Below are 115,000 nucleotides of genomic sequence, written 5' to 3'. Positions count from 1 at the left end.
TGTTTTTTTGGGGACTTCTACTGCAGGACTTTAAGCTTCAATATTTAGAGTCATGCACAAATTTCTTATTGACACTACATCAGGGTATGTCTCACCTTGCCTTAAACTAGCATTTTATTGATATGACATGCGGGTGCCATGGTTCCGGACTGTAAAACACGGTAGAGGATATGGAGTGCTGCCTTTTGTGTTTAGTAATACGCCAGCGTTATTAAACCTAAACTCTATCCACCATATGGTAAGGTGGGAATCTTTTTCCGAGAAAGATATTTGTGGTAATTTGTTGCTAACATAGTAAAAAAAATAATAATTATAATCATTCCAGTACCACAAAACTCTGTTGCTCCATTGTTGCAAGGTCGATATGGATAAGATGTGCGGTGTTGCATTAATTAATCAGTCGCCTGCAGTAATTTCTGCTGGTCAGGAGGGATTCAGCGCCTACCCCAGGAACCTTCAGTGTAAAGAGGAAGCACAGGAATATGTTCCGGGTGGGATTGCAGTCTTATCTTTTACATATTAGAGCAATCTTCCTGTATCTGTTGTCATGGTGGGAGGAACCTTAAGAACCTGGAAGCAACTGGTGGCCATCTGTCGAACTCCACATAGGCACTAAGCTCAAGATCCGAGTTTGAAACCTGGGGGTTTCAAACTGGAAACAAGAAAGTATACTTTTTTTGCTGCTTGCTACTTGGTAATCAAAATAGTACATAATTTGTATGTAGTAAACCTTTAAGACCTACTTTAAGGTACAAGAGTGGTCCTTAAGGTCCAGTCATGTACCTGAAACCTCACTACATTTATGTTACTATTGCAAAGGTTGTGACAAAATGTATATAAAATGCACCCTTAAGGATGCAACCAGAGCGACCAGGGAAGGTGCTGTTTAGTAGGATTTTGGAATTGATCCAAACAGGGTCAAGATCACAACAAGGTCATATTCCGCTAAAAGTTTTCCATTCATCTGTGCATGATGCAAGAATGAGAGATCGATGGCTTGTGAGATTGATATAAAAATCACTGGCTGAAGCGCAGATCTAAACAAGGGTGAGGGAAAATGCGCAGTACGGTTATTCTTCTCCGGGTTCCTTTCCGTTTGTAACACGGAGATGTTGTTTACATGTCATTCAGGGACTTAAAGCTTGTTTCCTGGCAGCCTGAAATTTCCGCCAAGCTTTAGCTTAGGATCTAATTGTTGAATGATTGTAGAAAATAGATGGAATTATTGTAAACAGGAAATTACTTTTATTGTATTTTGGAATCGAATCCAAACAGGATCAATGTGACTGCAAAGTTAACCCCCAAAAATCTCTTTCTAAAGTATATTTAAGAGTATAACCCAGCAGCTTTGGGGTTAAAGGGACTTGCTCAGGGGCCCAGGAGGGGCAGCCTGGCTTTCGCTCTGCCATTATCTATGGAGCATTTTCTGTTATGTAGGAGTGAATTGAAAACGTGCTGTGATTATGCACATATGTCTGGTGTAGGCAGAGACCGCTGAGAATGTTAAAAACCCTAGGGTGTTGCAATTTAAGATTTCATATTTTTACACACGCAAATCAGCAGCTGTCCTTTTTACGCCGTCAAGTAAACAGGTTTACGTTGTTAAGTGAGGAAAAAGCCCATGCAGTACATTTTCAGTGGTTAGAGATTAGGTTGGGAGTATCTGGAGTATCTCTCAAATACATCTGTAACTGTCCATGTTTAACTCTAAAGACACTGGGGGTTACTACAGTTGCTACTACAACTACAGCAACTTTGCCTTTGTGTCACTTGGGACAAGGAATTGCACAGACCTTCCCACTGATCGAGTTTATTATGTATACTATATGGCCAAAGGTTTGCAAAGATCTGAGCAGCAGGGCTAGTGCTTGTTGTACGACTTTTTCCAGATTTAATCCCCGTGTTTGCTCTTATAATAATCTTCCACTGGTGGCAATTGTGGGATTGAGATCTTGGCTCTGTGCTCGACACTTGACTTTCACTACAACTCTTGGCAAACTTGTCTCCATGGATCTCGCTTAGATTTTTGTTGAAGAGAAATCTTATTAGCACAACCTACAATATGCATCCTGGATACTTGTGCGCTTCCAACTTTGTGGCAACGGTATGGGAAGCCATAATGGTCAAGTAGCCACAAACCTTTAATTATGTAGTATACTTCTTTTGATTTGGATCGCAATGTTGCCAAGTCTCAAAGACTTTTATAAAAGTTGCCTTCAGACGAAAAAGAAACGTAGAATGACTTGTAGCTAATGGGAACATATTAGCCTAATGGTGTAATGAAGTGCCAACAGCGGTGTACAGATGTACCATAATAAAATGGTCATATTACAGGTTCCTCAGGTTTTTATATCAAAGTTATGTTTGACAAAAAAGGCCATATATTTGTCTTCACTGGATGACTTTTTATACAGGAAGGACCCCCCCCCCCCCCCCCCCCCTTCATGACCGATTTATTAGCCGTCATTGTTTCAAACACTCAGTGAGTACGAGATGTCTGTTTACTCACAATAGTTCCCGAGCTTCTCAAAGTGGAGGTAGTTATAACTCTTTAAAATATTCCCTATGATAGTGTTTTGCCAGAATTTGCTTTGAATTGCTTTATAGTCAGGTTTATATTAAAAGTCGCATGCTCTAATTTGTCATCGTTTATACTTGTATAATCGCTTCATGTGGGTTTTTTTTTAAAAGGAGAAGTTTATTTAGTTTTCCGTGTTAGCTTTTCTGACACGACTTCAGCAAAGGGGACGTTGCCTTGAGGGAAACAAGAAGAAAAGGCAACTATTCATAGCTGTTAAAACCGCAATCGTCAACAAGAACTTGTTTCAAAGACGTTCCGTAATATTAAATGGGTAAATTTGACCCCTTGTTGATTTGAAATGAATGAAACGTTGTTAGCATCAGCAAATTGCTACGGAAAAAATTTGCTGAACATTGTAGGATGTGTTCAAGGAAAAGGATCTACCACCAACAGGGACGTATCACCGCATGATCATTGATTATTTTCCTAATATTACAACCAATTTAATTCTTAACGTGTTCATTATGCATTTTTATTGCCATTTCATTGAACGGTTCCTTTCTCATAATGAGGAATATGAACGATATCGTGTGCCGTTCTTAACTCTTAACGTTACTCCTTTAAATATAAAATTGAGTCACCGTAGGTTTTTACAAATAATATTAGCTGAGCGTTCGACTGTCCAGCATTCTCACTCATGTCTGGTGATGAGACACTACGGCCTTGGAATTATTGAGGCCTGGCTTATATAGAGAGAAGCCAATGACTGAAATAGATTGTCTGTCTGTGATGATCTCAAGACGACAGGCTTTGATTAGTCACGTTGAATCACCAGCGCAGTGCAGCAAAGCTGGTTTACAGAACTGACAACAGAAGACACGCTGCCAACGCCTCGTTGCTGTTTGGCCGCCACGCACAGCAATGTAGATGAGAACTCGATGTTCCAACCTGTGTCATACAGGTTACTGTTTGGAACGCGCCATATAATGGTACATCCTGTTTGGGGCAACACTTGATTTTCTGGGTGGACTCAAGAGTTTACATAACTGTTTTTCAAATAACTCGAATGTATTGTTTTATAAGTGTACTATATCACTTTTGTATATTTAAAAACACACAAAAAAAATCAAACCGCCATTACATTTCTGGTTTGAAATCTATTTTTTTTTTTTATGAAATTGTACTGTGCCTTATTAAAAATCTAAATAAAAAAGGAGTGGAGGATCTTTACATTTATTTTAGAAATGAAATGTTATGTGGTGTGTTTATATGTACCAGACCAAAACTTGTGTACTTGATTAACTGATTCATGTATTTACTCTGTTATATTTATATGAACAATCGAGCATTAAATTTTTGTAAACATTTAAATATGCCCCTATTTTTTTGGATTTTACATACAACACCAATTTCCAGTTGGGGCACTGTGTAAACTTTACATTGTTAAATGTAAATAAAAGCAATGTAATGATTTGCAAATCGTATGAACCCATATTTTATCCACAGTGCAATATAGAAGACATAACATGTTTAAACTGAGGAAATGTACCAATTTAAGAAAAAAAATAAGGTCTTTTAGAATCCGATGGCTGCAACACTTCTCAAAAAAAATTGGGACAGGCTAACAAAAGTCTGGAAAAAGTAAGTAACATTTTGCAACTAATGAGGTTAATTGACAACAGGTCAGTTAGATGATTGGGTCTAAATAGTGTTTCTTAGAGGGGCAGAGTGTCACCAAAGACTGTCTACAAATTGTGGAAAGATTTCAAATAATGTTTAACATGACATTCAACTGTTTTGCAATATTATCATTTACAGTACATAATATCAAACGTTTCAAAGAATGTGACGGGCAAAAATCGATATTGGACGCCATGATCTTCGGGCCCTTAGACAGCAGTGCTTTTAAAGGCTCAACAACTTGAGAAATCATTGTCCGTGAACACAGTTTGCCAAGTCATCCAGAAATACAGGTTAAATCTCTATCATGCAAAGAAGAAGGCATGTGTGAAAATGATCCAGAAACGCTGCCATACTCAACAAAAGCTCATTTTAAATTGTACTGATTCAAAGTGGAAAACTGTTCTGTGGTCAGAAGAATCAAAATTTATTTTTGGAAACCATGCCATCCAGACTAAAGAGGATTGGGACCATTTTGCTTCTTATAAGCACTCGGTCATATTGACTGCGTTAGTGCCTGTGAAATGACGAGCCTTGCACATTCAGAAAGGCTCCATCAATGCCGAACCATATATACAGGTTTTAGAGCAAAAAATTTATTTTTCAGGGAAGGCCTTGCATGTTTGAAAAAGGCAATGCTAACTGCATATGGCATCTATTACAATAGCATGACTTCATAGTAGAAGAGTCCAGGTGCTGAACTGGCCTGCCTGCAGTCTAGACCTTTTAACATTTCAATACATTTGGTGCATCATAAAAAACGAAAAACACAACAAAGAACACCCGGAACATTCGCACAGTTACAATCCTGTATCAGACACATTTGGGACAACATTCTTATCCCAAAAACCTCAGCAACTAGTCTCCTCAGTCGCCAGATGTATACAGACAGAAGACATGATGTTACACAGTGGTAAACATTAGCCTGTGCTAAGTTTTTTTTTTTATGTGTTGCAGCCATCAAATTTAAAATGACCTTATTTTTTACTTAAAATTATATATATCCTCAGTTTAAACATATGCTTTTTTGTTTTATTGTGAATATGGCTTTAGTAGATTTGCAAATCATTGCATTCTTTTTGGAATTGGGCTTTTATTTCACATTAATACAGTATTATATAGTATGTAGTTCGGAAATCTTGAGCTGGAAAATTATATTTTTTGGTTAGTGTTATGATGTCACAAGTTTTAAGAGCCAATCACTTTGCAGTAGGCAAATGAAGGCCATGAGACACTTTGTTAGTATGAGTATGTTAGTGTAGAGTTGTGTACGTTTTTATTATGTTCTGTATGTGCTTATGTTCAATATGGGGGGTTATTGGTAACTTTGTGTTCTATTCTACAGTATGAAAAATAGTGAAGCAAAAATAGTGATGATTTTTTTTCTTTATTATTTCTCTATTTACAAAACATGTACAAAATCATAGATGTCTTGATTCAAGACTCCACAGAGGCAAAGGTGGTGGATGTTTACCACAAAAGACAAATTACAGAATGAGGTTTTAGAAAGCTTACTTGGACCAAAGTGGGCTGAAATGCTCCCTAAGGCAAAACAAACTACATCTACTAGAGCTAAATATGACGGAGAACGACCAGTATTAACATATCCTGACTTAGCAATTTTTTGGTTAACTTAGGAAGTGATATCTTTCTTAGATTTCCTCTTAGCTTTGAGGATCTTAGCCAGTTCCTCAGGATCTAAAAATACCTGTCACCTAACAGGATTTGGAACCTGTCTATGTGTTGTCCTTAGTGAACTTGTGTTACTTGTTCTAGGTTTTTGATTAGTTACAAAGAGAGCACAGTAGCAGGGTGTCAAGTCAATGCTGCTTTAATACGTCGCCAGAAACAATCTTGAGAAACCACAAGACACTTAACAACACTCAAGGCTGAAATATCACTAAAGCTGAATGACCAAGGACAAATGACATCACAATAGTGATATGACGATAATTTGTGAATTTTTTTTGTTTTCCTCTTTACCACCATTGCCTCCTTTCAGACAATGAACAGATTGTAAAAAAAAATGATAGAAAAATAAATTAAAAGTGCTCACATGTAAAGAACAAAACAACATTTTCAAGATTTAACAAAATATAACATTGACATTAAAATGCATCATGACCCCAGCTGATATGAAGGTGAAAATCTGAAGGATTTCTTTCTTTCTTTTTCTCCTTTTCTTTTTCTTTTTTTTTCACACAAATGTGCACAAACTGATGCTGACTAATACTGGTTAAAACCTTAGCATCCGCTGTTGCGGCGCATGAAGGCGTGGCCCCGCACGGCGTACTGCATCTCGGTGAAGGTCAGCGGCCCCACTGTGATCTCACATGGGCCCTGGACCTTGAAGCCAGACTTCTGGTAGAAGGGCACGAGGAAATCCTCGCACATGAGAACGGCACGACGCACGTATGGCAGACAGCGCAGGTACTGCAAGTAGCGCCACATCAGGATGGACCCTCGGCCCTGCTGCCGGAAGGTACGATGTACCGCCAGAACGTGGATATGGACCGTGGTGCCCTGAGGTTTGTGAAGCGTCAAAGCTTCCTGTATGGAAACAAAAGGGGATTGAAGTGTTACTTCCTGAAATGGTCTCAAGATGAAGTCAGGACACTTGACCTTTGGGTGGTAAGTACAAGAAGTCATTTCACGGCTTTTCAAAAAAGCAGAAAACACAAAAGAACTGACACTGGAGACGTTTCCCAATGGAAATCCTTCCCCATGTCAATGATTAGCTTTGTTAAATAAAGCTTTTTTATGCAAATGTCCCTGTGAAACCCTGAACCCCATAAAGGTTCCTTCTGTGAAACAATCCATTTTAGTTACGCCTGGATAAACTTGATAGAAAATCAGACAGGATTTTATTTTTTATTTATTATTTAGATGTAGGATACTTCACCGATATTGTTTACTGTAATTTTGCAAGCACCAGGCTTGCAAAACCTTTCCTAATATCCCGATTACCTTTTGTGTTCACAGACAGTACCAAGTTTCTGAACTGCTGCAATTGCTATATGTGGAGAAAAGGGTTCCTGTAGAAATCCCTGCGAAGAAATCTAAAGATTGTCCTATTATGAAATGTTATGCACACCTGGGACATTTTGTTTTTCTTCCCAGAGCAATCTGGCCTAATTAGTCATTATTCTGAAGTGTTTTGCTAAGCTTTGTTTGTTATATGTTTATTCATTCCAAGTCATTTGTCTTCTGTACAAACATTTTATCTTCAACTTTTTATTCAGGCTACTATAAGGTATAAATCCGCTTATAAATCTTGCACACCTTTAAAAACACCGGTAATCTACTCTTAAACAGATTGAAAAAAATGTCTGTCTGTCTGTATGTGCTTTATAAACTCAACTCATCGATTGCTGAAATGATGACCATGTCAAACCCTGCAGGTTTGTATAATTTTGTGTCCCTTATTAGGGACAACGGAAGTTTGAATAAGTGCCTGCATAAACCAGGTAACTATATGTTCTAGTGTGCTTGTATCAGTTGTGCACTTGTTGTGACACTGTAGTCATATCTGCTATTTTTTTGGCGTTTTGTTTTTTTGCTTACATCTTTACTTACATGTACTTAAATGTCCTTTCTTAACCACAGTGCTGGCTGTCAATTGTTATATCATTCTGAAATGTTTGAATGTTTCTGCTCTTTGCTGTTGTGTCAGTGTGCACTCACTGCAGCGAGACGCTCCTGGTCCCACAACGAACCGATGATGAAGGCGACAAGCCTGCCTTCCACAAACCAGCCGAGAGACAGCTCGGGGCAGAGGGTGAGAAAGTGACGCACCTCATCCAGGTGGAGTGGACATTCGCCAGATACAGAGATGAATGCTGAGAAAAGCACATGGCTTAATTAGTGCTATGTACAACAGGTACTAATTCTTATAACCTTGAATGTTCAATGTATATACATACATACATACATACATACATACATACATACATATATATATATATATATATATATATATATATATATATATATATATATATATATATATATATACATACAATTACAGTACATAAATGGTGAGTTTGTGGTCCATTGTGAGTTGGTTGTGCCAATGCAAAATCCAACCAAAAAAAGCATTTACCCCAAAATGCTTTTTTTGGGGTATTATATTTATTTTTATTTATTTTGTTAGAAAAATCTCAAAGCACTTACATTTCCAACCTGGATGTTTCATTTATGCATTCAGTAATAATTGCTTAATATACAGGTATATTACAACAACATACATCATAGTTTTTGGAGCAATAAATGTGCTTTTCTTTTTTACAGAAAACAATTTCTGTGTACTTTTGAAACACATTTGTTTGTATGAATACTTTATACATTTAATGACAAGTGTATTTTAATTAAAATTCAGTTCTATTCCTATGTGAAATGCATTTCTTCTCTTTTGCATGCTTGTATGTGTTGTTGAGTGTTTTCCCTTCCAAAATTACACAACAACAACAAAATTAAAGTGAAATAAGTGAATGAGATAAAGTTTAAGGATGGTTTCATGAATGACATTTATTTCTATAAAGCCAGCATGAAGAGATGTTGTGGAAAGTGTGGTGTGTGACTCACCCTCTTTCTCGATCTCGAACACACTGATCGCGTCCTCGGTGTTCAGGGAGCGGAACTCGCTGGCCGGTAGAGTGTGACGCCGCTGTCGCGAGATCGACACGGGCGCGTGCAGGGGTTTGAAGAACGGCAGCGCGCTCACCGTGGACATGCTTCCACTTCAAGTGTCCGGCAAACCTACTACTTCTAATGATTACTTTACACAAGCGTGTGAACCCGACGTGTATTTTATTTTTGTGTTGTATCGAATAGTATCGTAAGGTATCGTGTTGCGTTCAACAGCACGAGCGCGTGATGCGTGCGCGTGCAGAAAGTGAGCTGCGGTGCGGCGCGTGAGCGCACATTTATAGCCTCAGCCCGCTTAAAGCGCCGTTTAGTCACCGATAATAGGCAGCTTACTGTCGCATTGTGCATTTTAATTCCCTGCATAATGTTTCAAGCTGTAATTAAAACGGAATAACGGAACAAGCAATGCTTTCTCTCTCTTTCTCTCTATCTCACTGATTGCATGCAGATAGCATTCATTACTAAAGTGCTAATTAGTGATATACTAACATGAACACATAAAATGTGATGGAAGGCCAAATTGCAAAAGGTTGGACACTTTTTTGACTCTTTTTTTTGCAGCTTTTTTACTGTTAAAACACATCCCCCAAAATATCATACAGATCATAATCCTCAAAGTGTTGGTTCATATCATACAAAGAAAACCATTGGTCACAATATTAACTATTGTCATTCAATTATTATATCTACAAGTTGTAGACTGAACACATTAACAGGGTAAAAGGATTCTTTTCAAAATCTTACCCAAAGTACTTATTAACATCTTATTTTTGTTTGTACTAAAATAAACCGTATTGTGTTAGACTTAGACTTGGATATACTTTATTGATCCTGTGAGGAAAATTATTGTTGTTGGACAATAATTTGATAATAATGACATTATATAAATTAAATAATTCATATATGATTATATGAATGATATGGCCAATAATGAAATTATTTAGTGTTGGCCTAAACATAAGGCATAGGAAAAAAATCAGCACTTATGTTGGTTATAATATAAATGCAATTATGCAATAATCAAATAGACGAAAACCAATACAATGCAAGCAAAACTGTATCATTTAGCTCTTGCAGTTGCATGATATATAGAATATAATATGGTCTATATGAATCTTTATAGGAACAGTATAGAAGCAAACAAATTCTGCGTAATCAGCATGCATATATGCGTACATAATTTAATGCACAATAAATAGTGCATATTTCAAAAAGTGTTATGATATTTTAGGTATCGGTATCAGTCACTTTTCTTTATTTCACTTGTTTTTAAGACCAATAAGAACATTTAATCTGAACTATTCTGTGGAAAATGTGTTGTAATTAGAACATTTTACACATCTGTACATGATTTAAACTGCTGGTATGGTTGTTGTTGTTTTTTTTTACAGTAGTACATCTTGTGGTTTTTTCTTGACCTGATTTTGAGAATGAAGATCAGGAAGGTGCTTGGTGGCTGATAAAGTCTATACAGACAAGGCAGAACTGGCTAAAATATTCTAGTCAGGGTTCAGGGTTATATGCAAGTTATTTTATTTTCAAGATCAGCGCTAAAAGGGGTTCTATGCTATGTGCTCATTGTGCTCATACTTTCTGGATGCACTGTATATAGATGAGGCATAACATTATGACAACTGGCAGGTGAATACCACTGATTATCTCTCCACCATGGCACCTGTTAGTGGGTGGGATATATCTTCTTCTTCTTCTTCTTTCGGCTGCTCCCATTAGGGGTCGCCACAGCGGATCATCCGTCTCCATACCACCCTGTCCTCTATATCTGCCTCTTTCACACCAACTACCTGCATGTCTTCCCTCACCACATCCATGAACCTCCTCCTTGGCCTTCCTCTTTTCCTCCTACCTGGTGGCTCCATCTTCAGCATTTTTCTACCAATATAATTCATGTCCCTTCTCTGCACATGTCCAAACCATCTCAATCTCGCCTCCCTCACTTTGTCACCAAAACATCCTACATGTGCTGTCCCTCTAATAAACTCATTTCTAATCTTGTCCATCCTCGTCACTCCCAACGAAAACGTCAACATCTTCAGCTCTGCTACCTCCAGCTCCACCTCCTGTCTTTTACTCAATGCCACTGTCTCTAATCCATACAACATCGCAGGTCTCACCACAGTCCTATAAACTTTCCATTTCATTCTTGCAGATACTCTTCTATCACAAATCACTCCTGTCACTCTTCTCCACCCACTCCACCCTGCCTGCACTTTTTTCTTTACTTCTCTTACACACTCTCCATTACTTTGCACTGTTGACCCCAGGTACCTAAACTCCTCCACCTTCTCCACCTCTTCTCCCTGCAACCGCATCACTCCACTGCCCTCCCTCTCAATCACACACATGTACTCTGTCTTACTCCTACTGACTTTCATTCCCCTTTTCTCCAGCGCATATCTCCACCTCTCCAGGCTCTTCTCAACCTGCTCTCTACTCTCACCACAAATCACAATATCATCTGCAAACATCATAGTCCAGGGAGACTCCTGTCTGACCTCGTCCGTCAACCTGTCCATCACCACTGCAAACAGGAAAGGGCTCAGGGCCGATCCTTGATGCAGTCCAACCTTCACCCTGAACCAGTCTGTCGTACCTACTGCACACTTTACTGCCGTCACACTGTCCTCATACATGTCCTGCACCACCCTCACATACTTCTCTGACACACCTGACTTCCTCATACAATACCACAACTCCTCTCTCGGCACCCTGTCGTACGCTTTCTCTAAATCCACAAATACACAATGCAGCTCCTTCTGTCCTTCTCTATACTTCTCCATCAACATCCTCAAAGCAAATAAGGCATCTGTGGTGCTCTTCCTCGGCATGAACCATACTGTTGCTCACAGATGGTCACCTCTTCTCTCAGCCTGGCTTCCACTACTCTTTCCCATAACTTCATGGTGTGAGTGATCTACTTAATTCCCCTGTAGTTACTGCAGGTCTGCACATCTCCCTTATGCTTAAAGATCGGTACCAGCACACTCCTTCTCCATTCCTCAGGCATCCTCTCCCCTTCCAGAATCCTGTTAAACAATCTGGTTAAAAACTCCACTGCCATCTCTCCTAAACATCTCCACGCTTCTACCGGTATGTCATCTGGTCCAACCGACTTTCCATTCTTCATCCTCTTAATCGCTGCTCTCACTTCCTCCTTACTAATCCTATCTACATCCGGCTTCACCAACTCCACATCCTCCAACCTTCTCTCTCTCTGATTTTCCTCATTCATCAGCTGCTCAAAATACTCCCTCCATCTTCTCAACACACTCTCCTCACTAGTCAACACATTTCCCTCTCCATCCTTTATTGCTCTAACTTGCAGTACATCCTTCCCAGCTCGGTCCCTCTGCCTGGCCAATCGGTATAAATCCTTTTCTCCTTCCTTAGTGTCCAACCTCTTATACAGTTCCTCATATGCCTTTTCCTTAGCTTTCGCCACATCTCTTTTTACCTGCTGCCGCATCTCCTTGTACTCCTGCCTACTTTTCTCATCACTCTGTCGATCCCACTTCTGTTTTGCCAACCTCTTTCCCCTAATGCTCTCCTGCACTTCCTCATTCCACCACCCCGTCTCCCTGTCTTGCTTTCTATTTCCAGATGTCACACCAAGTACTTTTCTAGCTGCCTCCCTCATCACTCCTGCAGTAGTTGCCCAATCATCCGGCACCTCTTCACCACCACCAAGCCCCTGTCTGACCTCTTCCCTGAACCTCACACTACACTTTTCCTCCTTCAGTTTCCACCATCTTATTCTTCTTGCAAACCTTACTTTCCTCCTCTTCTTCTTCGCCTCCAAAACCATCCTACAGACCACCATCCGATGCTGTCTAGCTACACTGTCCCCCGCCAACACCTTACAGTCTCCAATCTCCTTCAGGTTGCATCTCCTACACAGAAGATAATCCACCTGTGTGCACCTTCCTCCACTCTTATACGTCACCCTACGATCCTCCTTCTTCTTAAAATACGTGTTCACCACTGCCATTTCCATCCTTTTAGCAAAATCTACCACCATCTGCCCTTCCACATTCCTCTCCTTAAAACCATGCCTACCCATCACCTCCTCATCACCTCTGTTCCCTTCACCTACATGCCCATTAAAGTCTGCCCCAATCACCAAGTGCTCACTCTGTTTTTGAAGGTAATACTACAGGAAGGCAGAAAGTCATCTTTCCTATCATATGGTGGAAAATGTACTGAACATCACAAATAGCTGAGGAACCACCTATTTTTTGAATCAATTCATTATTAGACTTAAAATCCCAGTGAATGAGTTGTTACAATGCAAACAATGTTATATTAGAACACATTAATCTAAATCTGTGATTTGTACGATTATATTATTATATTCTTGTCAGAGCTGCTGTTACAGAAACTCATTTATTCACATGAGAGAATTCAGCAACAACAACAACAACAACAAAAAATTCAATATACAGACAATCCACATAATATCCTCTTTAACCAGTTATCTTTAGTCTGGTTCTGGATCGCTTACTGGGCAATGCAATGAACATAATGTTTATCCTTTTCAAGCACATTTTCGTTCTTTCCTAGGTACACCATCTACCACTTCATCTAATTCACTCCAGAATCTTTCCTTCTCCTCCATCTCACAGCCAACTTGTGGAGCATAGGCACTGATGACATTTATCATCATCCCTTCAACTTCCACCTTCACGATCATCACCCTATCAGAAACTCTCTTCACCTCCACTACACTCTTACTGTACTCTTCCTTCAGAATCACCCCTACACCATTTCTCTTCCCATCCACACCATGATAAAACAGTTTAAACCCACCTCCAATGTTTCTGGCCTTACTCCCTTTCCACTTAGTCTCCTGAACACACAACATATCTACCTTTCTCCTCTCCATCATATCAGCTATCTCTCTCCCTTTACCCGTCATAGTACCAACATTTAAAGTACCAACCCGAACCTCTACTCTCCTACACTGCTCCTTTTCTGCCGTCTCTGTTGACGTCTTCCTCCTCTCCTTCTCCTCCTTCGGCCAACAGTAGCCCAATTTCCACCGGTACCCTGTCGGCTAACGATACCTGTGGCGGTCGTTGTTAACCCGGGCCTCGACCGATCCGGTATGAAATTCTCATTTGTGATCCGCATATTTGATTTGGCACATGTTTTACGCTGGATGCCCTTCCTAACGCAACCCTCCCCATTTACCCGGGCTTGGGACCGGCACTAAGAGTACACTGGCTTGTGCCCCCCTAATGGCTGGGTTGGGTGGGATATATAAGACAGCAATTGAATATTTTGTCCTCAATGTTGATGTGTTAGAAGCAGGAAAATGGGCAAGCACACCCTTGGCTTCAAACCTTAAAAACATTGACAATATCTGGTATTTCCATGTTTTGTCAACCCCATATAAATGCAGTTGCTTCAAACTATATACTGCATTTATGTTTATAAAGAATTATCCAAAATTCACTCACCAATAGGTGGCGGTAAATCATCAATATTCGCCAATGTCTTCTTCAGTTACGTCACGGAAACATACAAATGAACAGGCTTAAAATGTAAACACAATGAAAGCTGCAAATGATAAAAACATTTGCTTGTTATTACAGAAAAAATGTGTTACAGGCTTTTTCGCCTAGAACATGTATGCTGAGCTTGACGTTGGCTGTGTGCAGTATCACACAAAAGTGAGTCCACCATTCACATCTCAGGAACCATTTTAGTATATCTTCTCAATGGACAAAACTATAGAAATGAAGCTCAGATATATTTTAGAGTAGTCAATGTGCAGCTTGTATAGCAGGGTAGATTTACTGTCCTCTGAAAACAACTCAACATACAGCCAATGCTGTCCAAATAGCTGGCAACAAAAGTGAATACACCCTGTACGTGATAACATCTGTACGTCATGTAACCATGCAAAGCCACACCATACCATGTGTGTATCTTCTATTACAGCAGTAAAAATTTGGTCCCTAAACCTAACCCTCTCTGAGGATTTGAGAATTAGAATTGTTGCTCTACACAAAGATGGCTGAGGCTGTAAGAAGATCAGTAACACCCTGAAACTAAGTTACAGTACAGTGACCAGCGCCATACAGATGTTTTCCAAGATGGGTTCCACTCAGAACAGACCTCGAAAGAGTTCTTCAAAAAGCTAAAACTCTAGATTCTAGTGTACCAGTGTAGATTTATTCATTGCAAGAGACTCAAAGTACTTTTGTACGTCTCTCTGGACAAGGGCGTCTGCTAAATGCCGCAAATGTAAATGTACTGTATTAAGTGTACACTACTGGCAGTCTCTGCATTCGGGGCAACCAGGAAACACACACACACACACACACACACACAGTCTCTCTCTCCACGCCTGGAAACGCTAATGGAGCGCCATGGTGATTCTGGGGGAGGCGCCCAACCCAACATCACATGAGCGTTTGCAGGTGAGCAGCATGCTGCTGTGGGACACTGCTGCACTACAGCTATACAGAGTGAACCATGAGCGTCTCCGCAGTCACCTTCGCCAAGGACTTCACGGCAGTTTGTATCGCGGCTGCTGTTTCAGAAACCGCCGTAGCTCCACTCGAGAGAGTCAAACTGCTCCTTCAGGTGAGTGAGCGACGTGGCAGAGCGCCACCCTGAACTCATAAACCTTAAACCAGTAGTCATGTGCCCTCGCGTGGGTGGTGTCTTCCTCCCCATACTGGGGACTATAACATGATCGCCTGGATCAAAGGTGTTTGTTAGCATGAAGCATCCAAAGATGTTCTGCCAAGACCTGGAAGTAGCTCATGATTTCTGTGTTGTTCTGATTCTATAGAGCAGAGATACCTAAACTATGGTCATGTCGAATTTGTGAAGAAGAAATGAAAAAGGGGAAAATGCCATTGGGGGAAAACTTGAAAAATAAGAACCAGCTATATTTTTTTCATTAGAGCCCAATGAATATCTGTATTAGGCATTGAATTCAACTGTACAATAAATAGGATTGTGTCTCACTATAAGTGTCACTGAGAACCAGAAGCAGATTACAGAGCCATGTTTTTTTTATTTATTTGTTTAATCTTAAATATTATGTAATCAAGCTCGATTTTTGGCACTTTGTAGGAAAAACTGGGCACCTCTGATATGGATAATGCATCTAAAATAAGTTTAACACAAGACTATGTTTCTAGATATACATTGATATACTAGAGGTCGATAAAATTGAGTGTATCTAGTATTCTGTATGTTCAGGATACAGGTAAAGAAATCTATAGAGTATTTCATATCGGTTGCAAAACCCCCCAAAAAAACAGCCATTTGGTAAGCAGGATTTAAAATCCCCCCCAAATAAATCAGTTCCTATATTCACTGTAATGTTATATCAACTGTAAACAGTCACGAACTCACCTGCTTCACTGTTTCACTCTGTTTTTGAAGGTAATACTACAGGAAGGCAGAAAGTCATCTTTCCTATCATATGGTGGAAAATGTACTGAACATCACAAATAGCTGAGGAACCACCTATTTTTTGAATCCATTCATTATTAGACTTAAAATCCCAGTGAATGAGTTGTTACAATGCAAACAATGTTATATTAGAACACATTAATCTAAATCTGTGATTTGTACGATTATATTATTATATTCTTGTCAGAGCTGCTGTTACAGAAACTCATTTATTCACATGAGAGAATTCAGCAACAACAACAACAACAAAAAATTCAATATACAGACAATCCACATAATATCCTCTTTAACCAGTTATCTTTAGTCTGGTTTTGGATCGCTTACTGGGCAATGCAATGAACATAATGTTTATCCTTTTCAAGCACATTTTCCATAGTCAGATCCTCATATACAGACATTTCTACCAGTCATATTTTGGAAATGAAGATCAGTTGCCTACTTTTTACCTAACCTTTGATACCAAGTTATCCAAGAGGCATATTGTTTATAGGTTACAGTGCTAATATGTATGTCAATGAATTTATATGTATATGAGTAAGTGCAAGGAAATGAAACTTTGCTGACATAAAAAATACTGTACCGTGTTGACATATAAACACTGTGGCTTAGCAGATAACCTTTCATAAAGAAGCCTATAACCTAGTTCAAGCCAAAGTTTTGTTCCTCCTTATGGCAAACTTTTGCACAATCCACAAACATTGTAACTCGAAAATATCCAGAAATGAATTGGCAAATATTATACAACTAAACTGTTTGAAAACGAAACGTATTTTTGTTTTAATTATGATAATTGCTTCAGCGTGTAACATGATGCTAACTAAAAAGCTGCACATGCCCAGAACCTATTCAGTTCTAGGATAATGTATAGTTTAGATATTCTATCTAACCTACCCTGTATCAGTGACAGAAATAAATGTTTTATTCAGTTTGTAAAGTTGTTTACACTTCCTAACTTAGTCACCGTTCATACCAGCAGGTTACTAGATCAGTTTACTGTGTCTCATCAAATACCAGTATTGTAACAGGAAGGCTAGTGTGATATACACATTCACATGTGCAACACAAGGCTCATATGCACCTGCACAACCAGTCTGGTGAATTACATTGTGATGGTAGACCTTTTATAATAACAAAGCTTATTCGTCCTCATCATTACAATAAAGCTGTTTGGTTTTGACAGTCAGCCATATTTAAAAAATAGTGTAAATAATATAGATATATTGAAATATAGCAATCAAAACATACTATGGATTATAAGATTCACCAAGCCGCATCTGTGCATGAGCATAAAAGTTAACGATGTGATTTAAAAGAGGTGTGTATCGGACACAAGTTGGCATTTGTATCACGTTGCATCATTAAAAAAATATTTGCAGTCGTACAATAGAAACAGAAGATTCATTATAGTTTTAACCTGAATTCTGCTTTGTTGCAGTTATGAAATGACTAGGGATGGAGAGTCGAGTGCAAAACTTTTAGTGGCCTTCCAAAGTACCATCTGCAGTAATAATGTGTATCTTTAGGCTGTGTATATGAGGCCATCCACACTAGCAGAATGTGGTTTCCAAGTGATGAGGGCTGGTTGCAAACTTGCCTTTCTTCATGATACTTATGACAGAAATTTGCTTATAGAAAAAGGCAATATGTCTGACTATGTAGATATACTGTATACGGGATAAAAATATGTTTGTACATCAGATTGGATAATTGGATAACAAATCTGATCTGGAATCAGTCCATGGATTTGGACCTTCAACTCAGTTTGCACATGAAAATGTTATTTCTGCCAATGTAGCCAATATACTTATTTTGAAATCAGCTATCAAAAAACAAGTGATCATGTAAAAATGCTTAGAATCATTTAAACCAAAATTTTTTTATTTTATTTTTATTTTTTACATTCATTTATTCATCATTAATTAATTGTAGCTGCTAGTATATTTGAAGACTATTATAGAAACACTGCACTTGAGACTGGAATATATCGTTGATGGGACACCAGTTATCCTTCACTTTTTTTTAAAATCCTTTAATCATTTTCTGCTACTGAAAGCACAGATGTTTAAAAGATGTCTAAAGATCTAACTTCAGAATTCTGAAATCTACCCATAGGTACAACATGCCAGCAAGCACATTGTTACAGAGAAGCGCTACAAGGGCTTCATGGACTGCATTATTCGCATCCCCAGAGAGCAAGGCGTCCTCTCGTACTGGCGAGGCAACCTGGCCAACGTGATCCGATACATTCCCACACAGGCTCTGAACTTCACTTTTAAGGATAGGTACAAAAAGTTATTCCTGGATGGAGTGGACCAGAGCACGCAGTTTTGGCGGTACTTTGCTGGTAACCTGGCATCAGGGGGTGCTGCTGGGGCCACATCTCTTAGTGTTGTCTACCCACTAGACTTTGCTCGCACTCGTCTGGCAGCAGACATCGGAAAGGCGAAAGCGGAGAGGGAATTCACCGGTCTGAGAGACTGTTTTGGGAAAATACTCAAAGCTGATGGACCAGGAGGCCTTTACAGTGGTTTTAGTGTGTCTGTGCAGGGCATCATTATCTACAGGGCCGCTTACTTTGGCATCTACGACACTGTCAAGAGTGAGAGCACTTTTTTACCGTTTGGATTGTTAAAGCCTGTGTGCCTTATTCACATTTGGTGACTAAAGTTCAAAAGTTTTATGATATATTTACATGGGGAAAATTACCAAAAGTTACCAAATTACAAGCAAGTCTGGTTTCAGGGCCCTCATTCAGATTGTACAAATTACCTGTGTGTGGTTCATGTTCTCGAGGTTGCCAGGTTGAGTATATGCATCTAGCTTTTCCAACGTTCCACTTTTACTGGCAAGCACTTTAAAATTGTTAAGGGGTCAATGATCGAACATAGGGACATACATTGGAAATAGCATTTCCCCTCTCTACTGTCAAATTGATTGTAAAATAGAAACAATTTAAAAATGAAAAAATGTCTAAAGGTTTGTGGCCAACTGCTCATTAAACCCATACGTGGTAAGCATTGAAATGAATATTTATTATAAGTCTAGTATACCGACCATATACTACTGCATTTAAATTTTTATTTGTAATCATTAGTTACTGAATTTTGTATCATCTTAACTAAACAGTGTAGCTTCCACCCTCATTATTCATCATCTTATAAAATAGCACGTGACCCTTGATATACAAAATAATTTATTTATTTAATGAATAGTGTCTCAATAGTTAGTTTTGCTCGTATAAAATTTATCCATCCATTGTACAGGTACATTTCCAGATCCTGAGAATATCCACTTTGCCATGACCTGGATGATCGCACAGAGCGTAACTACACTTGCCGGATTCATCTCTTACCCATTTGATACAGTGCGTCGTCGCATGATGATGCAGTCAGGACTTAAAGGGGGTAAGTCAACTAGTAGTAGTCAGTATTTGGTTACATTTACATTTACATTTGCATTTGTGGCATATGGCAGACGCCCTTGTCCAGAGTGAAGTACAAAAGTGCTCTGAATCTCTAGCAATGAAAAATGTACACTGGTACAATAGATTACAAATTTAAGATAAATCAGACTACAACTCTTGATTTTTACAAAACAAACATGGAAAGGGCTATTTTAAGCCGTCGTTTGAAGATGCGAGCCGAGGACTCCGCTGTTCGACATCTAGGGGAAGTTCATTCCACCACCTCGGTGTCAAAACAGAGAAGAGCCTTGAAGTAAACTTACCTCTCAAACTGAGAGAAGGTGGTACCAGTCAAACAGTGCTGGAGGATCTCAGACAGCATGGTCCAATGGGAGGTGTGATGAGGTCTCTGAGGTAATATGGTGCGATCAATTTTTGGCCTTGTAGACATGCAGTTACTGGAAGCTAGTGGAGGGAGCGCAGCAGTGGGGTTGTGTGGAAGAACTTGAACACAAGCTGCGTCTTGGATCATTTGCAGTGGACGAATAGCGTTCAGAGGAAGACCTAGCAGCAGAGAGTTGCAGTAGTCCAGTCTCAAAATAACAAGAGACTGAACAAGCACCTGGGCAGCCTGTGTGGACAGAAATGGTCGAATCCTTCGGATGTTGTTAAGAACGAGCCACATTAGCAACATGTAAGGAGAAGGGCAGTTGATTATTCATAGTTACCCCAAGGTTGCAAGCAGTACTGGACAAAAGTATTGGGACACCTGACCTTTTCTGCCATTATGTGGTTCTTCTCCAAAGCTGGAGGCACACGAACTTTGGATGCAGTATAATAAAATTATGCATTCACTTTAACTTGAAAACCAAAACCAGCAACATGAAGATATGGTTTACATTGTTTGGAGGGGAAAATCTCGAGTGGCCTGATGGAGAGCTCTGATCTCAACCCTACTGAACACCTTTGGAAAGATTTGGAACACTGACTGAACCTCAGGCCTCCTCACCTACATCAGTACCTGACACCCTTGTGGTTCACAAGCGCATTACAAAATCTAATGAAACATCTTTCCAAAAAGTAGAGGGAATTATAGGGACCATACCATATATGACCAGGTGTCTGCAAACTTTTGGCAATATAGCCAGGTCAAGTCAAGTTTATTTCTATAGCGCTTTTTACAACAGATATTGTCTCAAAGCAGCTTTACAGAATTTTAAGAGTAAAGGTGAATGGTGTGCATTTATCCCTGATGAGCAGCCATGGTGACTGTGGCAAGTAAAAACTCCCTTAGATGTTATGAGGAAGAAGCCTTGAAAGGAACCAGACTCAAAAGGGGAACCCATCCTCATTTGGGTGACATCAAGAGTGTGATCATAGATCTTTAAACAATACAGACAATACTTCAAACAATACAGAACACTGAAGAGTGAGAACCAACATACGCACTGGAATGTAAGATTGTGACTAATGTCCTTTCTACAGTCTACGGTTCGGGATGTTTGCAGGGTCGGCATCTACTTCTTTAAAGGTCCACAATCTTCATAAGGTGGGACGTGACTGGGGCTGAAGCAACCTCAGGATGCCAATATAGCATGTGTATATACAATATCTCACAAAAGTGAGTACACCCCTCACATTTTAGCAACCATTTTAGTAATTCTTCTAAAGGAGCAATACTATAGAACTGAAACCTGATATATTTAGAGTAGTCAATGTGCAGCTTGTACAGCAGTACAGATTTACTGTTCTCTGAAAACAACTCAACATACAGCCATTACTGTCAAAAAAGCTGACAACAAAGGTGAGTACACAGTAAGAGATAACAGCTGTATGTCATTTAGCTATGCAAAGCCACATGTTCTATTCATCATGTTTGTGTTTTTGTCTGCTTGACAGGGCCATACAAATTTGTGTATCTTGTAATAGAGCAGGTAAATTTGGTGCTTTGAGTACCATTTTCTCAAACTGACCACTGGATGTTCGCCATGTTGAACATCCAGTGGTCGGTATGAGAGAATTGTACTCAAAGCACCAAATTTCTTACTAGTTCATTGTGAATGACATTTGTTTTCTTCAGTATGGAAATAACTACACAATTAGAGCTGTTTCAAGTTGATCACTGTGTTTTAAATTGGTGTGCAGACATGTTGCTTTTTTGTTATTGCAGCTGACGTCATATACACGGGTACAGTGCACTGCTGGAAGAAGATTGCTCGAGATGAAGGGGTCCACGCTTTCTATAGGGGAACTTGGTCAAATATTCTCAGAAGCATGGGAGGTGCCTTGGTGTTAGTGTTTTATGATGAGATAAGGAAAATCATATGAACATCCACCTGCTGACATCAGCAGGAAGGAAAAAGTGCTGTGAAGTAAAAGCCAAAGTCAACTTCATCATAAACCACTTTGAAATGAAGTAGCGGGCTTTTCTGGGCTACCTCATGTACAGAAATGGGCTTTACTGTGTGTGTGTGTGTGTGTGTGTGTGTGTTTTATTATAGCAAAACTCTAAGAATGCTGTCTTATTGCGGTCATAAATGTCTGTACTCCAATTTAATTAGACAGTTTTTTATGTAAAACCCACAGTGGTCACTGAAATCATTTAAAACTGACAAAAGTTATAAAACTGTGACTAAAAATTAAAATCAGACATTGCTTTTGAATTGTGGTTCAACAGAAGCATTTAAAAAAACAAACTAATAAAACTGGCCTGGACAAAATTGGTGGTACTCATAATTTAATATTTTCTCTGCAATCAAGCAATAATCTCTGATATCAAGCAATTTCTGTAACTCCCAATGTCCACAGGTATTTTAGCTCAATCCTCATGAGCAAACTGTTACAGCTGTCTCAGGTTTGAAGGGTGCCTTCATGTTTCAGCTCCTTCCACAGATGTTTAATAGGATTTAGATCGAAGCTCATAGAAGGCGGCTTTAGAATAGTCCAATGCATTCTTGGGTGTTTTAACTCTGGGTCATTGAATCATTATACTGTTGGAGGACCCATGACTGATTCCTGAGACTGAGACCAAGCTTTCTGACCCCGGGCAACCCATTTTACTCCAAAATGCCTTGCTGTCTTGAGATTTCATTGTACCCCACACAGATTCAAGACACTCTGTGCCAGATCCTGCAAAGCAGCCCCATTGGGTAACTGAGCCTCCTTCATGTTTCTAAGTAGGTAAAGTGTTATTTTCTCCAGTTTTGTCTCATCTGTCCAAAGGACGTTTTCTCAGAAGCTTTGTGGCTTGTCAATATGCATTTTGGCAAATTCCAATCTCGCTTATTTTTTATGATTTACTTTGACTCCTCCATTAGGTCCACTTTGACTCAAACAGCAATGAATGGTGCAATCTGAACCTGATGTACCTTGATCTTGGAGTTCACCTCTAATCTCTTTGGAAGTTGTTCTGGGCTCTTACCATTCATATTCTCCATCTCTTCAATTTGTCATCAATTTTCCTATTTGCGGCCACTTGGCTACAGCCCTGAAGACCTTAAACTTCAGAATATTATTAATCGAAACATCAATCTGCTTGTAGATGTTCTTAATGTCCTTAATGTCTTTAATGTCTTTAATGTCTTTAACCTTTAAGATGCTTGTCTATAATTTTTTTTTTCTAATCTCCAGAGACAACTCTCTCCTTAGCTTTCTGTGGCCTATGTTCAGTGTGGTGCACATCATAATACCAGACAGCACAGTGACTACTTTCTACCCTTTAAATACAGTAGGCAGACTGACTGATTACAAGTTTGCAGGCACCTTTGACGCTAATTACAGGGCACACTTTATTTTCACAATTCTTTTCAATCTTTTCTAAGGGTACCATCATTTTTGTCCAGGCCAGTTTCATTAGTTCATTTTTTTTAAATGCTTCTGTTGAACCACAATTTAAAAGCAAAGTCTGGTTTTCATTACTTACTGTGATTTTAAGTAAATGTTTATTTATTAATCCTTTTGTCAGTTTCAAGTTATTTCAGTGACCACTGTGGGTTTTTCTTTCTTTAATGAAGGGTACCAACAATTTTCAGGCAAAGTCCAGGATTTTAGGCCCAGATGCTTTTTGCATCTTTTTTGTTAATCTAGTAAATTAATATCTCGTATACCATATATGGCTTCAAATAACAATTCTAAATGACTTCCTTTGAAATGTAGTATTAAAATGTGACAAGAAAAATGCTACCAGTTACCCCAAAAAATGAATATCACAGAATATTGAACTAGTAAACAAATATTCTTCCATTATTTGTTAGCTAAACTATCCTCATAGCGTCCAGCTGTAATTAAAACGGACGCAAACACACAGAACCCGCTCGATAGTTCGCTAATTCATTCCAATTTACACTGATAGAATTTATTTCAATATAGTTAAAATTAGCTATGATTGCTGTAGATAATTAATACTGTATGCCTTATAACTAAAATCATATTTAGCACTGTATACAGTGGTACTAGCTAGACTCGGTTTGCTAGGACTCATACACAAAGGAAAAAATATGTTTGTTAAAAAGATTGGATAGTCTACTGTTCAATATCCATTGTTAAGGAGCTTTTCATGAAATGTACTGTGAAATGTAAGCCCAGGTTATGTAGTTAGCTAGTCTATGTAATTGTGATGTATTTTAACCAGCTAGCATAGCATGAGTAATAATTTAAACCTGGATTCCACTCCAAATCTAGTACTAAACTAGCTGATTGAGAGCCAGATGACAGAACAAAAGGAATACTTCTACAAGTTCAGTTCAATTCGTTTTTATTTGTATAGCGCTTTTAACAATGGACATTGTCTAAAAGCATCTTTACACAGATAATGCGGCAAAATAAGGAACAATCGTGTTAATTTTTTCATTGTAAATGTGTGTTTACAATTATTACTTCCTCCCAAAAAACCTTGAGAGGAACCAGACTTAAAAGGGAACCCATCCTCGTCTGGGTGGCACCGAATGTCCATTTATTACAGCTAAACGATGTTTAGGGGTGCAGTAATGGTGATCAAATGAAATCTGTAGTCCTGATTCATTTGAACAAGTGTTCCCTTTTTTATTTGGATAGTAAATGCAGCTTTGATGACAGTTTCCAGTTTGTGTGCATGTTTGGTTTTTGAGTAAGTGATAAATTAAATTATTGATGAACAAATGTGGTCTGTCTTGTTTTACTGCTGGCAGGGTGTCTGTATGGTGTCTGATTACTTGAGTTGCAACATTACACCCAGTGTCTCTTATTGTGGACAATGACATATGAGACATATTGTCTTTGACTGATCTCAGGTATAATTTAATATTAAGCTTATTTGTCAAAATAATAATATGTGGGGGTCCTAAGAAGTGATTTAATATTTACGATGTAAAAAAATTCACAAAATAATATGCAGCTCTAGTATAAAACAAATAAAAAATATAAACAACAACAACAAAAAAAACGTTTTTAATTTGAATACTGTACTGGTTTAAATAAAACACATGCAATCTGAGTTGCCAGATTGGTAATTTACTCCTCTCTTTCTATGGGCGCTTGTAATCACATTGTTAGCTAAAACATTTTAAGCTGATGGATACAATAATAATGATGCTTATAAGAATAATGATGTTAAAATATGGGAAGTCAGTCAACTCTGAATTATTATCATTAAATATATTTTATACACATGGCAGTTTCTTTTTTTACACCTAAGCTACAGGTGTAATTAGTTTTTTTGCTTCCTTGACTCTGGGTTGACTGGGGTGTTATTTGTAACAAAATTTATTATGGGATGATATGTAATAATATATAATAATGGTCAGTAATAAATAATATGGTCAGTTTAGTATATTCTGTTTTCAAATTATGTAAAAAAAAATTACATATGCCATGAATAATTCACCCATACAGCTGCAGTATAATACTTCAATTGTTATTTTTATTTAATGTTTATTTAATGTTATTGTTTATATATATATATATATATATATATATATATATATATATATATATATATATATATATATATATATATATATATATATATAGTGTGTTTAGTATAAGAGAGAATAAATTGACTGCCCTATTTATACACAATCTAATACGTACATCCGCTTAAAGATTTACTTGGAGATGGGTAAATATACATAACCTGGCAACCTGAGTTCAAACCGGACAAGCCGCCATTTCGTTTGCCCTGATATAGCGTTACTGCACCCTAGCGGCCGTGGTGTATCTTTCCCCAACACATTTTTTTCAGGAACGTATATTGAATGTAAGTATATATTTCTATATTTACCTTTTCAAGTTACGTTAATTGTATAATTTTGTATATATATATATATATATATATATATATATATATATATATATATATATATATATATATATATATATATTTAGTCGTTGTATCGTTTTTGTATTGCGTCGACTTGAAACGTTAAGCTAACTGAACACAACTATATTTAGAATTCTATATTTTGTATGTATTATATCGCAAAAGGACCAATCAACACACACAAGTCACATATTTCACAAGTAATATATATATAATGACGTATTTATAAAAAAAAAGAAGCGCAATTTTTAAAGCCCAGAAGTAGGCGTGTCTGTCCGAAGGTGACTGACCAATCACACTCGTACGATTTGTCTATGGGTGTTTTTCAGATGATAATAATAACAACAACAACAATAATAATAATAATAATAATAATAATAATAATAAGTGGAGAAAGAAAAACAAATAAAATGTTATATAAATAATTAAATGACTAATCAGCATGTTAGCTCCGTTACTAGACTTTATAGAAAGAATACATAAATAAACAAATAACAACAACAACAACAATACTACTACTACTACTACTACTACTAGTAATAATAATAATAATAATTAGAGGAAGAAGACCAAATAAAAAAAATATAATATAAATCTTTAAATCACCACTTAACATAATGCTAGATTCCTAAATAACCTTACTAGAAATAATACATAATAAAAAAAATATTAAAAGAAGTGATACAACTAATTAAAATATGTGATATAAATTATTAAGTCACTAATGAGCATAATGCCATATCCCTAAATAGCTTTACTATAAAGAATAAATAAATAAATACTACTACCACCCCTACTATTACTACTAATAATAATATTAACACATATTAAAATAATATATTTTATATTCTATTATATTCTATATAATAGAATAAGCGAATAACCAAAATTCAATTGACTTTGTAAATGAGTAGTATTTGTGCAGGTTGGAAGAGCACGCGCCGGTGAGGATTCTTGTTAGGAGCGGTGGTGCGCGCGCATCCCCGGTGGCGCTGTGCTTGTTTAGTGTTAATGACGCGTGCCGGCGCGCGCGCTCACTGCGCTTAAGCCCTATACGTGTCGACGTAAACACGTGCCGGTCCCCAGGTTAACGGGCTGCTTTCAGCATTCTCTCTCCTCCCCTACAATCCTCCACCCATCCATCCTTCCTTTTTCTCTTTCTCTCTCCCCCTCGCTCTTTATTCTTGATCATAAACAGCAGAGGCCGTGATGGCGGACCCCGCGGCGGCAGAAGCAGCATCCTCTCCGTGTCCCACTCCGGGCCTTTCTCCGGCGGTGAGTCCGGGCTCCGAGCCTCCCTCGGCGGCTCTGTCACCGTCGGCGGGCGGCGCGCAGCGGCTCCTTTTCTCGCACGACCTGGTGTCCGGTCGGCACCGCGGTTCGCTGCGATTTGGCCTCGTGCGAATGATTCACGGAGAGGAGGACTGGACCGAGGACGAGGATGAGGACCTTGATGGCGGCGAAGGCAGAGACGGTGGAGGAGGAGCAGGAGGAGGCGGCGGTGGCGGAGGCAAAGACGGCGGCGGTGGGAACGGTACCGGCGGTGGAGGAGGCACAGGAGGCGGCGGCCGCGTCCACGCGAGTTCGGATACCGAGAACGGTGCACCGGAGTCACGGACGTGGCCTCTCGGTAGGGGCTTCGTGCGCGTGCAGTGGTATCCCGAAGGCACTAAGCAGGATGTTCGGGAAACGAAGGTAAAAAAAACAACAACCCAACAGCATCCGATTATTTGATGGTATTGTTTTCATTGTTCACGTCATTGTTTGATGCTTCGTTGTTGCTTCACACTGGACATTCTCATTATCACCATCATCATCTTCATTATCCATCAGTATTCATTACATGTTCGGTTTCATTTACATCTTTATCCTGACCGATTAACGATTAATTCGCAGTGAGCGATTCATTTGCGTTTTATTCGACCCACCCTGAGCTGACCCTCTCTACCATAGGATATGACTTAAAGCACTGCTTCTGTAGCTGTGTGCAAGTCAAGATACCAAAATAAACAAACACGTAGAAATATTTCAATGAATAACTTCTAGAATACAGCAACCTATAAATAAGGGAACAAAGACAAACTAATACAAATAGGCTTCCTATCTGATCAACTAGATTCGCTCTATTATGTAGATGATGCTGCTAAAAATGTATTAGTAATGATTCAAGAAGAAAACAAAACCAGCTAAATTGCTTCTCTGCCCAGACATGACCTGATATGATGATTGTTTTAGACCTTTTATTCTAAAAACCGGCTTTAGGTGAAGGAAACGGCTCATTTATCCCCGTTGTTAAAGGAATTGTCCAGTATGTCAGCGAGTTACCACCCATCCCCACCGAGGCCCTCGGTATTGATGAGAAGCACGCTGTTGGACGGTTCTACCGCCTTCTGGACAATTCATTATTAAATGATCAAGACAATGCAAAGTGCAGCTTGTAGGTTTTGACACCATGAGCCAGACAAGCATTACTATAGTTTGCCTTTTGTGCAGCACACACACAAAAGAAGTGATTTTTACAAGCCAGGCCAAACCAGAAGCCACAGTTATGAGGACAATTAGCACAAAACGCATCAGTAGAGCCCTGAGATGACCGTTGTTAAAGGGAAGTTGTATTACCAGGGCAGATTACTATATAACCATGGCAACAGGATGCATCATGCTAAATATTATTTGAACTTAATTGGCTTTTGTTGCACTTGCATGTTGAAAACGCTGCTCCTTAAACATGTCCAACCTGGATTTCTCAATCAGGTTTGCTCACTGCATCATTGTCTACAATCCAGGTCCTGGGTGTTGCCATCTTTAGTCCTTGGGGATTTATTTCTGTGAAGCCAATGGCCTGATTCTCAACTGCGTTGTGACTCACCATGCTGTGTATATATGAAATGCTCAAATTTTTTACTGAGGTTTTCCATTCATTAGTGTGGACTTCTATTACATTCCTAAAAGTCACAGAGAAAAACAATTCATTCAAAAGAATTTGAAATGCATTTTGCTTTTTTTTTTGTATTTTTTTTTTTTTTATTCTTGCACTCCATACATCAAGCTATAGAGGCATCACAGAATTTTGGATCAAAACATGCTGATCTCGAATCCCGAATATCATGGTTTTAGTGATAAAAATAGTTTCGCATATTCAAATTATGCAGCACAATTCAACCCATCTTTCGCACAAGTTTTTTGCAAGTAATGCAAGTCATTTATTATTCACAAGTAAGGCTTAATAACTGTAAAGCTGATATTGTTGTGGCCTGTAACCACTACATGAGATTTTTGTCTAAATTGTGTAGATTGGTCAGCTCTGGTTTTCTGAACATTAGAGGTTCTGGGTGTTCTGATAGTGTTTTTAAATATTCGTACAATGCTGCTGCAAAATGTTAAAGATTTTTTTTTTGTAAAAAAAAGAAAATCAAAAAAGGACTAGAGCAGCTGTTTTGCTGATTTAAAAGCTACCAATTATCAGTCCAAGCAGGAACGGTGCCTATTATTCCCTTTTTATTCAGATTTTACACCAGAACATGACGAGGTAGACCAAATTGTTCAGGAAGAGGCAGAATTATTTTCTTTTTTTTATATTGAGAAAATTTTTTTTTTTTAACCTTCTCGAAATTCAGCAATTAAATCGAGACAACTACTGGTATATAATGCGATTCAGTGTGAACCTGAAAAGTGGATTTTTGACGATGACTTGGCACATGAAAAAAAATATATATCTTTCAGCAAGCGGATTTCAGTGTTAGAACGAAAATATTGTTAAAATGATTAAGATTGTTTTTGGCTTCTTTAGCATGACATGCAAGAACTGACCAATAGGGGCGCTCTTTAAATGATCAGGTTACATTTCTAAAGAAAAGTTTCCACTCTATTTGCTAAAGAAATTTTTTTTATGATATTTTTTTAAATGTATAAATGAGCAAAATATTTAAGAATGTGATTTTAAAACTATATTAAAATGGTATTTAAAAATCTTTACCATTGCCAGCTAGTGCACTGCATCAGCACAGTTATCATTGTTTGCCTATCTGTGAATGTGATTACTCTTAAAGTTGCTTTCATTAAAGCCTCATCAAGACGCTGCTCTTGAACCCGTACATCGTCGGTCAGGCTCAAGGGTGGATGACGTCTATGCTAACGATGCTACTTTTTGTCCTTGAATGGTGATTAGCTCCTCTTTCGTGTAAGGCTCTGTACACCCAATATTATGTTTAGTTTTAGAAAGTTGGTTATTTCAGCCAGTTATTATTCTGTCATTTAGCTGGTCCTTATATAACAAACAAAAGTTAACACTGTATAGTTTGTTTAAATTGACCCACTCGGTTTGTATACTGCAATAAATATAGAAATTGTGCAATTACTTATAAATATGTTCATAGGTGAGAATGTCATAAATTAAAAAACCGAGTAAAGAGAGAAAGAGGGAAAGCATAATCTGACAAATGATAAAGAACAGGCTAGTGATCATGAAGCATATGCGAGTTTGTTAGTGCAGAGCAGAGACAGGGAGTTAAGGACACCCCTAAACACCCTGCCCTACAAACTGTCATGCAACAATGTGTAAGGGAAAGTGTTCACGGTTTGTTTGAGAGATGAACATACGTCAGGTTGTCCTGAACTACTACAAAAGTCTCCGGTGTGTTTCTTGTGTCAGACAGGAACTAGGAGCAAGTTATCTTAGGTTCACCTTTCGTTGTGTCATTGCTTTATTGAGCTGTATGTGTGCTGAATTAGAGGCCATCGTACGCAGTAGATTCAGTGTACAAAATCTACCATATTTCTTGTGTTGCGTCTTGTGTCCTTAGTGTCAAGTTTTCCATTTGGTAGATTTGCCCAGTGGTGGTGTCTGCTGTTCTGCTGTAATTAAAACAATTAGCAAACAGGTGCCAGCTTTCCCTAAGCTTCCCATACTAGGACATATACTGTGAAAACAGGCATAATTGAAACCTAAATCTTAAAAATTTATCTGCTCCTTGGACCACCTAGTGATGTAAAAAAAAAAAAAAAAAAACTGTTAGATTGGTGGAAGCTATGTATTTTTGAGAACACTGAAACATTTAGTGATATTTTACCAGTCTTACAGACTTTCAGCTTTAATGTGAGGAAATCTGCACCAAAACCCATTGAACTTTCGTACCAGACGTATTTGGGGCTCCTGGGCCAGGTGTGCGGATTCTTTCTTAATTATTTCATTATTTATCCTCGCAAGACTGTAAAAAATCTTAAGATTATTTCAAGTGAAGCCTGTTGCTGTTCAGTTTATATATCAAATACATAGAGAAGTCAGTCAAAACAAAAACCATCAACGAAAGAAAGAGAGCAAATATAAGATGTGGCCAAAACAATTCTTAAAAAGAAAGAACACTTTTGTGAGCTCAGAATGCCGAAAGGCCTGAGGAACATGAAAAACAACTGCTGTGGATGATGCAAAATTTTTTTTAACTAGTTTGCCAGATTAAGAACACCCTGTAGGTGGTAGATGTATTTTTGTCAGTCAACAATCAGAGAAGATTTCACTAGTAAATAAAGAGTTTACCACATGATGTGAACTATTATATATAATAATAGTATGTATAATATTATTATATTACTAATATAGGAAATCCCCCCCCAAAAAAAGCTTAACGTTCTGGAACAGCATCCAGACAGAACTCGGCTTGTGTCAAATGATGAGAATAGTAAAAACAAGGAAAGGAACTGCTTATGATCCAAAGCATACTACCTCATCTTATGCCGCATATGTATGGACCAATTATTAAAGATAACAATTTCTTACAGTTCTTTTAGTTTTGGTCCATATAAAAACCCTTTCACTAGATTTCTATGTAAAGCTGAAGTCTGCTTTGTCCCACATTAGTCGTATTTTTTCATTTCTTATGATGGCACATAGTGGGTGAAATGTTAAACGGTTGCGTACGGTACCATTATGTTGCCTTAATAACCAGTTGACCATGTGACAAGATTTGTTCTGGAACTTGAGATTTTGGTTAAAACCTACTTTATTTAAACCCAGGACCCGAAATCGCCCTTGCAAATCCAAAACACCAGGTTTAAACTGTGAAGGAAGGTGGGTTTCAAATTGGTGGAAAAGCAAACTACAGCACTTCAGACTTAAGGAGCACGTTAACATTTAGCATAGGTGTTAGCATCTCACTATTAGCCATTGTCAGTGAGTGGTCCTATCTAGTGTTTTGTTATATCAGATGTGGATCTGTAATGGAATTAACTAGTCTGGGCTCTATATGCTCTGTCTCAAGTTTCTCTTGCTATGTCCTTTTATTCAGTTAGATTGAGCAAAGATGAGCAGGTTTGAAAGGACACACCTACACTGCCGTGTCTACCCTCTGTATGTAAATGTGATAGACAAAGAGATTAAATTAATCCAGTCGCACGCTTGGACGAGCTCCATGGGCAGATTCTTTAATCAGTGACAGACTGTGTTGTGCCCGTGTGCACAGATCTTCCGAACGCAATGTGTTGTGCGTAGGATCTCAGCATTGTAGTATTTTATCAATAGAAACGTAAAAAGAAACTTATCCACACGTTTCCCCCTGAATAAAAAGAGATGAACCAGTCGATATGTGGATGTAGAATGATGAGACAATATGATCTATCGAATGAGCGAACACCTTGCAGCCCCCTCCCTTTAAACATTACATTCAAGGTGAATGGAGAATGTTTTATTTTATTATATTTTACACTATTAAATCTTCACTGAATATATATTAGGGTGAAGTAAAATCTTTGCTATTGTATACAGCTAACACAATTTACGTGGGTGTAGTAGGGATGATTAGGAATGACCTTTTTTGGTCTGAAAGTGGGGGAAAAATGTATAGTCTTAAAACAAAGCAAACAAATATTTTTGGGGTTAATGATGTCTTTGTCTTTAACTTTGTGTGTCGGTGTGTGTGTGTCGGTGTGTGTGTGTCGGTGTGTGTGTGTCGGTGTGTGTGTGTCCCTAGCCTCAAGAGCTGCAAATAATTTGACACATAATCTGCTGTGTGAGTCTATACGTGCATGTCCTTGTGCTGAAGTGTGTAAAGCTCTGTTTCCCGCTAGTTCCTTCACCATAGTTGAGGTGTTGGCTGCGAGAGGTACAACTGCATCACACTGTGTGATGCAGTATGTGGGCCAAAATTAACCAGGCATAACATTATGACCACCTGCCTAATATTGTTTTGGTCTTCTTTTGCTGCCAAAGCAGTTTTGATCCATCGAGCATTAACAGCATTAACCTCTTCAGCAATTCAGCTCGTCTGTTGAATCGGACCACACGGACCAGCCTTCGCTCCCTGCATGCATCAACGATCCTTGGCCGGCCATTACCCTGTCGCCGGTTCACCACTGTCGCCGGTTCACTCACTCAAATCCTTATGCTTGCCCATTTTTTCTGCTTCTAACACATCAAATTTAAGGACAAAATGTTCACTTGCTGCTTGAGATATCCCACCCACTAACAGATGCCATAATGAAGGGATAATCAGTGTTATTCACATCACCGGTCATAATGTTATAATTTCATATTATGCCTGATCGGTGTATATATTCATTAGACTATTGTTCATCCCATTGCTTTGTGGCAATTGTTTTCGCTGTAATATCCAAATTATATAACAAATAAAAAGTGATTATAGTGAATATCAGCTCAGCTGTATGCTTGAGGCCTGTATTTTGTATAACCACACAATTACGGAGCGATATTGCCAGTGTGATGTTACACTTTTCAGGCACTCAGGAATTAAAAATTTGCACTAAAGATAATTTAATGATAAATTTAGTCTGTGTGCTTTTAAATGGTCCATTAATACCATTATTGTTTAAAACCGTAAGACCCCTACAGCTCATAATGCGAAATGTTAGCTTCACTGCAAAACACAAAATAAAGAAACACTCATTTTATCTGTCCAGTGCTCAAGCTGTGGAAGCATATATTATTCATGCATCATATGACTGCATGTGTGTACCATGGAAACAAGTGCCTGTGAGGGAAAAAAATTAAAACCACGCATTCCTTGGTTTTAATGTGAACAGGTGGAAATTTTGTAACGTTCTAAATTGTAGATTATCCACACACAAATATTTCATGCAATATCAAATTCTTTTTCGTAGTTGTTTTTTCAGTGTTGCCTTTCTTAGGTTTATCCTGTACGCTCGATGTTAAATACCGTGGTAACAGGGAGTTGAAGGAAAGTAAGTTGGTGTGTATGCACGTGGGCGTGTCTGCAGTTTTAAGGCGTGCCTCTTCCTCTGCTGCAGTCCACTGCTGCAGTCCCTCCCTCTTGCCCTCGTCTTGCTCAGGGAGGGTAGGTAGCGTTCCGCTCATTAGCACAGGGAGTAAAAACAAACACGGCGACCGAGCAGATCCATATCGATCCGCTGTAATCAATCCCTGCCTCCGAATTTCGAGCCCAGCCGAGCGACGGTTGTTGTCGTAAGCTTAAAACAACTTCGCCTCGTTTCTCTAAACAACACTTTCAACTATAGTCTTTCAGAAAATAAAGATAATAGATGGTTTTGAATCTTTTTGCTTCTCATTGTTGGGAGGGAGGCAGCAGGTGTGTCGTGCAACTGGCTGCTTAGAATTTACAATGAGCTCGAATAATAATACACAACAGAATAGCCGTGTGTTTGTGTGTGAGAGAAAGCGAGCAAGTGAAGACGAGGCGATGTTGCTGAGATGCTTATATCCACCTGACGCTGCTGTAATGCATCAATGACTGAGTGTGTTGATGCAGCCTGCCTTACTGTTACCACCCTGCTTATTGTGAAGCATGTTACTTTATGCACTGTAGTAGCTGTAATGCGTTTTTCTTTCACCAGCCTTTCTTTATTTTCTCTCCCTTAATGTTTAAAAAAACAAAACAGGCAGATGATCTCATACTTTTAACCCAAACAAAAGATAATATACATAATTAACATTGTAGGTGCAACACAATACCCATACATGTACCTGTTTTAATGCTCCAAGTATCCATTTTTGGAGTTAAACTTGAAGTGGGCATATCCTACAACAGATCAAAATGAATTCGGAAATTCCAGCACTGTCACAGTGTGTGTGTGAATTCAGGTTCTTGACAGTTCCTCAACCTCAGTTACATCACTCGAGTTTATTGTATATTTCAACTACTGATGTAGAAAAAGAAAATTTGTTTTTCAATCAAAATTATGTATTAGATTACATATTTTTTGTTCTTCTGTTATATAAATAGAATTATTGATGTTCAGCAACGTTTTTATTTAAGAATTGTAATGAATTGTTTTTGGCAGGAAATATTTTCTCATTTGCAGAAATTCTGTAATTCTGTACGTTCTGCCAATCTGATCACATTTTTTTAAACTTGGTACTGATAATGATTGTTATTCCAGTGGAAACCCAGTGCAGTAAACACATGGATCAAAAATTTGGATCATGCTTCATTTGAGCACAATGAGTAGCTGTTAAAAGGTGTAATGCAAACACAATACGTTCTCAAGCTGTTGCACATTCTGCCTTGGTCGTGGTGGTGTTAAAGTGAGAGCTGATCCTGTCTTATTTTCCAGTCATTTTTGTTAGATTTCGCTGCAGTTGAGAGCCAAGGTGGGGCACGAGCGTTAGCAAGAAAAACCTCTATTGTGTTCACTCTGTTGCGAAATAGGCCAGGTGGAGTGTTCTTTTTTTTTTTATTTCTTTTTATTTTTTTTCTCTTCCCCCCACATATATAATAAACATACGTGAGTCACTGAAGATTCAACATCAGAACTGCATCCATTCTATTGTTTAAAAATGCAGGCTGTGAGGAGAGCGTTGCCTCACCCCTGCGCAGCTCGGCTGCATAAATGACATCATCTCCAGCCAATCGGCTTGTCCTATCTCTATCTGTCGAGCCAAGACTACATTACAGCATGACTGTGAGATTTAGGATGTTGCCGAGTGCACTGGTTGCTATTAATAGTCACCCAGCCTCCACGTCAGCAGAAAAAAGTCTTTAGATATTGCTGCGTAATCGGGCTGTGTGCATTTAATTGCATTTTTTAGCCTGTGGAAAGGTGCTAAATCAGTTTTTGGCTTATGCCACGTTTGGATTTGTGTTGGCATACCTGTTAAAAGGAGTCATATCGATCAGTTTGAAATGATTGTGTTTCTGCTGCAAAACCTAAAGAAAGCTCGAATCAGCAGTGTATCGGTAAAGAAAGCAAAAGCAAAGACCTCACTCAAAGACGTGAATGCATTTTCTTGCATTTTGGAACCCTGAATGCTCTTCAATAACTAGCGACAGAAATACTAAACTCACCGTAATAGGTCTTGCTGTGTTTTCTCTCAAATACTCTCATGTCAATTATTTAAAGAATGATTTGCTGTGCACTCTGGGTAGAATCAACTTGCTTTGCTAGTGAGCTTGTAATTTTTGTATATACTGAGGTTGAATATGATTCGAGATTCATTCATGGGTTGTATTTATTTAAGCGCAAAATAATGTCTTGTTACATTTTAGCTGTGTTAATGCTATGCTGCTTTACATTTAGTGATGCTGACAGACCTATATACAGTATCTTACAAATGTGAGTACACTTGAATATATTTTAGAGAAGTCAATGTGCAACTTGTATAGCAGTACAGATTTACTGTCCTCTGAAAACAACACAACATACAGCCATTACTGTCCAAATAGCTGGCAACCAACGTGAGTAAGAGATAACAGCTGTACGTCGTTTAACCATGCAAAGCCTCTTGTCCTGTTCATCATGTTTGTTCTTGTCTGCCTCACAGGACCATACAAATGTGTGTATGTTGTATTAGAGCAGTTGAAATTTGGTACTTTAAGTAAAATTTTGTCATACTGACCACTGGATGTTCAACATGGCACCTCATTGCAAAGAACTCTCTGAGGATTTGAGAATTAGAATTGTTGCTCTACACAAAGATGGCCGAGGCTACAATACGAAAAGATCGGTAACTCCCTGAAAGTGAGATACAGTGCATTGGCCAGGGTTTTACACTCGTAACAGGCCTTGCAACTGTCGATCAAAGAAGTCCTCGTTCTGTGCATCAGGTGCAGAAGCTGGCTTCAATAAACAGACGCATAAGTGCTGCCAGCATTGCTTTAGAGGTTGTCGAAGCGGAAGGTCCCTTGTCAGTGCTCAGACCAGACACCGCACGCTACAACAAGTCAGTTTGCATGGCCGTCGTCCCAGAAGGAAACCTGTTCTGAAGCTGTTTACAAGAAAGCCCACAAACAGCTTGCTGAAGACAACATGCCCAAGAGCATAAATTACTGGAACCATGTCCTGTGGTCTGATGAGACTAAGATAAACTTGTTCGGCTCAAATTGTGTACAGCATGTGTGGCGACACCCTGGTGAGGAGCACCAAGAAATTTGTCTTGCATACAGTCAAGCATGGTGGTGGTAGCATCATGGTCTGGGGCTGCATGAGTGCTGCTGGTACTGGGGAGCATGGATTTCAATATGTACTGTGATATTCTGAAGCAGAACATGATGCCCTCCCAAACGGCAGTTTTCCAACATGACGATTCTAAACCCACCTCCAAGATGACAACTGCTTTGCTGAAGGTGAAGGAGTGGCCAAGTAAGTCTTCAGACCTGAACCCTTATGAGCAACCTGTGGGGCTTCCTCAAGCGGAAGATGGAGAAGCGTCATGTGCGTGAGCAGCTCCGTGATGTCGTTATAGAGGAGTGAAAGTGGATCCCAGCAACAACCTGTGCAGCTCTGGTGAATTCCATGCCCAGAAGGATTAAGGCAGAGCTAGATAACAATGGTGCTCACACAAAATATTGACACTTTGGACACTCACATTTGTTGCCAGTTATTTAGACAATAATCGCTGTATGTTGTGTTATTTTTAGAGGACAGTAAATCTGTACTGCTATACAAGCTGCACATAGACTACTCAAAAACATATCTAAATTTCATTTCTATAGTATTGTCCCTTGAGAACATATAATAAAATCGTTGCTGAAATATGAGGGGTGTACTCACTTTTGTGAGATACTGTAAAAGGTAAAGCTTATGAAGAGCTGAAAATGATGGAAAGGATGACTAAACATGAAAAAACACTTCCTAAACAAAGCGTGTGCTAATATTTCCAGTAAAGCAGCTCAGCCACTGCAGAGCATCAGCTACAACAGTCTCAAATTGATCAGTTTGCTTGAAATAATAAAATAATTGAAATAATTGGTTTGGGTTTTTGTCTTAATTTTAAACAATCCAAACCGGCCTTCTAAACTTAAGCCAAAAATCAACCATTATCCATTAGATAAATGGCAACAGAATAGGAAGAAATTATTTGAAATAAACTAGACTGACCCATGGATGTTTTTAAAAGGAAGAAAGAAACATTGAACAAACTAAAACTACATGTACTGCAAAATAATTGAGCTTTCCTAATTATAATGCCATTAAACATCATTCTTTATTAGGACTGACTATAAAAGACTTGTTTTGGAAGACAGAACTTAGCAAAAGATTAAAATTTTCTTGTCACAAATAAATATAAAGATAGCTGCTGAAGCTGATGTGGCAATAAACCAGAATACAGGTAAAAAGAAACTATCAAGTGACTTTTTTAATTATTATTATTATTAAATTGGGAATGGAATAAAAAAAAAAAAAAAGCTATTTAAACTTGACCATCTAATTCACACACAGTAAGGGTACATTATAGACTCCTGGCCAATTTTACAATTGAAAGCTAATTTAATAAAGGTCACTTTAGTGAGCCACCTTGTATGTAAATTTCAGAGTCAGGAGCTCTGGATTTTCAGGAACACCACATTTCTTGTGTAAATGCACCCACATATAAATTAGTTCATATCCTATATGAATAAATGAATCCCATGGTTTGAATGTGCTCCATGCAAATAGGATGACACCTTCATTAATCAGTCCTCAATATACCTGCTGAAGATGGTAATTACTCATTTTCTATGGCTTCATTTATTTTTGTTGAGAAAGCACTCTGTGGACAAATGTTCCTGAACACCTGACTTTTCCAGCCTTTATATGGTTCTTCCACAAACTGTTACCATAGTGCTGAAGGTACACAATTGTACAAGATGTCTTTGGATGCAGTAAGGTTAAATTGATCTTTTTCTTAAACTAGGAGACCCAAACCTGCATTACAATCCCTCTGTGCACAAAGCCACCTCCATGAAGAGATGGCTTACATGGATTGGAGTGGAAGATCTTAAGTTTAGATAGATCTCTGACCTCAACCCAAGTAAACACCTTTGGGTTGAATTGAAACACCGACCACACCCCAGGACTTCTCATCCTACATCAGTGCCTAACTTTCCTAATGCTCCTGTGGCTGAATGAGCACATAGTTCTACAAGCATGCTCCAAAATCTAGTGGAATGTTTTCTAGATGATTGGAGGTTACTATAACGGCTAATGGGGACTAAATGCGGAATGGGATGTTCAGAAAGCACTTTTAATATCTGTATAGAATTTGCATGATCTTTGCATCACTCTTTAATTATAATAATAATCCCTTGTCCGCTCTGTTTTCCAATGGCAAAGTCTCCTGTGTGTCAAATTCTGTCTGTTTTTACTAACTGATGCTGTTAAAAACATATGTTTGTAGACCAAGATGTTTTTGGATCCTGACGTACGGAGCAGTAAATGGGGTTCTAGTGCTCCACTGCCAGATAATACCTTGAAGTTCACTTAAAAAGCCTGCCATTGCTGAAGAGGACAAGAGACCGCCTGCTGCAATTAGAACTAACTCAGCTTTCTTTCTCTTTCTATTTCACAGCTGAAACTTGAAGATCGATCCATTGTGCCTCGAGACTTTGTGCGCCGAATGAATTCAAACGTGAGTCGCCCACTTATCACCTTGGTTTGTTAATTACAAAGTGCGCGGTCCCGTCTCCCCCCCCCCGGGCCTGTATCGGGTCCGGCCTCACACTTCACGATTTTTAATCAAACTGTTCTCAGTTGTCAAATGTTAATAGACCTGATTTAATCCGCTCCACAGAACAGATAAGATTGTTTGGAACTAATATCAGTCGGCTATTAGAGATTAAAGCGTGTGATGTAAACTGGTGTGACAAGGCTGTGAGTGACCATGTGGCTTTTGGCTCCTGCAGGATAAGCAGTGTGGTATAGTGACCAACATTAACACAGAGTGTGCAGTGAAGCTGGTGGGGACAAACTGTTGTTTATATCCTGTAAACAGTCGAGACCTGCAACACATCTGGGTAAGTTTTATATACCTTCAGTAGCTCATTATTTCTGAAAAAAAAAAATTCTAGTCATTATATACTTTATTAAAATTTATGAAAAAGATTTGGTATCATCACCTCTCCCTAAAAGTTTAACATGTGCATTTTGAGACACTTTTCTGCACAGCCTGTTTGTTAAGAGTTTCTTATACAGATTATACATAGTTTTCTCTTTTTTTTTTTTTTTTAGCTTTCAGTTGTTATGTGTAGAATGTGTTCAACAACATTCACCAGAATCATCATTTCTATCTGTAATTTTACTTCATATTTTGGTTTGCTTTTATGAAAAATGTTCCCCATCATTGTAGTCTAAGAGATATGGTAATTATTAATCATTGTTGTTCTTTCTTTCTTTTCTTCCGATCTGTCCTGTAGTGTTTTATGTATAGTGATTACGTTGTGTATGACTTTTGGCTGGGGAAGGTGTATGACCTGAGCAATCGCATCATCCTAAAGCTGTCCAACGGCGCACGGTATTCTACTTCATTCTTTTTCCAGGGTCATTATAGGTTTTAAACATAGACGGGTGTAGGAACGACTACAGTGACTGGAAACAAAGACTTTATGTTAATGCTTCCTGACCAATTTGTTCTTGACGATGCCATTACATAAGGTCTCTTTCCAATCACGATAGTCATCTCTGCATGTTACAAGTGCCCATTGTGTCTGCTGTAGGTAAAGAACTGTTATTGCCTAGTGTAGCTTTAATTAGTGGAACTTTAGCAGGTGTTTTCAGCTTTTATTAGAGCTGGTGTAAGAGTGAGCTGTGGCTTTCTGTGTGATCGTTAGAAAAACTGCTTCATCATCTTTGTGCAGATGTTCAATGAGTGAAGAAGACGGAGCCAAACTCTATGATGTTTACCCACATGTCAGCGATTCGGTAAGATTTCATCTGGCTGAGTATCATTGGTGTTTTTTTTTTTTTTATTTATATATATATATATATATATATATATATATATATATATATATATATATATATATATATATATATATATATATATATATATATATAATAATTGTTTATTTTGGGTGCTCGTTCATGCCAAATGAAGTAACCTACAATACATTTAGAAACTATTCAAAATATGCATTTCATACCCTATAATGCCAAGAAAGATTTGTCATTAGTAAACATCTATCAAAAAGTAAAAACTGGAATTATTTTGGCTCAAATGCTTGAAATTAGACTCTAGCCATGAGGCAAAAAAAAAAGAAAACAGATCAGAGACAATATTGTTTCAAGACATGGGTCTCAGGAAGGCTGAGCACAGTGGCCAAACACATGAAAGCCATTTGGAAATAGCAAAAAAGTTATTTTGTGTCTGGCACTTAAAACCTATTGAAAGTGTTTTAGGCTACGGCATAAGGAAATGTAAAAAAACAAAAACAAAAAAAAAGAATGGTCTGTATATAAGTAGGTGTGTAACGGTACACGTATTTGTACCAAAATTTTCCGGAACAGGGCTTTTTGTTCGGTACGCATGTGTGCTAAATATAAATTTTTTTTACGTGTGGAACATAGTTATAACCTGAGTTTCCTCAGGAACATATAAAGTGGCAAATTTTTGTCTCCGCCTCGTGCTTTCAGCATTTTTTAATGATATTTCAACTTGAAAACATACACAACAATGCCAGGGGTATAAAAAAAGAAACTAGAGTTAGCGCAGTGTCACTGTGGCTTCTCACTCCGTACCAGAAATAATATTTAATATGCGCATGCATGAAAAAGCTAAAGAATCATCAGCATTAGCCGCTAACCAGGAAGTGGCTAGTGGCTGACGCTAGCGCTGTGGACTCAAGATTTTTTATTTGTCACAAGCATAGTTATAGTGAAAAGTTGCAGTGAAAAGTTTTACCTAACAAAAAATCTTGAATCTTGAATCCATAATGCCAGCATTAGCGCTAGACACTTCCTGATTAGGGGCTGACGCTAGTGCTATTGATTCTTTAGCGTTTAATGTCCAGCTTTAAGAATTTATCTTAAAAGGAGAACATCCTGATCATTTCGCATATAAAGGAAGTGAATAAATGAAGGATGGAAGGAATTAAGACATTTGTTAAAGTATGCTGAAATAAGTAGAACAGTTAAGTAGATCATCTCTTTAGAAGAAAAAAAAAACCTTAAATGTAAAACACACCCACACACAGCTGTATTACCCAAATGTAAACTATTTAATTAAATTATTCCCATTTATTTAATTTTATTTTTGGCAATTTGAATATTTAATTTAATCACTAAAATAAGGTGCATTTGCATTACTTAGACTTATTCTATTTTTATAAAATATAATTTTGTTATTTAACCGTGCAGACATTTTATGTAAAATTTTTTAAAAATGTAATCTGTTCTAATGTTGATCACAAATATTAATAACTTTAAACTGCATTAATAAAAAATTATAAGCAATTTTATGTTTTACATTCCTCCCCCCTAACCGTACCAAAATTGTGCCAAACCATGAACCGTTACACCCCTGATATTTAGTATTAATCTGTAAAACACAGAACAACTTATTTAGCTGTTTATAGTTTCCTGGTATAAATTATGGTTAAATCAAAGTCTTGCTTTTATTAATTGTACATCTGTATTTCTATCATTTTCATGCCTTCTGTTTTTTCACGTGGCAGCATAGCCATCAGTATCGCGTGTAAGCGTTACCAAATAACAGTATTATTATAGTTCTTGAAATCACAGTTAAATAGTAGCATGTCAGAGCACCATATCAAACCCAGTACAGTGTATTTGCGGTAATAGGAAAGCAACTAATTTATGGAAGCTTTTAACATCTCCAGGCTGTTGTGAGGAATTTTATGTGTAAGAAGTTGAGGAAAGCCATAACAGAGCCACATCTGTTCCAAAATTTCCCACGGTTCATTTGTTGAGTTTCTGAATACGTTTTTGAAATATGATTTCTGTCACTAAAATGTTTCCTGCATCCTATCGGTTGACAACCCCTGCTGAACAACAGAATGCTGTTATTCCCCAAGCAGCTTCCATCCTTCTGTGCTGGTTAAAAATGTTCAGTTAATAGCCCTCCATTTTACAAGACATTGTATTTTCACTCAGTAACTACAATGTCTTGCAAAAGTATTCAGACCCCTAACCAATTGTCTCATATTACTGAATTGCAAGTGGTGCATTGAATGGTGCATATTAGAAATAAAGTAATAAATAAGGGAAATAGTATAACATTATATTCAAATGTTTAGATATCCCAGTGAGCAAGGTTGGATCAATAATCAGGAAATGCAGGCTGCACCACACCACACCACACAAGCATTGCCAAGAAAAGACAATCCCTCAAAACTCTTCCGTGCACTAAGAAGAATGAAACTTGTGAGAGATGCAGTAGAGTGGCTAACAATTACTTTGAAGGAACTACAGAGTGTGTCTGGGAGTAGTGTAATGGTGTACCAGTCAGACATTTTAAAAGTACTGCATAAAGCTGCCCAGCGTGGTAAGCGGCAAGAAAACAGTGTGGTGGTGGCAGCATTATGCTGTGGGAATTCTGCTTAACAGAAGAGAGTGGGCATATTGTTAGAATTCAAAGCAGAATGATAGAGAACCTTCTTCAGTCAACTAAAAAACGTTTAAGAGGAAATTCACCTTGCAGCAGGACAATGAGCACAAGCCCATAGCAACATTGAAGTGTACTCAAGAAAAAAAAAAGTTTAAAGGCCTTGAGTGGCGCAGTGTTGAGCTCAATACTACTGTGAATATGACACTTAAAGCTATTAATAGAGCAAAAGGTGGTTTTGACCAAATGTTTTTTTACTTTTCACTTAAATATTTCCCTAGAAAAAGTCACTTTACAGTAATTGATCTGGCACGGCAATGTTTTAAAGTAAAATAGTGAACAGAATGTAATTTCAAGGCACCATTTGTCAGGTTTTTTTTTTCTTTTTATTTATTGTGATCGAAAACATCCACAGTTTGCTCTATTTAACCTTAACTGTAGTTACCACCTGGTTTGTCCTCCACAGAAAAGGATTGACATTGTTTTTGCATTAGGATTAGGATAATTGCTTGCTGTGAACACTCTATTATCTTGTTCCAGGGGCTGTTCTTTGACGAGGTGTACGGCTTTTACCCGGGTCAGGTCCTCATCGGGCCGGCTAAGGTCTTCTCAAACGTGCAGTGGCTGTACGGCGTGAAGCCTGTCCTCAGCAAGAAGAGCAAATTCAGAGTGGTGGTGGAGGAGGTAAATCATGTCTGAACACCTGCTCAGCTTCACACAGTGCTGAGGTGGATAGAAATCATGTTTGATTACAAAAGAATGTGCCAGGGGCCTTTTTTTCGACACAATTGTTGTTTTGATCTTAAAATGCACGTAAACAAATTCCTTATTCACCAGTATTATCTGTAACATATTATACAGCTTTTTGGAGCCATGTTTGTTAAACCAACTCTACTTAATAGTTTCTCAGTACTCAAGATTAAAAATATAATAATAATTATACACTTTTTCGAATAAATATATTTCCACTATAAACACAGATTTCTGGACTTTAAAGCAGCCAACATTCATCCATCGTTACGGTTTGTCTTAACTAGGTGCAGGTTGTCGAGCTCAAAGTGACGTGGATCACGAAGAGCTACTCACCTCAAGGCTCGGACAGCGTCTTCCCTCCTCAATCAACCATCACACAGGAAAACCTTTGCAGGTATGTACAACTTTACATCAGAATATTACCAATCTACTAAATGATGTCCAGCAGAGATAGAAATCACAATGGAATATTTTCTATCAGGGATGTAACTATGAACACATTATTCAGATAAACACAAAGCTTGTGTCTGTTTTGTCTCTTTTTTTTTCTGTCTTTATGTATGTATGTACTCTTAATTGAGTAAATTAAAGCCTCTTAATTGTCTTTCTTTATGTCTTCCTTTTAATTTATTTACCTATATATTTTTGTCTATTTATCTGTCTATCTGAATATGTACACATTTACACATTATTCAGATTAAACAGATAAAGCTTGCAGACGCTTGTGTCAATTTCTGTCTTGATTTTTTTTTTTTCCCCTGGCTGTCTGTGTTTTTTTTTTCTTTTCCTTTCTTCCTATCCCCTTTTTGGTGTATCTCTCTATATGCATGCTTCTTTATCTGTTTCTGTGTCTAGCTTTGATATCCATTCTCTTTTTTCCCCCATTTCTGCCTCTTAATTGGCTGTCTGTATGTTTCGGTATACCTGTCTTTAGCTCCCTTTCAATGTATTTGACTCTATGTATCTGTTTATCTTTCTGTCTGTGTACCTGTCTATTTCTTAGGGATATAACTAAATATGAACATATTATGCAGATTAAACAGACAAAGCTCTTTTTTTCTTCTGTCTGTCTTTCCCATCTCTCTCTTTTTATATCTCTCTATCTGTCTGCCTCTTTATCTGTTTCTGTGTCCTGCTCTGATATCCTCATCTTTATCTGTCTTTGTATGCACCTGCCTTTTAATTGGATGTCTTGTATGTTTTATCAGTTTTTAGCTTCCTTTCTATTTCTGTCTGTCTGTCTGTCTGTCTGTCTGTCTGTCTGTCTGTCTGTCTGTCTGTCTGTCTGTCTGTCTGTCTGTCTGTCTGTCCGTCCGTCCGTCCGTCCGTCCGTCCGTCCAGCTATCTGTTTACCAATCCTTGTATTTACCTACCTACCTACCTACCTGGCAAAATATTTTTTTTACTTCTGGCTGTCTGTTTCTTTTTCTTCTCCAGCCCCCTCTCTGTCTGCCCCTTTATCTGTTTCTTTGTCTTGCTCTGATATCCCTCTTTACTGTCTGCCTCTATCCTCCTCTTAATCTGCTTTGGTATAGATTATCTATCTATTCTATCTAACCTATTCTATCTAATCTATCTAATCTATCTAATCTATATCCTTTTTATCTTACTCATAATTGGGTTGAATTTTAGAATAAATATGTTCTTGTGCTTCTTTATATACCAGAATGTTTACATTTGTTTTTAAAATTTAGATAAAATTATGTATGATTTAACCCAAATATATTGTCCATTGGTCTACAGTGGGAATTAGCTAAACAAATAATGTATATTTAAGATGTAGTTGCTGTGCATATCCTCAGCTTTTGTCATCGTTGTTCCAAAGAGTACTCGTACATCCATCCATTTATTTATTTTTTTCTCCTTTGAATGAACATTGTGCACTGCAGTCCTGTCAGTGGTGTTGGTTACAGTCAGTCTCTGATATTCTGCTGGAAAATTCTCCCTGCAGCAGTGCAGTAATACATGATCATCTTTTCTTGCATGGCTTATAGCTATTCAAGATTTCCCCCCTGCAGTAACCTCTGAGTTGATTACACTGTCAATTTCATAATTATTTCCATGTAATAATGGGAATGACCTGAAAATTTTAAATGCTTTATTATGTAACATACTTACCATTTCAGGGTTTTGCAATGCATTTGCATGCATTGGATAAATCGGGCTGATATAAGCACATTCCAAATTCCATACCAATATACACCATGTGGGCAAAAGTTTGTGGACACCTGTTTATAAGATTCTTACATGCAATTTGAAGATCCTTTTCCACATTGTCCTCATTTCTAGTCCATGTGAGGGGAAAATTTAATTCTACCACATCTAAAGACATTATATACAATTGTTTTGTACTAAAATAGCAATGTCTGATACCACGTGGTACTACTTGATGTAAATCTATTGTGTTGCTAATAAAAAGACTATAGTGACAGATTTGATAATGTATGAACATTAAATGCATTTATAACCTGTGTATTTCTATTAAGCTGCTTTGTAACAATGTCAATTGTTAAAAGTGCTATACAAACAAAATGTAGTTACATATTGCTGTATGAGTTAAAGCACAATTAACAGCAATGCAATAACACTAATGTGCTTCCTTCGAAAATCTATAACATGACAAACAAGCCTGAAAGCTTAGGTGTATGAACAGACATGTATACATTTGTGATGGCCACTGTATGAACCAGGAAACATAAACAAGCATTATATCAATATTAAATTACATTATTACTAATATATTGCTATTATTATATGTATATTAATATTGTATAATTAAATACATCATCATGTGTTGCAACAACTATGTCTTACTTTTGGGAAACTCAGTAGGTATATTACTAATTTCAGTAAAAGTAATAAATCGAAAGCTAGAAGAATGATGACTGTGCATATGTTTTTATGGCCTTTATCGCTGTCTTTAATCGTCTCCCAGGCTGCATCATGTCACGATGCAGCTAAGTGACCTTCAAAGCAAGCAAACATTTGACTACTTTTTTGTCTTTCTGTCAAATGCAGTTAACTATTAAACTATACTTTGGGCTACATTCATTTGCATTGTATTCCAAAAACATGACATTGTTCCAGTATGACATTGTACTCAGCCAGAATGACCCAGCTGTCATGTTAAACTTTTATTCATCTAAAAAATAACTCTAAAAACTACTTAAATAGGAAGCATGTGTTGGTGAAATACAGTCCATCTATGTAAGGTGCCAGAAGAACTTTATTTTATTTATTTATTTATTTATTTTTTAAGGACAATCACAAAGAAGGCAACGCTTTGAAAGAGATTGCAAAACTATTATTTTTTTTTAGATCAGTTTATCTATCAATATTTAAGACAAAGTTATCAGTTATTTTAAAGTTATTTTTTTAACAATAGATTGTATGTTAGGTATATAAGGTTGTCTGATGATTGTTACGTTGTCTGATCCATTCAGAGTGAAGCGCCTGGGATACTTTGACCACACACAGCGGCAGCTGGGCGAGAGAGCTCTATATGTCTTTCCCGCTAAAGGAGACGCAACACGAATCACCTGCGAGGGCCCTGAGGGGGCACCGGTTTTACCTGAGGACCCAGTCATCCGAAAGGTGAGGTGGATTCACATATCCTAATCAGATGCCTTCACCTTCCTGTGAGGGTGCGACTGAAGTTTGATTTACATTTATTTTTTATTTTTTATTTTTTTTGGGAGTTAGTGATGTCTCCATTCTTGTTTTTGCAGGTCAAACGAATGTTTAAAAAGCAGCCAGGAAAGAAGGCGACGGAAAGCACAGAATCGCAGTCCAACAGTGTGCAGACGGCTGGGAAAACAGACGAAGCTGGAGGTGACTTTGCAGGTTTATTCTTCTGCCTTTGTTATCCATGTGAAGAGCAGGCAGATGAAATTGCCAGGCATGTCAGGCATGCACTTAGGAGTTGCAGCTTCAGCTGAGTTTCTGTGTCATTCAGTTAATTGAACCCAACAGTGGCTCTGTGGCAGATTTTGACCTTGCATCCTTCTGGTTTAGAACATTTATGATTCTACTGGTAATAAACTTGCGAGTCACTGTCACTGTGATCACATGGATCCCCTAAATAAAAATTGCAGCGGTGTAGCAGGGGGGTACACAATAGCTTCTTTAAGTAAGCTGCTTTAATACCTTGCTTGTCATGTTTCATCGACCTTCCCATGATGAAGCATAAATTCTCTTGATCCTAGACTCCATTGGAGTTTCTTCATTGTCTTTTGTTCCTTATATATTTATATAGGCATTGGTAAGGTTTTGATTGACCTGAGATTTTAAATCCTACACCACAGGGGGATATGACTGTTCTACTTTGCTTAGTAGTTGTTTTGGACAAAAGACTTTTTTGGACATGTAAATGACTGATCGATGTGAGCAGAGACATTATTCCCATGTGAGTTTTTTTCTCCTGCCGGCTAAGATCACAGTTGCAGAGAAAACTTTGATTTATTGTGTGGTAGAGTCCTTCAGGGGTGGATGTTTATGTTCAGAAACTAATGAGGGCAGATCAAATTGGCAATGGAGTTCACCGCATGAGTCACCGAACTAAGCCCTGCAGTCTCCACCATGATTCATAGCTTCAAATATGAAACTTTTTTCCCCTTTTTTTTCCTGCTTGTTTTGTGATTGTTCCTACTATAATTATAAAAATATATAGTTTTAAATATATCTGTGTGTGTATATATATATATATATATATATATATATATATATATATATATATATATATATATATATATATATATATATATATATATATATATACAGTGAGGAAAATAAGTATTTGAACACCCTGCTATTTTGCAAGTTCTCCCACTTAGAAATCATGGAGGGTCTGAAATTGTCATCGTAGGTGCATGTCCACTGTGAGAGACATAATCTAAAAAAAAAAATCCAGAAATCACAATGTATGATTTTTTAACTATTTATTTGTATGATACAGCTGCAAATAAGTATTTGAACACCTGAGAAAGTCAATGTTAATATTTGGTACAGGAGCCTTTGTTTGCAATTACAGAGGTCAAACGTTTCCTGTAGTTTTTCACCAGGTTTGCACACACTGCAGGAGGGATTTTGGCCCACTCCTCCACACAGATCTTCTCTAGATCAGTCAGGTTTCTGGCCTGTCGCTGAGAAACACGGAGTTTGAGCTCCCTCCAAAGATTCTCTATTGGGTTTAGGTCTGGAGACTGGCTAGGCCACGCCAGAACCTTGATATGCTTCTTACAGAGCCACTCCTTGGTTATCCTGGCTGTGTGCTTCGGGTCATTGTCATGTTGGAAGACCCAGCCTCGACCCATCTTCAATGCTCTAACTGAGGGAAGGAGGTTGTTCCCCAAAATCTCGCAACACATGGCCCCGGTCATCCTCTCCTTAATACAGTGCAGTCTCCCTGTCCCATGTGCAGAAAAACACCCCCAAAGCATGATGCTACCACCCCCATGCTTCACAGTAGGGATGGTACTCATCATTCTTCTTCCTCCAAACACGTTTAGTGGAATTATGACCAAAAGTTCTATTTTGGTCTCATCTGACCACATGACTTTCTCCCATGACTCCTCTGGATCATCCAAATGGTCATTGGCAAACTTAAGACGTTCCTGGACATGTGCTGGTTTAAGCAGGGGAACCTTCCGTGCAATGCATGATTTCAAACCATGACGTCTTAGTGTATTACCAACAGTAACCTTGGAAACGGTGGTCCCAGCTCTTTTCAGGTCATTGACCAGCTTCTCCCGTGTAGTTCTGGGCTGATTTCTCACCTTCCTTAGGATCATTGAGACCCCACGAGGTGAGATGTTGCATGGAGCCCCAGTCCGAGAGAGATTGACAGTCATGTTTAGCTTCTTCCATTTTCTAATGATTGCTCCAACAGTGGACCTTTTTTCACCAAGCTGCTTGGCAATTTCCCCGTAGCCCTTTCCAGCCTTGTGGAGGTGTACAATTTTGTCTCTAGTGTCTTTGGACAGCTCTTTGGTCTTGGCCATGTTAGTAGTTGGATTCTTACTGATTGTATGGGGTGGACAGGTGTCTTTATGCAGCTAACGACCTCAAACAGGTGCATCTAATTTAGGATAATAAATGTAGTGGAGGTGGACATTTTAAAGGCAGACTAACAGGTCTTTGAGGGTCAGAATTCCAGCTGATAGACAGGTGTTCGAATACTTATTTGTAGCTGTATCATACAAATAAATAGTTTATTTATTTATTTATTTTTTATTATGTCTCTCACAGTGGACATGCACCTACGAGGACAATTTCAGACCCCTCCATGATTTCTAAGTGGGAGAACTTGCAAAATAGCAGAGTGTTCAAATACTTATTTTCCTCACTGTATATATATAATGTGTGTGTATGTGTATGTATGTGTGTGTGTGTGTGTGTGTGTGTGTGTGTATATTTTATATATATATATATATATATATATGTGTGTGTGTGTGTGTGTGTGTATGTATGTATGTGTGTGTGTATATATATATATATATATATATATATATATATATTACACGTGTGTGTGTGTGTGTGTGCATAGATAGATAGATGTGTGTAAAAATGTAATTGCTCTTTTAATTTTGCTCTGATGCTGTATTATCTACATGCAAATAAAATCATACTCTGCTTTGTTGAATTGTTCAGAATGTCCAGTTTTAGATTATTGCTCTGGTTTTTTACTATAGAACCTACTTGTCTATTAAAAGTGACAAAAAAGAGGTCAAAAAGCTAAAATCAGGTTTCTCAGTGAAACACTTTGGGATTGCTCCACTCAAACAGGCTTGGCATGTCTGTGTGGCAAAAAGATTGAAGATGAAATGGTTTGTCAAGTTTTTTAGGTGAAAATATGTTTCTGAATTCATTTGTAAGTTTTAGAAATTTAATTATATAAACAAGTTAAACCTTGCATTTGAATTAAAGTCTGTTATGATGTAGGTATGAACTAATCTGGTTTACATATTTTCAACAGCACAACAATCTGAGGCACCTCATGACCATACGGAAGAAAACTCTGTGCCAAAACGCTCCAATAATGGCCTTGTCCCAAATGAGGCTGATGAGAAAGCAAGGGACCAAGAGCCCACCGTACCCCAGGCACAGTGGCCACTTCTCGGGGAGCTGGAGTCGGACGAGGACGCCGCAGAGGACACAGATGACACAAGTTCCATTACGTCCTCAGCCAGCTCTACAGCCTCACTGCACAGCGGCCAGAGCAGAAAGAAGAGCATTCCTCTGTCAATTCGCAACCTGAAAAAGAAACACAAGAAAAAGAAGACCAAGTTCTCCAGAGAGTTTAAACCTGGAGACAGGTGAGTACAATCCTTCTGAACTGAGACAAACCGGATATGTTGTATGAAATAACAATATTATTAGGTGTAATGTGGTGTAAATTGTGACCAGTTCAGAATCCAACATCCTGAACACACTCATTCAAGTGAGCTATTTATCTCTAAATTCACTTGTGTCTCAGCTCTGTGTGATGCAGTGGTGGACGAAGTACATAAAGCATGTACTTGAGTAAAAGTAAAGATACAGTAGGTAAAAGTGCTCCCTTTAAACTTTCACTTGAGCAATAGTACAAATGTATTTGCCTTCAAATTTATTCAAGTATCCAAGTGCTATGTTTTATCATAGATATAATGACTGTCACTTTCAGAACACCAATCTACTAATACAATTATATTATTGAGTTAAACAACTGATTGATATCTAATAAATTATCATGAGCCCAAAACCTTCTTTATCACGACTTCAAAAAAATCACGTAAATAAGGCCACAGGTGTTGTGGCAAGTTAGAATCAGTAGTTTCTTCCATCATTTATTCCTCTCAAAGTGTTCTGCTTGCTGTTGAACTGATGCTGAACTGTATGTTCAGTAGATTCCACCAACGGCCTATGGCATTTGTAGCTTGAAAGATGCCTTGGGTGAACTACGTTTCCCCCACTGAACAGCTCCTTTCTGCTTCAGCTACAGTCACTAAATGGGTGCACACTCCCGACTAGGCTCATTGACCATGACACGATATCATAATTGATGCGACCATGGAAATGAGTGGTTAAAAAAACTAGCAATTATTGTTATTTTTCTTTTTTTTGCATGAACGCCCCCCGATCTTCATTACCTACCTAATGGGAGAATTTAAAGCTTCAAGTGTCTGATGTTATTCTTCTGACCCAAAGAGCAAGTCTAATCATGAGCAATGATTTAATGCAAAAATATGAAGAGCTAATTATGTACTTGAATAAGAATGAGGGTGTTTAGACAACCATGTCTCTGGTAATGAAGCATCATGTTTATGCCCTTGACTCTGAGGCAAAATCTCTGACATTTTAAGCTATTTGTTTTATCGATGTAGATAAGGACACAATTTAAAGTCAGTCTTCTTCATTTTCATTTTATGATTTTAAATGTGAGGGCAAGTTGTGCTAACAAGTCAAAGTTTTACGATCCCTTCACAAGAAACTCTTCTCTTCATTCCTAGTGTCCACACCAGCTAATTAGCATTCCTAGGAACAGACAGACCATGACTTTGGTTTATGTACACAGACAGTGGTGCATTTAACACAGAGAAATCTATGAAGAATTGTGTGTTACTTTAAAAAAATATAGCAAATTAAAAAATTTCTGTTGTGAAAAACCAATAGGGTAGAGTTTTTCCCCTTTCTTCTGTTGTGAAGTAAAGAAAAAATGCTTGTGACAGCTTTATGAACCTGCTTGTCCCCCAGGCAACTGGAACGAAAAACTGATAACTCTGATATGAAATCTGCATGTCCCGAGCACCCGAGTTATGATTTGTCTTCACTTATAATACAAGTATTATTTTTATATTTTTAAAGCCCAAGAAATAAAGTACTCTACTGAACATTTTTACTTTTGCTCTCCTTCCATGGCAGTGGTAGACATGGTTAACAAAATTACGATAGTCTTGTCAAAGAGTAATGCATTAGATACCTGAAGTTTGAAAAAGATATAGAAAAATTAATATATTCAGCAATTTTTTGAGTAGTAATATAAATAAATGTGAATGCAGCAAACAGATTATACACAGTGTTCTGAAAATATATGAATACAATGAATGCAATAATAGGGTTTCTGTTTGAGACAAGAAATTTGAATTTGCACTGGGATTCTACTGGAAACAAACGCTGTGCAAGTTGGTGGTTTTTAGTTTTATTCTTAAGTAGAAAACATAGTCACAAGTGCAGTCCTGCAAGAGGTATTTAGTAGTAACTTAGTCAGTGACTGGTCAGTGTCCTAGTGGTTTTGCATAATCTGAAGTTTGTTTGTATTTTGGCAAATAAAACCAAGAAAGTTTGGTGTCATGGTGAAAAGATATTAGCCCGAAACTCTGGTTAAAACCAGTTGTGGACTTGTGTGATGTAGCCGAGTATGAGGAACTGTCAGAACTAACATCTAATTACAACATTGCAGCATTCCTGACACTTTTCCCCCCTACAACACGTGGGAAATATGGAAGATTTGAAATGTCCATATCCAGATAGTAGCTCTGTGTTGCAACTTTACTAATATTTGGAGGATTAATTTTCAAAGTGTCTTACTTGGATATACAATATAGATACAATGGGTGAAATGCTTGATCTGAGAGTGTCTCCCTGAGCGCTCTAGCCAGTGCAGCATCTCTTTATCAGCTGCAGTAGGGGATATTTAACACCCTGCGCCACACACAGACTTGTTTATTGACCGTTCTTTTGTGTTCTCAGTGTCTCACAATGTCTCTGGCCTTGTTCGAAATGTCAGTAAGTGTCTTTACACACTCACTATCTGTTAAAACTTGGTTTCTAATGTGCGAACAAAGATTTAAAAAGATCACTTAAAATAGAAAGAGACCAAAAAAAGCCTCAGCTGGGCCAGAGCTCCCATTTTCCACTGTCCCAAATTTCATCCTGTTTCTGTTTCTCAGAGGAGAGAAACTGTTGGCACAGCTGAGCTTAAAATAGCAGTTAGTGTGTATGGTGTGTGGTGATGTATAGAATCAGCTGTCCTTGTATAAACAGAAGTGTTGAAGTTGTTAGAATTTAATAAGCTTGCTCGTGTGTACGTGTGCGTGCTCGTGTAGAGTGGCTGTGGAGGTCGTTTCCACGGTTACCTCAGCTGATGTCATGTGGAAGGACGGTCGACTAGAGACAGGAATCCGTTCGAACGACCTCATCCCAATCCAGCACCTGGACAACCACGAGTTCTGCCCTGGAGACTATGTGGTGGACAAACGCAGTGAGTACTACACTTGTTCATTTAGGCCATACCTCTATTTGAACAACTTTTTGTCCAGAAAAGTTCAAACTTGCTCATAATTTGTGTTTTTCCTGTTTAAATGAAATATGTACTAGTGGTCATATTTTTGCTAGTTCATTTATTAAAAAAAAAAAAAGTGAAAAATGATACCTGACTAATTTTGTACAAAAAATTAAGATTTGCGGTCATTTACTTTGTTTTTGTTTGTTTGTTTTTTTTTTACTTTTTTGTACAGGGCTAATATAGTTAATAAAGACTCTATTTTTCTCTATTTTCTATTTACATGTCTTATACTGCTTCTCATTAATGTCTTAAAGATTTGCGGAAGTGTTTTAGGACAGAAAGTGACTGTTAGTTTTAAATAAACAAACATAAAGGAAAATCCACCCTAAACGATTTGTGAGAAAGTTCATTTGGTATCAAATGTTTGATTTTTGAAGGCCAAGCGCTGCAAGACCCGAGTGTGTATGGTGTGATTCAGAGAGGAGACCACAAGGCCAGGACATGTGTGGTGAAGTGGATCAAACTGAACGCTGCAGGAGATGATGTGGAGGTGAGAGCATTGTTTTCCCCTCGCATCTTTCCCCCTCATCCCTCACTTTTTGTTTTTTAAAGCGATAGACAGTGAGCTATATTCCGGTTTGGTTTTTTTGTGTTGCCCAGGTGATTGGTGAAGAGGAAGATGTCAGTGTTTACGATATATCAGATCACCCTGACTTCCACTTTCACACCACAGACATCGTCATACGGATAGGCAACTCCGGCTCAGATGAATTCAGTGATGAAGTAAAGTATCTTTCATGTTTTAATACTTTAGGCCTAATAATAGTGCTGTGGGTCAAATTCAAGTTGGGGGTCAAGTGTACAGCATGCACAGTGCTGTACACTGTACAGTGCCCAATTCGTGTCAGTTAAATCTCCCTTTATATGTCACTATTTGCTGTGCAAGCGAGCTTGTTTTTAACCGAGTGGCTTTTCTGACTCTTTTGAGTCTACAGAACCATATTTGGGTCTGGTCAGCTTTATTATTCTGAAGGGGTTGGTAAATAATATGGAACCATTCTAATATTTTGGTGTTGATCTATTGTATGTGTTTTTGTTGATTTGAAAAAAGCAGCACCATAAAAGTCTAATTACAGATGTTATGATTTTTTTTCATGTCCAATTGACCACTCTGTAGTTTTCTCTGTGTTAAACTTGTATCTGTGTGTATGTGTGAACACAGAGGACTGTAGGACAGGTGTGCAGGGTTGACGTCAGCAGCAAAGTGGAGGTGGTCTGGGCTGACAACTCTAAATCTGTTGTCTTACCGCAGGTAACTATCTATCCGTTTATCCACGTTACATATTACGCCACGAGCCTTTGGGTTTTATTTATAATATGTTCTTTATTTATACAATCTTTTCATTTATTTTTAACCAGCCTTAATTGTATCCAGCTATGCATTTGTATAATACAAGATATTTGATGGCTTTCAGGCAGTATCAGTTTTAAGAATGAATGAACTGCTGTTATTCATATGCTGTAATAATAGTCTGTGACTAATCTATCCTTGTACATTATTTCAGCATCTATACAATGTTGAGTCTGAGATCGAGGAGTCGTATTACGATTCGGGCGAGGGTAGCACCAGCGGCGCTTCCTCAGAAGAATGGGAGGATGAGAGTGACAGCTGGGAGACTGATAATGGCCAGGTAGAGGAGGAGGCGGGGACAGGTGGAGAAGACTCCACCCCCAAAACAGAAGCTCTGGCAGAGGTCAAAGCTTCGACGCCTAGTGCTGGTGCAGACACACAGGGGAAACCTGCCACACCCGATCTGCCCGCAGGTATGTGAAGGAAAGAAACTCTATATACAGCCATGATGAGGTCAGTCAAGGAGCAAATGTCATTTATTAAAGTTTTATGGCGCCACCTGTACTGATAAAAGTACTTTATTTAGCTACACTTACCACACAATTGCCACTCTGTATTGCACAGCAATACAGAGCTCCCAGCGTTCCTAACACTTTTGGAATGTGTCCTGAAAGTCTTCTTTTCAAAGCCTGTCAAGCACCAGTTGCACAGCTCCCGATGTACACAGGACAATATCTTTTGGCACACTGGTTGGTGCTGAAAGGTTGGTGCTCCCTGTGACTGTGAGATTATAGCACACTTATATAAAACTTCCTTCCTGTGTCCCTGGTGGTAATGTCCTTACTTTAATCATGATACAGTTCTACAAGTTCTTGTAAGGTCTGATGCATTCCAACGCTGGCAATATGTTTCTAATTCTTACAGCTGATATTTGGATATGTTATAACTATTTATCATTATAAGGCTTCACCACTTCTGCATGCAGAAACAACTATGAGTGTGAGCCTCGTTATGTTGTTCATCAGGCATCCAGACTATACTGAATAAAATATACATTTTTACATACATTTTTTTTTATAAGATCACGTTTATGTGCTGTAATAATCCAAGAGAAGTCTAATCCTCATTCATTTGCTTTTCATGATGTAGGTGGAGCACCAACAAGTGAGGAGAAGTCCAGTAAGGAGACACCGCGATTGGCTTTCCGTGAGCTCAAAGAGGCCCTGAAGATCCTGGAGAGCCTAAAGAACATGACAGTGGATCAGCTGTGGACTGGCTCGCCCACCTCTCCCACTGCCGAGCCAACAGGCGCCACAGGCACAGCCACCCCAGCTGATGCCAAGCCCACAAAGGAGAAACGCTTCCTAGATGATATTAAGAAGCTTCAGGAAAACCTAAAGAAGACTTTGGACAATGTGGCCATTGCGGAAGAGCAGAAGATGGACGAGGAACGGGCATCTGCCCCTGCTGAGCCTCAGACACCGGTGCGCTCCGGGTGGCCCAGTGATACGCCTGTCCTGTGCCAGCAAAGTGGCGGCAAACCCGGCGTTACGTTTACCAGTGCCAAGGGCGAGGTTTTCTCTGTGCTTGAGTGGGCGCCAGGTACGGATTTGAAAAATTTATTATTTGCAACATGCAATAGAAGATTTCGCTTTAGATTTACTTTCTGACCCAGAAAATCTTCATTCTAAGAAAAGATAATTTGTAACAAAAAAAGGGCAGACTACCTTCCGGGTCAACACTGTGTCATGTCTGTCATCAGTCACATGTCCATATCTGAAATTCTTTCATCTGATTCTTTCATACATGCTAATAAAGCTATAATATGCCTCTGGGATTTTAATAAAACATGGTGGTGCATGATTTGTTTCTATCGGTCTTCTCTAGACACCCACACATTTAAGAAGATGGAGTTCCAGCCGGCTGAAGCCAAGAAGTTCTTCAGTACAGTCAGAAAGGAGATGGCTTTGCTGGCTACATCATTGCCTGATGGCATTATGGTCAAGACATTTGAAGACCGCATGGTGAGTTCAAAACATGATGCGAAACAGTCATTAACATTATTGCATAGCAAATTTTCAATCGTTTCAACAATCAAAAATAATTTTATTTCAACTACATGATCATTTAAAACGTGTCAAAAGAGTTGTCTTAAAGTAGGCTGGCATCTATTTCTCAGTGTGATCATTTCAAATTAGATCTGGTTAGATCTTTATGCTACCTGGCTAGGAATACAAAATTAATAGCAGTTATCTGTTAGGATACAGAGGGTAGATACTACTTAGGATGTAGTATAATAAATCTCTGAGATTTCTCTTATGGGAAATTTCTAGAGAAATAGAAAAGGATTGCATACTGCTTTGTAAATAAATATTTAATTCCCTACTTATTTAGGTAGCCATGTCCCTGCAAGTGTACGTGTCTCAGGTTTCTTCATTTATAGTTTGGATACCTCATTACAAACCTGACATTCTGGGATGACTGGGGCATTGTCTGGAGTTGTACTCTTGATTTTCTGACAATAGCATGAACAATTACCACTTTAAAGAACATGATAAATTGAAATCTGCTGAATTAAATCTATCCAGAAACCTTTTGAGGATATACGATGCACTTCGATATATATGAATCGTAGCACCTCCTAAATCTTATACTTAGGTGTCTTGTGCTTGAAGTAGTTTGTGCTAGTGTTTCATATGTTCTCATTTTCTTCATATTTTCTTCCAGTGTTCAATTAGGTATAGTGGTGACTAAATTACCCCTAGCTATGAGTAAATTGTGTGCATACACTAATGTATAACTGGGTATGTACATCGATAAGGCATAACATTATAACCACTGATTGGTGACGTGATTATTTCTCCATCATGGCATCTGTTAGTCAGTGGGATACATCAGGCAGCAAGTGAACATTTTGTCTTTAAAGTTAATGTGTCAGAAGCAGGAAAAAATGGGCAAGGATTTGAGGGAGTTTGACAAGGGCCAAATTGTGATGCTAGATTACTGGGTCAGAGCATTTCCAAAACTACAGCTCTTGTGGGATGTTCCCAGTCTGCAGTGCTCAGTATCTATCAGAAGTGGTCCAAGGAAGGAACAGTGGTGAACCGGCGACAGGGTCATGAGTGGACAAGGCTTATTGATGCGAAGGTTGGACTGTGGTCTGATCCAACAGATGAGCTCCTGTAGCTCAAATTGCTGAAGAAGTTACTGCTGGTTCTGATAGAAAGGTGTCACATACACAGTAAATCGCAGGGTTTGGCAGCAAAAGGGGGACCAACACAATATTAAGCAGGTGGTCATAATGTTATGACTGCTTGGCGTATGTGTGTACAGTGTGTGAATGTATATGTGTATGGCACCTGTGATGCGCTTACCTTCCAGGGTATATTCCTGTCTCACATGCAGTGTTCCCAGAATAGATTCCGGATTAAGCACAACCCTGTCTGGGATAAAACACTCATTCAAGATGAATAAAGGGATTTTAGGATAGAGATTAATTTCATTTCAAAATCATTTTATATCTTTCACCGTTTCTGTGCAAGGAATCGCCTCTGGCTTTCAAACTATTTAAACACGTGTCTCTTTTTCCAGGACCTGTTTTCAGCTCTAATAAAGGGTCCAACACGCACACCATATGAGGATGGCCTCTTCTTATTTGACATCCAGTTGCCCAATATCTACCCTGCTGTACCACCACTATTCCGCTACCTGTCACAGTGCAGCGGACGCCTCAACCCAAACCTTTACGACAATGGCAAAGTGTGTGTGAGCCTGCTAGGCACATGGATTGGCAAGGTAAAAGTCCTGCCACTCGTTCTGTTTTTTTTTCTGGCTTTTTACTCCTTTATGTGCGTCATGTGTCACGGCTGTTTTTAAACACCCTCTCGTTAGCTGGAGAAATGTAGCACACCTACATAACACTAGTGGGTACCAACAGCCAAGAGGGAAGGAATGTGTATTGGGATTTATTACTTTAGCTGCAGCCTCAACATGTGGTGGAAGCAGTTTTATAAATTTTATATAGATTATTTGTTTATATTATTGGAAATATAATGCTTTCATGTTGAGGTGCTTGATTAAAAGAGGGAAAACCGATAAGAGGCTAAATTGTACAGTACAATAAGATGGTGCTGGATTTCAACGATTTCTAGGAAGTTAATGTAGGAGAATAACCATGAAATGATAAAAGCTCATGTTTTGCTTCAAAAACTTAATTTGTTGCAGCACTACACCTTCTGATACTGTTCTAATCTTTATATTTTATAGCTTATATTTTTTTGTATTCTCAGGGCACAGAGAGGTGGACGAGCAAGTCAAGTCTCCTGCAGGTGCTTATATCTATTCAAGGTCAGTTACTGCTCTGCTTTATCAAGTAATTGGAATATGTTTAGGACAAACCAGCATGTACAATGTAGCATCTTGACTGATTCTCATGTAAATGAACTTATATGGACATCCTAAGTTCAATGGGGCTAACAAATGGGTGGAAAACTGTGTTTACATCACATCGTGTGCACAGGATCTGCACTATATCAGCAGCAATGCAGTATCAATGTATTTCTACTAAAGTTGTTTAAACCATGTTTCACTCCAGGCCTGATTTTGGTCAATGAGCCTTACTACAACGAGGCAGGCTTTGACAGTGACCGCGGCCTGCAGGAGGGCTATGAAAACAGTCGTTGCTACAATGAGATGGCCCTCATCAAGATGGTGCAGTCCATGTCGCAGCTTCTGGCACAACCGATCGAGGTGTTTCAGCAGGAAATCCGTCAGCACTTCTGCACCAGCGGCTGGAGACTTGTGCACCGAATCGAGTCCTGGCTGGAGTTGGACACGGCCGTGTCTGAACGTGGCGCTCGAAACACCAGCACCATGCGGGCTGAGCCTCTGGACGAAGAGGCTCCTGAGGCACTGGTGCACAGCAGTCCTACAGGCAAACCTGAGTCCAGAGGTGAGGAGGAGCTTGAAGACTCTGGTCTCGGTGCATCCAAGGACCACAACCTGAGCTCCGATTTGGACGGCTCTAAAGGGGCAGAGCCAGCACAGCAGGGCGGCAAAGCGGCACAGGAGTCTCAGCCGGCTGTCAGACCGAAGAAGCGGAGACGGAGCTACCGCAGCTTCCTCCCTGAGCGTAGCGGCTACCCGGACATCGGCTTCCCGCTCTTTCCTCTCTCAAAAGGCTTTGTTAAGAGCGTGCGTGGCGTCTTGTTTCAGTATCGTGCTGCATTGAACGCCGCTGGCATCCCCGAAGAGAAATAATCACACATCTACTCATCACATCTTTCATCTTTATCTCTTTCCTTCGCACTCATTCCCTTTAATCCGCTGACCTCCAGCGAGGCTATGCCCCCTTTGCTAGCCAAGCACGGGTTTAATGATAATTTTTTTGTTTCCATAATCATTAAGCAGTTTTGTCCCATAATTCCTAAATAAATTTCTAATAAATAGTTGCTGTGAATATGCCTCTTTCATATCGACTCTGGTCTCTCAGGGAGATATTGCGATACCTGAAGCGCTTTGAGGAGGAGGAAGAGGAGGACGATAGAAGAACTATGTGGAGTTTTAGTGATTTGTGAGGTAATGCATAGGAGCTGGGACTGATGCACCATTCAACACCGAACGGGCGTCATCTTGAATCCTGAGCCAGGAGACCAAAACTGCCGGAGAGGACATGTCACACTACTGAAACATGCAAAGGTTTTTGCACAAAATTCATTGTTAATGACTGCTGGGTAAAAAAAAAAAAAAAAAAAAAAAAGGAGCTGTGACTTGTTCTCATCCACGTCGAAGTCGACGTAACGGCTCCCAGCATCTTCTCCAGTCTTAATTTCCTTATTAAATGCTGCTCCGTGTTCTTTCATCGTTTTCACTTTTCGAGCCAATCTCAAACTCTTTTAACATTAGTGTTGCTTGACAGTTTTGCGTCATGTATTCAACCCCACCCACCCACCCACCCCCACGAGCGTGCGCACACACACTCGTGCACAAACACACCTTCATGTATACCGAATGTCATAAAACTGCCCAAATGTGGCCGTGAGCCTGATAATCAGTTAGTATGCCTGGTTACCAAGTTTACATGCAAAAACATAAGACACAGTAAACTCTTTCTATTATCATAACCAGATTATTTTATTTTATTTTTTAAACTAATTTACCACCGAGACCTCGCTGTATGTATCTCGTTTCTGCCTTCTCTTTAAGCTCACTCCATTCATGTACAATACATTTTACACTTTTTTATAAGGGAAAAAAAAACTACACAGTTTTGCTACAACAATGATTTATAATCCATGAGCGGGTGTTCAAAAATGTGTTAGACCATCACGAGAGGAGCCTTCAGAGATCTGGGCTTCAACAAAGCGCGTAGACACGATCCTTACATCTTTCTCTCTCTATCTCTCTCTTTTATTATCCAGTTTCTGTAACATACTGCCCCACTTTAAAAATTGCCATACACACTGCACATTTTCCTACCTGAAGTTATTTTTAGAAGCACAATCCCAACCGTTTCTTCATGCTGTGAAATAGTTTTAGATTTCATCTGTATTATTTATCAGGTTTTTTTGTTTTGTTTACATACAAATGCATTTAGCACTTTTTTTTTATTATTAATTATGTTGAAACAACCAGTATTCTGATGTAGCACAAAAAGGGAGGGTGAGCTTGTATGTAACACGTCTTATTATAACCACGAGGGGGCGACAGAGCAGTTTTTTGTTTTTGTTTTTTTTAAGTGCAGTGTGCACGTGGTGAGTAGACGCAAGAGATACAACAGCATATCTCTGGTACGTGTCTGTGTGACTGGTGGGATATTTGTTTAGCGTAGTTGCATGTGGTTTGGCTATAAGGTCTTATGTAGAAAGTCTGGATTTTAGACTGTTTTGAGATCTTCTTCCCAAATCTTGAGCATGCAGGGACAGCTTTTGACAGGACCTGTTTACAAGAGAAGACCTGTAACTGACAGCTTTTTGCTGCACTTGTTGCGGTCTGAGTGCTGTAGCACCTCTGAGCCAATGTCACATTTATTGTACATATCCTGTATGCCCCCCCTCTTGAAGCTGCCATTTTCATCGATTAAATTGACTTGAACGATCAAGTACACTGCTTCTAACCAGAAATGACCCGAATATGCTGCATTAAATCTCTGTTTCTTCTCGTCTATGTTTAATTTGATCTAAAGTTTGCATTCGCAGGTATTTTAAAGGAATAAAGGAAAACTGATTCACCTGCTAGAAAATGCATTCTAGTATTACTGTAAGGGAGGAAAGCTAGTGTTGAATGACTTTTTTTATTGGTTTACTTTAACTGGCATATTCCTTTTCTTTTTTCCCTATGTGCCATCCCTTATTTTATTCTTTATGCTGACTAGTAAATAGATGGAAAGTAAATCTCTGATCGCTTTGATTCTGCCCTTTGAGGGAACATGTTTGTTAGTAGCTGCCAGTCGCTGTATGCACCTTACAGGTATGTATTAGAATTGCATTTTTCACTTCCTGAGTGTATATAAACATTTTAAATATGGTACACTCAGATGCAAAATAAAGAGGTCCAGAACAACTCTTTAAAAATCCCTGACCATTGGAAAGTACTGCTGTGTATATTTAGATGTAGTTTATTAGGGGTTTTTTTCCTGTGTTTCCCGACACAGTTCGACTGTATTATAGCAGGGATCAGTGGCTCCATTACACGCTTATCCAGTTGGATTTTGTTGGGTATAATGGCACTGATATTTGCCTCAGTTTGTAATTGCTTTCCAGTGTTAGAGCAGCAAAATGCATTAAACTTCACGCTCCACTGGCTCTTTAGAGGTAGCCCAAGTTTATCTTCCTCCTGACCTTTCCAGCACTGCAGTTCATCTCCATTCATTCTGCTTTTTGCAATCTTACACAACAGATTTTTATTTTAGGCTGTTTGGGATTTGGTTTAAATGCTGCTTCTTTCCAGCCCTGTGGAACTACAATAATTAGGACTGAGTTTAGACAAACCCCCTTAATACTGTGACTGTTTCCTGCTGTTATATTCTGCCCACTTACCTTTGACTTCCAACCCTCTTGATTTCTGCTCCTATGAAAATAAATGTGACGTCTTGAAACAAATCAAGCACATGAAGCTCTGACCTGTTTTCTCGCATCCGTTGTAGAAAGACCACCTTCAATCCTGTTGTTGAGAAACAACAGCCAAAGCATGTAACATGTCGCTTTAAGCCTTATGGCTGCTCACAAAACTTGACTGTATAATATAAAACATTTCCACAGTGGCCTGTATTGGTAAACTTAAAAAACAAAAAAACAAAAAAAAAAACAAGGTTTGTAGCCTGATTTCCTCTGTACAGAAGTCATGACTATATATAAATACATAGATTATATATATATTTAACAAACATGAGTTCAAAGTGATTAATGTGAATGCTTGGGGCATATTAATTGCGGAGTGTGTGTATTACTTGTGTGTATTTTCTTTTGGTTCCTTTGTATTTTTTTAATAATTTATTTTGGTTGCATTAAAAACTTCAAATGTATAAAATGAAGCATTAAACTCTTGGCGAGCAGAACCAGAGAGTCTTTACGTTTCTTTATCTTGAGCACACAAACACATAAAAAAAATACATAAAAAAATACCACCCTGTATAGAACTATAACAAAACCACAGCACAATTTTGCAAGGAGGATTTTATTTTTGCATGCTGTGACTCCAGTGCTCACAGGGAGAGATGCACATTTACCACTCTAAAATATATCCCAGTTTCATTTCTCAAGGGACAATACTATAGAAATGAAACTGGGATATATTTTAGAGTGGTAAATGTGCAGCTTGTACAGCAGTACAGATTTACTGTCCTCTGAAAACAACTCAACATACAGCCATTACTGTCCAAATAACTGGCAACAAATGTGAATACACCCTAAGTGATGACATCTGTACGTCATGTAACCATGCAAAGCCACATGTCCTATTCATGATGTTCATGTTTTTGTCTGCTTGACAGCATACATACAAATTTGAGTATCCTGTATTAAAGCAGTTAAAATGTTCAACATGGCACCTTATGGCAAAGAACTCTGAGGATGTAAGAGTTAAAATTGTTGCTCTACACAAATATGGCCGAGGCTATAAGAAGATTGGTAACACCCTGTAACTGAGTTACAGTACAGTGGCCAGGGTCATACGGAGGTTTTCCATGGAACAGGCCTCGTAGGAGTCGATTAAAAGAGGTCGAGTCCCTCCTGAAGGAAAGTAGTGGGTAGTAGTAGTGGGTACCCTGTAACAGACATATCGCAGATTTCCCCTGTCTGTCATGTCAGAATCTAATGAACACAATAGTATTCAAGGAAGTACACATCAGGTCTTCGTAGACTTAGGTAGCTCACAGGGAAATGCATGACTTCTGTAGGTGAGGTGCATGCAAGGGAACTTTCTCAAACATTCTCTGGTGATACTGATATTTTTTTAATCAAACACAGAGTTAGGGTTTTGTATAGTCCCGATCTCATTAATCTGCTCATTTTGGTGACACAGTAGTTTGGGGTATAGAAAAATATTTAAATCTATGATTCTGGATAGGTGTTGCTGCAACATAGCAAAGTGCCTAGCATAGTGGCGGAAAGTGTTTCCCGTACAAATCATATTAATCCTATAGGGTAGGGTTTCTAGGATAAGATTAAACCCTTAAACCTTAAATGATCGTTTTTTATCGGCTGGGCATTTCTGATCATGTACACTGGTTGTGTTACATGCCAGAAAGTGTCAGCTGGGGAATTCTCTGTTAACCCCAAATGACACATTACCCACTATATAATGAATTTGAGTCTCATTGGAAAGAATTGCCATGGGCCTCATATTAGACAGGTAACAATGAACAGTGTTCAAATATTAAATAAAGAACATATATATTGCAAAACCATAAATTATACATATAAAAATGACTACCACGTGGTAACTAACTCACCTTGCCTTTTGCCAATGTTACACCAGTTAGAAATTGTAATTGCAGCTTCCACCACTCCTCCTCTTCTTCTTCATTCTCTATCACTTCTGCATTGTTTAGTACGTTACTAGGGTGCAACTATTAAGAAAAATTTCATATTTTTGTTTAAAATGAATTAAAAGATAGGAAACAGACAGAAAAGACAAACTTACAGTCACAAATAAAAATTAATAAATTAAATAAAATTAAATAAAATTAAATACAATTAAATACAATTAAATACAATTAAATAAAATTAAATAAATAAATGATGCTTAGCACCTCCCCTTGGTGTGGTATTCCTTATGTAGCAGTAGGTGGCGGTAATGCACAAATCTGTTGTTTAAAACTGCCTTAAAACGAAAAAACGAAAAAGTAGCTGTTCCAGCAGTGGTTAGTGTTTGGCTAATTTTATATAAATAGTAATGACTGTATTTATTGATCAAGTAGTAATATATTACATATTATTAAGCAAAATATATCATGTGCCTAGTTATTAGGAAAATGAAACATGCTTGGAAGCTTTTCAACAAAGTGTGAATTAGTGACCTCTGCTGGTCAAAATCGTGTAGCGCAGGTTTGCCTAATAGTGGCTTAATGATGGCCAGGAGATACCAACATGTGATCAACTTGCCACAGGTGTTATATGAGTCCATGAGAGCTTAATTATATTTATTATACATAACATGCCACCACTGGAAGGCAGAAAATGACTGGAAACCCAAAGGGACAATTACAGCTTCCATTTAAACAAACATAATCCCCATCATAATTATTAAAACGATTACAAAGTTGTTATTATTTTAGTTATTTAGTACGGCACTATTTTTTTTCTTATTATTAAGGGTACTAGTTCTCTTGTTATTAATTGCCTATGATTAGAAAATAGTTACTGGCTTGATGAGGTGCAACAGGGTTTCACATCACATCAGTACTCTCTGTTATTTCACACATGGAGCGTTAATGTTGTGCTCACTGTGTCAGTCAAATTCCAGTCACAAACAAATTAATTCATAATTAAAAGAATTTCTTTAAAAAATTTTCTCCCTGAAAAATTTACCCTAAAAGGAAAATTCTGGGGTGAAGCTGAAGCATGTGGATTAGAGTCCTGTGGAATTCAGAAAAGAGAGCTGATGCTCTGAGTGCAATACGATTATCTGTAAGTCACAAGGTGGTTCTGAGATCATTGTGAACAGAACTATAGTAGGCTTTGTGTCGAATATAATGTTTAGGGATTCTACATTTCAAAAGGAAATAATGATGATAATACAACAGCAGGATGGGGAAGAAATACCTCTGTGGCTTGGTTGTTGGTGCCACACATGCTGGATTGATTGTCTTTGTAACTCACACACAACACTGAAAGAAAGAGGTCGGAGGAGATTGAACAGACTGGTCCAAGCTGACAGAAGGGCGACAGTAACTGAAATCACTGTGCGTCACAACAGCGGTGTACAGAAAGGCATCTCTGTAAGCACAACACGTCGAACTATGAAGTGGATGGACTACAGAAAAAGACCATCATCTACTCCCATAAGGCAAGTACAAGAAATCCAGGCCTCAGTGGACAGTCTCACCACAGTCTAATATCTACAAAAGAGAAACCATTGTCTCACTTGATTCAAATGCTCAATTTGCTAATACTTTGCATGAATGTTTTAGCCTGATCGTGATGTGGGGAATGTTTCCGTGGCACACATAAGGTCCCAAAATACAAAATGAGCATTGATTGTATACCACAGGCTATTGAAGTTTATTTTAATTTATTTTAAATTGATTTTAATCCAATCAAAACTGTGTAATGCATTTCCATGTTATGGCTTTGCACAATTTTTGCTCCCTTTAGACTGAATTATCACTGCAAATCAATAATGTTATCTAAATGATCACTTGTAAAGAATTTTTATCCATATAAGAGTGATCTCTGCCAGGATGATCACACCCCCATCCACAAGACACAGATGTTCAATAAATAGATTCTATGAATCTGAATCCCATACTGCATCGTTTACACAGTTAAACATCTGTGTGTGATGTTTGCTCCCGAAAATGTCTAAACCATTTGGCAACTTGTGCATGATGATTATCGGAGACAAATCCACCTGATCTCACTTCCGCACCCACCCTACTCACCAGATTTGGCTCCTGTGGACTTCACCCTTTCCCTAAAGATGAAGATCCAGCTCAAAGTCTAATGTTTTGCACCACTGTGTAGATCCAGAGCAAATCTCAGAAGGTGCTCGACACGCTTCCAAAAGAAGACTTCCAGGACACATTCGACAAGTTGCAGGAACGCTGGGAGTTGCGTTTTGCTATGCAGGGGGACTATTTTGAAAGTGATAGTTTGTAAACGTTGACAGATTAAGTACTTTCTTGTTAACAGAGCCAGACATGAAACTTTTTGATATCACCTTGTAGCTTTGTAATTGGATGGAAAAATTAGGACATTCGTATAAACAGAGGCAGGTAGTCACACAGAGCTGGGCTGTCAAAGAAAAGAAAAAACAACAGCAAAGTCAATAGAGAATAGAGTTTGTTTTCTAACAAAGCAGATGGACAGGTTATGAATAACCAAATGCCAGAAAACAGATTTATGAATCTGTTTTCCCAAAGATTCGAGAATTACGGGGATTATCTTATAATACAGACATGTCAAATTTAGTGCCCTTGGGCCACTTCCAGCTCACAGATCCATAATATTCAGCCTATGAGGTACTATCATTTTTGTATTATAACGGGCGCTGCACCGTTTCCACACTTCATCCCATCTTCGTTTCCAGGATGCTCGAACACTTTGCATGTTTGGAAATACATATCAGTGTGAGCAACTTTTCTCTCTTATGAAGATGAACAAAAGCACATAAATCTCCCTGATGCAGATTTTCACTCTATCCTGAGAGTTTCCACAGCACATAACTGAACCCCAAACATTAATGAACTGACAGCCTAGAAACAATGCCAAACATCCTACTCGAGCAAATGTGCATAAGAGCAGAATGTACTTCTGATTACTGTGTCATTTACACACTTTATTCGGTATCCTGTCTGTCTTGTTCATTAAATGGTGAGTGTTTGGCCCTGTATTTAGAGGCAGTATTTATTCTCTATGAGTTTTGACACCACTGTTGTATATAAAACACGGCTCATGTGCACTCCGAGCCAGGTGGTGGCAGTAGTTCACCATAACGCTATTCAACAGAGAAACAGAAGAAGCAGCGGTTTGATCAGGGGGTGAGTGTTTTTGGCTAATAATAGCAGTACTTATCGTTTGTTCGTTTCAAAACGTTAAATATATGGTGTATTTTTATACTTATAAATTGAATACGAATATTTAAAGCCAGTAGTTTAGGTGTGAGGTAACCGTCCAGCTAGCTGAGGAATAGAACCGGAAGGCGGGGCTGCAAACGAAACGTGTGGAAAGTGAATGATGTTCTTCTGAAACACCTCAACGTGCAAAGTGGTTTATTTTATTTTATTTTTTTATTTTGGCCAATCAAACATCTGTTAAAGAGCTTTACAGATGTCGCATGTTGCAGCCGTTACGCGTGTAATATGTTGTGCGGATTTAAGAGTCAATTTAGTTCCTGTTGATCACTTACCTTATAGCAGCTATAAACGGTCGTTTTCTCACAAGCCTCCCTTTTACCCCTGTGTCTGTAAGTTAAAAGTAAAAGTGCAGTCATTTTTTAAAAACAAAAACAAAAATCAACCTTGATCTGTTCAGCAGGATGTATTAAAGCTGCCATGGATAATTATTTTGTGCCCAAACTAAATTCTTTGAGTTGTTTATTATTATTATTATTATTATTATTATTATTATTATTTATTATTTATTTATTTATTTATTTATTTATTTATTTATTTGCATTATCCTAGTTACATACTGTTGTAATTACGCCCCCCAATGTTTTAATCTCGGAATTGCATTTGCCACATAACTAATTAGTTTGACCAAAAAAAATTATAGGGAATTGAGTTTTATGTCTAAATAATAAAATGTATAAATAAATTTTTTTTTATTTTATATATATATATATATATATATATGTGTGTGTGTGTGTGTGTGTGTGTGTGTATACACAGTGAGGAAAATAAGTATTTGAACACCCTGCTATTTTACAAGTTCTCCCACTTAGAAATCATGGAGGGGTCTGAAATTGTCATCGTAGGTGCATGTCCACTGTGAGAGACATAATCTAAAAAAAAATCCAAAAATCACAATGTATGATTTTTTTAAACTATTTATTTGGATGATACAGCTGCAAATAACATTAATGAACTGTATTTGAACACCTGAGAAAGTCAATTTTAATATTTGGTACAGTAGCCTTTGTTTGCAATTACAGAGGTCAAACGTTTCCTGTAGTTTTTCACCAGGTTTGCACACACTGCAGGAGGAATTTTGGCCCACTCCTCCACACAGATCTTCTCTAGATCAGTCAGGTTTCTGGCCTGTCGCTGAGAAACACGGAGTTTGAGCTCCCTCCAAAGATTCTCTATTGGGTTTAGGTCTGGAGACTGGCTAGGCCACACCAAAACCTTGATATGCTTCTTACAGAGCCACTCCTTGGTGATCCTGGCTGTGTGCTTCGGGTCATTGTCATGTTGGAAGACCCAGCCTCGATCCATCTTCAATGCTCTAACTGAGGGAAGGAGGTTGTTCCCCAAAATCTCGCAATACATGGCCCCGGTCATCCTCTCCTTAATACAGTGCAGTCGCCCTGTCCCATGTGCAGAAAAACACCCCCAAAGCATGATGCTACCACCCCCATGCTTCACAGTAGGGATGGTGTTCTTGGGATGGTACTCATCATTCTTCTTCCTCCAAACACGTTTAGTGGAATTATGACACAAAAGTTCTATTTTGGTCTCATCTGACCACATGATTTTCTCCCATGACTCCTCTGGATCATCCAAATGGTCATTGGCAAACTTAAGACGTGCCTGGACATGTGCTGGTTTAAGCAGGAGAACCTTCCGTGCCATGCATGATTTCAAACCATGACGTCTTTTCTATTGATTGCTCCAATATTGGACCTTTTTTCATCAAGCTGCTTGCCAATTTTCCCGTAGCCCTTTTCAGCCTTGTGGAGGTGTACAATTTTGTCTCTAGTGTCTTTGGACAGCTCTTTGGTCTTGGCCATGTTAGTAGTTGGATTCTTACTGATTGTATGGGGTGGACAGGTGTCTTTATGCAGCTAACGACCTCAAACAGGTGCATCTAATTTAGGATAATAAATGTAGTGGTGGTGGACATTTTAAAGGCAGACTAACAGGTCTTTGAGGGTCAGAATTCTAGCTGATAGGCAGGTGTTCAAATATTTATTTGCAGCTGTATCATACAAATAAATAGTTTTTAAAATAGTGCAGTGGACATGCACCTACGATGACAATTTCAGACCCCTCCATGATTTCTAAGTGGAAGAACTTGCAAAATAGCAGGGTGTTCAAATACTTAAATAGTAAAATGTTAATACAGTACTGTACATAAAATAGCGATTTCGGGGTTGCGTCCATTTATCGCAAGCGGTTTTAAACGTAACCACCGCGATAAACAGTGTATTACTGTATTTAATTTATATCATACAGCCTTATAAACAATAGACATTGTCTCAAAGCTCTGTTATAAAGATAAAGTGGTAATAAAGAGCATATAAGTGTAGTGCTCAAGAGTTATATTTATATTAAGTTTGTACTCTGGCGTACCAGTGTAGATTTATTCATTGCTAGAGACTCAAAGCATTTTTGTACGTCGCTCTGGATAAGGGCGTCTGCTAAATGCCGCAAATGTAAATGTCAATGTAAATGTAGTGCCTATAAGTGTTATCCGTTTGAGTGAGCCAGTGGTGACTGTGGCAAGAAAATACTCCCTGAGATGACATGAGGAAGAAATCTGGAGACGATCCAGACTCAAAACGGATCCACATCCTTATCTGGGTGGCACCGAATGTCCAATCATTACAGTCCCATCATTGTTAAGGTGTGCAGTGACTGGCACTTGGATGTAAAACTGTTCATTTATATAAAAACCTGAAGTAGTAGACAGTTATATGGCACTTTTTTTTTAATTGATTGAAACAATTTTTTAATCAATGATGCTTTTCTTTTTTTTTATATATATAATTTCAAAGCCATGCAATCAAAGACAAGCTTGAAAGAGTATTTAAGTAAAGAGTTATCTTTTTTTTTTTTTTTTTTTTTATTCAATCGATTTACATGTTGTCGCTGCTGATTCCTTTACCACCCAAAATAGAATTTGATAAAGTAGACTGTTCATATATAAACATATAAAGTGATTTCATTACAAGCAATATTCAAGAAAGGTTTAAACATCATAAGATGCCAAGGAAAGGGAATCATAAAACTCAAACTTACATAGCTTTAAAGAAAAAACTCAGATTCTGCCTGAGTGCTTCAGTGTTCCCAGGATATAGAGTCTGGATCCAACCTGGTCCTAACAAAGATAACAGAAGATGAATGAAAACTTAAACTCAAGACTCCTTTTTGAATGAGTGTACATAAGTCTTTTGAATGTCTTTTTGCAGAAGCTTTGCATTGAACAATTTTATTTTTCTCAGTTGTGTGCACAAGCTTTACCTCGTGTTTGAACTGTCTGGCTGATAACTGGTGTTGGCTAGTTCATTTACACTTTATTTAGTTTGTTTGTACCACAAGGTATTCTTGATTTCAAGGTGTTGGTCTGGAAATGACAAACTCCTGATTGATTGGACATAAAATTAGGGGTAGGTTTAACATGCAGTGAGGTGAAAACCAAACACCCACAAGAATCAAAAGTGTAATAGTAAACAAATGAAATATTAATTAGGATGATATTCACTTGTATCCTTTTATACTCTCCAGGCAATACGTGCAATTTCATTTGACTCTTCTGAAGGCATAGTGAGGTGACCAACAACCAAATGAACAGCAGCTACATGTTCCTGAGAGGTAAGAGTGTGTTAGACACACATAAGTGTTTCTTACTTCAAGTGTTTCAAATTGATATTGGATATCTTGTGCAGATCTTCAAAAAATGATATTATTATTAGGATTTGAATGTATCATTTGCGTTCCTCTTTCAGTTCTCATCACCATTTGGCCAAAAGGTAAACAGACTGAGATGAAGCAGGAGCACAGAAAATAAAGACCTGACTGGGGCAAGTCAGAAAATAATGCTATTTCCATTCTTTTGCAAAAGACAGAAAAGTCAGCCAGTGCTCTCAGCACATTGACCTTGTTTGTTTGAAAAAAAGAAAACCACAGAAAAACCTTTGAAATATTTGCAGCAGATCAATGGACTACCTCAGGTGTATTCTTTAATTTGTTCTTCTGACTGAAATACTAATAATAGATGGGGAAGAAATCTGATCTAAGTGCCTTTGACCGTGGCTTGGTTGTTGGTGCCAGACGTGCCGGTTTGAGCGTCTCAGTAACTGCTGAACTTCTGGGATTTTCTCGCACGACCGTCTCCAGAGTTTACACAGAATGGCGCGAGAAAGAAAAAACATCCAGCGAGCGGCATTTCTGCGGGCGGAAACGGCTCGTTAACGAGAGAGGTCAGAAGAGAATGGCCAAACTGGTGCAAGCCGACAGGAAAGCGACGGTTACCGAAATCACTATGCGTTACAACACCGGCGTACAGAGGAGCATCTCGGAACGCACGGCACGTCGAACCCTGAAGCTGATGGGCTACAGCGGCTCGACTCCTGTAAGCCAAGTGCAGGAAATCCAGGCTGCAATGGACACCGACTCCCCACAGATGGATAGCTGAAGAAATCAGTCATCTGTCCCGCTAAATCTCAGTTTGCAGTCGTTTTAGACGACGTCCTAAATAACCTGAAACCATGGATTCATCAAACGAGTTTGATTTAACTGCCACACACTACCTATGTTTTTGTCAGTGCCACACACTAAATAAAAGGACACTGAATTCAGTGTATTTCAGTGACTTCTACATCCATCAACTCTTGATCCATGTTGTTATTGTTTATGCGTGGTTTGGCTCCCATTACAAGGAATAGTCCTTGAAAATAAATAGTGTCGGATTACCTTTATTCTATACTGAGACGCTTCTATTGTTTGTATGAAAGTGACGCTTGACCCATCAAAATATTTCTTCTTCTTTCAGCAGCTCTCGTTAGGGGTCACAACAGTGGATCATCTTCATATCACTCTGTCCTTTACATCTGCCTTCTTCAAACCAACCGCCTGCATGTCTTTCCCCACCACATTCATACACCTCGACTGTGGTCTTTTTTCTCTCCCTTTTTTCCCCCTCATGCCTCCATCATTTGCATTTTTCTATCAATATACCTCATGTCCCTCCTCTCACCCTGTCTCCAGAATGTACCACCTGTGCGGTTACTTTAATGACTCACTTCTAATCCTGACCCTCCTCTTTACTCACAATCTTTAAAACTCCACCTACAGCTCCTACTTTGTCTGTGTACCAACATACTAATTTATTGAAACACTTAGTGTGTGCGTGTGTGTGTGTGTGTGTGTGTGTGTGTGTGTGTGTGTGTGTGTGTGTGTGTGTGTGTGTGTGTGTGTGTGTATGTATGTATATATGTATGTGCAAAATACCCTCAGTGGTTCCTTGTTTTTGTACATCTATAATATATCTACATTACACCCATTAAATAAGTGCACTTTTTCAGGCCATCTCATCGGTGCTGGTCAAACGCAGGTCACGTTCCACTGATAAACACGTGGTGCCGTGACCCAAAAATAGATGATTCCGATTGTCAGTGTTCAGGGTACTAACTAATGAAGTGGCCACTGGTGGTGTCTATAAATTCTTGTATACAGTGTAAAAGGTTTATTATTTTGGCTAATTAAATATTTTTGTTATTCAAAAGTAAAGGCATTTGTCTGTAGAATATAATATAATGTATGACACTGTACCAATGCATGAAAAGTTTTGTACCTAATTAATGTACATTTCTTTAGATAAAACCTTCCTTTAATGGTGTCATTTTTTTTTATTTTACACGTTAATAAATGCATTACTTCCATAATTTTCATGCAGTGTGTACATTATATTCAGTTTAAAGAATGAAGAAAAGAGTACCCAACTACAAAGTAAATGAAAATGATTATTATTATACAATTATTAAACCATGTGAAAGTACATTGAACATCAAAAATCATTTGTGGTGGGTTTTTTTTTTGTGTTAGCACATTAGTGGATATTGATCAAATGTATTAATTAAATCATTAATGCTGGTTAAATACAGTGCCTGTCAGAAGTTTGGAAACATTGGAACACCAAGTCCGTCATCACTTTGGGGAAATCGTAGATCACTCTTTTTTTTTTTTTAGTTCATTGAGTTTGCAGGAATTTGTTTATGCATCGCTTTCTCAAGGTCATTTCAGTCAGGTTGAGATCTGACTGGGTCATTGCATGACCTGGATTCTGTATTTTTCAGCCATTCTGCTGTTGATTTACGTGTGCTTGGGATCAGCGTTGGACAGAGTGCACAAACCATATAATTGAGTAAAAGTAGAAATACACTAAAATATTACTACAGTAAAATTGCTCGCTTTAAACTTTTACTTCAGTAAAAGTACAAAAGTATTTGCCTTCAAATGTACATAAGTATATAAAAGAACTATAATTTATTATGGCTATAATGGTCTTATTATCCTTTCACTCTAAACACACCAATCTATGAATAGAAGGATATTGTTTAGTCATACACTGATATCAATTAAAATGATCATGAGCCCGAAACCTTCTTTTCAACTACTTCAAATACATCATAATTGAGGTAATAAGGTAATCATAATTTATTGCTCTCAAAATGCTTAGTTTTCAGTTTTCAGCTTGCTGATAAAACTGTATGTCCGTGCTAAGTACCACCAAGCGGCAATCATTACAAGTTTAAAACGGAGCCCGTGCTCTGCCCTGATTGGTGGCTTGCTGCTTGCTCGATCAGTTAAGTTTTTATTTACTCGAAAATGAAAAGAAACACCTGATTTCATATGTAGTTAAGTTAAAAGATATTTGACTTTGAAATGTAGTGAAGTTTCAATAAAAGTTTCAATTCACAGATGAGCCTTGTCAAGAGCTCAGTTGTGACATTTCTTGCCATCTTAATGACCATCAGTTGTCTTGTGCAGTGCGACAGGGTGAGTACAGAGTCAATAGCCATATTAGTGCTAGCACAATTTATGTACTGATGTATATTTCTTGTCTTGATGGAGTGTAGCTGTTTCTTGGAATGAATCCTCGCAGACACTGATATATCTTTGTAAATAAAGTGTTTATTTAACACAGACATTCAGCATCTTCACGAGCCTCCCGGATCAGCTCGGAGCCGCCGTATCGATGAGTCGATGACTCCCGATTCATGGCTCCACCCATGTTAAATATTGCCCAATCTCTGGGTCCGCCTCTTAATGTATATGACCTCATTTCTGCAATAATGCTTTAACACAAAGCAAAGTCTGTCTTTGCCCAGACTAAATGTATCCCAGATGTATCGGAGCTCCCTTTCCCAGATCATTCATCTTAATTATCTAATGAACGGGTCAGAGGTCGTCTCCCAAAAGGACATGCGTCCTGGATTATATTCTATACTTCGACTCATACTGATTTAAGGACGACAGTCTCATTTTCCCAGTCATGGTTCTTAACACTAGGGCCTTTCGTACTTGGCTTAACGAGAAACATCTGGTCCGCCTCCAGCAACACAGAACAAAGTCGAACACAGATCAAAGATATTGCATATTAAATATATTACATATTTAAGATACTATAGTACAAATGCATAATATGGCAAGAGACACTCAGTTGAGTAAAGAGAAATGAAGTCAGACAATCCCAAGCAAAAAAATCTCAAGAACTTAAAATGTATCCCCAAGTGCAATTTTCAAAACCATCAAATGCTATGCTGAAACAGGCTCTTACAAGGAAAATCCTAGTAAAGGACCAACGTCTAGCTCTGCTACACAGGGTAAGTTTATTAGATTTGCCAGCACCAGAAACCACTGATTTACATAAATGCTTTTCGGAGTAGCAACATACTGTACACAGTTCACAGCAGACTGCCTGATTCAGGCCTGGGAACTCCTCTGGTGTCTTCTTCATGAGGATGACTGAGAGAATGCCAAGCGTGTACAAAGATGTTATCAAAGCAAAAGAAGCTATTTTGAAGAATTTAAAATAGAAAATATATCTTGGGTCATTTAACATTTGTTTACTGCATAATTCCATATATCTTCTTTCATATGTTGGATGTCTTCAGGATAATCTACAATTTTGAAAATAAAAAAAATGTAAGAAAAACACTGAAGAAGAAGGTGAACATTTCACATGTATGTAGTATTTGCTGTTACAATGCTGCCCAGCCCCATTCAGTTTTGCCTAACAAATGAAGTGTATAAGGTCTGCGGGTGGGTGCTATTGACATAATACTGCATCCCATATAGCTTCTCTCTCTCTCTCTCTCTCTCTCTCTCTCTCTCTCTCTCTCTCTCTCTCTATATATATATATATATATATATATACGTATATATATATATATATATATATATATATATATATATATATAAATATATATATATATATATATATATATATATATACGTATATATATATATATATATATATATATATAAATAAATATATATATATATATATATATATATATATATATATATATATATATATATATATATATATACACAGTGTTGTGAAAAAGTGTTTGTCCCCTTTCTAATTTTTTTTTGCATGTTTGTCACGATAACACAAGTGAACACGACATGCAGTTTTTAAATGAAGGTTTTTATTCTTGAGGGAAAACTAAATTCAAAAATACATGGCCCTGTGTGAAAAAGTGTTTGCCCCCCTGTTAAAACTGTGGTTTATCACACCTGAGTTCAATATCTCCAGCCACACCCAGGCCTGATTACTGCCACACCTGTACACAATCAAGAAATCTCTTAAATAGGTGTCTGACAAAGTAAAGTAGACATCATGCTGAGATCCAAAGAAGTTCAGAAACAAATGAGATCCATCAGTTTGGGAAAGGTTATATAGCAATTTCTAAAACTTTGGGACTCCATCGAACCACAGTGAGATCCATTATTCACAAATGGCAAAACATGGAACAGTGGAGAACCTTCCCAGGAGTGGCCGGCTGACCAAAATTACCCCAAGAGCAAAGCAATGACTCATCCAAGAGGTCACAAAAGACCCCACAACAACATCCAAAAACCTGCAGACCTTACTTGCCCCTGTCAAGGTCAATGTTCATGACTCCACCATAAGAAAGCGACTGGGCAAAAATGGTCTGCATGGCAGAGTTCAAAGATGAACAACCTCTGCTGAGCAAAACTAACAAAGGTTTTGCCAAAAAACATCTTGATGATCCCCAAGACTTTTGGGAAAATACTCTGTGGACTGATGAGACAAAAGTTGAACTTTTTGGAAGGTGTGTGTCCCAATACGTCTGGTGTAAAAGTAACACCGCATTTCAGTAAAAAGAACATCATACCAACAGTAAAATATGGTGGTGGTAGTGTGATGGTCTGGTTTTGCTGCTTCAGGACCTTGAAGACTTGCCGTGATAAATGGAACCATGAATTCTGCTGTTTACCAATAAATCCTGAAGAGAATATATTCGGCCATCTGTTCATGACCTCAAGCTGAAGTAAACTTGGGTTCTGCAGCAGGACAATGATCCAAAACACACCAGCATGTCCACCTCTGAATGGCTAAAGCAAAACAAAATGGACACTTTGGAGTGGCCTAGTCAAAGTCCTGACCTGAATCCTATTGAGATGCTGTGACATGACCTTAAAAAGGTGGTTCATGCTCGAAAACATTTCAATGTGGCTGAATTACAACAATTCTGCATAGATGAATGAACCAAAATTCCTCCACAGGGTAGTAACAGACTTATTGCAAGTTATCGCAAACGTTGTTGCCGCTAAGGGCGGCCCAACCAGTTATTAGGTTTAGGGGGAAACACTTTTTCACACAGGACCATGTAGTTTTAAATTTTTGTTTCCCCTCAATAAAAAAAAAAAACACCTTCATTTCAAAACTGCATGTTGTGTTTACTTGTGTTATCTTTTACTAATATTTAAATTAGTTTGATGATCTGAAACATGTGATCATCATGCAATAAATAATAAGAAATCAGCATGGGGCAAAATGTAAAAAAATGAATGCTATTCAAAATAAAAGAAATGCAATGCAAAAACAATGATGCTATGCATTTCAATATGGTACATAGTTCTCATTTATTTCTTTGTTTAAGACAGACAGCAAATCATCAATTTACTGAAGTGGCTTCAGACTTCTAACACACGGCCATTTCACAAACCTTTGCGGTGCAAAAAAATAAACGAATAACTATACAAAACCAGACGTTCCTTTACTGTTGTGTCCCCAAGAAGATGCAGCTCTACCTCTGCCATGTTAATCTACATTCTATGTGACTCTCAAGATGCGTCCTGTTCATGTAAAGCAACGGTGTTGAGAGAACATTTTAAATAAGTGAAATCAATTTACATATAAAATATTGGTCACAAATTATTGGTCATTGTAAATAATGAAAGTAAATAGCATCTACAAATAGTTGTAAATAAATAAATCGTTTTTTACAGATGCAAATATGTTAAAAACGATGCTTCACGATACAAGTGGTATCTGGTACACTTGTATCTGAAGCCATTTTTTTTTGTCTTACCATTTCTAATATATATATATTGATTACTGAACAACAGGATGTGGTCTACTACCCACAATGTAGTGTAACGAGCGCTTTGAGATGTAACCAGACTTCTGCATAGTGACGTAACCGAAACCACGCCCATTGTTATGGCGCTTCCGGACTGGACAGTGTGTTTACTTGGTGCTGCTGCCTCGATCTGCGGAGGTTTTTGCATCTACCGCCTGTTCAGAAGTCCAGCAAGAGGTCCATGGAAAAGAGGTGTTTTTGCGGATTTGATGGCGCGCACAGAGAAACCGCTGTTCTGGATAGCGTAAGTCTGTCTAAGTTTACTTGATGTATGCGTCATGTTTTTTCTTCTAGGTTCTCATATCCAGAGTGAATGAACTGCTCCATATCTATATACTATATTCATTTACTGATATTCTAGCTTAAGGGTCTCCTGGTGTTCTGTCGCTTTGTTTCCGTGAATTGTCATGATTACAGTGGTGTGATTCAAGCACTGCATATCCACATTGTCGTGCACACACACACACACACACACACACACACACACACACACACAGACCCACTAATATCAACCTCCCTCCCCACCCACACACACAATGAGGCTCACCAAAATCCACCCAACCACACACAAACAAAGCCCACCTACACAAACACACACACACACACACACACACACACACACACACACACACACACACTTATTACAGATCTTTGTATATAAGTGCTTTTTTATGTCCTTGTATATTAAACAACAAGAAAAAAAATCACTACATTGCCATTATGCTCCAAAACTTAAAAGTGTGGGTATTTCTATCATACTTTCAGCCCTGGAATTTTATTGACACTTCAACATCAGATGTACAGTATACAAATCTGTGAGCAAAAACCTGCAGAAAATAGTATTATGTTATGAATCAGTTAAAATGCCCATCTGGTCACACATGACCAAGCTATGAACTGTAGATCTGGTTTTTTAAAGGTAGAAAATATTATTAGTAAAATCTTATGTAAGTCAATTTAAGGAATTTAAGGCCATTATTTATCAATGAAGGTGATTTTGAATGATTCTGGTTTAAATGAAGTCATCTGTGTCCTTATTGCTCCCAAAACTGTCTTTTTATCCAATGTGCATGAACTCCCCACCACACTCAGTATATTAGTATCCTTCTGAAATGAAACTGTTGAACCATTAATCATTATTAATTATTGTTCTCTCCGGATCTGTAACATATAAAATAAGTTGTAGCTAGTTTTACAAAATCTCCTTTCAGTCATGGGTCATGCACTTATTAAATTCTTTAATATTTTGCTAATTCTTGCTTGGTGGCTAACTTTTCCTTATCACACAAGTACCAACCATAGGTTGTGGGGCTAGCGTGTGCTTCTTTCTGAGATTTGATCTTTTTTGATCTAATATCTTTTTGAACTGCTTCATCACACACTTCGAGGAAAACACTCATTTGTCAATTAGTCAAGAAGAACAACAATTGCTAACACAGTATTAACATCGTGAGGGTTTGTTTTTGTCCAGGTACTCTCTATACACACGGACCAAACTCGGCTACATGTTTTACAAACGCCAGATGAGAAAAGCAAGGGAAAAGTACCCAGCTGGCCACTCTAGAACGGAGCCCACAACAATTAACGGTGAGGAGTAATATTTGCCTTGGTCTATAATTTTCAATACTGTGTATTGTTAAAAATGGCATGTATTATAATGGTATTTAATGTAGTAGAGCAGCCAAGAGACAAATTTTATTCTCTTATTACTTGCATTACAGCAGCAACAAATTCCCTAATTTACATTTGTGGCATATGGTAGACACCCTTGTCCAGAGCAACATACAAAAATCTACAATGGTACGCCAGATTATCAACTTAAGATAAATCAGACTACAACTCTTTATTTTTTACAAAGCATACTTGGAAAGTGCTAATTGATGTGTTTCAGGAAGAGGTAGGTCTTCAACCGTCTCTTGAAAATAGCCAGGGACGCCGCTGTTCGGAAATCTAGGGGATGTTAAAATAAGTTCATTCCACCACCTCGGTGGCCAGAACAAAAAAGAGCCTTAAAGTACACTTGCCTCTTATTCGGAGAGAAGGTGGTACCAGTCAAGCAGTGCTGGAGGATTTCAGACAGTGTGGTGCACTGTAAGGTGTGATAAGGTCTCTGAGGTAGGATGATGCTGATCCCATTTTTGGCCTTGTAGGCAAGCATCAGTGTTTTGAATCTGATACGTGCTGCTAATGGAAGACACTGAAGGGAGCACAGCAGTGGGGTGGTATGGGAGAACGCAAGTCACGCAGCTGCGTTTTGGATCATTTGCAGTGGGCGAATAGCGTTTAGAGGAAGATCTGCCAGCAGAGAGTTGCAGTAGTCCAGACTCGAAATGACAAGAGACTGAACAAGCACCTGGGCAGCCTGTGTGGACAGAAATGATCGAATCCTTCGTATATTGTAGAGAAGAAAGTGACAAGAACGAGCCACATTAGCAACATGTGAGGAGAAGGACAGTTGATTGTCCATAGTTACCCCAAGGTTGCGAACAGTTGCTGAAGTGAAGAGCAGAGAGTTATGAAGAGTTATTTGGAGATCTTGACCTGGAGATGAATCATCTGGGATCACCAGCAGTTCTGTTTGGCTGTGGCTGAGTTTTAATTGATGAGCACTCATCCGTGAAGATATGTCTGTCAAGCATGCCGACAACCGAGCGGAAGCTGTGGTATCTAAGGTAGATGAGTTGAGTGTCCTCAGCATTGCAGTGGTAAGAAAACCACTATAGAGGGTGAAAAGGAGTTGACCAAGTACCTAACCTTGTGGGACACCAGTGGAGAGTCTGTGTGGGACAGATGTGGACCCTGTCCATGTTACCGGGTATGAGTGACCTTCCAGGTAGGCAGCAAACCATTCCCATGCTGTTCCGTGGATACCGAGGCTCCTGACTGTGTCGAATGCTGCTACAAGATCAAGGACGATAATTACAGATGACAACTTGGCTGATCAAGCAGCTGGCAGTTTCTCAGAAAAAGCCAAAAGAGCCGTCTCTGTGAAATGTGCCGCTTTGAAGCCAGACTGGTTCGGATCATGGAGGTTGTCATGTGATAGATAGACAGGCAGTTGGTGAAACAGTGCGTTCCAGAGATTTAGAAAGAAAGGAGAGAAGTGATACCAGTCTGTAGTTGTTGATGTCTGATGGATCCAGAGCAGGTTTCTTCAAGATGGGAATGACACTTGCTTGCTTGAAGGTAGTTGGCACATGGCCTGATGTCAAGGACCCATTGATGAATGTGGAGATGAGGGGCAAGAGATCTTGTGAGATGCTCCGAAGCGTAGTTAAAGGGATTAGATCCAGAGAGCAGGTGGTGGGATTGCAAGATGACTTGCAGTATCTCATCTTCTGTTCTATTTTAATTCTCTCTTCACTTCCTCTCTTTTTTTAATCTCTCTCTTGGTTATTATACTTAGTTGTTGTTCTGAGACACAAAATCCTTCTGTAGCATAGTTATGTTACAGAGTGCTGTCATTTGAGATTCTTTCTGTGAATGTGAAATAAATATCTTCTTACAGAAAGCGTCATCATGTCATCCATTATATTTTTTTCTTAGTTAAATAGCTTCTATTCTATCAAAATCTATTTATCCATTTAGGCCGAGATTATGAGCTAAGTAAATCCACATTCATGGGGTTTTGCTATAGATACTATTGCGTATTAGAATGAGCACATTTATATAACCCTATTATTAAAAATACAGTGAGATCTACTTCCTGAGCTATCATAATAAAATTTATTTCCAGATTATGAGCTTTGAGCTTTTACAAAAACATTGGTTGTACATTTATTAGTGCATATTTAACACAGGCTTATACCAGCATATATACTTGAATGACAGATTATTTTCTGTCATTCTATTTGTGTTATTGTAGGTATCAAGATCATTCCATTACCCATCCTGTCTGACAACTACAGCTATGTGATCATTGACACAGCATCAGATCTTGCCGTGGTGGTGGACCCTGCTGATCCACGCTCTGTCCAGGTAAGTCTGCGCTTCCACTTAAAAGGTTGGAGGACACAGTTTGAAATAAAACGTATTTTCTTTCTGACAAAGGTTTTCCAAAGCATTTAAATTCCTAGATCTATTTTCTTTTGGTTTCCTCTTGAATTCTGAAATGAAATCACTGGAATTTAATAAAAGTTTTTCCTTTCTGTATTTTTTGTAACCCGGTAAAGTATAATTATTAAAGATTTTAGGCACACACATGAGATCTTTTTTTGCTTGTGCACACAGATTATTTTTTAATCAGAATTAGCTTTTTTGCCTTCTAACAGACTTGTCTGGAAAAGGAAGGGGTGACATTACAAGCCATTCTTTGTACGCACAAACACTGGTGAGTAAAACGAGGAGCTGCTGAAATTGTTCTGTCTTATACAGTTTTTGATTCTTCTAATCTAAGCCACGATAAAGCAAGTCAAGGTCGGTGAAATACTGAAAAATGAGCTTGTAGAACAGTAATGTAGAATGTAAACTCTCTCACAAGCTTAAAATTCCTGCATCATTTATCTTATGTAAACACACAGAACTTGTGTACATGTGTATCTGTGTCAGGGACCACAGTGGAGGAAACAGTGTGCTAAAGAGGAACCACAGCTCATGTAGGGTTTATGGAAATGCTCTGGATAACATTCCTGGTCTTACACAGTAAGTGTATTTCACCACAAGATGCTGACAATCAACCTCATATTTGTGCTTTGAAGATCCTCACAGTACCACAACAATTTTATGACTGACACTCTTGTGCTTTGTAATGGTATTTGTTTGAAATGTTGCTAAATATAACTCTTAGCTGTTTGATTGGGATTTCTAGTCCTCTAACAGACAAAGACATCATAGATGTTGGGACACGGCTGCAGTTTAGGGCTTTTTACACCCCTGGCCATACTGTGGGTCACATGATTTACCTGCTAGATGGCAGAAATTTTGGTGGTCCCAACAGCCTTTTCTCAGGAGACCTGCTTTTTCTCTCAGGATGTGGTAAGTCTGAGGAAGGCAAAGATCCAAACATACCAATTAACTACACGTTCTTCAACTAAGGCACAGTACTGCAATTAGTAGTTTGTTTAATGATGTTTTGCTCTCTGTAGTTAAGAATATTTATTGTGTAGTCGTATGCATAAAATTGTCTAATGCTACGTTAATTTTTATTTGGAGTCTGTACCAGAACGGTTCCATATATTATATAGTATTAGTGTCCATGTGGCAAGCAAAAATGGCCATTGGTAACAAGTTGGTTAATAAGATCTCTTGTATTACAATTCTTTCTGTGAATACAAACAGTGGCCACATTTAGCAACCTTTTTTTTTTAGCAAGTAATTGTTTATTTATTACAAACTATGTGCAACTTCCTGTCACATGTGTACAACTTGTGTTTATTAAAGCACAACCACAGCACATTTGATTTGCATTTTAGTGATTGTAGAACCCCACAAGATTGGTTTAGACAAGCTACATTTTAACTGAGCGAGTGCGCTTTTTATTTTTAAACACAGCCCAACCGAAAAGTAGTAAAAGACAATTGTATGTAGACTGGCAGTAACAAGCCAAAGGTGACACTAGTTGTTTTGTTACCTGCAAGTTCGTACACTTTTTCTCCATCTACCGCTGATGTTTGACCATGTCTTTGCTGCCACAGAGAAAAGTCTTAGCACATAGAGCTTATAATGAGAAAATTTGGGTTTGTTTTGTCCTTCAGTTTATTAATACAAAATATGTTTTACAGAAATTTGCACTAAAATGAATGAAGCCCAATCTGTTTTGGATGATTGTATGATAATGTTCGTAACTACTTTCAATTAAATATAGCATTTTAGTTAACTGTAAATATACGCATTACAGCTATGAATGTAGGATTACTAGTACATTTTTATACATGTTTAGAGTGAAACAAAATGCTTTGTAGAAATGGCAATGTCTGTTAAGACTGTTCCAAGCCAATAGGGTCATTATAACATTTTGTCCTTCTTTAGGGCGAATGTTTGAAGGCACCGCTTCAACAATGTTATCATCACTGGACACAGTTGGCTCACTGAATGATGATACTCTGCTCTGGCCTGGTAGGGCTTGAATGTAATGCATGTAACTTCACTTTAATAGCTTTTCTGTTATCTTCGAGCGTAGAGACCAGGTTATATCTGAACCTTTACATTGCAAGGCCAAGTGATGTAATATATGTTGCAAAACTGAATTATATAACCTGCATTTTCTCAGGCCATGAGTATGCTGAAGATAACTTGCTGTTTGCTGCTGAGGTGGAGCCTGGTAATGTGTCACGGGAACAAAAGTTACAGTGGGTCTTGCAACAACGAGGTCAACGACTGTGCACGGTGAGTTAGTCTTCTGCTGTCTTTGCTACTATAACCTCGTAAATTTCATTAAATGTTATAATAAAAAAAAAAAAACTAACATTCTCTCATGTTAGAGCCCATCTACACTGAAAGAAGAGAAGCAATACAATCCGTTTTTAAGGAGCCATACTCTAGATCTTCACCAAGCTCTGGGCTTGGAGCAGAACCAAGATGAGGACTGGACTTCATACAGGGCCCGGGTTTTAGAGGAGCTACGCAGAAGAAAGGACATTTACAAAGGCCGATAGGTGACAGGGTCAGTGCTTAGATTCGGAGGAAGAAACCAATAAAGACCCCCTCTAATTCCCCTTTTCTATTCCTGTACCGATCCAGGAAGAACTCGCACACTGAAACATGTGTGACCGTGAAGTAAAATGGCAGCAAGAGTAGAGTTTGCACACTGATACTAAGCTGTATATGGGCATTAATAAGATACAGTTGGTTGAACAATGGGGCAAAGATGACTTTTTTTTTCAGATATTTTTTCAAAAATAAATTTTTGAGCTATTTCTATTCTGATTTAGATTCGTTTCTATATTCAAAAAGTTGAAAATATAAACATTACTAGCTCTGCACAGGACAGTAAGGCATCAATCTAAACTGAATTATATAACCAGTAGGCACTACTTATTATGTATATCTACCTAATTCCAACATGCATAGGCCACTTCACCATTTCGTTAGGTATATCTACAATGTACACATTTTGTATGTATACACCTACTTACTGTAGCCCAACTGTTATTACAAGATTACAATTACAATTGGTTGGATAGCTGTAAAGCCAACAAAAGAGACTACTCCTGACCACATTCACTCTATACAGTCGATCATTCTCTATACAAACAGATCATTCCAATTGTGTTCAGGGTGGTTGATGTCAGGACTGTGTGCAGGCCACTACAACAAATTTATCAGCCTGTGAAATCAGTGAATTGTGAAATCAAACCTGTTCTCACTTCTTCAAAGTTATACACTACTTTAATAAACACTTGGCACTGTGCATGGTGAAATTAGGCTTGTGAGCATCTGTTTGGCCAGGGAACCCATCCCATGCTCCTGGCAGAGTTTTAGTCCTGATGTTGCTTCTAGAAGCAACTTTCATTTGGCCACCCTGTTCGGTTGAATTTTCCATGGACTTTCACTTTCTGATTACGTTGCTGCTCTTGGAGGCTCCCAAATGTCCAATACATTTGAACAGGAGAGATTTAGCAGAGCAGAAATGACACTGTCTGACTTCTATCAAATGCGTCGTAGGTACCATGTTTAACAACACTGAGCTCTTCGGTATTCATTCTACTTTGCCAGTGATTATGGAGATGTGACATTGTGCTTGATTTAATGCACCTGTTTATGAAATGCAATAATCATAATCGGTGTCCACATATTTTTGTCCACATATTTGGTTGTACCTACAATGTTTATGTATTGTTCTCTGCAAAGCTAACCTAGTACTACAGCTACTGTCATGGTGATGTTTGTTGATGATTTTAGCCTTTAATTGTTAGCCTTTTGTGGAACAATGGTACTGGTGATAAATGTACTTTTTTCCCTCTTTGAACAATAAACCGAAAAACTTTTGAGCTTATTGTGACTGCGGTGCTTTTATGAGCTTTACGATAACAGCAACGACTGCCTGGTATAACGCATTGTGGACGTATCCTCTTGTCAGTGTTTCATCGTGAATTCAGTGTTATAGCATTGCAATTATTTTATACCAATTTTATAACACTATATAATCTATTTCGTGTGGTAATACATCATGGCCCTGTGTCAGACCCGCTGCTCTGAGGTGTAACGCTTTTTTTAAGCGCGCGGCTACAACTGCACGTACGGTAAAATACATAATCGTTTCCATAACAACCAAAGTCTCTGGGTTTGTTTATATCCTGAGCGTGACTTCATGTGCGAACTTTGTATTACTTGTAATCACTTTTACCTGTGTTGCCGAGCTTCCTTAAACCAGCTACTTGGCACAAATCACAGTGAGCAAGTTAGCTGAATAGGGTCTAAGCGCCTTTTTGTGACGAGATTAACCTTTGTGATACAGCTGCACATATCCGCTTCCTGTATCCAGGACACTTGCATTGGTTGTTGCCATGTTTACACTGAAAGATACGAAGGAAAATGCAACAATGCAGGAAAAGACAGAAAAAGGACCGAAAGCCTCGAAGGAAGCATTAGAGTTCCTTTCCAGCATCAGTAAGTGACCTTTATCACCAGCAACAATCAGCAGCATCTCAATACTTTGTCTCTAGTGTCCCGTATGAGATTGTCCATCATCAGAACTGCCTGTTCTGAGATCAGTGATCAGAGTTAGTCTGGAGCAGCTACCATCTGCTAATGACAGAAGTCTTCATCTTCTCCATCGTCTACATGAGCTTCTTTACTTCATTTTAACATGTCGCACTGATTAGATGCAGTTTTCTCCAGTGTGAGATTATAAACAAAGTCCTGTAATACTAAGCAATAATTTACAGTTTGGTAAATTATATTAAATCTGTGCATACTGTTAGGAAGGTGGTAGCTCAGTTTTTAAGGCTTTGGACTCTGGATTGGATGGTCACAAGTTTAAATCCCAGCACTACTAAGCTGTCACTGTTGGGCCCTTGAGCAAGGCCCTTTTAACCCTCAACTGCTAAGTCAGTGTGGATAAGGGCATCTGCCTGATACCGTAAATGTAAATGGAATGGCAATGTATAAAAACTGTGAGAATTAGTCCAGTTTTTAGAACCTTTACTCACCTGGGAAGGATAGTAGATTTTTTATTGTGGCTAAAATGATTTGCTCATTCAGTCATTTAGAAGTAGTAGATCAGACACTTGTTGGGTGATGAGACCTAAACATGAAGGTGTTCAAAGGGATGGGGTCAGGGTTCTGTACAGGCCACTTTGGCAAGTCACGTCATTATTGACCTTCCTGAATCATGGCCCTATTATGTCAATATATATTCTTGAAGAGTTTTTCAAGTTATTTTAATTGTTATTATTTAACTTTTAATGACCAAAATCTCTAGACAATGGGCAGTCGCACCTATATGTAGGTCTTTACAAAACTATACAGACTTACAGCGAATCAGCAGTGGCCCACCATTTGTGGATGAATGAGTACAAATCCTTTCATATACATTGCACAACTATTCTAGATGAGTGGAGGCCGTTATTGCAGCAGAGGAGAAGTAACTCTGGATGAACTAAACATGGATTTGGCAATTGGATGTAACTGGGTGTCCATATACTTTTGGTCAGACAGTGTATATATATATATAGATTGACATTTTCCTGCTGGAAATTGTGGTATTATAGTTGCAAAAAGACAACTGAGGATTTAAGTGGAAACATTTGTCATTTGTATATGTTCTGACATTTTGTCAGCTTATATTCTAGCATACTACTAAAATGTTATGAGATATATGGACCCTTTAATGCCCACTGACCCAAGCTTCAAGCCTGAATGAAAAAGAACTTCACTGTACTTGAGTATGTGACTGTTCATTCCACCACTAGCAATGTGTTTGGTGGCATGGGTTAAGGAGCGCTGCAGTGACATTCTTTTTTTGAGCATTTGTTTGAGGTTTTCTTATATCTTTCAGGACCTGAAGATATAGATCGGTGCCTGTTCATGGACTCTATGGTGACGGTTTCAGAAACTGGCAAAGATGTAGGAGAGTTCTGTGTTACTGTAAAGAATGCCGTCTATAATGATGAACCTTGTTACTTGGTACATGCTAACAGCCATGGAGCAATCGACAACATCCCCTGTGGCACTTCGATTATGTGTGAGTCTAGCACAGCACCATGGTCTTTTCTTGGAATACATTTTACATAGCTGAGATTATTTTTTGCATTCTGTGCGATCATTTTTTACTATAAATAATTGAACTTTTACCTACTGCTGACAGCTTATGTATCCAAGAGTCTTGAAACATTAGAGGAGAGTCACGAGGAATATATGAAGGTATCTATCTATCTATCTATCTATCTATCTATCTATCTATCTGTCTGTCTGTCTGTCTGTCTGTCTGTCTGTCTGTCTGTCTGTCTGTCTGTCTGTCTGTCTCATTACTATAATTGATATTCAGACAAGAAGCTTATTTATTCACTGTTGTGTGCATGTGTGCTGTCAATGCTGCAGCTACAGGAACACACACTGGGCAAAAAGACGCACATAGTAAGGCAAGGCAATCATCTAGTGGTGAACAGAGTCATCTCGCAGAAAGACGTAAGAACAGTGGTTTCATTTTCTAATTTCTAAACCTGTCACTCTCCATGTGTTTGCATGAGACCTGAGCAAAATTTTACATTAAGATTATAGCAGGTTTATAGCTGGTGTCCGTATGTTTTTGTCTATTTTTATTATAAAAATATAATAATTAAGTGTAATTAAAATATCCAGGAAAACCAAAGTTGGATAGCTGATTTTTTGCTTTCTTGTAGGAAGTGAAGAATCAAGTATTCACCTTCCCTCTGCATACTCTACAAGGTTTCGTATCTGAGACCTCCAACCTCTTGATCATGCGCATTTTGGCTCAACAGAAGAAAGTTCCAGAAAATTTGACATTCCTGTCATTTGATGACGACACCCAGGTTGGCGTGTCGACCTACGTACGTAATTATATTGGATTGTTTTTGTTCTATTGCTTCTATTCTTTTTGGAGTGTTCAGTCTTTGTTTGTCCAAAGAAATGCATCATCCCCCATGAGTTGTAGCTCATTCCATTTTCAGCTTTTATTATGTTCCCTCTCAGGTTCTGTACACAACCATTTATCTGTATGTTATTGTAATTTCATTTGTTGTGTTCCATCATGTTTGGCAAGTACGCATGTAATGACTGTATGTTTACTGATATGGTATGTTTGATTTGATGTTGTTTACAGGGACTAAAATACCAGGATCAGTTCCTAATAATTTTTTATGTTTATGACAAATAAAACCAGAATTACCCTTAATGGATAAATACGTTTGAAAACTTAATACAAGAATCTCAGCCAGACACAAAGACGTGCACATGGACAGCCTAAAAAACATTATGCTATGTGAAAGATTGGTGAGCCATATCAAACCCCATATGAAAAATCTTGAAAAAAGGCTCTTTTATCTGATTTGACCCGAATGAAACTTTTTGGCGATGGCAAAAACGTCAAATTTTAATTGAATGCTCATCCTGAGAAAAACATTCCAACTGGCAGTGAAACATTGTGTTTGTACCACCATAGTCAGAGTGGTAAGGCATAGTCTTCTCTAGATCAACTCTTACCTGCTCAATTACTTTTTTGTTCAGAGTTTGGGATCGGGATGTTCACAGCGATTTATACTTTTCCAGGATGTTGTCTTGGTATTGTTTTGTTAGGTGCTTTGCTAATTTATTATAAGTGTTCATTTTAAATGAATCATTTTTGTCTCACCGTAATTTAGAGGGAGCTGGAGGTCACGAAACAGGAAGTGGGCAAAGAGATGGTGGAGGTATTTGGTATTGAGAGGACTGTCTCCTCAGCAGAACCCCTGCAAACCCCTGCAACCTGGCACTGCTACTTCCTGCCTGATGGGTAGGACCTCTTTCTTGATTTTGATTAAGGAATACAACTTTAGGTTTGTTCAGTTACTATAAAAAGTATATCAGAAAGTCTACATATTGTAATTTGTTGCAGAATGAAATATAGTACCCAATACATATTAGCATTTTTTTATTCCAGACATTTAGCCAAAAGAGTACAGGTGGGCTCGTCGGTAACAATGAACCTTTTACATCTTCCTTCTGTAACGAGTGAAGGTCTGCATATAGTTACTTTCTTTCCAGTGATTATACAGTACCTGTGCCAGAAAATTTAAATCAAAATGGTGGTTTTTTTGTTTGTTTGTTTTCAGATGAGAGAGCTCATAAGTCAGTCTATGTGAAGAAGCCCCTTGTCTGGGAAGAGGACATAGAGCTGTACTCGAGGTTTATTGACAGAAAGGTAGCTATTCATGATTAGAAGGAAACACATCCTTCAAGTAAAATCAATGTCTTAAAATGAGAGCAACCAGAATATGTACCACCAATAAAAAAACACATGCTGCATAGCACTACTGCCTAAAATGAAACCAACATGTGAGAAAGTCTTCCAACCCTAGAATACTGTTTATCTACACTTCCTTTGGTGTAAAGCAGAATACCTACTGGATTACTAATCAGATTGCAGTAATGACAGTTATTCTAGCTGTCATGTGCCACAGATATTTGACAATTGGTCATGTTTTGCTCCACATTTGGTGTACTTTATAGATGGTGACAAGGATTTTCCAGAAAGGAAATTGTTAGTGTAGTCAGTGAGTTGAAATTACTAGTATTCGAATTAGCCTGATTTGTAAATAAACGTCTGTCATCAGCAATAAAATTAAAATATAGTGTCCAGGAACAGATTATAAAATTGGTGCAACATTAAAACTGTCAGAGTCTCCTCCAGCAGAAGAGAATAGCACTATCCCAAAATAGTTCTGCATGTTAGAAACACACACACAAAGTATCGTTCTTTTCCTCTTACTCTCTTAATTGCAGGAAGAAATGAAGGCTGATTACTCCTCCTATATCAGACAGCACCCTGAAATTAAAGCACTACTGGCTGACTTCCTACAAATGGTGCTGTTAAGAAAGCCTCAGGATGTTTTCTCCTTTGCCAGTGACTTCTTCTCTGCCTTTGACTCTCGACGCCCACCACTCAGCAGCTTTAAAACGTCACCGGATACAACAGCTGCTAAAGATGACAAATCCTAATGTTTTGCAATTAATAAATGTAGTGAAAAAAAATCTGCTATTTGTGCCATCTCTAAATCAAACATCAAAACAAACTGGACTTCATAGTTGCAGGTTTCCTTGTTTTTGTAGAGGTGTATAAAGAATTAGACTAACCCAGGGGGTTTTCCTATACTTGATGAGTAACACTGTTTTTAGGACTGGAGAAATTGAAGCTTTGATTCCATTGAAAACTTAGCTTGGGAAAATATTTCAACATCTTTGGATTGTTGCAGTAACCAAAATCACCAAATTCTGTTGATATTTAATAAATTAAAGTAAAACACTGTGAGCACAATGATAATTATTTGCTTCAAACTGCTGTAACTTCATTGATTTCTTTTTCTTTAAGACAGACAGAAACGGGATCGTAGGGTGACGTATAAGAGTGTAGGAAAGTGCACACAGGTGGATTATGTTCTATGTAGGAGATGCAACCTGAAGAAGATTGGAGACTGTAAGGTGTTGGCGGGGGACAGTGTAGATAGACAGCATCGGACGGTGGTCTGTAGGATGGTTTTGGAGGCAAAGAATAAGAGGAGGAGAGTGAGGACTGAAAGAAAAATAAGATGGTGGAAACGCTGTTATGGAACGGCTGTGGCGACCCCTAATGGGAGAAGCTGAAAGCAGAAGAAGAAGAAGAAGAAGAAGAAGAAGAAGAAGAAGACAGAAACATACACCGGAGGGAATCCAGTTAAGGAGTGGAGAGAAAATGAAGGATAAGAACCATATGAAGGGATGTTAAAATAAGATAATAGAACCTCAAAATTTAGGAATATGATGTAAAATTATATCTAAAAGAATGGACTTTCCAGTCAGCATTGTTTGATTAATAGTAAGGAAGTGGATGCTGCACCTGTGTAATAACAGGACATGGCTTTCCCTAAAGAATTCTCGAAAAGAAGACTAGAGACTGCCGAGGAAAGCCACAGTGATGCCAGCAGTCACTTTTAAGGAGTATTACAGTGGCTAAGAGGGGAGTGAAGGTGCACCAGACATCCATGTGCTATGCATAAATGAGGTTTTGAGGTTATGAGGGTTGTGAAACTCGTTGAAATTTGCAGTCCATCACTCACGGGTTGGGGTGCGGTGTGTGAGGGCAGGATAGCGAAAGGGAAATGGCCCGTCTAGCTACAGTACATGCACATAAACTTCCTGGAACTGTTAACTGTTTTTCTAGCTGTGAGAAACTTTGTGCAGTTTAGATTCATGATATTTGTGCAGCGGTGTGCTGGGCTTCGCTGCACACTTTTGTCCGATTTTATAGGCTGGACGTCACCGAGCCTTCATTGCCTCATTCCGTCCTGAGTGTGAAAAAAGAAATAAGGAAGATGGAAAAATTGTAATAGGGATGTTTTTATTTCTCACGCGTCTCCGACTCTCTTTGGTGAAGGGTGGAAAACTTGTGTCATCATTGAGTTGGTTGGCGCCTGCTTCGGACAGCATATTTGCAATACAGGAGTTGTCTATATCCCATAGTGAGATACCGAACAGATGTTTAAAAGAGAAATTTAGGTTACTTTTGTAACCCCGGTTCTCTGCTAACAGGAGTGAGGTATCTCACCACACTTCCCTCCTTGCAGTGCACTGAGAAGAGATATGTTGGGAATGACGCAGGGACTGTCAGCAGCGCTATATATACAGTGAGGAAAATAAGTATTTGAACACCCTGCTATTTTGCAAGTTCTCCCACTTAGAAATCATGGAGGGGTCTGAAATTGTCATCGTAGGTGCATGTCCACTGTGAGAGACATAATCTAAAAAAAAATCCAGAAATCACAATGTATGATTTTTTAACTATTTATTTGTATGATACAGCTGCAAATAAGTATTTGAACACCTGAGAAAGTCAATGGTAATATTTGGTACAGTAGCCTTTGTTTGCAATTACAGAGGTCAAACGTTTCCTGTAGTTTTTCACCAGGTTTGCACACACTGCAGGAGGAATTTTGGCTCACTCCTCCACACAGATCTTCTTTAGATCAGTCAGGTTTCTGGCCTGTCGCTGAGAAACATGGAGTTTGAGCTCCCTCCAAAGATTCTCTATTGGGTTTAGGTCTGGAGACTGGCTAGGCCATGCCAGAACCTTGATATGCTTCTTACAGAGCCACTCCTTGGTTATCCTGGCTGTGTGCTTCGGGTCATTGTCATGTTGGAAGACCCAGCCTCGACCCATCTTAATAATAGTTGGATTCTTACTGATTGTATGGGGTGGACAGGTGTCTTTATGCAGCTAACGACCTCAAACAGGTGCATCTAATTTAGAATAATAAATGTAGTGGAGGTGGACATTTTAAAGGCAGACTAACAGGTCTTTGAGGGTCAGAATTCTAGCTGATAGACAGGTGTTCAAATACTTATTTGCAGCTGTATCATACAAATAAATAGTTTCAAAATCATACATTGTGATTTCTGGATTTTTTTTTTAGATTATGTCTCTCACAGTGGACATGCACCTACGATAATAATTTTAGACCCCTCCATGATTTCTAAGTGGGAGAACTTGCAAAATAGCAGGGTGTTCAAATACTTATTTTCCTCACTGTAGAGAGGACTTCCCCAAACACTGCGTCGTGATTGGTCTGTCAGAACCAATCACCAAGAACCAGCTTCTTTCTAACAGAAAAATGTCAAACTGTTCTGTTGGATGGTGTGGTGAGGTTACACCACAAACACAGCACTTTTATACACTTTTTACAGCATAGAAAACCACCCGTATTTTTCGGATCCGAAAACTCATTGTGTTGGAAGCAGAACTCCATATAAGCACTTTTCTCTAGTTGTACTGAGTGATACAAATATCAAAAAGTAATACATAAAGAATTAACACTGTAAAATGTGAAATATGATACAATAATTAATCATAATTTTTTTTTTCTTTTATTGCAATTTTGCTTCATTATTAAATGCCATTCTAATATCAAACTTCAATAATTCCCAATATTTTCCATACATCTTTTCTAAATCTATATATCTTTCAATAATACCTTTATTTTTTTCCTTTAAACCTTCATTTTCAAGTAAATTGTTATTTAATTTCCAATAACAGCTATGTTTTTTGACTGATTTACCTTGTACCATATTTATTTTAATAAATATCCCTTTATGATCTGTCATTATGTAAGGTTCTATCAATACAGAGTACACATTATTACTCCATGTATATTCTTCCCTGTCTGGATACTTATATCGCCAAACATCAGTAAGGCCCAGTCTTAAACATAGATTAACCAATTCACTACAAGGGCCTGGTCTAGCTTTATGAGGCCATCTATCAATACTTACATTAAACACTATTGAAATCACCTCCCCAAATAACTCTGGCTAAAGGATATAGGGGAATGAAATGCTGTTTCCTAGATTTAATTTCCGAAATTTAATTTCAGGCACCATCTGCGGCTGTAGCGTTCCTGATCCAGATTTTTTTTGTTAATTTCTTTGACATTTCTTTTTTTCCATGAGAGCATTTGATTTTTTAGCATTTCTGCAAAACCATTAGATCATCACGCACTGAAGTAAGAGATTTGCTTAAGGCTTCGATGTTGGAAGAAATTTCTTTAACCGTTCTATCAAGCTGATCGGATCTCTGGTTGATTTTCTCCGAAAGAGAATTCGGATTATATTCTCCTGCACATCACTCAAAAAAAGCTCACTTTGATTAGCAGATGAGTCAATGACATATTTATGCATTTTGGGAGGCTGATTTTTGCTTGGTGTATTTGGGCAACAATCACAACTTCCTCCGCTGTTAACTTTACAGGTATAAGAGTGAGTATTGTTAAAACCTTTCTTCTCCTTTACAGCACTGACCTCCATCTCTGTGCCAAGATCCTGAGTTATGCAGTGTAACTGCTGATGATTTACTATTACTAGGTCGTACTATTCCAACATCAATATTTAATCAAATTCTGCAACTATAAGCAACATATCGATAAAATTTAGCAACTTTATACAATTTGCATATTCATTTGTAAGAAATACCTGAATTGTTTCTCAGTTTACAAGTTCTACTTGTTCTACTTGCCAAGTCCCCCCCCCCCCCCATTAACTTGGCAAAAGTGAAACTGGGATGACGCCGCTTCGTGACGTCATCTGCGAATTATGTTTTTGGACCATACGTTCCCCTGAAATTCCCCTGATTTTAAATGTTATATTTATTTATATATCTGATTAATTTGGCAAAAAATGGTGACAATACAATGTACGTAGCTACAAAAAAACACATCGTAAAGTTTGAAAACCAGCACGGTGTTTTCCGGTGTGGCCCATAAGCACTTAACTTCCTGGTAAAAGCCGACGGTACCTGGTAGGCAGTCCGAGAAACTTCACAAAAACCAAGCTTTGAAATTGCCAGAAGCCAGATAGCTTCTAGATGTGAAGGTAAGAACATCATCTATCATAATTCTCACTGATATTATAATGTAACTTTCAGTGTTAACGGCTGAAAGTTACATTGAAAGTGCTAAACTAGCCGGCTTGCTATATGTCCCTCGACTAGAATATTCTATAGGGGTTTTTTTTATTATTTTTTTTTATTTAATTTATTAATTTCCTTGTTAGGCCATATTTCATAATCTAATAATACACGAGATGTAAAACCTCATTATTATTTTTTACTTTTTTTTTTTTTTTTTTTTTTTTTAACGGATTCGTCACCAGGGACGTAACCAGTTTCCGGGAAGGACTAGAGCTTAAATATGAAGTATTTTGTCATAAGTTCTGTGAAATAAGAATCTTAAAATGTTCGCCAAATCTCATGCAGAGCGATTAAAATAAATACAAACAATTATTTCGTTTTCAAATACCTGTTTTACCCCTGATTAGGGTCATAGTGGATATTGATCCTATTTCAGATGCACTATATGAAGAAAAATGTTGGGACTTCTGACTTTTTCAGACATATTTAGTTCTTATGAAAACTGTTACCGTAAAGTTAAAGGCACACAATTGTGAAGAATGTCTTTAGATGCGGTAGACATTCCTTCACTTGAACAAGGAGACGTAAATCTGTTCCTGTATGACAATGCCCCTGTGCCCAAAGCGAGCACCATGAAGATATGGTTCACATGATTTGGAGTGGAAGATCACCTGCTATAGAGCGCTGATCTTAACATTATTGAACACTTTTGAGATGAGTTGACTCGCTGACTGCACCCCAGATCTCCTCACCCTACACTACCTTTAGATTTATGGCATTTGGCAGACGCCCTTATCCAGAGCGACTTCAGGTTTAAGAGCTTTGTGGGGCTCATGACCTTTCGATCAGAAGTCCAACACAATGCTACCATTTCCCCCCCTAGTATACCACTATTGGCCTTGTGGCTGAACGAGCACAAATCTTCACAAATACATTTCAAAATCTTACCAGAAAAGTGGAGCTTGTTATAGCAGCTAAAATGGACTACATGTGGATTGGGATGTTCAAAAGCACATATAAATCTTATGGTCAGGTGTCCACAAACTTTTGCTTAAATAGTGTAGCATAGAATAGTCCGGCCACAATGCTTTTGCCTTGATGTTTGATGAGTCCACACTGATTATAAAATTTCATTTGTATTTTTTGTAAATCCTATCTTTAATGAGTAGAAATGGAAAACCTAAGATGCAAATTCATGCCATTGTTGTATCAAATGTCTCATATTGAGACACCAGTATATCATATCAAATTTGAAATACAGAAAATTTTAATGAATTCATGCCCATGTAATAAAAGTATCTTTTATCTGCATAATGTCATCTGTAGGAAATGGTTGCATTAATTAATTAGAAACACAAATAATACAACCCCATGGTGTAAATAACACGTCATCCATATGACATCAAATCACATGTTCGTTGATCAAGTACCATATTAAAAGGTCACTATGATAACAATCTGGTGCATGTTTTCATTTAGAGTTTTAATGCTTTTTAATCAGAATAAAATGATTTTATTGTGTAAATCAAAGTGAGCTGCTGGCAGCTGATTAGCTATATAGCCAAAAATATGTAAATGCCTCCAAACCCATATGTGGCTCCACACAGCTTAAAAGTCGGAAGCACGGAAGTATCTAATGTATTTGTATACTGTAGCATTAACATTTCTCTTTACTGGAGCTTACGGGCCAAGAATGGTTTCATTATGACAATTCCTCTTTTTGCAATGCAAGGTCCATAAACAAATAGTTTAATAAGGTTGGTCTAGAACAGGGGTCACCAACCTTTTTGAAACTGAGAGATACTTTCTGGGTACCGATTAATGTGAAGGGCTACCAGTTTGATACACACTTCTGAAATAACAAATTTGCTCAATTTACCTTTCATTATATGTCATTATTAATTATTAATGATATTTATCCATATCAGTCATCTATATTTTAATATTGTCATTTTCAAATTCACACCAATGGTGGGCTATTTTTTTTTTTTTTTAGAAAAGGCCTGTGGGAAACTTGTGTGGTCCTTGCGGGCAACCTGGTGACCCCTGGTCTAGAACCTCAAGATCTCTGTGTAGAGCCCTGACTCTAACCCCAAATGAAAGCCTTTGAGGTGAACTGCAGTGTCCACTATTTGTCAGGCCTTTTTTTACTGGACATCAGTGCCCAAAACTAATACTTTTTTACAAATTCCCCCAAATACTAATACAAATTCCCTCAACCAATTTTCCAAAACCTATTGAAAAGCCTTTCCAGAAGAACAAATGAGAGCAGCGTGATATTAATCCCTACAGTTTGGTATTTATGAGATTCAACAAGACGTGAGGATCTTTTGTTGGGTATTTGCTATAACTTCTATTCTCTTCTCGACAGCATTGTACTTTCTCCAACATTAACATGGTAATGTTTTTTGTGATGGGGTCAAAAATATATTTAGTGGCATATAGTTAGTTAGTTTTTTTTTTTTTTACTAAATTTCACCAATCTTGGGGCCTTGTGGCAGGTCATTGCAACATAATGTAAAATCTGATTGCATTTTGAGCATGTGGATGTCTTCTACCCTACACTCTCACACTGTAACTGCATCAGCAGGCTATTAAATGTCTTTAATTTCCTATCACCAATACTTCTGTAGACAGGAGTCCAGGCTTGGATATCAACAGGCTCTTCGAAATGGACTACAATAAACTTCACGAGATCGATGAGGATCTGACTCAGAGCGAGGTTGCAGGCTTGAAGTTTCTCTGCACGGATCAAATTGGCAGGAAACGCCTGGAGACTGTAAAGGATGCGAAAGACTTGTTTCTACGGTTCTCAGAGCAAGACTTGCTCAAGAATGACCTCTTCCTCCCCGACCTGCTCTGCACTATTGGTCGCTTTGACTTACTTTCCATCCTGGACACTGACAAAGAAAATGTCAAGACGTTGTTGCAAAATCGGTGCTCCGGTGTTTCAGAGTACAGGTAAAAATGGACAGAAATGTAATTTTGGGTGGTATGTCTTTGGTAGAAGCATATAGACTAATCTCCTGTTTCCCAAAATGAATGTTATTGTGTAAAAGAACATTTCATTGCATTCACTGTGAATTTAAATGAAATGGACCATGCTCTTATTGTGCATTTTTAGAAAGATGCTCTATTCTCTATCAGAAGATGTAACAGAGGAAAACCTTAAAAACATGAAGTTCCTTTTGAGCAAACTGCCTAAGGCAAAAATGTCTTCTGCTGTAAGTATATTAAGTTCAAAATATAAGAGTTGAAGAGTTTGAGATTTTAATAGATTAATATTATGAGTAACATGAATCAGCATATTACTCTGCACTATCCATTCCTGTATATTGTAGACATTTTTGGAGGTCCTGTCTGAGTTGGAGAAAATGGAAATGCTTGGAGAAGACAACCTGGATCACCTAGAAGACGTTCTGAGTAAATTTAGTAAAGAGCTCGCTGGTGAAGTACAGAAATTCAAGAACAAAAGGCAACACATATTATCAACAGGTAATCCTTCACTCCTCATCTTGCTTGCTTCCTTCCCTCATTGATATATTCATTGTATTGCTTTGTTCTATCTTTCCAATGCTTCCTCAATTAATTCCTGTCTTAAATTGTTTGTTTGTAATAAACAGGTCAGGTAGAATCCATGCCGGTACAACAGGTAGAATCCATGCCTGTACAACAGGTAGAATCCATGCCTGTACAACAGGTAGAATCCATGCCTGTACAACAGGTAGAATCCATGCCTGTACAACAGGTAGAATCCTTCAGTCCACTTGTAAGTGCAGAGACACATGACTACTAATATAACATGCATTAGAAAAACATGATGCCTTCTGATTATGTTCAAAAGGCCTCCACAAATGGCATTGTTGTAAATTAGATATACCCTATTGTTTTTCTTTAACTTTTTTTTTCTTGTTTCTATTTGGCGTGCCTCTGGAAACTGACACAGACACGTAAGTATAACTTTCTTTGCTATCTACAGATTTTCAAATGCATTACAGGTAGTCCCCAACTTTTAAATGTAGATACAGCGGGTTAAATAAGTATTTGACACCTCAGCATTTTTATCAGTAAGGGGATTTCTAAGTGGGCTATTGACACACAATTTCCATTAGATGTAGCCATCAAGCCAAATATTGAATTCATACAAAGAAATCAGAACATTTAACAAGTTGAGTCATAATAAATTACGTGAAATGACACAGGGAATAAGTATTGAACACACTTTATTTAATACTTTTTAGAAAAGCCTTTGTTGGTGATTACAGCTTCTAGACGCCTCTTGTATGGAGAGACCAGTCATCTGCATTGCTCAGGAGTGATTTTGGCCCATTCTTCCACACAAATGGTCTTTAAATTTTGAAGGTTCCTTGGGCCTCTTTTATGAACTTTGCTCTTCAGTTTTCTCCATAGATTTTCTATGGGATTTAGGTTGACTGGGCCATTCAAGCAACTTGATTGCTTTCTTTGAAACCACTTCATTGTTTCCTTGGCATTGTGTTTGGGATCATTGTCTTGCTGAAATGTCCACCCTCTTCATTTTCAGCTTTTTAGTAGATGGCAACAGATTTTTATCCAGAATGTCCCGGTACATTTCTCCATTCATCCTGCCTTCAATAATATGAAGTCTGCCAGTACCCCTTGCTGAGAAGCAGCCCCAAACCATGATGCTTCAACCCCCAAACTTAACTGTTGGTATGGTGTTCTTGGGGTGGTGGGCAGTGCCATTTCTTCTCCAAACATGGTGTAGAATGACTGCCAAAAAGTTTAATTTTGCTTTCATCTGACCATACTATAGTCTCCCAATAATCCACAGGCTTCTCCAAATGCTCTTTCGCAAACTTTAACCAAGCCTCCGCAATGGAGTCTTGTGTGGTGAGTGTGCATGGATAGCATTGTGGTTCAGTGCATTGCTTATAGTTTTCTTTGAAACAACAGTACCTGCCCGAGTGGTTCTTGGCTCTTGGCGAACTCTCCTGATTATTCTTTGGACTCTTTGGACAGGGATCTTACGTGGCGCACCTGATCGTAGCCGGTTTATGGTGAACTGATGCTCTTTCTATTTCCGGATAATAGCCACCACAGTGCTCACAGGAACATTCAGCATTCTGGAAATGTGCCTATAACCATTCCCATCAAAATGCTTTTCAACGATAAGATAACGAAGATCCTGAGAGAGTTCTTTGCTTTTTACCCATCATGAAGTCTTTCCTGTGTGCCTCCTGGGTAATGAGAAGCCTTTATAGGCCATCAATTAGGACTAAAGCAGCTGATATCAATTAGTACTGATAGGGGGCAGGGTTTCTCTCTCAGTACTGTCAGATTTCAGGTAATCTCCTGGCTTTCTATGTAATTTTGCACCTTGTTATCTTCGTGTTCAATACTTATTCCCTGTGTCATTTCACTTTATTTATTATGACTTAACTTGTATAATTAAATGTTCTGATTTCTTTGTATGAATTCAATATTTGGCTTGATGGCTACATCTGGTGGAAATTTTGTGTCAATAGCCCACTTAGAAATCCCCTTACTGATAAAAATGCTGAGGTGTCAAATACTTATTTTCCCGCTGTACGTTCCGATGACCCTATCGTAGATTGAAAGTATTGTAAGTCGAGACATGGCCAGCCTGCACAGAAGTGTTGGAATGGTGATCAGTAAGTTAATAACTTATTACAGTACATAATTTAGCAAATCAGAGCACTTTATAGGACCATAATGTATAAAAATAATGCGTAAAAAGCATACCTGATGAGACCAGTCCAGCTAGCTCTGGTTCAGCGTCTAGTGACGCCGATAAAAAGGAGCGAGACGAGATCAAATTGGGCTTTGAAATGCTAAAAACACCAGCTAAAAATACAACAGGACTTTGTTGATTGCTGACCAGAGTAAGGAACCTCACAAGGCGGGAGATGCGCATATCTCGGTGACGTCCGAACGTATCGTGCCGCATATACACTGCGTGAAACATTTATTTTTACAATTTTGTCGTATCGTTATCGTCGACATGAGATCGAAAAATTTTAAGTCGAACCATTGTAACTTGGGGACCACCTGTATTTTCACACCACGGTCAGACAGTAATCTAATCCTATTCTCTTTGTTTCTTTCTTCTCTTTCTTCAGGTGAGCCCAGCATGGACTCGGATACTACAGGACCTGCGCCCGCAAATGTGATTACTGCATGTTTAAAACAATTTAATTATAGCACTATATTATAACATTGAGTGTTATTTATTAAAAACTTAAAAAAATTGTGTTTTCCAAGGAGGATGATTATTATCCCATGACCCGGCGGCCTTTAGGACACTGTGTGATTATTAACAACTTCAACTTTGAAAGGACCTCAGATCTCAGCAATAGGAGAGGGACTGATGCTGATAGAGGTATTCCTTGCCATTCATGACAGATCTAATTGGATTTAATATCACAACATTATTGGATGTTTTGTTCATTGTTTTATTCCTTATTTATAATTTCAAATTTTTCTTTCTCTTTTTTTCTTTCTCACGCATTTTATTTAATACATTTTTTTTTTAGATAAACTTACCGAAGTTTTCACAAGAATGCATTTCATAGTCAAAGAGAAAAGAGATCAGAAAAGTTTAGACATGCTGAAAGTCGTGGAGGAATTTTCATCATTGGACCACTCCAGAATGGATGCCTTTGTGTGCTGCATCCTCTCACATGGTCAGAAGGGTACTGTTTTAGGGGTTGACGGCGTTCCTGTTCAGATCCGTGAAATCACTCAACAATTTGCCCAATGCCCGACACTCATGGGCAAGCCCAAACTCTTCTTTATTCAAGCATGTCAGGGAAACAATATGCAGAAGGGTGTGTTGAGACCAGATGGACCTGAAGAAGACGGGGTTGAGAGTGATGCTGAAAAAGACAATCTTTTGGATCTCCCTATTGAAGCAGACTTCCTGATTGGGATGGCAACTGTGGAATCCTACAAATCTTTTCGTCACACGACAAGTGGATCCATTTACATTCAGGAATTGTGCAAACAACTGATTTCAGGCTGCATAAGGTAAGTAAGTGCGTAAGAAAAACAATTAGAATATCAAACTCGCATTTAAATAAATATGAATTGAAATTTAAAGAGATGTGTAAAGATGTGTGCTGCTGCTATTAGAATTCCTCCCGAGTCTTTTTTTTTATGTTGAAAAAAATAAACATTTATTTATTGGATTTTTGCTTTAACAGAAAAGAAGACATCCATGCAATTCTGACGAAAGTGAACCGCAAAGTGAGCGAAAAAGAATTGAAAAAACATAAGCAGATGCCTGAGCCTCGCTACACTCTTTTAAAAAAACTGGTGTTACCCATAGACTGAGTGAGAATGTCTTTTTGTGATCACACTTTGCCTTCCGTTACACCTCATTAGCCTTGGTTTCTATTCCACTTATACAGCCTGATTCTCCTGTAGGTTTTCTTTTTGTGTTAGTTGTTTATATTTTTTAAAGGAGCACTCAGGGTAATTCACTGGCTTGCCAGGTGTTTTTTTTTTCCAGAATGCTGTAATGAAGTTTATCTGTGATGTCAATTTTTACAATAGAGCCTTAAAAATATATAGAAGACCTCACTCACAGTCCACTTTAAAAATAACTGTGTACACCTGCACACTTATACAGTTATCTATTCATTCATGTAGCAGCAGAAACTTAAAAAAAAAAAAATCATGCTGATCCAGGTTAATGTTCAGATCAAAATTCAGAAGCATGGAGGCATTACACAAGACATTAAACTGTAGATGTGCTACAACAGACGAGACCACATCCTGTCAATTAAGAATCTGAGGCTGTAATGGAAACAGATTCGCCTAAACGATTTGCTCTCTACTTTGGATGAGTCTGTGTTTATGATGGCTATAGATTCCTGTTCCTGTTCTTCTGTTGTAGCTCATCTACCTCAAAGTTTATTATTTTGGGCATACGTTTGATGGTTTTCTGCTTGGCATGATTGTAAAGTCTGATTAAAACAAGTTCCTTCCTGGAGGCTTAAACCAACCTGGCGATTTTCGAGGCTTGTGAGAACTGGCAAAATGCTCAATGTTTTTTTTGTTAAAAAGACATCAGATATGATGTAAATGTTTCAAAATTCTGATGTTCTTGCCTTGTCTTAATAACCGTGTATAAGATTATGTATGAGTGCATAAATGAGCAGGTGTACAGCTGTTCCAGTTCATTTGGATGAGAATCTCTATGCAGACAAATACAACGAAAAAAAATGGTGCAGTCTGTTTTTGTTTTGGTGGCAATACATCATTCTCAAACTCGTATATTGTCCACAGCTGTGATCAGGCTTTATGTTCAAATGTGATGTTTTTTTAGGTGGTGCCATATTGAAAAAAGGGGGTGTGCCAACTGTTCAATACTCGTCTTAGCGTTATAGTTTGGCTTGATTTTTGTTCAATGCCCTTAAAAATAATTCCAATGGATCGCAGGAGCAAAACAGTCACATGTTCCTGCTTAATTCTCTCTAAAGCAGTAATTCAGTTAGGTGATTGATTGATCTTGAGATTTTCCTGTGTATAGGATCATTTTAGCCAATATTCATTTTATTCCGATTGTCACATGTTTTAGTGTTTCAGGTGATGTTTCAAAAAATCACATGAATTGTCTTATTGGATTGACGTGGGGTTCTTTTGCAGGCTAATGAAAAGGGTGGCAGTGTTTGATCACACAATGCTTTGCCATTGCTTCCTACATCCTGGTTCATGGGAGTTCTGCTTGTACATTAAACACAAAAGCACTTCTGGTCCCCAACTATAAAACATAAAATAATGAACTGCTGCTTTCTGGGTTTGACCTCTGTTTCTTCTAGGGTGTTTTTTTTACAAAACAATGTTTTTTTCATATCTATAAAGTGTGAAGGACACACAGTACCAACCATGCCATATTACCTTCAGTAACCTTGGAAAGTGTTTTTGATGAGCTATTTTTGATTGGGAGTTTATTTTTATATCATCAGCATTGATGTTGCTGGAATATTTTTGCATCTTTGTGTTTATTGTTATACAAATTTATTGAGAGGAAAATTATCTGATCGCAAAATCTTACACTGTTTACATGTATATTTAGAAGAGAATATAAAAAAATAATTGTGAATTTAAATTAGATATGTTCAAATATTTTTATAGTCAAATGCAAACCAAATGCAATTTTAGATTATAATTTACAAGATATTTTTTTTCCCAGATCAATCGTGTAAAGAGCTAAAACATTTGCACAGATCAAAATGGAGATAAAGAAAAATGCTGCATTTTGATGTCGGTATGAAAAATGTTGGTGTGATTTTGTATCTGTGGAATTTGTCTTTCTTTTGTCCAAAAAGTGTGTGTGATGCTCTTAAATAAAAAAATAAAAAAAACCATTAACAATGGCAGGGTTCTTTTATAAATGCATTACAGGGAAACCAATAAACATCAATTTCTATGAGTTGATTGCTGTGCATATACACTGGAGATCAAAATTGGAGAACAATTTATAAACAGTTGAACAATTCTGAAATAATGTCATCTTTACTGCTCAACAGTTGAAGGAGTTTTTGACCTGTCTATACCATGCTACCAGAACACCTTTTCCACAAAATAGAGAACACTTTTAGATACCTCCCAGTTATTGGTGTTAATCTGGCACCTGGTGCTAATTTCCTTGATTATCTGTCAACCCCTATTTGGCCTAACTTCCAGTTCAACTGACTCTGCAAGATGGTGGGCCTTTCTAAAGTGACTGAAAGCTGCAGGTTGTCCAGATGAAGGCCAAAGGGATGACCCTATCAGCCATAGCAAGACAATTTGGTCGTTCCAAATCTGTGATTTCAAGAATATTGTATCTTTACAACATCACAAACTCATTCATGTCTGCCAAGAAGGCTGGTCGTCTACGGAAGACAAATACAAGAGAGGACAGGATGCTGCGGAGGATCTCAATGGGCAATCGTTTCCACACTGCAGCTGGAATTGCTCACCAGTTCAGCGCTGAACAGGGTAAGGATCTGTCTCGTCATACAGTGTCACGACGTTTAAGAGCATTTGGACTGAAAGCCCACTCTGCAGTGACCAAACCTCTCATTAGCAGAAAGAATCAAAAGGCTAGACTAAGCTTTGCTGAGGAGCATGTTGTGTAGACAGAGGAGAACTGGTCCAAAGTTCACTTCAGTGATGAAAGCAAGTTTAATTTATTTGGGTCCGATGGGAAACATTATGTTCGGCGACAAACTGGAGAAATACTGAACCCAAAGTGTGTAAAGAAGTCAGTGAAAAGTGGAGGAGGAAGTGTCATGGTTTGGGGCATGTTTTCTGCAGCAGGAGTTTGGCCACTTATACAGCTACATGGCAGAGTGAATGCAAATGTTTATCAGAACCTTCTTCAACAACATATTGTTCCTTCCCTGCATTCATCACCCAATCAGCCCACAGTATTCATGCAGGACAACGCTTCATATCACACAGCAAAACGGGTAAAGCAGTTCCTTGAACCTGAAAACATTGAAATAATGACATGGCCTGCTCAGAGTCCTGATCTCAACCCAATAGAAAACCTCTGTAAAAAACCTTAGTGACAAAGTTATGGCCAAGAAACCCACTACAGTCACCGAACTGTGGAGGAAACTGGAAGAAGAGTGGACCAAAATCACACCAGAGCAGTGTGAGAGACTAGTGCTGTCCTGTGGCAGCAGATGTGCTGAAATCATTCAGAGCAGAGGCCTGTACACTTCCTACTAATTGCTGACTGTTGTAACCGTCAGAAAATATTGTTGTAATCTTTTTCCATGCTACAGTCATTGTTGTTCTCTAATTTTAAACAGTGTGTTTTCTGCAAAATAATGTTTTTTTTTTAATTGCCTTAGTTTTTTTTCATTTCATTTTCTCCCGCTTAACCGTAATTCGGGTCGCGGGGGCAGCAGTCTAAGCAGGCCCCCGCCTTCGACTGCTGCCCAATCCTCACAGCACCGTCCCTTACGGTCCCTCCTGCAGGTGGTGAGCCCACGGGAATAATTGCCTTAGTTATTTTGTGGAAAAGGTGGTCTGGTAGCATGGTATAGACAGAACAAAAACCTCTTCAACTGTTGAGCAGTGAAGATGACATTATTTCAGAATTGTTCAAAAATTGTTCTCTAATTTTTATCTCCAGTGTGTGTGTGTGTGTGTGTGTATGTGTGTATATATATATATATATATATATATATATATATATATATATATATATATATATATATATATATATAATGAGAGAGAGATAGATAGATAGATAGATAGATAGATAGATATGATTTCTTGATAGCTGTAATAATTTGTTTTGTGAATATCTTTTAGCTTGTTCACTTTTATTACTTGTATATGTTCTCTGTTTAATGAAAGCATAAAGTACAGGACATACAGTATACATAGATAGGCTGAAAAATACATTTAGAAGATTTTTGTTTTTTAATGAAACAAGATTTTACCCGAGAATCTTAGTATAAAAGGTTATATTATTATAAAATTGATGCAGGCACACCCGAACCTTTTTATTATTGTCTTTAAATTGACAATGTGTACAATATATTCATGAATATGTTGAACAAAAATAGTTTGAGGGAAAAGTTTATTTTACAAACTTAGAAATACAAGTTTTTCTACAAATCAAGGTACAAATTGAAAACTTTGTATAATGTACATAAAAATGACAAATATATATATAAAAAAAAAATTTCCTTTAAAATTTTATATGTAATTATTGCTTAAAATACAGCTTGTTTCATCCACAGCTTCAGATTTTCATCAGCATAAATTTTGATATTTTAAAATCACTTGCGCATACATTTTAATGTGCTTTAATAAAACATAAATACAAGGTATTACCTTAAACTGGTCTTCATAACTAAGACAAACATTTTTTTTAAATAAAATTGAGACCAATGGAATGCTGCTCCACATGAAATGCATCTGCATATCGAGCTGCACATTATAAACATGTTTTACTGTTGATGTGGCACATGGAACACCAGCTTCTTCCTCAAGGTCACTTTATGGACTGGCATCTGTTTAGCTAAGGCTTTTTCACTGACCTCCTTATTAACACACAGCAGGATACTTTGGAGATCCTCACCCCTAGAAAACCGATGGGAAAAAAAGGCAGAATGGCAGAAAAATGTATGTTATCCCTGTAATTCATGTAATTGTATTTAACCTACCTGCAAAATCATGGCTGTATGGCTGCATAAATCAATGCTTTAAAATTAAAGTACAAATTCATTTTCATGTCGCTGTGCTTTCAATATAGCCAATCACTGTCGACCAATCATCTATTGCAAATAGGGTGACGGTCCTTAGAGTATTTTACTCTAAGGAACTTATAATTGTGTATATTTGACTTGAATAAGAAATAGCCAGGACATTATAACACAGGACATAAGTTAAGAAGAGTATGCTCTATGAGCAGTACCTACATTGGGCAGTACTTTTTAAGTTGTTTACACAACGACTGGATGAACCAGGTGCCGTTTGCTTGTTCCCTGTATGATACGTATCCTTTAACAGTCGACCTCACAATGAGGAAATCGGCATCTTCTGGAATGGAAATCATCTGAAGAGAATTCATGTCTACTGACATGTCGTCTTCTGCCTCCGCTTCTTCCTCATAGTTATCAGCTTGGACATGAACAGGTGGATGTCTCTTATTTCCACGGCAGGCCTGGATTAAAAATACTTTGGGTTTACCGTTTAGGCTCGGACATGACTTTCCTGTGAATGGGCCAAAGATGTCATCTTTGGTGACTATGATTTCATTTGTGCCATACACCCCTTCAGCTGAGCCGTGGCTCATTATACAGCAGACAAAACAGTCCCCAGCGTGGTGTTTCTGGCTGAAGTTCTTCAACAGGTTCTTCATCTGTTCTGCGGTTTGGTTTTTGTATACATCCAGACTGAATCCCAGCCAATGGAATACCTCTTTAAGAGACTCTGTTGGACGAGAAGAATGAGACACATGAATAAAGACACTTTCTTCACATGAATGATTCCTGTTTTAGAGTAAACAAAGACATGTAGTTTATTATTAATATAATAAATAGTACTTTTACCATATACTCATTTTAACTTTATTTTTGTTGAAGTATTTTAAACATATCTTTCAAATTTTGCTCACACACAAATCAAATTAGTTTAATTTCAGGCCCATGATAAAAAGAAATTAATGGAAACTATTCAAGAGTCTGGGGTACTTTTAAAATTGGAAGAAAAAAGACCATTAATTGAGAAAAATTGTGCATTAAATGTACAGGACACAGCAGCAAGAGAAATGACAGTTTCTTAACTTATTTCTTAGACCATATGACCAAAAAGCATTCATTTGATTTACATGAAAATTCACATGATTTGGTTCTTGAAAAACATCAGGAAAAAAAAATAGTCTAACCTTCATCTATGTTAGATCCATAGCGGGTTTTGGAGGGTGTAACAAAATCCACATTGTTAATGATCAGACAGTGGCCACGCGGATTGCTGGACATTCTGTATGCATTAATCTGGAAAGACATTTTCCATATTTAAACGCTATGCAAGACCCGTACACATTTCAGTAGATTTCCGAAACATTTGGGTTCTACTGATATCTCCAGTCTAGAGTCTATATTTGTTTTACACAATGTAATTTTCAGAAGAATGCAAACTGATAAGGATGAACGTGGGAATATGCAAATAAATAAAAAAAACTGTACAGGTAAGACTTGTCCCTCATGGTCTGGAATATCTGGAAAACAAGAACATAGGAGTCGTTAATTGTCGCTATATTTACCTTCAAACAATTAAAAAAGTGTCATGATGTCCTCGTACCCTGGTTGTGTGATTTAGGTACGGAGGGGAAATATTGCAGCAGCTCAGGGTAATTTTCATGAATCTCTCCTTGCTTCAAGAGAGTCACAAATTTGTGACACATCTGATCACCTTTGTTCATTACAGTGTCCAGAAGGTTAGTGACAATTTGCTCCGATGTGTGGTTACGGTGGTTGAGGTTGTTGTATTCACGTTTGGTGATGATTTTGTCCTGTTGAGCATACTGCAGGATGAAGCTTGAGTCCGCAGACAGGGTGTTGATGAGGAAGACTTTCTTTTCAAGTACAGTCTGCATAACTGTAAGACAGAATTAGACAGTACATTTAAGTGTTAACTGATTTACACATTGCCACCCACCTTCTAAGCAAATGATTTTATAGCAGCATGCCTTGATTGATGAAATGCCTTGATTGGTGCTGATGTTAAAAGTGTTTGACAGAGTTTTAAATGACATTTAAACAGTGGTGGACTTGGGTAAAAGTATATACACACAAATGTTTAATACAGCAAATAATCAAGTTAATAGATATTTAAAAACCATGTTTCTATTAGATTTCTTGCCATTTTTTTCACTGTGTGTGTGTGTGTGTGTGTGTGTGCGCATGTGCACAGAGGGAGTGCTTCAGGGCATGGACCCCTGACTTTTTTAAAAGCAACTAGCACAATCTTAAGTCTAGTTTGTGTCTGTGTGCACAGAGTCTGCATGTTCTCCCTCTTTCTTTGGGGTTTTTCCCCACATATGCTGGTTTTCTCCCCCAGTCCAGACATTAATTGTAGATTCATTATCATTTCAAGTCTGTCAGGATTGTGCAAGTACGCATGCAAATGTGTTGTTCTCCAAGTGCCTAGTGCTCCAAGTTCCCCAACTTTATTGTCATTGCATAGTACAGGTACACAGCAATGAATTGCAGTTTAGCATCTAAAAGAAGTGAAAGTAGCAGCAATTGTGCAAACTGACAAATAAACATTGTATATGTTACTCTTTCAATCGTATTTGCTCGTTATACAAATGCATTTGTGGTGCTTGCTGGCAGAAGACAGTAGAAGACAGACGGGTGAAATGAAAACTGAGTAAGCTGACCTTCCTCTTCTCCTTCTTCCGGCTGCTCCCGTTAGGGTTCGCCACAGCGGATCATCCGTCTCCATACTACTCTGTCCTCTACATCTGCCTCTTTCACACCAACTACCTGCATGTCTTCCTCACCACATCCATAAACCTCCTCCTTGGCCTTCCTCTTTTCCTCCTGGCAGCTCCATTGTCAGCATTCTCCTACCGATATACCACATGTACACATGTCTCTGCACATATTAAAAACAATCTCAATCGTGCCTCCCTCACCTTGTCTCCAAAACGTCCTACATGAGATGCCCCTTTATAAACTAATTTCTAATCCTGTCCAACGTCGTCACTACCAATGAAAATCTCTCCATCTTCAGCTCTGCTACCTCCAGCTCCACCTCCTGTCTTTTACTTAATGCCACTGTCTCTAAACCATACAACATCGCAGGTCTCACCACAGTCCTATAAACTTTCCCTTTCACTCTTGCAGATACCCTTCAATCGCAAATCACTCCTGTCACCCTTCTCCACCCACTCCACCCTGCCTGCACTCTTTTCTTCACTTCTCTAACACACTCTCCAATACTTTGCACAGTTAACCCCAAGTACTTAAACTAATTCACCTTCCCAACCTTTTCACCCTGCAACCGCACCACTCCACTGCCCTCCCTCTCATTCACACACATGTTCTCTGTCTTACTCCTACTGACTTTCATTCTTCTTCTCTCCAACACAGACCTCCACCTCAAACATCATAGTCCGTGGAGAATCCTCTTTGACCGCGTCCATCAACCTGTCCATCACTATTGCAAACAGGAAAGGGCTCAGAGCCGATCCTTGATGCAGTTCCACCTTGCCCTTGAACCAATTTTCTACTGTCATTTCTACTGCACACTTCACTGCTGTCACACTGTCCTCATACATGTTCTGCACCACCCTCACATACTTATCTGCCACACCTGACTTCCTCATACAATACAACAACTCCTCTCTCGGCACTCTGTCGTACGCTTGCTCTAAATCTACAAACGCACAATGTAACTCCTTCTGACCTTCTCTACACTTCTCAATCAACATTCTCAACATGCTCATCCTTGGCATGAAACCATGCTATTCCTTACAGATGGTTACCTCTTCTCTCAGCCTGGCCTCCACTACTCTTTCCCATAACTTCATGGTGTGACTGTTCAACTTTATTCTCCTGTAGTTAACACAGAGCTGTACATTTCACTTATTCTTAAAAATCGGTACCAACACACTCCTTCTCCATTCCTCCTCCATGCCTTCTAAAATTTTGTTTAATAATCCAGTTATAAACTCCACTGCCATCTCTTCTAAACATCTACACGCTTCTACTGGTATGTCATCTGGTCCAACTGACTTTCCACTCCTCATCCTCTTAATCGCTGCTCTCACTTTCTCCTTACTACTTCTATCCACTTCCTGCATCACCATCTCCACCTCATCCAACATTCTCTCTCTCTCATTCTCCTCGTTCATCAGCTGCTCAAAATACTCCCTCCATCTTCTCAACACACTCTCCTCACTACTCAACACATTTCCATCTCCATCCTTTATTGCTCTAACTTGCAGCACATCCTTCCCAGCTCGGTCCCTCTGCTTGGCCAATCGCTACAAATCCTTTTCTACTTCCTTAGTGTCCAACTTCTCATACAGCTCCTCATCATGCCACATCCCTCTTCACCTGCTGTCGCATCTCCTTGTACTTCTCCCTACTTTTCTCATCTTTCTGCAGATCGCAATTCTGTTTCACCAACCTCTTTTTCCTAATGCTTTCCTGCACTTCCTCATTCAACCACCTCTCTTTGTCATCCTTTCTCTTTCCCGATGTAACACAGAAGTACCTTCCAATCAGTCTCCTTTTTTACTTCTGCCCAATCATCCAGCACCTCTTCACCACCACCGAGCCCCTGTCTGACCTCTTCCCTGAATCTCATACTACAGTCTTCCTCCTTCAGTTTCCACCATCCTATTCTTCTTTCAGTCCTTACTTTCCTCCTCTTCTTCTTCACCTCCAAGGCCATCCTACAGACCACCATCCGATGCTGTCTAGCTACACTTTCCCCCGCCAACACCTTAGTTTTTAATCTCCTTCAGGTTGCATCTCCTACATAAAATGTAGTCCACCTGTGTGCACCTTCCTCCACTCTTATACGTCACCGGAGGAAGCTGACCATTGTTTTAAATATTTAACCTGCAGGTAATACAAGCCAGATGGTAAATACGTTTCACTTGTAGTGTAGACTAGAATTGAACAGTAACTGAAAACAAAGCGTGAGAAGAGAACAAGCTGCTGTCTTCACAGCTCCATGGAGTAAAGGTAAATGAAGTCAAAGAAGACCTTTCAGAAAGCTTTGGATTTGTTTACTGGCTTTTAATTTTGTTTGATAATGCAGTAATAACATTATAATGACATCCTAATGTCAGGGACAGGCTAGGGTTCACGTGTAACTCACAGCTAAGTGAAGTCATGTATGTATAGAAACATATTTAATTCATAATTTTACACACCTTTAAGAAAAAGCGCGCGCAAAATCCGCAGGGGTTTTAAGATGAAACAAAACGGCTGTAACACGAGATGCTTTAATGTTTCTTGCAGTCCGTCGCGGCTCCTTTTCCGGCAACAGAGCCAGAATATTAACCACATCCTTTCCTTCTCTTGCACTTCCTCTTCCGGTCACTCTCACTCATCCGACTTTAAATTTCTTTTCTTTTTTTTTTCTTTTTTTTTTATTATTGTATAT

At 38.3% G+C, this 115,000-nt stretch overlaps 8 protein-coding genes and 2 long non-coding RNA genes across 17 annotated transcripts in view; 8 read left to right on the top strand and 2 right to left on the bottom strand.

Annotated features, from left to right (window-relative positions):
• LOC310736228 (inactive rhomboid protein 2-like) overlaps positions 1-3,892 on the top strand; it is a 38,627-nt gene extending 34,735 nt beyond the window's left edge. For all 5 annotated transcript variants that reach the window (XM_083559608.1, XM_083559610.1, XM_083559609.1 and 2 more), the window contains one exon: positions 1-3,892. This exon is cut by the window's left edge and continues 636 nt beyond it. The gene's annotated coding sequence lies outside the window, so the exon portion shown is untranslated.
• Positions 3,893-6,016: 2,124 nt separating this feature from the next.
• Positions 6,017-9,102, bottom strand: aanat1 (arylalkylamine N-acetyltransferase 1). The gene is made up of 3 exons (XM_083559688.1): positions 8,786-9,102; positions 7,886-8,040; positions 6,017-6,751 (listed from the first exon to the last, which is right to left on the bottom strand). The coding sequence occupies exons 1-3, from the start codon at positions 8,931-8,933 to the stop codon at positions 6,446-6,448; spliced, it is 609 nt and encodes a 202-aa protein (XP_083415814.1). The 5' UTR covers positions 8,934-9,102; the 3' UTR covers positions 6,017-6,445.
• A 6,098-nt stretch (positions 9,103-15,200) lies between these two features.
• On the top strand, positions 15,201-24,839 carry LOC310722594 (ADP/ATP translocase 3-like). Its single transcript, XM_083535178.1, has 4 exons — positions 15,201-15,457; positions 18,413-18,899; positions 19,564-19,704; positions 21,874-24,839. The coding sequence occupies exons 1-4, from the start codon at positions 15,347-15,349 to the stop codon at positions 22,029-22,031; spliced, it is 897 nt and encodes a 298-aa protein (XP_083391304.1). The 5' UTR covers positions 15,201-15,346; the 3' UTR covers positions 22,032-24,839.
• A 2,144-nt stretch (positions 24,840-26,983) lies between these two features.
• On the top strand, positions 26,984-61,553 carry ube2o (ubiquitin-conjugating enzyme E2O). 2 transcript variants are annotated; one of them, XM_083535132.1, is made up of 20 exons: positions 26,984-27,693; positions 39,752-39,811; positions 40,086-40,196; positions 40,596-40,693; positions 41,037-41,100; positions 44,282-44,425; positions 44,779-44,888; positions 47,938-48,088; positions 48,223-48,337; positions 51,468-51,807; positions 54,577-54,731; positions 55,193-55,305; positions 55,416-55,538; positions 55,978-56,067; positions 56,321-56,579; positions 57,256-57,708; positions 57,994-58,130; positions 59,698-59,901; positions 60,396-60,453; positions 60,701-61,553. In XM_083535132.1, the coding sequence occupies exons 1-20, from the start codon at positions 27,208-27,210 to the stop codon at positions 61,363-61,365; spliced, it is 3,936 nt and encodes a 1,311-aa protein (XP_083391258.1). In that variant the 5' UTR covers positions 26,984-27,207; the 3' UTR covers positions 61,366-61,553. The 2 variants fall into 2 exon arrangements, with proteins under 2 accessions (XP_083391258.1, XP_083391259.1); XM_083535133.1 differs by having other exon boundaries at positions 27,038-27,693; positions 48,223-48,325.
• LOC310718374 lies at positions 31,741-34,860 on the top strand. Its single transcript, XR_014531135.1, has 2 exons — positions 31,741-33,574; positions 33,624-34,860. It is a non-coding gene; the product is annotated as an uncharacterized lncRNA (long non-coding RNA).
• Positions 61,554-69,219: 7,666 nt separating the features above from the next.
• Positions 69,220-74,132, top strand: LOC310736347. Its single transcript, XR_014536523.1, has 3 exons — positions 69,220-69,304; positions 72,935-73,021; positions 73,156-74,132. It is a non-coding gene; the product is annotated as an uncharacterized lncRNA (long non-coding RNA).
• A 5,738-nt stretch (positions 74,133-79,870) lies between these two features.
• Positions 79,871-87,760, top strand: pnkd (PNKD metallo-beta-lactamase domain containing). Its single transcript, XM_083535149.1, has 9 exons — positions 79,871-80,071; positions 81,299-81,414; positions 83,693-83,805; positions 84,099-84,157; positions 84,376-84,468; positions 84,635-84,801; positions 85,795-85,881; positions 86,036-86,151; positions 86,247-87,760. The coding sequence occupies exons 1-9, from the start codon at positions 79,908-79,910 to the stop codon at positions 86,418-86,420; spliced, it is 1,089 nt and encodes a 362-aa protein (XP_083391275.1). The 5' UTR covers positions 79,871-79,907; the 3' UTR covers positions 86,421-87,760.
• A 286-nt stretch (positions 87,761-88,046) lies between these two features.
• catip (ciliogenesis associated TTC17 interacting protein) lies at positions 88,047-93,029 on the top strand. Of its 2 annotated transcripts, none has more exons than XM_083535162.1 (9): positions 88,047-88,374; positions 89,765-89,950; positions 90,074-90,129; positions 90,307-90,393; positions 90,609-90,776; positions 91,587-91,717; positions 91,865-91,941; positions 92,037-92,125; positions 92,707-93,029. In XM_083535162.1, exons 1-9 carry the CDS (start codon positions 88,272-88,274, stop codon positions 92,920-92,922), a joined length of 1,113 nt encoding a protein of 370 aa, XP_083391288.1. In that variant the 5' UTR covers positions 88,047-88,271; the 3' UTR covers positions 92,923-93,029. The 2 variants fall into 2 exon arrangements, with proteins under 2 accessions (XP_083391288.1, XP_083391289.1); XM_083535163.1 differs by having other exon boundaries at positions 88,241-88,374; positions 89,746-89,950; positions 92,707-93,026.
• A 3,527-nt stretch (positions 93,030-96,556) lies between these two features.
• casp8 (caspase 8, apoptosis-related cysteine peptidase) lies at positions 96,557-106,192 on the top strand. The gene is made up of 9 exons (XM_083522095.1): positions 96,557-96,708; positions 99,991-100,318; positions 100,482-100,581; positions 100,699-100,852; positions 100,981-101,130; positions 103,432-103,526; positions 103,622-103,739; positions 103,894-104,386; positions 104,563-106,192. The coding sequence occupies exons 2-9, from the start codon at positions 100,029-100,031 to the stop codon at positions 104,690-104,692; spliced, it is 1,530 nt and encodes a 509-aa protein (XP_083378221.1). The 5' UTR covers positions 96,557-96,708; positions 99,991-100,028; the 3' UTR covers positions 104,693-106,192.
• A 2,741-nt stretch (positions 106,193-108,933) lies between these two features.
• casp20 (caspase 20, apoptosis-related cysteine peptidase) lies at positions 108,934-114,949 on the bottom strand. Of its 2 annotated transcripts, XM_083522106.1 has the most exons (7): positions 113,112-114,450; positions 112,257-112,769; positions 111,176-111,472; positions 111,061-111,092; positions 110,760-110,868; positions 109,792-110,305; positions 108,934-109,453 (listed from the first exon to the last, which is right to left on the bottom strand). In XM_083522106.1, the coding sequence occupies exons 3-7, from the start codon at positions 111,468-111,470 to the stop codon at positions 109,321-109,323; spliced, it is 1,083 nt and encodes a 360-aa protein (XP_083378232.1). In that variant the 5' UTR covers positions 111,471-111,472; positions 112,257-112,769; positions 113,112-114,450; the 3' UTR covers positions 108,934-109,320. The 2 variants fall into 2 exon arrangements, with proteins under 2 accessions (XP_083378232.1, XP_083378231.1); XM_083522105.1 differs by lacking the exons at positions 112,257-112,769; positions 113,112-114,450 and adding an exon at positions 114,768-114,949.
• Between the last annotated feature and the right edge of the window lie 51 nt (positions 114,950-115,000).

The sequence above is a fragment of the Silurus aristotelis genome (assembly GCF_946808225.1).
Source record: "Silurus aristotelis genome assembly, chromosome: 2".
In the NCBI taxonomy this organism is placed as follows: Eukaryota; Metazoa; Chordata; class Actinopteri; order Siluriformes; family Siluridae; genus Silurus; species Silurus aristotelis.
The sequence above is the reverse complement of the archived record's forward strand: the minus strand, read 5'-3'. Positions and strand labels throughout refer to the sequence as shown.

Coding starts and splice junctions, on each gene's coding strand:
- aanat1 (XM_083559688.1), bottom strand. CDS start 8,933: ATGTCCACGGTGAGCGCGCTGCCGTTCTTCAAACCCCTGCACGCGCCC. Junction 8,041..8,785: donor GTTCGAGATCGAGAAAGAGG/GTGAGTCACACA, acceptor TGCTTTTCTCAG/CATTCATCTCTGTATCTGGC. Junction 6,752..7,885: donor ACCAGGAGCGTCTCGCTGCA/GTGAGTGCACAC, acceptor GTTTCCATACAG/GAAGCTTTGACGCTTCACAA.
- LOC310722594 (XM_083535178.1), top strand. CDS start 15,347: ATGAGCGTCTCCGCAGTCACCTTCGCCAAGGACTTCACGGCAGTTTGT. Junction 18,900..19,563: donor CATCTACGACACTGTCAAGA/GTGAGAGCACTT, acceptor TCCATTGTACAG/GTACATTTCCAGATCCTGAG. Junction 19,705..21,873: donor GCAGTCAGGACTTAAAGGGG/GTAAGTCAACTA, acceptor TTGTTATTGCAG/CTGACGTCATATACACGGGT.
- ube2o (XM_083535132.1), top strand. CDS start 27,208: ATGGCGGACCCCGCGGCGGCAGAAGCAGCATCCTCTCCGTGTCCCACT. Junction 41,101..44,281: donor ACCCACATGTCAGCGATTCG/GTAAGATTTCAT, acceptor ATCTTGTTCCAG/GGGCTGTTCTTTGACGAGGT. Junction 58,131..59,697: donor AGACATTTGAAGACCGCATG/GTGAGTTCAAAA, acceptor CTCTTTTTCCAG/GACCTGTTTTCAGCTCTAAT.
- pnkd (XM_083535149.1), top strand. CDS start 79,908: ATGGCGCTTCCGGACTGGACAGTGTGTTTACTTGGTGCTGCTGCCTCG. Junction 84,802..85,794: donor GCTTTTTCTCTCAGGATGTG/GTAAGTCTGAGG, acceptor GTCCTTCTTTAG/GGCGAATGTTTGAAGGCACC. Junction 86,152..86,246: donor GAGGTCAACGACTGTGCACG/GTGAGTTAGTCT, acceptor CTCTCATGTTAG/AGCCCATCTACACTGAAAGA.
- catip (XM_083535162.1), top strand. CDS start 88,272: ATGTTTACACTGAAAGATACGAAGGAAAATGCAACAATGCAGGAAAAG. Junction 90,394..90,608: donor GAGTCATCTCGCAGAAAGAC/GTAAGAACAGTG, acceptor GCTTTCTTGTAG/GAAGTGAAGAATCAAGTATT. Junction 91,718..91,864: donor TGCTACTTCCTGCCTGATGG/GTAGGACCTCTT, acceptor TTTTTATTCCAG/ACATTTAGCCAAAAGAGTAC.
- casp8 (XM_083522095.1), top strand. CDS start 100,029: ATGGACTACAATAAACTTCACGAGATCGATGAGGATCTGACTCAGAGC. Junction 100,582..100,698: donor AGGCAAAAATGTCTTCTGCT/GTAAGTATATTA, acceptor TGTATATTGTAG/ACATTTTTGGAGGTCCTGTC. Junction 101,131..103,431: donor ATCCTTCAGTCCACTTGTAA/GTGCAGAGACAC, acceptor CACCACGGTCAG/ACAGTAATCTAATCCTATTC.
- casp20 (XM_083522105.1), bottom strand. CDS start 114,903: ATGTGGTTAATATTCTGGCTCTGTTGCCGGAAAAGGAGCCGCGACGGA. Junction 111,473..114,767: donor GCGCGCGCTTTTTCTTAAAG/GTGTGTAAAATT, acceptor TCTGTCTTACAG/TTATGCAGACTGTACTTGAA. Junction 109,454..109,791: donor CTTAAAAAGTACTGCCCAAT/GTAGGTACTGCT, acceptor TCGGTTTTCTAG/GGGTGAGGATCTCCAAAGTA.